The sequence below is a fragment of the Piliocolobus tephrosceles genome, chromosome 3, assembly GCF_002776525.5.
Source record: "Piliocolobus tephrosceles isolate RC106 chromosome 3, ASM277652v3, whole genome shotgun sequence".
In the NCBI taxonomy this organism is placed as follows: domain Eukaryota; kingdom Metazoa; phylum Chordata; class Mammalia; order Primates; family Cercopithecidae; genus Piliocolobus; species Piliocolobus tephrosceles.
The window spans coordinates 53569416-53713594 of record NC_045436.1 but is presented as its reverse complement, the minus strand read 5'-3'; the positions used below and the strand labels follow the sequence as shown (position 1 = coordinate 53713594).

The window sequence follows — 144179 nt, the reverse complement described above, 5'->3', positions numbered from 1 at the left end:
GGGAGGTAGAGAGGAGCGATTTGACCAAAGCTAGAACTCCTGGTTGAAACAACTCTGTTCCCTTTTCTCTGTGACATCGTTCAGGTAGGTTTTTAAGGTTTTGTTGATATTTTGCCAAATAAATTATATCATTGACCAAGTTGGCCGTTTCTTGATCAAGTAGGAGGTCATTTGTGAGAAAAGGTCATCCATACAGCATTTCATATGGACTGAGCCCCATTTTGTGAGGAGAATTTCAGATTCTTAATAAGGTCATGGGCAAAAGAGTAGGCCGTGAGAAATGAGTTTCTTGTGTTAGTTTCTTTAAGTGCCTCTTGAGTGTTTAATTTGCCTTTTCTACCTTCCCTGAGGATTATGACCTCTAGGCACAGTGAAGGTGATATTGTATCCCTAGTGCCCTGGAAATTCCCTGAGTTATCATGACTTTAAAAGCTGGACGATTGTCACTCTGTAAGCTTTAGGGAAGCCCAAATCTATGAATTATTTCATGAATTATGACTTTAATCACTTCCTGTGCCTTCTCTCTCTTGTAGGGGAAAACTTCTATCCGATTTGTAAAGGTATCAACACAGACCAACAAGTATTGAAATCCCTTTGACTTAGGCATATGGGTGAAGTCTAACTACCAGTCTTCTCAAGGATAGTGACCTTTTCTTTGTTCCCCCAAAGGGGCTTCATGATGGACCAAGAGATTATTCCTTTGGCACATTTCACAGGCTTTGACTATCTGTCGGGTGGTCCGGAGGAGATTTGGCCCTGTAAATAGGGATTTGGCCATTTGATGAGTGTTTTCAATACCCATATGAAAAGCTTGGTGGAGGGCTTTAAGTATTTTCCACTGGCTGGCTTTGGGTATAAGTACTTTTCCTTCTTCTGTTGTTAACCACCCCGAGGAGGAAAACTATGACCCGTGAAAATCCGCATTCTGTTTCAGTTGGGAAATAATGCGGCTTAATCTCTTGGAGGGGGTTGTTCCATACCAAGGGTCTTTCCGTAGGTATTTCTAATGGGAGGTTCCTCCTAGCAGGAATTTTGGTCTCAGTATCTGCCTGATGGTTTCCTTCTGCCTTTTCTCCTTCACCTTTCTGATGGCTTTGGCAGTGTAAGACTGCCACCTCCTTGTGTTTTTGTGCTGCATGCAATAACTTCGTAATTTCCTTGTGGTATTTAATGGAGATTCCCCCAGAGGTTAGGAACTCCCTTTCTTTCCACATTGCAGCATGGGCATGTAGGATTAGATAAGCACACTTGCTATCTGTATACACATTTATTCTTTTTCCCTTTCCCAGTTCTAAGGCTCTGGTAAGTGTCACTAGTTCTGCTAACTGTGTGCTGCTCCCTGGGGGAAGAGGCTTACTTTCAACTATGGTTACATCACTAACTATGGCATAACCTGCCCTTCGTATCACATTCTCCACAAATGAACTTCCACTGGTAAATAGGTTAAGGTTAGGATTAGCTAAGGGGAATTCTAAGAGATCATCTTGGGTGGCATAAGTCTGGACTATAATTTGTTGGCAGTCATGCTTGATTGGTTCCCCATCCTCTGGGAGAAAAGTTGCAGGGTTGAGGGCCATGCACATACATATTTGAAACACTGGTCCCTCAAAGAGTAGCACCTGGTATCTAAATAGGCAGTTGTCTGATAGCCATATACTTCCTGTGCTCCCAGTATGACATTTACATCATGATTAGTCCAGACAGTGAAATTCTTTTCTTGTATTACTTTGATAGCCTCTGACACCAAGACAACCACTGCCACAACTAACCTTAAACAGTGAGGCCAGCCTTTTGCTACTACATCAATTTCCTGACTTAGGTATGCCACTGGTTGTGGGGTTGTCCCATGAGTCTGAGTAAGGACTCCAAGAGCTATCCCTGCTCTCTCTCTGTCTGTGATATATAAAGAGAAGTCTTGTCCTGTGGGAAGACTTAAAGCTGGAGCTTGTGCTAGAGTTTGCTTTAAGATTTTGACAGTGGTTTCTGCCCCTGGTTCCCATTCTACTAGATAAGTATTTGCCCTCTGGATCTCCTTGATTAGAGTTTAGAGTGCTCTGGCCATCTCACTGTATCTGGGGATCCATAGTCAGCAAAAGCTGGTGATTCCAAGGAATGCCCACAATTGTTTTAATGTCTTAAGGATAGGATAAGCCAATATAGGCTGTATTCATTTCTTGCTGAGGGTTCTGGTCCCTCTGGCTAAGATTAGGCCTAGATATTTGACCTGTTGTAGGCAATGCTGGGCCTTCAACCTAGATGCCTTGTACCCTTGATTAGCTAGAAAGTTCAAGAGATCTAGAGTAGCCTGCTGGCATGAGGCTTCCGAACTGGTAGCCAAAAGAAAATCATCCACATACTTAAGGACCAGAGTGCCTGGACTTGAGAAGTGGCCTAGATCTTGGGCCAGTTCCTGACCAAACAGATGAGGGCTATCCCTAAATCCTTGGGGCAAGATCATCCACCTAAGTTGGGATGTGTGTTCTGTGGGATCCTCAAAGACAAAGAGAAACTGTGAGTCAGAGTGCAGGGGAATACAGAAGGCATCCTTGAGGTCCAGAACAGTGAGCCATTCTGCATCCTCTGGTATTTGAGAGAGCAGAGTATAGGGGTTGGGTACAACTCGATATAGAGGAATTACTGCCTCATGGATAAGTCTAAGATCTTACACTAATCTCCACTGACCATTCAGTTTTTGTACTCCTAGAATTGAGGTGTTGCAGGGACTGCTACATTTCCTTACTAAGCCTTGAGCTTTTAAATATTTAACAATATCCTGTAATCCTTTATGAGCTTCAGGCCTTAAGGGATATTTCCTTTGATAAGGAAGATTGGTGGAATGTTTTAGCCTGATTTGGACTGGGCAGGCATTTTTTGCCTTTCCAAATTGTCCTTCCAATGCCCAGACTTCAGGGTTGATTCCCTCCTCAAGTACGGGACAACAAATGGGTAACTTGTTCCCCATATTCATGTAGATAATAGCTTCAGCTTTGCTAATATATCCCTCCCTAATAAGGGTGTGGGACTTTCAGGCATAACAAGAAAGGCATGTGAAAAGAGCAAAGTCTCACAATTACAGCGGAAGAGGTGGGAGAAATACCTGGTTACAGGCTCTCTCAGGATTCCTCAGAAGGTAACAGTCCTTGAGCACAGTCTTCCAGAACAGGAGATTAACACTGAGAGGGCCATGCCAGTGTCCAGGAGGAAGTCAATTTCCATCACCGTCAATGAGGGTGATGACATGAGATGGCGCTTGCCCCGGGCATGCTCAGTCCTGTTGTTGGATCATCTAGTTGGGGGCTTCTGGCCCAGAGAACCATTGCACTCTGGGGCAGTGCACTTTCTAGTGATTGCCTCGGCATAGTGGACATGGAGGAGGGAGTGGCTTGTTTCTCATTGGACAATCTTTTTTAAAGTGTCCTTGTAAACCACACTGATAACAAGCTCTACAGAGTGATTGGTCTGCTCCATTTTCCATCCTCACTGAACCACCTAGTTTGTCTGAGGGCCATGACTAAGGCTGCGGCCTTTCTTTGATCTCACTTTTCTTTTTGGGCCTATTCCTCTTGGTCCGTATTATAGAACACCGCGGTTGCCAGGTTTAATATGCCTCCAGATTTTGTTCAGGGCTCAGGGCTCGCTTGTGGAGTTTTCTCCTGATATATGCAGCTGTTTGGGTAATAAACTTATCTTTTAGAATCAATTGACCCTCAAGTGAGTCAGGTGACAGGGGAGTATATTTTCTTAAGCCCTCTCATAGTTTCTGGAGGAAGGCAGAAGGATTTTCTTCTTTTCACTGAGTTATGGTGGACATTGTTGAATAATTCATGGGCTTTTTCCTAATTCTCCTTAGTCCTTCTAGAACACAGGTCAACCAATGTTTACGACTCCAGTCCCCATGATCTGTGTCAAAGCTCCAGTGAGGCTCCACACTGGGGATGGTTTGCTGAATGGTAGATAATTTGTCCTTTTCTTTGGTTGTCATTCTATCACTTACTTGACTAAGATGCCAAGTATTTCCAAACTCTCAGGCTGCAGCAAAAGGTGCATTCTTTTCATTAAAGGCCAGGTCTGCCTTGATCTGCTTTAAATCAGAGAGGGAGAAGGGGACATGTACCCAGGTTGGGCCAAATTCTCTTCCCCCTACAGCTTGAATGGGACATAACCGATAGCCTGGAGATTTTTGTGGTCCCTTGGAGATTTCTTTGCTTATTTCCTCCTGGGTGGGGGGAGAGTAGAGGAGGCTTATCATTAATAGGAAGGGGAGCTATAGGGAGGCTAGGCTATGGGGTTAAGCTAAGAAGTCCTTCTGTGGGATGTAAATTGCAAGCTTTGCATAGTTGTGGATTCTCCTTCAATGAAAAGAAAGCTTGGACATAAGGTATTTCACTCCATTTGCCTTCCCTGTTACACAAAAGATCAAGCTGCAGGATAGTATTGTAATTTATACTTCCCTCAGGTGGCCATTTTTCCCCATCAGAGAGAGAATATTGGGACCCAGGCCACAGTGCAGAAAAAAATGAGCCACCTCTTTTTCAGGGTTTGTGGGTCAAATTGGTCCCAATGTCTTAGGATGAATTTCAAGAGTGAGCCTATTGATGCCTGAGTGTTTCCCACTTGAAGGCAAAACTGCCTGTGGTTTTGGTTTGTTTGTTTTTCCCCCTGCCTAAGAACCTGCAACAGTCCCTGGACCCTGCTGATTGGAATAGTTGCACTCACCGATGCAGCAGCAGAAACACCTCTTGCCCAAGAACCTACAACGGTCCCTGGGCCCTGTTGGTCAAAATAGTTGCATTCACTGATGCAGCAGCAGAAACACCTCTTGCCCAAGAACCCACAATGGTCCCTGTACCCTGCTGGTCAGAATAGTTGTGCTCACTGATGCAGCAGCAGAAACAGTAGTTTTCCTCCTAGACTACAAGAAGGACCAAGGAAGGTCAAATTTAGTGGCCCTTACTGATGCATTCCCAAACACCTGCACCCTTGCCTGTCCTCCTAGACCACAAAGAGGACCGAGAAAAATTGCATTTAGTGGCCCTTACTGATGCATTCTCAAAAACCTGCTAGAGTCCTAAGCATTCTCTTGTTAATATTGGGACTTTACTCGTGTCCTACAAAGATGTTATGCCCCAAAAATGAAGTGGAAGGCCATATCCTGTGGGAGGGGAGGAGTCTCCAGAGTTGGAAGAGTGATGCCTTTTGTCCTCACTTATATGAATAGGAAGGATATAATTACTGAGGGTCCCCATATCCTAGCTTCAGGAATAGCTTTTGTTAGGCCTGCTTGTCTGAGGAGGGATCCTAAAATTCCATATAGTCCCCTCTATGATGGGGCTTTGGGCAAGAATTATGTCTTTCTGATTGGTGAGCCTGGATGCCTAAAGAAGGTAGCAGAGTCCTGAAGTTTATATTAGAAATAATTCTTATAGGAGAAACTAGAAAAGCACCAGAGACAGGGAGTGGTTTTAGAAGCAGGACTAGCCTCGGAGAAGAGAGATGAGAGGAAGTTTGTCTCACAAGAACTAGGACCCTAGAGGCAAGGGTCAGGATAGGTAGGATAGATGGGTGATTCTTGCTTGGGCAACATGACTTTGAGAGTTCCACTCATGGCTGCAAGGTCAATGATCTTGTTATCAGGACCCCGGAGCTGAATGTCTTTCCTTTCTGTCGACCCTTGTCTCAGCCCAGAAGCACAAGAAGAGCAGAAGATGGTTCCAGGAAAACCAACACTTCCAACTCCAAAGAGTTGGGGGTTGTTAGAGGGCCCTTTCTCAGAAAGCCTGACACCCGTATCTTTAGTCCAGTAGCTGTGCTAGTTGCTTTTAACTGGCCGACAGGTGCCCAGTATTTAGTCCCCTAATTCTAAGGAAAAATATGACAGAATAGCTAGCCAAAGGGGTCCGATGGTGCTCACCGCTTGGCGATAGTCGATAGTCCCATCTGGGTCACCAAAATATGTCCAGAATTGGTTCCTTCTGGTGGGTTCTTGGTCTCACTGACTTCATTCTTGAAAGTGAGTGTTACAGTACTTAAAGATGGTGTGTCCGGAGTTTGTTCCTTCAGATGTTCAGATGTGTCTGCAGTTTATTCCTTCTGGTGGGTTTGTGGTCTCGCTTGGCTTCAGGAGTGAAGCCACAGACCTTCGCAGTGAGTGTTACAGCTCTTAAAGGTAGCATGTCTGGAATTATTTGTTCCTCCCAGTGGGTTCATGGTCTCGCTGACTTCAAGAGTGAAACCGAGACCTTTGCAGTGAGTGTTACAACTCACCAAGGTAGTGTGGACTCAAAGAGTGAGCAGCAACAAGATTTATTGGGTGAAGAGTGAAAGAACAAAGCTTCCACAGAGTGGAAGGGGACCCAAGTGGGTTGCTGCTGCTGGCACAGATGGCCAGTTTTTATTCCCTTATTTGGTCCCACCCACATCCTGCTGATTGATCCATTTTACAGAGTGCTGATTAGTGCCTTTATAAACCGTTAGCTAGACACAGAGCGCTGATTGTTGTGTTTTTACAGGGTGCTGATCGGTGCATTTACAAACCTTTAGCTAGACACAGAGTGCTGATTTGTGCATTTACAATCCTTTACCTAGACAGAAAAGTTCTCCAACTCGGATAGCCAGAAGCCCAGCCAGCTTCACCTCTCATCATGATTTTATTAAAAATGTATGACAAACTGCAATTTTATGGCAGAATGTCAGACTAGCTTGCACACAGGCAAGTACTGTAAGCTGATATATCAAGAAAATAAACAAGTCACAATTATAAGTAAAAAGCTTCCAATTAATTAGTTTGATACCTTCTTTCTTAGGTAAACATGATAATATAAACACTAATTTATGATATGTATATAAAATTTACTACACTAAACTTTTTATTAGAAACGAGGTATTCTTATCTGTGGTGCACATATTACACATGTGAACACACATGTATATATGTGCTTCCCTCCACTTGTCATTCAAAGTCTTCAAGTTTTTTGTATTTAAATGTTTTAGATCTTCAGAATGTTTTAGTTCAGGTGTTCTGGTGAAAATTACAGATATAAAAATATTAATATTTGAAGATTCTGTCATGACAAAATATTTCAGATTTAACTAAGAGGTACAATTTGTTTGTTGATGTACATGCTTTTGTGTTGTGGTATCAGAGAAAATAGTTTTTTAGTCCGTGCACATGAGTTAAAGAAGCAACCTTCTGTGAAAGATAACAAGCAGCTACAGAGTTCTGGTAAGCAATCAGGGTTGAATGAGACCTTATGGAAGAAAAGGTTTCCAGAGGATAATCCATGTCCATATAGGAAGGCTGTAATTGGAGAAGGTTAGATAAATGAAAAATAATTTTAAGACAATTTAGAGCAATTCCTTTCATTTAAAATTAGGGGAAAAAAACAAAGTTATAAAGTAAGTGACTTACCCTAAGTCACAAAGAGGAAGTAGATGACATTGAAGTCAAAAGGGTGCATTAAACCTTGTAAATTATTCTAGCCAGAAACGATGTTAAGTAAAATATGTCTTCATACCATATAGCAGTGTTCGTATGTACTTTTTCTTAAGTAACTATCAAAATCCCAGTGTTTAAGCCCTAGAAGAAGGAATTTTTGGAGAGGGTAAGTATGGATAATTTTGTAAGCAGTATATAGGTGTCATAAGGAGACTGAAAATATTCAAGATAAAATTATTAAGAAGGAAATTTACCAGGCTATTTATCAACACAAATTATTTTTGTCCTACCTAATATCTCAGAAATCAATAATCCAGACCACATCTCTCTCTTTTTTTTTTTTTTTTGGAAATGAGTATATAACATTTTTTTCTACCTTAATTTTGGAAAATATTTTTTATTCTATCACTTCCACACATTGACAGCTACTCCTGAGGCTGAGGCAGGAGAATGGCGTGAGCCCAGGCGGCGGACCTTGCAGTGAGCCAAGATGGCGCCAATGCACTCCAACCTGGGGGACAGAGCAAGACTCAGTCTCAGGAGAAAAGAAAAAAAAAAAAAAAAAAAAAAAAAAAAATCATGTAAAATAAAGAGCTAAAAAAAAACTCCAATGAAAATATCTACATTTAATGATATTTTAATCAATTTTTGATATGAGAGGTAGAAATCATTGCTTTAGGGGCACAAAAAATGCTAAAAAGTAACACAACAGTAGCAAACTAAGAAAGGAGAGAAGCTGGACAAGAATTGGGGTACACCTAAATTATTTATGAATATCATTTTCAACAATTATAGAAAAATAGTAACTAAGTTAAATAAAGAGTCCACTTGTAATTATATCTGCGTATTGTCTTAGACAATTGTGCTACTGATGTTTTGCTGTGTTGTTTAGAGTTAAGTGTATAAGGTGTATTCATTAGACATTCACTCAGTGGTTACCTATCAAGTGCCTATTATGTACCAGGTTTTGTTTATGTAGTATACCTCAGTTAACAAAACTCAGTTACTTGACCTCTGGTTGCATATATTCTAGGAAGTAGAAACTGCACCAGAATGCTAGGGATTTTGGTCTAGGTCTTGCTGCTTATGGCATAGAAAGCCAATCACTGAGACAATGATTACTGCCATGGAAGAAAGCTTTAATAAGTTGCTGCAGCCAAGAAGATGGGAGTTCAGTCTCAAATTCATCTCCTTGACCAACTAAATTTAGGAGTTTATATAGTAGGGAAGAAATGTAACCAAGTATGAGATAACAGCAATTAGGGAGGTGTAAGTAAGAGAAGTTGATCAACAGGAAGCAGGTGATTTTGGGGCAATCATAATAGGTGATCAGTCTGGCATCTCATGGTCCAGGTGCAATGATCCAGTGCTTCAGCTCTTTGATGTTATCTGGGTAGTCTGATGGTTGGTTTCCTGAGAAGGAAACTCAAATCAGACAATTGTAACTATCACAAGTTTTAAGACTGGTAGTATCAAATTCTTTGTTTACTCAAAGAGACCATAAGCATCAGTTATATGGGAAAATTGGGTTTGTTTCAAAAACAGACAATGAAAAACAGATTTAATGAGTAAATTATTTGCTTAAAGGGTGCAATTATGTATGAGAAACACATAGCATAAATATAAAACACAAAAATCTGCTAGTGACCAGAAAGCCTGAAATGTATAGTGAGGCAGTTTGCAGAATTGTGAAGGTAAGCTGTGAGCTAAGTCTTAAAAGAGTAAAATGTAAACAACAGATACATGAGGGAAGAGCATTCCAGCAGAGGGAACAGCCAAAGTGATTCCCTAAAGTCGGAGTATGCCTGGCATGTTTGAGCAATCATGGTGAGTTCCTTGTTGGTGGCATGGAGTGAGCATAGAGAATAATAGGTAACTCACTAACAGCTGTTCTGATTTTGTTTCTCATACCAATATCCTAACTCCTTTTCAGTACAGTTACAGGAGATACACTGTAGCCTGATCATAGAAGTATTCTAAGACTACCATTTCTCCACATTAAATGTGTCATGTGGAAGCTTTGCTAAGAATCACTCCAGTCAAGTTTCTGTGGTGCTATTCAGATTAAACAAACCCATTCTCATTATTAAGAATTTTTGCACAATCTTTAAAATATCACTTCCTCGATACTTAAATTTAAGGTATGAAAATTAATTGTATTTACTTACATAATGGAATTTAAGTAAACATGCTTCTCAACTTAAATAAAAACAGTGTTTCTCACTAACTGAGCTTTATTATGTATATGACCTTCACTAAATATGAGGCTTAAGTTAACCTAAGTAATGCAGTGATATCCAAATTGTTTTTAAAGTGTTTTGAGTTCATGATATTCCTGAGACCTTATTTTTCTCTAAGTGAGATGTCTTTGTTATATGTTATTTAGATTAATCTTATCATTCTTTCATGCATATTTTTACATTAGTTTTTTTATTCCTAAATTTACTATATTTTAAAACCTCCAAGTACTATAGTTTATATTTATTTTGATCATTAGGATCTTAATGGCCTTCTTCTGCTAACCTGATAAATATGACAAACTTTTAAAGGTTTCAAAAATTAAACTCCATATGAAGACTACAATTCTTGCATTTTCCTCACTCTTGTGCTTTTTCTTCTTATGTGAAATATCAGTATAGATGCCAAAAAAGTAGAAAGAACATATTCTGAATTATATCTTTCAAACATCACCTTATGTTTTCTCAGCATCATTGGCTGTGTACTACTGGCAGTGGGAAATATTTTGGCAATGTTGAAGTATAATTTCATACTTGCTTTTAAATATGAGCCAAATGAGTGAACAGCTGGGAGCTTCTAGCCTTGGAGAAGCCTTTTCACAAGAGATCAAATTACCAGCATAGTCATAGCACAATCTTAGTAGCTCCTTGACTTTTGCTCTGTGGTATAGATAAAAAGATAAGCAAACAAAATATTCTAAAAATAAAGAAAAATTACTGTTTTTCACAATCTCATAAAACAGTTTATCTATCTCATTATATATCTCAAATCTACAATTATAAAATACAATAATATACCTAAAAAGTTCATGAGTCTCAGGCATGTATTATCAGCATAAGTATTTGATAATAGTTCATGTTTTATTCAGATTTACATTGGTTTAGTGTATTGAGAATAAGATAAAGAAATTTTATACTATTAGTAAAAGAAATTATTAGAAATCATCCAAAATGCATTTATTTGCCACCTACAACATATATCAAAATAGGTTATTGAAGTTTCGTATGTAGATTATTGCTCTATCTCTATTTTTATTTCTGAATGTTTTTGATTTTCATATTTATATATTCCATTATAAACACAAAATACTTATGATTAATTTCTCCATTTATTTTATTGTAACTATATTCATATAGATTAGTTACAGTGTTCACTGACTGCTGCTTTACACTTCTTTAATGTTGTTTCCATTGGTCATTTCTGTTTTGGTTATGTTTATGAATTTTCATGTAACTTTAGAGAATGTTCTTAATGCGTAATTACAGTTGTTGAAGATAGCTGAATGATTTTTGAAAGTGAAAATGTACAATACTTCCTTTCCTTGATTTTCACCTTCTCTACTGTGCTGCAGGGTAACTTCCTGCACAAACAGTCCTCTCACCTCCAACTTCCACTTGATGTGCTAGGCCTATCTAATTTGGATATTCCCTAAATTTGAATTTATTGTAGAGAAAAAAGAAGAGGTTGTATGAATGACATCAAGCATTTAATAGCAACATATATGCAAACAAAATGGGTGGGAAATTTTTAGAGAAAAATACTGGATATCTCACAAAACCTAGGACAAAATTTGTGATGTCCATTTGTAAATATTCAAGAAAAACAATAATCTATATTACTACCTTTATGTCTTATTTATCTACCAAATCATATATATAGATAGCCCTGAATTTATTATTTAATTCATCTTTTTACAGTATGTATTATTCTTAAGTATTATTATATATTATTGTAAAATATCAATCTTCTCTCTTTAAAATTTAACAGTAAATTGGAGAGTATAATCCTCTTAAAGAAAAAACTTTTGCAATAAAAATACTTTGCATTTATTCCATCTTCTGCTACCAGTTTTGTCTCAAATAAATGCTTTGTAGATATCTTGTTTGTTTTATATTGATGTTTATGTTTTCCTAAAACAACACTTTCATTATTTAAAAAAGTAGTATATGGGTAGACTTCTGAAATGCCTGTATAAAGAGCTTGAAAAATTATTTCTAGAATAATGCAGCAAAAAATGGTCAAAATCGTAAAATACAACCATTTTAAGTCTCTGAAAATTGACTACAGAGAATACAACTTAAAAAAATAGTTTATTCAAGGAAATGTCCTATTATGAGAACACACCATTGAATTTTGAGATAGGTCAGAGGCTGTTCCCATCTACCCTCAGCAACTAGTTTGGAAAGTTTATTCTGGGAGTTGCTTTAAGTTTGCATCGTTTTACCATAACTTTGACTCTGTGGTGCAGATAGTCTACTTTAGGCAAGAAGAAGAGGCCGCGAGAAATGGCTGCTTCCTTTCTACTCCCTCCTGCACCCAGTTCTTGCTCTATTGTACGGAGATTCAATTCCAGGCAGAGGCCATTTCTACTACTCACACTATGTTGAAGAAATTCTACTCATGGATTGATCTAAGGTGTTTGACATTATACAGAACAAAGTATGGAAAAAATCAGTTTCTAGAAACAATTTTCAAAAATCACAGTGGCAAATATATATATATAATATACATATTATATATTATATATAATATGTATATTATATGTATTATATGTATTATATATGTATTATATATATTATATATGTATTATATATATTATATATGTATTATATATATATATAATATATATATACACACACATACATACACATACATATATATATATATATGTAGGGCAGAAAAATCAAAAAACGGCGAGAAATTTGTCAGGGAAACCCAGAATGGGATACAGCCAAAGAGGACTCTCCTAAGATCAAACTCCATCTTTTGTGGTTCTGAAGGCAATGCACTTGTATAAAAGCTATGGCTGTTCAGGAGACACAGAGAGGGAAATTGTGAACACTTCTCACTGGCTGATTACAGAGATTACTTTTAACTTCCCCCAAGTTGAAAACATTCCTAAGGATTCACAAAAACCTATCTCAAAGCGTCAAAGCCATATGACTTAAAGTTTAAGCCGAACCTCTGACAAATCACTGGCTGATTATAAAACTAGGCATACTGTGGCCAATTCTGAGGAAGCCAGGTCCAAATGATGAAGTTAGAGTATAAAGACCTCAAAGAAGATCTTTTAAACATGCTCAAAATACAAATGTTTTAAAAAAAAACATATTTTAAAAGAATCAAAAAAGAATATGACAGTTACTCATTAAATAGAGAATCTTTATAAAAAACAGAAATGGTAATATGTAAGCAAATAGAAATTTTAGAGTTTAAAAATACAGTAACTAGAAAAAAATACTTAAAGGGGATAAAATAGATTTGATGTGACAAAAAAAGACATAAACATTTGATGATACAACAATATAAATTATCTAATCTGAAGAACAGAAAAAATGAACAAATAAATATATAGAGAGATATGTGGGACACCATTAAGCTTACCAAGATAAATATAAAGAGTGTCAGAAGGAAAAGGAAGAAAAAAAGAATAAGTTTGAAATAAATGGCCAAAAACTTACCAAATTATATTTAACACATGAATGCACAGATATAAAAAGTTAAAAAAACTCCAAGTTTTTGAACAAAGATATTCACAGCTGGACACCCATAGTGAAACAATTAAAATACAGTTACAAAAAGAAAATCTTCAGAGCAGAAAGAGAAAAAATGATTCATTATATACAAGTGAATCACTTAAAGATTAACAGCTGATATTTTATTAACAATAATGAAGGCCAAAAGGCAGTGGATGACATAGTCAAAGTCCTGCAAATAAAACAATAAACACAAAATAAAAAGGAAAACAAAAGTATCTAGATTACATCTAGAAAAACTATCCCTCAAAAATGGAGGTGAATTAAAGACAGTCATGAACAACAAAGACTGAGAGATTTTACTGCTATCTGGACTAGCTTATAAGAAATACATACACACACACAGAGAGAGCTGTGTGTGTATATATGTATGTGCATACACATATATTTGAACAGGTTAAAAGAAGTGAGAATGAAAGTAATTCATATCCATATAAACAAATGAAGAGCATTGGTAAAAGAAATAAGGTGGGTAATTATATAATTGTATATTTTCTCCATTATTTCCTTAAGAAACTTTTAAAAAGTACGTAAAACTAGAATTATAAAATTTTTCCCTTAACTTTTAAAGATGTATATACATGATAACAGGGCAATCTAAGAATGGGATAATAATGCTGTACTAGACAGAGGAAATGACTCTAGATTGTAACTCAACCTTCTCCAAAGCAAGAAATAAAGAATTCAAGAAACAATAAATAAGTAGATTAATATGCATGACTATGTAAATATATTTTATATTTTATTTGTGCTTATAGAATCTGAAAGACACAGGATTATATAAAGCATGAATTTTAACATTCTAATGTTGAGTTTATAACATACCTAGATGTAATACAGATGATTCAACTTGAAGAAAGGGAGAGAATATGTTACTATAATGGTGCAAAGTTTCTGTATTTTAATAGAATTAGATTAGCATAAATTTGAAGCAGATTCAGACAAGAGGTGTAGTGTCATTTCTAGAGCAACTACTAAGAATAAACATCAAATATGTATCAAAATGTTATAACAGTCTGCAAGCTGTTAAAAGAAGGCAGTAACAGAAAATCAGGGGAACAAAAAGTCAAGACTTGCCCAAAGAAAACTAATATCTAAATGGGAGATGTAAATTATACTATATCCATAATAATATGAAATAAGAATAAAGATCTCAAATCAAAGTGTTTAAACTAATATCTAAATGGAAGATGTAAATTATACTATATCCATAATAATATGAAATAAGAATAAAGATCTCAAATCAAAGTGTTTATTATAAAAAGCTTGAAAACTAATTCAAACCAATGAAAATAAACCCAAAAAAGAACTAATAAAGATTGCAACAGAAATTAATAAATTAGAAAATACTTAAAAAATAAAACCAGAAATTGGATCTTCTTCAAGATTAAACATACAAATCATCCACATTTAAAGAGATTAGCCAAGAACAATAAAGAGAAGACACAAATTATCAATATAAGGAATAAAAGAGGGGGCAGCACTACTGACCTAACAGATATAAAAGGGGTTGGAGGAATAGTATGAAATAATGTATGCCCCAAATTGATCAACTTAGATGAAGTGGACAAGCTTCTAGAAACATAAATTACCCAAATAGACCCCAGAAGAAATGGATACTCTGAAAAGGAGTATACAAAATAAAGAGATTAAATTATTAATTAGAAATCAGTCCCCCACACACATATTTTGAAGTATACAAACCCAGGTGCTTTAACTAGTAAATTCCACCAAACGTTTATGGAATAAGTAGTACATATTGTGTAAGCTATGTCAAAAAGAAACGACAAGAGGGTAATACTTAGTTCACTTTATAAAGCCAGTGTTGCCCAGATACAACTAGATGAAGTTGGATACAGACATCAAAAAACAAAACGAAACAAAGCAGAACAAAACATAAACTACAGACCAATATCCTTCATGATTGTAGACATACAATTTCTCAATAAAACACTAGCAAGCTAAATTCAACAACCAAGAAAAGGAGTACATGCCATGTAGAGTAGTGTTTATGGCAGGAATAGATTGATTTCACATCCAAAAGCCCAGTTAGAGTTATAAAACGCAATAGTAACAGAATAATAGACACAAGACAAATTATAATCTTAATAGATACAGTAAAATTCAGTTGCAAAATGCAAAATCTATTTTTTATTAAAAAAAAAAGACTTTTTACCTACTGAAAGTAAAGGGGAATCACCTTGATTTGATAATAAACATGTAAAAAAATACCTTGTTGCTGACAATCATAATTGATGTTGAAAGACTGAATGCTTTTCCCAGAACAAGAAAAGATTCTCTCCTTTAAACACATTTGTTCAACATTCTACTGGAAATGCTAGCCAGTACAATTAGGCAATGAAAGAAAAAAATGAGAAACAATATCAGGACAGATTAGAAAGGAAAAGATAAATTGTCTTTACTTGTGGACAATATAATCTTGTATGCAGAAAAATATACATATTTACACATTTAATAAGATTAAATGTATAAACATGCTCACACACATATTCAAAAACTATGAATTCCAGCAGTCTCAGTCAAAAGATCAAATATCAATTTTAAATAAAGCTAAGAAAATTCCAATTATAGTAGCATTAAAATAAAATATTTAGGAATTCAACCATAATTGTACAAGCATTGTAGTTTGAAAACTACAAATAGTACTCAAAGAAAATGGAGCAAGAGCAAATATAAATAAGCTGTAAAACTTCCATATAAAAGTATACAGAGAATTGGTATTCTTAGGACAGCAATAATTCCTAAATTAATGTATAAATTACAAAATGAACCTTGTTCCAACTGTTGCTGACATATTCTGCAGAAGTTGGCAAACTTGTGCTAAAATAATATAAAAACCCAAAAGACCCCATAACCAAAACACTTTTAAAAAATAATAACATACTTTATACTTTCAAATCTTAGTACAAACAGTCCCTGACTTATTACAGTTCAACTTAAAATATTTTTGACTTACAATGAATTTATTGAGATTTAACCCAGCATAAGTTGAGGGGCATCTGCACAAAGCTACAAAGTATGGTTGTGAAATAAGGAAAGACATATGAAATTGTGAAACAACATTAAATTCTAAAAGAAATTATTGCACGCGTGATTGACTGATTTTCAACAAAGAGGCTGAAAGTACTCAATGAGAAAAGGATACTCTTTTAAGAGTATTATCTTAAGACAACTGTACATCCAATGCAAAAAGAGAAATTTGGATCCTAACCTCATACTCTACAGAAAAATTAACTCACAATAAGTCATATACCTAACTGTGAGTGCTAAAACTATTAACTCTAAAAAAATTGTATTCCCCTTATATTAAAATTAAATATTCTTAAATTGGGAATACATAATCAGATATAACATGAAAATGGCAAGTGATAACAGAAAAATTGATAAATTTGTCTTAATCAAAATGGAAAGCTTTTGATTTTCAAAAGATACAATCAAGAAAGTAAAAAATCAAGGTAAAGCTGGCAGAAAATATTTATAATTATACTATAAAATATATACATCTAAAATATATATAGAAAGAACTCTTACAATATAAGAATATAAATAGCCTCATTAAAAATTTGAAAGAATATAAATAATTATTGATTTCACTAAACTTGACATACAAATGGTCAAAGAGCACATGAAAAGGCATTAAATTTATTCAGTAGCAATTAGGGAAATGTGAATTCAACTCTAATGAAATAGCACTTCACACCTAATAGAATGGCTATAGTTAAAACATCCGACAGTAACAAGTGTAGGCAACTATTTGCAGAACCTAAAATATATATTCATTGTTTGTGGGTATCTATTGACAGTGCTTTAAAATATTAAACATTATTAAACATAGATTTACCATACCCTTGCAATAAAAACAATTATCTTTTTAGGTATATAAATATATGTAAATATAAATCTACATATATTCAAGACAAATGAAAATATTTATACAATCAAAGATTTATATATGGATGTTCATGAACACATTTTTGTAATACCCTATAGATCAAAGACCAAAAATAAAAAGTCTAGAGTCATGTATTTAGGTATTTTTTTCTTAGAGTACTCACAAGTTTTATTAAGTTATTAATGAAAATAAAATGAGAATCATATGGAGATTCCTTAGTTTGCAAGTTCTAGAGCTGACTGAAATCTTAACTCTATTGGCAATAGGTTGGGATTTTGGGGAAAAATCACGGAGAGAGTAAAAATAAGAGCCCTGTTTCAGGAAAATTAACTGATAACTACATTGATAGATCCTGTTCAGTAACATAGTAAAATGTACAACAGAGTCAAATAATGCAGAGCCTACTCTATATATTCTTCACAGTTATTCTTGAGCCTCTAGAATAAGAAATTAAACTTAACGATGGAGGACAAAAATGTTAGTGTTTACTTTAGTTCACTATTGCTGCTATAACAAAATCCCTGAGACTAATATATAAGAATATACATGTATTTCTTACAGTTTTGGAGACTGAGAAGTCTAAGATGAAGGCACCATCATTTCATACATGGTGATGTCCATCTCACTGCATCCTTGCATGACAAAAGACCAGAGGAGAGCAAACCCACTCCCTAAGCCTGTTTAGAACGGTTCTAATCCCATCCATGAAGACTCTGTCTGCCCTCCTGACTTAATCATCTCCTGGTGGGGCGCGGTGGCTCACACCTTGTAATCCCAGCACTTTGGGAGGCCAAGGCAGGAGGATCACGAGTTCAGGAAATCGAGACCATCCTGGCTAATACGGTGAAACCCCGTCTCTACTAAAATTACAAAAAATTTAGCTGGGCATGGTGGCCGGCGCCTGTAGTCCCAGCTACTCGGGAGACTGAAGCAAGAGAATGGCATGAATCCGGGAGGTGGAGCTTGCAGTGAGCCTAGATCGCACCACTGCACTCCAGCCTGGGCGGCAGAGCAAGACTCCGTCTCAAAAAAAAAAAAAAAAAAAAAAAACAACAACAACAAAAAAAATCATCTCTTCTAAAGACCTCATCTCTTAATACTATCACTTTGGCCATTAAGTTTCAACATATAAATTTTGGGGAACACAGATCATAGCCCTGTTTTATTCCAGGGAAACTAACAAAAAATATCGGATATGCATTGGATATCAGTGGTCAAAATGCTAAGGATTTTTACCTCAGATTCTTTTTGTTAAAAAAGAAAACACTGTTTTGCAGACCCCAAATATCTAATAAAATATTGAAATGTTTATATGTCTAGTTTGGCTCTAACTTTTATTCTATATTTATTTAAAATGTCAGACTGCAAAATAAATTGCATTTCAATTATTCATCTTTATGCATATAATAATAACAGAGGCTCTTTTGGAGAGTAGAATGATACTAGAATTTATCAGAACTTCACTTACTGGAAAGAAATGACAGTAACTTGTATTTACTGTAGCTCTGTGAGTGCTATGAGAGTATGTGCAGTAAATGGCCTATGGCATGTTTTCAAATCATTACAAGCCCCAGGGTTTTCATAAATCACCAGTTAGGAAGCACTCATTCAACATTGTTATTAAAGCTTATATGTTAATTTTACTCTTAAAAGCAAAGTACTCCAATTTTCTAAAAACCCAATTTATGCATTATAGCTGTCTTAGGTTTGCTGTAAGTACTGCCCAACACGATGAACAAAATATCTATGTTCACCTTAACAGACCAATAGCAAGAGAAATGAAAAGAAAGAGATTGTGGAATGAGGAAAACGTAATGAGAATTAAGTTTCATGAATTCTGAGTGATGTTTCTGGTTCGTCATTTTGAAACTGGACTTACAGAATATGGAGAAAGAATCCAAAATTAAGGTTAAAATTTATGATATCTTAAGCAAGGGAAACAATCCAGGAAGTTGTATGGTAATAATTAAATTATTTAAACAGATTTTAACAATTTAATTATTTTGACAGAAGGCAACATAAGCAATAAAAGTAAAGATAAAATCTTTAGAAAAAGCAAGAAAAGCATTTTCAGCTATGTAAGTCCAAATGTTAATACAACAAATTTACAATAAACTGACAAGCATGAAAAGAATGAATGTAATCTGATACAAAATGGTAAGGAATTAAAGTTTTAAAAAGGAATGAAGAAAAGAACATGGAAAACAACACAGAAGTCCATCAACAGATGAATGGATAAATAATAAGTGGTATATACATACAATGAAATGTTAATCAACTTTAAGAAAAAAAAAATCATACTGCTTACAACAACATGGATAAACTTGAAGGACTTTTGTTAATTGAAATAAGACACAGAACTACAAGTATTAGATTATACCATTTATATGAGGAATCTAAAATAGCCAAACTCATAGAAATAGTGAAATGGTTTTTGTCATTGGTTAGGGGAAAGGAAAATGGCAAGGTACAATGTTTCAGTCACACAGATGAATAAATCCTAGAGTTCTACCATACAGTATAATCCCTACAATTAGCAATACTATCTACAAACTCATTAAGTTGTGTACATTAAATATGTACAACTTTTTGTTTGTCAATTATACTTCAGTAAAGTGTTTTAAAAATATACACAGGAATCCGCATACACACAGAAGGTCAATGAATATATAAAATCGAACAAATTAATGATAAAAAAGCACAAATACTCAAAAATGTATTTTTGCTTATCAGATATATAATATCCAGTGAGGATAGGAGGGCAAAGATCTCTCTTGTGCATTATAGGTATTTTATAAACATGTGAGCAATATTCCAGTGACACAATTTCCCCTCCAACTGAATGTCATCAGCGATCAGGAGATTTGGCAATGCCCAGACGTCTTAGGTACACGGGCTGTCACCACGGTGTGAATATGTGTACTAGAGGACAACCTCTGCAGATGACAAATTGAGATAGTATTTAGTTAGAGTGAATTACCAATTGGAGGGAAGAAAAAACAGTATCTTTTCCTCACCGATGCATTACAATGTTCATGGATGAGACCCCTATAACAAAAGACGGAATAACAAAAGGAAATCATACAAACTTATTTAATTTAAATTTCATGTGACATGGGAGTCTTCAGGAATGAAGACTCAAAGGAACAGGGAAACCTGTGTGTTTTTACACTTATGTTTGATAAAGAGTGAACAGTTGTCAGGAAATATGATTGGGCAAAAGGGGGGATGATATAATGATCATGAACTAGGGGGAACTTAGCAAGGTCTCTTTGTTCAGATTCTTCTCTGTGTCTCTGTGCTGCTAGAGATAAGGGTATTTCTTTCCTCCGGACAGAGAGAAAGTGGTACCTCTGGAATGAGGGTGTTATGATTTATTTCAGGAGAGAGAAGGGAAGGGGGAAATGGAAGGTTAAAGCGATCTTCCTGCTTCCGCTGTTTTCTCAAATTCTAAGGTGCTGTATTTTACACTTCTGTGTCCTGAACCCTGTCACTATATTAGAAAAAAAAAGTCACTCAATTATTTTTACCATTTAGAAGGACAGTGCTAGGTAGGTTGTATCTATAATTTTCAATAGGTAAATCTGAGTGAATCCAGAAATAGGAACCCAACTTAATGAGACAGCTTTAAGTCTGTCTCTTCATAAATAAGGAGAAGACTTTAGAAACATTAACCTGGATAAAAAGATTCAAGAAAAAAATTGATTTTACACCTGTAAGAAGTCAGGAGATGTGTGATTTTACTTTATCCTCTAGACAAACAGTCATCAAGGAAAGTTGTGATGTGTGTAATTGACAGCTATTTAAACTATAATACAAAAATGGCAAATAGACAATCTTCCTTGTGCAAACTTCCATCTTGTTGTGTTAATGAAATTTCAAATGAACTAATATAACATAAATAATTATAAATATGTTTGCATAAGTAATGAATAGCTCAGATATAATCAATATTTGGAACACACATTATTTTATAAATAAAAATGGTTATCCTTACCAACTTTTAAATATGAATGACGCAGTCTTGTGTTTTTCATTACCTAATCAAGAATATTGGTATAGCTGAAAGCATTTCAGGTGGCCAATTACATTTGTTCTTACTGGAGAAATTTTAATAAGCCATCTTTCTAACAACATGAAAAGCAAAAAGCTGCAAATAAAATGGAAAATAAATATTTGTTGTTAACTAAATTATATACACATTAATGAATATGAAAATTATCTGGCCAGAAACAAGAAACTGTAGTAACAGTTGAATTTAAAAAATAATTACTATTCTGTTTGAAAGTCCATATTGGTACATGTTCAAGAGATTTAACTTCAGGGCACCTTCTTAGAAGTATCATTTTAATTAGGACATATTCAGTTCCACTGGTTAACGCAAAAGCATTTTTCAAAATGGTTGCTCCTACTAGCAGTGGATGAGAAACCCCAATGTCCTACATAACTTCCAACACATTTTAAATCTTTACTAATCTGATGTCTATAAAACGGTTTTGCATTATAGTTTTAATTTTTATTTAACTGATTACTAATCAGTGGAATATTGGAGGGAGTGATTCTTAGTTAAAAGTTTAGATATGTATCTTCAAGTGAAGTGTTAACATTTGTGCTAGTCTACTATATTTATCCCACTCAGAAATGCTTCTGATTTCCCAATTAAAAGGAAAAATTTAAAAGTTCCTTCAGAAGGTTTTAGGCTTCTTTATTAATTGAAACCTATTTTTTTTTTTTTTTTCATTGTTCTTGAGGAAAATCTGTATGATTTTTCAGGAGCAAATTTACTTAAGAATAGCAATCAAAACATTTTGTAGGACAATAAAGATATTAATAACAATTTGTTATTGCACATGATATGATTCCTTCTCAAGTTTAATGGTGTACAATCTTCTTTTTTTTTTTTTTTTGGCCTTATGAGGAAATTAGCTCTGTTTCCTGGCACAATTAGTTGTAAGTCCTTCATTTTCATTTTTTTGAAGACTGAAGGACAAATCAGTGATAACAGAATCAAGCACTTGAGTAGTCAGCTACGATCCTTGTCTAGGAGTAATTTATCATGGAAATGGAGCCCGCTTTTTTTAATGGAAATTTGAAAACTGCTTTCTGCATGATTGAAGCCTTTGTCAGTAGCCCACCCCAGAGTGTGACAAATGTTACTTTTCTCTACAAGATAATAGCAAGACCAGTGTGATAAACTTTTGAAATGGCATAATTAGTTGAATAATGTACATGTATGTCTTTCCAAATCCTCTCTTGCTTTTTTAGAATCTTATGTGCACCTGACATTCATGCTTTAGATAAAGCTTAAATATTATAAAATACATTTTTTTCTCTGAAAATTAACAATTTGGGAAGTCAAATCAGCAAAGTGTATATATACATATATTTTCTATCAAACTATAGTTTCTTCAAAGTATTAAAACGATGCTAACATATTAAGATATTAACATATTAACATAGTGTCTGCATTAAAATATGTCTATGTAAAACTTCAGAAAATGTCAAGGCGATTATCTGTATGACACTAGACAATAATATTTTCAAATATATAGAAAAGAGATTATTTATTTTTCTTGACTACTTGGCACCATATAAATCATCCAACATGAGACAGTATAGGGAATAGACTCCGTCTTGGTCGACAGGTGGCATTAAAACCAAAGTCCTGCTGGGTCTTACATGTGTGGGCATATTCCTTCCTATACAATTTTGCCTCCCTTAGCAAGATGATCCAAGTCATGTAGCTTGATGTGGGACTAACTTAGGTGACCAGGCTGAGATCCTAATCATGAATGAAGAACGTGTTTATCTCTTTGAGTGATGCTTTCTGAGGTCACTGAAGCAAGACTCTGGCATTTTCACCTGCCTGAAGACAAGGTGAACTTCAGCATTGACCTTTCACTGACGTTTTCTTCATTATAATCTCATTGTGATAATAAACTCTTCAGCCAAGGCGGGTGGGGCTTATCTGCTTTTTTTCTGGTCATGTGATGAGAAAAGATCCTCACTAAAAATGTTTGTATGTTGGTCATTCCCTTTCCTACCTCAACTTCCTTAAAATGTCCAGAACAGAGTCCATCTGGGAGCTTGGTTTTCCTGCAACTAGACAGTCCCATTTGGGGGTGATTGGTGGGAGTGGCAGATCATCAGTCATTAGACTCTCATAAGGAGTGCGCAGCCTAAATCCCTCACATGCACAGTTCAGAATAGTGTTCACACTCTTATTAGAATGTAATGCTGCCACTGATTTGACAGGATGTAGAGCTTAGGAAGTAATGTGAGTAAGGAGGAGCTGCTATAAAACCAGATGAAACTTCACTCGTTTGTCTGCTGCTCACCTCCTGCTGTGTGGCTCAGGGATTGGAACCCCTAATGTAGAGGCTGTACATTCTCACCTTATGTAATTTTTTCTTCAAATTATATCTCTAAATTTCCTATAAAAATGACTCTTAAAATGTGCACATTTTTGTGGTAGTTAAGAGTATAAACCATCAAATTAGTCATGCCTGATTTACATTCTTGTTAAGCAATTTACTAAATACTAATTAACAAAACTTTTTGACAACTCTAAGAACCAATATGTTTCTATACATCTTAAAAATAGTAATATGACCTAGTAGGTAGGGCTGACATAAGAATTTAATTTCATGATTTGTTCAAAGCATAAAGCATAGTATTTGGCATATAGTAAGCACATAAAAGGCCAACTACAATAATATAAAAAGATTATGAACTTCATAAGTTTACTGGAAGATTTTAAAATTATTTATATTATTTCTCTAAATTATATTATTTTCTCAACCAAGGTAACATTTAAAATTTGCCATAATATATCCTTAGTGGATTTAACTGCTTTAAAATCATGGTCTTCTTTCCATGGGTCTCTTATATTCAGTCCTTCATGTATTCAGGCTTCTTATGCTCTTTCTCACTGATGCCTTCTCCACTCCTTCTGGTAGGAAAATATCCTCTTAAACCCATTTGAGACATAACTTACACCTAGTCATGAATTTTTAAGGTGTTATTTGTTACAAAGACAGATAAGAAACATATCTTTAGAGATTTAGGGCAGTTTTACCTTGTTAAAAAAGTTAGGCAAATACAGTTATACATTTATTTAAAACATTCAAATCACAACAGGAAACAACTTCAGCCTGTGTGTATATTACTGATACTATAGAAGGTTAAACGATTAAGAAGGCACATCCACCCCTTTAAGACAGTGCACTCATCTAGAGTTATTAAAGCACACTAAATAGTACTCTAGTGACCTAAGATATGCATCCCCAAGCACTGATTTCCAAAAAAACAACTCCCATTCTCAGAAGCATCTGGTTCACTATGTAGGGTTAAGTCCATTATTTACAAAACTTCTGGGAAACAGAAACTAATTTCATTTGCACCCACTCATTTAAATCGTTTTATCCTGCCACTCCCCAACTCTGCAAGTTGTGAATACACAAATATTTTATGTATTTGAGAATAAATAAGATTGTAAATGTATACTTATATTTCCAGGAAGTAGTTGTCAAATGCCGCTAAATTAAATCACAGTTATTTTAAAATAAAACCAAAGAAAACTGAAACACCTATGTGGGTTATATGGTGATTCACAATTCTATGGACATACAATACCTAGAAATTTCCAAAAGTAAAAGGTCTATTTTCTAGATGTTCAATAAAATAGAACAACATGTTCTATTTATTTATTGAACTTAGTAGACACCATATATTTAGTCAAATTGATGCTTCCTAAACATCAAATTATTTTGTTGTGTTCTAAATTTGCATTGGCTCAGAGTAGTAATAATACTATAATAAGAAAAATATGTTTACCTATTTCCTAACAAATCCACTCTAGTATACATAATATTTAAAATCATGAAATCTTTTGGGAAATAAAGAGCAAAAGGCAAAAAGAGTAATTAGATAACTAATTCCAATAGCTATTTTGTATCACTTCTTGATATTTGCATTTAAAATAGATAGTCAAAATATATTCTTGATATAATTACCTGATTTAAAGTAGATTAATCAAATGTTCAGCAAACTATTTAGCCTTAAATGCTATTGACTAAACAAGTGAATATATATTAATGCAAATTTCATGGATAAACCACAGGCAAGATGAAGATAAATAGGAAAAGTTATAAGAAAAAGAATTAATAAAGGACTGGAAAATGTAATGGATATACAAAATAGTAGGTTTATTGTGGTCAATAGCTTTTTTTCAGATGCAACCTGAATTACTGAATTAATTACTAAATTACTCTTGCAATGATCATGTTAGCTGCCCGCCACTTATTTAGTTCTACTAGTCAGCATTAGGATTGTAGAAGGAATTGGAGACACAATCACTGTCTTTAAAATTCCCTCTGGATGATTAGACATAATAAGAATAAAAACATAGAACATTAGGAAAGTTTTAAAAGTTGAATATAATTAGTATACAATATGAACTAATGTACTGCAAGAATCAAGAGGAGAGGGGATCCAAGACCAGGTGAAACAGACAAGGATACTCGGGAGATAAAAATGAACTGGACCATATAGATTGTAAAAAGGTGTTTAGATAATGGATTAAGAAAACATTATCTTGATCAGGGGAATGATATTAAGCTAAAACTCACTTTTAAGTAGAAATATAATAGGAAAATTTGGATCATATTAAGATTTTTTCATAAACAGTCTTGATAAAAATTTTGAAGTTTTTTGTATGAAAAATATTTTTTGAATCTTTTCTAACTTTGTAAGTGATATTTGATTTCACTCCTTAGGTCATTATAAGTGAAGAGTAAATTGGATGATGGGGTTGTGTTTCATCAATGACAGTTTTTCCCCCATGAATTGAAAAATGTGGACAGAAGCTGCCCACGTAATTTAATGTTTGTGCCTGAAGTTTATTTCTGATCATCCTTCTTTAATTTTAAAGCATCCCCAGTGAAAGATTCTTAGAAAATCTTGTTTGTAATTTTAGATCCTCTATGCACTCTGAAGTGACATTTGAATAAATGAAATACTTTTCATTAACATTGTCCTTTAAAAACATCTATGTTGTGAGACATTGAACATCTTTTAGAATAAGTTAAACTTAACATATTCCTTAAACTATATGGTAAATATTCAAGTATATGCCTTAGAAAACATTTATGTAGAAATACACAACAGGAAGCAATCACTAGCTTTAGAGTTTACCAGCCATAATTAGATTTGAAAGCTGAAAAATATTAATTCTATTTGATCTATATAGTATAAATAGAATTTCAAAATACAAACGACAAAATCTCAATATTGATTGTTTTATTCAGTCCCTTATTCAGTTTTATCTCTTGTATTACTTATATGATAGATGCTCCAGGGAAAAATAAAAATATATATGGTTGAAATCTTCCTGAACATATGCTGTGGCATTTCAAATATTCTTATTTCAAATACACTTTTTAGCATGAACAGATAAACCAACAGAAGATGCCTGGAGGAAAATCTAAAATTACATTATAATATTTCCAATTTTAAGACATAAAAACTGAACACCCAAAGCCTGATTTATTCAAATGTCACCGTGAAATTTTCAGCACTGTTATTGATCAATGCATATTTAATATAATAAATTTTAAAATTGTATTTACATACAAGTTATTTTATTTTTTGTTTGTTGACTTATCAGTAAAATATACATGCTTGTGCATGCTTGTGTAGATATCTGGCGAATCATCAAAAATATGCAGATTTACTTCATCGTCATTACTTATTAAATTGAGAGTAAAAACTGGAATCTATCAAGATAAAATAGTAAGATAACATTTCATTTGAAAAACTGTAAAAAGCCCTGTATGATTAAAGTGTTGAAATTTACAAAGAGTGAGACAGAAAAGGAAGTTAGGGAGGGAGAATACTCCTCAGATTGTGGAAGACCAATTTAAACAGGTTTAGTCTTCAAACATAACAAATGTGAATCAGGGAAATCATGTCTGCACTTTAGAAATAACATACTAAAATGAAATGGAAGAGAGAAAGTTCAATGAAGAAAGATATATCAAAGGCTGAGATCACGGGCATTTGAGAGTAGTAAATGAATTGTAAATATCTATTTTCGAAGATTTCTTTCAAAATTTTAATCACACTCTTTGCTTCAAACACATGACAAAGAAAGTATATGTATGCACCCCACACGCTATAGATCAGATACTGAACAGAAATGCAAAAATAATAAATGGGGTACAGTGGTTAAGGTATTGTTGTAGGAATGAAAAAAAAAAAAAAATGATGTGGAGGAGAATTCAGGTCTTAGGGATGAAATGTGCTAGCCACTGAGATTTGAGACTTGCTTAATAACCTGCCCTGACTGGAAATATTGACCCATATCACTTAGAATAGCTTTTCAGTTTTCTTGGTTGACTTAACTATGTAACTATAACAAGTCTTACTATGTTTGCTCAAGATATACTAATCATTTTATCTTTGATTATATTATCTTATAATATTTTGCCAACACATTAAACCATGTTCAAGAAATTAAAGTTAAATATTTTAATTTTAATGTCTTTAAACATTGAAAAGATATATCTATATATGTGTGCACACACATATACATGTAGAAAATTGATTAACATCAGAATCATGCAATTTACTTAGTAGCCTAGATGTGTGCACCTTGCATGTGCAAGCTATTTTTCCTATTTTTACAGAAGTTCAATGATAAAATTAAAAGAAAATATTATGTTTAGCTATATAAGAAACCCATTGACAAAATATCTTTCTTATCCACTATAAGCAAAAGATCTGATTTGTTAATATGTGATTACCCATTTGGTATGCTCTAGGAATTATTATTAAAATTATTGTAATTAGTTATTAGAGTCCATCATCTATTGGTAAATTTTTTTGTAACTGAAATAGAGAAAATTCTTTATTGCCCAGTATCATGCCTTAGGAATTTTAGTCGAAATTATCTGTAGGAATTTAAAAATATAGTAGTAGGTCTAAGCCCAGTATACTGATGTAATACTTCTTAGAGGGGAGAACAATGAAGAATTTTAAAAAGTAATCTGGGTTATTTCAAAGTATAAAAGATTTAGAAATCATCACAGTGGGTATATTTTCAGGTCAGTGAAATAAACAAAAAGCTACTGGAGTGACATATTTAATGGTGATCCCTCTTTTCTGAGTAACACCTATGCATGTATTTGAAAACTTAGGTGTATAAATAAAAGAAATATGGGCATATGGCATAAAAACTAAGAAGACTAGAAGTGATTTCCTTCTGAGCAAATAAAAAAACTGAAAGGAAAAAGATATTGGGGTTCCCAAGCACTCAAATGGCAGTAAACATGATTTCATTCCACTATGAATGATGAAAACACTGTAGAGTTGACAACCGCATTTTAGAGAAAGCAAGAAAGGTCCCTATTCATTTTGGTAGCCAACAATGATTATATAGCTAAGAATGGTTGGCATTTTAAGGGGATTCCAATTGGAATATCAGAATTATTTTTATTTACATACAGGATAAATAAAAATGCTACATTTCTTTCTAGGTCCAACATGCTTAAGATTAGGATTTGAAGGGAAAGAGAATTTGCCAACTTTATATACAAATGACTGCTTACTCTTTTCTTACATAAATGAATTATATTATTAATTTTCTCTGAACAATTCCTTTATCATTTTTGCAGGTGTTATAAATATTGCCAAAGAAATCCTATCAAGTGCTGTGAGAGGAATTACCACACAAATGTCCTGGCTTTCTTGTTCATTGTAGCAATTGAATTAGAATCTGTCATCTCTGACCTCAAACCCTACACTTCTTCATTTCCTTCAGAAGACCATCATGACTTATTAAAGACATACTGTATCATACTGTTTATGTCCTGTAATCGTTCAAATAACTCTCATTCATGATGATAAAGTATCAAAAATTATTTATTGCCAAGTATCATGCTTTAGGAATTTTAGTGAAAATTAACTGAGACTTAAAAAATACATGACTAGATTTCAGCCCATATATTCTGATTTAATACTTCTTAGAGGGAAGAACAATGAAGAATTTTAAAAGCAATCTGGGTGATTCTAAAGTATAAAAGATTTAGAAATTCTAGCAGTGTATAATATTTTATCTTCTAGTCAGCCAATTTACTTTACTAAAAAAATTCAGCAGGACTGTAACAAAAATGCTGCTAGATATAATTAAAGTTTAGAAATAAAGAACTAAAACTCTTTGCTCTCCTTTAATCATATTATGACCCTAGAAAACTTACACAGAATTTCAGCTACTCCTTTTCTTTGTCACTACACTGAATGCAAGAAGTATACCTTTCTCATGTATTGTTTTGCAAGCATTCGTGGTTTATGTGAATTAAACATTAAAAAAAAAACAAAACTGAAAAAGACTCGAAACAAAGTAGAAAATAAACTTAAAGCAGTTTTTTTTTTTCTAAATGATTTGGACATTGAAAAGCTGTATCAAGCAGGGCACAGTGGCTAACGCCTGTAATCCCAGCACTTTGGGAGGCCGAGAGGGTGGATCACCTGAGGTCAGGAGTTCGAGACCAGCCTAGTCAAAATGGTGAAACCCCATCTCTACTAAAAGTACTATATATATATATAGATATATATATATATGCCGGGCATGGTGGCAGGTGCCTGTAATCTCAGCTACTCGGGAGGCTGAGGCAAGAGAATGGCTTAAACCCAGGAGGTAGAGGTTGCCGTGAGCCGAGATCATGCCATTGCATTCCAGGCTGGGGAACAAAAGCAAGACTTCATCCAAAAAAAAGAAAAATAAGCCATATTAGGAGTTAACTTGAATTCATAAACCAAGTTACAAAAGTATAACTTTTATATGTAAAAATTAAATGGTCTTAAAATAGTGATTATTAATAATTTTAATTACTGTTATTGTTGCTATTGCAAAGTGCTCAGAAATTTTATATTTAGTATAATATTTTAAAATCATAGGCATTTTAGGAAACCTGGTAAAAATAGTATATTATAAAATTAATGTCACTTCCAACATTAGTCTATAGAAAAATAAAAAATAAAATAAAAAATGCAAATTAATAAATTCTAAATAAAAATGAATCACAAGTTGACTTTTATAATTAAATATTTCAAAATTTATAATCTGTATTTGTATTTTGCCCACCAATACAATGTTCTTAACGATATAATGTACTGTTAAATATTAGCTAAATATGTATTTTAATTTTTCTTATTCTTGAAATGACACTTTGAATATATAGAGATAGCAATAGAGATAAAAATTGTGTAATCTTGGCATTTTGGGAGGCCAAAACAGGTGGATCACTTGAGGTCAGGAGTTCGAGACCAGCCTGTCTAACATGGTGAAACCTTGTCTCTACTAAAAATACAAAAATTAACTGGGCGTAGTGACACACACCTGTAGCCCTGGCTACTCTAGAGGCTAATGTGGGTGGATCACTTGACTCTGGGAAGTGTAGTTTTCAGTGGGCCGAGATTGTGCCACTGCACACCAGCCTGGGTGACAGAGTAAGACTCTGTCTCACAAACAAATCAAAAAAAAAAAAAAAAAAAAAAGACGTATATATTGCTCTGCAGTTTTATTTCTCAGATGCTTTTGAATTAATCCTTATGTTTGGGTATATATTGACATGATCCAAATATTTATTCATTTCATATATTACCTTATTATACTTATTGGATATATTACATTTCTCTTGTTTAGTACAACCTCACCTCCCATTTCTTCTGACAGTTTGTAAATTAACATATGTATGTGTGTGTGTATATACACACACACAAACATATGAGAGACACATATTCCAAAGTTTGCCTTCATACCAAAATGTGCTAGAATCATCAGTGAACACAATGGCAGTATGTGACATAAGTTTTATTAATGTAAATCACACTGAGTCTTTAAAAATTATTATTGAATTAATGATCGGTGTCTTGGACAGTCACCTTAAATTCTGATAACGGGTTTTATTGATAAGCCTAAGTATGTCAAATGCTATTTCCAGATTGATCATTCCTTCAATTTTAGAGACCTTCTAAGACTAGTAGATCATAAGTCTGAGGTAGTTTTTCCAAGGAATACATGGAGCAGTCAAATGTTATAGGTGCAAAGAGAAAAAAGATATTAAATATAATTTTCAAAAATGGTGTTGTATGCAAATTTAAACACTTTCTATTTAGGATAAATTATTGCATAAAGCATTTAACATGCTATTATATATTATACATCTCAGAAAAGTCATAATGCACAACATTTCTCAAAGTAATTCCCATAATCTATTTGGTATAAAACATTTCTGAAAAAAAAAAAAATGAGAGTTTAACATACTTTGGGAAATATCACTTTAAAGGCAGACTGAATTATAGAGAAAAAAAAAATGGAGTTCTCCTCAGCTTCCAGATTCTGTTGTTAGAAAAGTTCATTAAGATGGGCAGATGTTTAGAAAGTGGATGACAGGGACAATTATGCTGAAAAAGAAGCGAGGAAGAGAATGGAGGGGCAGTGAAGTGCACTGGAATGAATATTAGCATGGGTCCATGAACTGAGGTGGCAGTCCTGACCTGAACTACATAAGCTACCCAATATTGTGCAAACTATTTAACAACTTTGTCCAATAGCTTCCTAATCTTTAAAATGAAGAAACTTAGCTGAATGATCTACAAGGTCTCTCCTAGTATTTAAAATCAACTCAAATACTTCTAATCCCTGGAACAAGCTCTTACAGAGTGAGAAGAATGCCTTAATTAATATATTTCTAGTCATCAAACACAGATTTATGCAATTAACTCTTTTTATGACTTATGAATATGATGTTATATTAAAGAAAATTCCATGTATGTAATTATAGTCAAGCCAAAATAAGTTAATAGAAGGGCAAGAAGCAGGACAGATAATATGATTTATTTGATTTGCTTGGGTTGCAGAGAAACAGTTCAAGGATTTCTGGCGGGAACCTCTTTCCTGTTATTTTCTTATGTTTTCACATGATTTGTTAAAAGCATTGGTCAATTGGATGACATCTTTAGTCTCCGGAATACATAGGCTTCCATAGCAGACCAATATTTTTGAAACACTGATAATGTTTGTCCTTTGTTTTAATTTTAGCCCTTTCTCTCCTTACCATTCCCACTCACATTCAAAAAGCTTGGCCACCGATTCGAAATAAAAGGAGTGACAGGGAATACAGCACACAAATGGTGCCTGATTTTGGTTTCAAACACTTTATCTTTAATAGGAATACCATGGTTAAAACAATATTTCTGATCGTTATCACTTCACGAGTGTTTCCCACAAAGACTAGAAAATATTTATTTTGAACCTGAGGAAAGGGGGATGGGGGGGAAAGGCAGCTGATGAAACAGCAACAACGAAAAAAAGTCACTAGTGAATTAACCAGTGAAGCTGCTAGCTTTCCACCAAGAGTCTTTCCTTCATTCATTATAATATCATTATAGCCAGACACATTTTGGCCTAGTCAGATACTTTGTACCAGCTTCCTTTGCAGTTAGTTATAAACAAGTAGCTAAGTATCTGCCAATGGAATTTGCACAGAAGTGGAGTGTGCCATTTTTGGTTTGAGAATATTTATTCAGAAATAAACCCTCTACCTCCACCTTCTCTTTCAACTGTTAGAATATAAAGGAGCTTCAAACATGCGGAAGATGACTTGATTCTCTCGAGTGTGGTGGAACAATGGTTTAGAAGGGGGCTAAATGCCCCAAAAACCCATGGAGAGAAGAATTGTTCCTGAGATGGGAACATTAATATTGTAACTGTTACATGAAAGAAAAATGAATTCATTGTCTTTGTACCACTATAATTTTGGATCCTTTTTTATAGCAGTTTAGCTTTGCCCCAGTTTATATAGTTTAACATATGAAGGCTCTTAGAACATTTCTGGTTACATAATAAATGTTAAATGTTTTTCTTATCATTATGATTATTAAAATATAATAAGTATTACTAGGTTAAGTGTGTGTACGTGTCTTTGTGTGTATTGGATGATCTAATTGGAAAAGGCCACAAAGAAAATAATTAGAATTTGTAATTTCTAGCTTCTGCAGAGATAGAAATAAGGAACCTTGTAGCAAAGGTAAAACCACAAATGGAAGGTTTCTGGAGTTAAGTCTAAAGGTGTTACCCAACAGATCATCCAGCTTCCACTCCAAGGAGGATGTTTCTTTTGTCAGCTCTGGAAGTTAAGGTAAATGTCTACTGCAAACCTTTAAGCACCATCTTGAAAGATAATCATACACATACTCTGATTCTAGGAAACTACACAAATTCTATTTCCTGTAATGGGATGGTAAGGCATTTTCTTCAACAGTATTCAATACTGACAGTAACTATGTGGGAATAGTGACATCTTTTTATGCCCTAAGACTTTACAAATATTTCCATTGGACTTAGTAGGATAATAAACTTCTATCATTATTTATCAGTACACTAAAAACCTCTTATTTTCAGCTAAGTCTATTTTCAGAAACTGTACTTACAAATAGAGCCAGCCACCACTTAAAAGATTATGCACCCCTCCCGGATGGCAGGCACAGCCAATAGTTGATGGTAGGTTATAAAGCCTGGTGTTCTTTTCATAATTTAGATGACTATGCAGGACCATCACAACTGATCCAGATCTTCTTTTGGGTAAGTTTTCCATTGCATCTGCATCACAGTTCAACTTCTCCCTCTGTTCATCATTGCTTCTTTCAACTCTCACCATATTTTTCCTTAGATAATATTATGATTAACCTTTACATCAACACTCTCAGTATAGCACCAAGAAAAAGAGGTTGATACCATGTAGACTTTTGAGATAGTCATATTAGGTTTTAAACTGGTAGTTTTAATTTTGTAAGGTTGCAGAGAATTGATGGAGGAAACAGTACCAACTTAACAGTACACTGATCAGAACAGAGGAAATGATGCATTTCCATTGCATGTTTTTCAATTTGATTTCATCTCATGCACATACATTTTCAATTTTAGGTAATTATCAGAAAGAACATGAATTTGCACATAAACTTGCATTTAACTATATGGGTTTCATTTAGTCATTCAATATGTAAACATTTTTAGACTCCTTACATGTGAAAGATACTACGAAAGTTTCTGAGAAAGTAAACAAAGCAGTCTTTAGTCTTTTTCTTGTAACTCATAAAGCCTGACTGTAAAGTCTAATTTTCAATAAGCAGTTATAAGTACTAGATATCAATAAAATAACTTAATTTTAAGTAATTGAAATTGTTAAGTAACCTTAATATAAAATTGTTGTAAAGATATAAAACTTGTCAATATATGAACATATAAATGTCAGCTGGCACATATCTGCACTCAAGACATATGATGATTTTTTTCTGACTTCTTTTCTAGTTTGACATGGATTCTGAAATAATAGAGATACTATGATTGAAATTTTAGCGTAATACCTTTAAAGCAATTATGTATACTTAGTAGATGACATATTTCAGAATTTTTTCTGGCTAGCAGCTCATCATAAAAATTCATTTGTTCAATTGAGGATGGCAAATATATTAGACTAAGGAAAGGTTATTAAGTTTATGTTTACTACTTATGAAACCCAGCTATAAGAACTCACCTGTCACTAAGGTTGTATGGCAGGACAGGATATGACTTTTAACATGGAAGAGGGAAGCAATTAGGGCCTAGCACAAATTATGTGGTCCTTCCCAAAATTTCTCTACATATTTAGTGTATTACTCAAAACGACTTAGGCACATGACAATAAGCGATCCAAATTTTGTATTTATGTCATCACCATTATCATTGTATATAACATGTGTCAAATGTTAATTAGTACTGGATTCTATACATTTTATAATCTTGTTATGTATTATCAAAATAACCACATGTGGTATATATATAATGTTCATAGACAAGGATATTTCTATAATTAATTCAATTTGTCTGTTAAGGGGAAAAGACCTATGGTTTCTATTGAAGTTTCCTAAGTTATTCTTTCCTACAATAGTATTAAATAAATTTTATTTTTCTTTAGTTGTCAATGAATAAACATAGCCAATCATCCTATGTCCATCCCAAGAGGTATGAACATATAACTTTCAAAACCTCTTAAAGATTTTTTTTGGAAACTTGCATGTCATGTTTTAAAGATATGTTAGGTTACCTAACTCAAGCCTGCTGTATTGCTTGAAATAACATGCATTAGTCACTACAAGATTAAATGGAGAACAGTATATTACAAGGGGAAGATTCATTTTCTAACTAAATTCAGTTTGTTTGATTAGCAATTTTCTCTAATCCATTATGACAGATCAGAAGAAATTTAAGAAAATGGGTCTTGGAATAGGTGAATTGTTGGCAATGAGGTTTGGAAGAAGGTGCTATCAGGAGCAAAAAGTAACCAATAATAGATGCTTGCACAGTGATATGGTCTGACTGTGTCCCCACCCAAATCTCATCTTGAGTTGTAGCTCCCATAATTTCCACATGTTGTTGGAGGGACTTGGTGGGAAATAATTGAATGATAGGGGTGGTTTTCCCACACTTTTCTCATGTTAGTGAATAAGTCTCACAAGATCTGATGATTTTATGGGGGATTTCCCCTTTCACTTTGCTTTCATTCTCTCTTGTTTGCTGCCATGTAAGACTTGCCTTTTACCTTCCACCATGATCGTAAGGACTTCCCAGCCATGTGGAACTGTGAGTTCATTAAACTTCTTTTTGTTGTTGTTGTTTTAATAAGTTACCCAGTCTCGGGTATGTCTTTATTAGCAGCGTGAAAACGAACTAACACACACAGGATGGTGCTATCATTGAAATATGGAATACCATAAGCAGATTTCATGTAGAAACAGTACTATATAGCGGTTAAAACTATAGACTCAAGGGGCACTACTGCCAGATCTGAATTTTATTTTTTTTTACAAATTATTCCCTTCATACATGTGATTTTGAAGAAGGTACTTTCTCTCTGCTTAAATTTTCTTTTGTATACAATAAGGATCCTTCTAGTAACTACCTCATTGGGTTAAAGTGAAAATTAAAGTTTAAATTGTAAAGCACTATTTAAAGTACCTGGCATTTAACAAGAACTATTAGCTATTTCTAATACTCATTATAAACATATTTTAGTTAGGTAAGTAGGGAAATTGATAAGTAGAGCTCTTGAGTTTATCTATTTGGGTTTTTGCTTGTTTGTTTTTAAGACAAGGTGTCACTTCTCTCAGGCTGGAGTGCAGTAGAGAGATCATAGAGAGATCAGGACTCACTGTAGCTTTTACCTCCTGGGCTCAGTTGATCCTCACACCTCAGCTTCCAGAGTAGCTGGGACTGCAGGTCCCATCACCATGCTCCACTAAGTTTTTTATTTTTTTTTAGTAGAGATGGGGTTGCCCATGTCACACAGACTGGTCTCCAATTCCTGGTCTAAAGCAATCCACCTGCCTCAGCCTCCCAAAGTGCTGGGATTACAGGAATGAGGCAACGTGCCTGGCCTATTTATCCATTTTTAAAAATATTTCTAAAATGTCTGCTTTGCAAATTTTCTAAAAATATTTTATAATGTTTTCTAAAAATAATGTTCATTGATTCACTTATTCTTTGTCAAAAATCAAAATCATCATAATATTAATGTTAATTACAGAAATTTAACTTTTTCTCCAACCCTCTTAATAAGTAGTGTTATGTGTGTTGTGGTTGAAGTTGTTTCCAGGGCCTACCATATAGACTACAAGCATGTATAACTGGTTTGATTATAAATTTAAAGAGACAATTGGCCTTTTTAGATTATCATCTATATGCCAAGTTCCAAGCTAGACTGCTTACATGGATGATACCTTCCCTAAAACAAAAGTATTGACAGTGACTGATAATCCCAGTTAATTATATGTGGCTGTGCACAGTTAGCACTATTTCATAAATGGAATAATTGATGCTTTAATAACTTATCTGCATATAATATGATTAAAGAAATATTTCATAGAAAAGTTAATACAAAAAAAACTGAAATGTTGAAAAGTGTTAAAATATAAACTTTCCAAAAAATATATTGATGTTTTAACCCATCAGTGTGAATGCAAATCCAAAATTCTGACATCAAGAGTTGATGACTTTTCATATATATACCCAGGAGATTTAAAATACTTTTATTTTATGCATTATGGAATTGTACTGCAATGGTAATAGTTTAAAATTCTGTGTCTTTCTTCAACTTCTGCAATTTTTAAGTATAAAAAAAGTGATTGATTTGGCAGATGTCTGCATCAGGAATGTCCATCATACCTCTTAAACAGCTATATTTCATTTATCTGAAAAAAAAAATGAACTTCCTTAGAAGTATTCTGCAGATCTGTGGCTGAATGAATGATGACTCACTGGGGAATACAATAGATACAACTTGTTACATTTTTAAGTAAGAAAATACCTGAAATTCTTAGTAAGATCTCAAATTTCCTCTAAGTGGAAGACATTTATCTATTAACTATGTTAATAGAATATAATTGTTTAATTGGGAAATATCTGAAATTCTATAAAACTATGTCTTGAATGGTATATAAATTGTTACAGTGATATCTGCTGATATCACATAATAACTGAGGTTAAGTTTTTATACTTACTGACACAACTGAAAATACTATCTTTCATAAAACTATATATTCATTAATAATGACACACTTAAAAATAGTCTGTTTAAAACATGTTTGTCTTTCTTGTTATTAATTTTTTAAAATGTTATCTTCATCTATTAAAAGAAGTTTTCAGGAACCTGGATACAAATGAATAGGTTTTTCAACACTGTAAACTCTCAAGGTGTCTGAATTAATTTTGTTATTTTCGTAAACATTGCACAGCTGATGGAAATGTTTACAGAAAGTTTTACATTACACAAAGTAAAACACACAAATCAGCAGAATAAGTGGAAAAAATATGAATAGTGCTTAATAGTATGTTCAGAATTTTTATACGTACATACTGGTATTCATCATACTAGATGTGCCTGCTATACTCAGATTTGGAAAACTGTCTTATCATGAATATATCTATGTGATACTATTTTTTCTCAGGCCAGTAATTCTGATTTTCAACTATTAAAATGCACCTAGTGTCTTGGTTTAAATTTTTCTGTTCAAAAAATTCTCATTTGTACACTAATTAGAATAGCAATAAACTAGAATGTCTGTGATGTTTAAATCACTCCATGGCTACAATGCAAATGCAAAGAAAGAAGGGTTAATTCAGTTTACCAGCAACTATCCACTGAGGTACCACACCTTATGATACCCTAATGGTGCTCCCAGGCCTGATTCTAGACAAATTTATGAAGTCTGGAATTTGTCTTTATTAATTCAACTTGTATTTACTGCTACTACCAGCACTACTATGCTATTACTATTACTGTCTACCATAATTGACTGCTTTGATTTCCCAGGCAAGTGGGTAACTCTGCATGTGCACCTATTCATGTATCTCTTAACAAGGCACTGTTATTTCATCTTGCCCTAAAAATTTAAAATATCACTGAGACTCTATGTTTATCTTAAGGATGTTTGTAAATGCATTCCTGACTTAATAACTCATGAAACTTGGACAATGGGAAGTGCATCTCTGTGTTAACAAAAAGGGCTGAATTGTGAAGGAGATCTCAAGACAATTGTAGATCTTACGCTATGTCATTTTTCCAGGCACAGAGGCAATAGTCTTCTTGGAGGAGCCCCCAGACAATACCATGTAGATGACTCAGAAAGTTTTTTTTATCTCCTTTTACTTTAGTAAAAACAGCCAAATTTTTAAGTTATATATTTTGAAATACTTTTGTAAAATGAAACTACTGGCCGGGCATGGTGGCGCACACCTGTAACCCCAGCACCTTGGGAAGCCGAGGCGAGAGGATCACGAGGTCAGGAGATTGAGACCATCCTGGCTAACACAGTGAAACCCCATATCTACCAAAAACACAAAAAATTAGCCAGGCATGGTGTCACAGGCCTGTAGTCCCAGCTACTCAGGAGGCTAAGGCAGGAAAATCACTTGAACCCAGGAAGTGGAGGTTGCAGTGAGCCAAGATTGTGCCACTGCACTCCAGCCTGGGTGACAGAACAAAACTCCTTCAAAAAAAAAAAAAAAAAAGTAAGAAACTACTACAATTTAGACACAGCCTATGTGACTACCACCCATATGCATGTTCCCTAAATTCATACCTTTCAGGTTTATTTGCCATAAATAATCTAGACAGATCTTTGTAATACCTGACAAAACATTTTATAGATATGGCAACCCCTTTTGTGAATACTGTTATCGTGTGTGTCAGAATGTCTGATTAAAGTGATTCATTTTCCAAATTTCCTTGGCTAGGAGACAATGTACATAGACCTCACACTTAACTTTTCTTATTCTGTGTACCAAACATAAGTAGATATTGACAGGATAAAGAATAACCTCATCCTGGCCTATTATGTAGAAACTGGAGTACCAAAGACATTGATTTGATCTTCTTGAGCCTTTAACCTATACTGAATAATGGAGAGTCAAAAATAGGGGGATAGATACTGAGATGTAGCCATTTTTTACCTAGAGGATAAATGTCATGGTTACTAGTGGTGTAGTCTGAAAGAAGATAATCTCTCAAAAAGGATGCACAATTTAAGTTAAAAGGGTCAAATTATGAATAGGGATTCTTGTAGAAAATTTAACTTCTTAGATTTTTTTGTTTTCTGGGAATGTGGAAATTTGGGTATATTATATTTTAAAAATATAGCTAGGAAGGACGCGGAGCAAGATGGCAGAAAACAAGCCTCCAGCAACGATTCCCTTTACAGGAATACCACATTGAAAAACTTTGCACACACAAAAAATAACCTTCAGTAGAACCAAAGTTAGCTTGAGCAACACGTTGGCCATAGCAGGGTAAAGCACCAGGGGGATCCTGGGGTCTTCGATTCCAGGTGTTGGTTTTGGATAGCATTTCTAGACCTGCCCTTGGCCAGACAGAATTCAACTGCCCTGAAGGGAAAGAATCAGGACTGTCGGCATTCACCACAGGCTGAATGAAGAGACTTCGGACCTTCGTAAGCATTGGAGGTAGCCAGGCAATACTTGTCATGGGACTGGTGTGATGGTGGCCACAGGGATAAACTTCTCTGCTTGAGGAAAGGAGAGGAAAGATCAGGAAGGACTTTGTCTGGTGGCTTGAGTGTCAGCTCAACCATGGTAGAATAGAGCAGCAGCTAGATTTCTAAGGTTCCAGACTTCAGGTTATGGCTCCTGGACGGCATCTCTGAACTCACCTGGGGCCTGGATAAACTCACTTCCTGGAAGGGAAGAACCAAAGCCTGGCTAGATTTGCCACCTGCTGATTGTAGAGCCCTAAGTCCTTGAGTGAACATAGGTGGTAGCCCAGAAGTGGTCACCATGGGCCTTCAGTGAGACCCAGTATGGTCACTGTGGAACTTCGGTGAGACCAAGTGTTGTGCTGATTTAGGGTCTCACCCAGCACAGTCCATGAGTTAGTGGCTGCAGGAGCACTCATATCACCACTGCCCCAACTACAGACAGCGAGAGAGAGAGACAGAGAGAGAGAGAGACAGAGAGACAGAGAGACAGAGACAGACACTCCATTTGTTTGGGAGAAATTAAAGGAAGAGAACAAGAGTCTCTTCCTGGTAATCCAGGGTATTTTCTCGATCTTACCAAAACCACAAAGGCCTTTGAAGTAGAAAAACCTCAAATAAATAATCTAACAATGCCTCTTAAGGAATTAAAAAATCAAGAGCAAACCAAAGTGAAAATTAGTACAAAAGAATAAATAATAAAGATCAGCACTGAAATAAATGAAATTGAAAGAAAGAAAACTACATAAATATTAATGAAAAAATAGTTGGTTTTGTTTAAGAAATAAATAGAGTGAACAAGCTGTTACCTGGACTAAGAAAAATGGAGAGAAGACCCATATAAATAAGATCAGAGATGAAAAAGGAGACGTTACAATCAATATGGCAGAAATTCAAAGGATCATTACAAGCTGCTATTACCAAATATGTGCCAGATAATTGGAAAACATAGAAAAAATCAATAAACTCACAGACACATACAACCTACCAAGATTAAATCATGAAGAAATTAAAAACCTTCACAAAAAAATAACACATAGTAAGATTAAAGCCATGATAGAAAGTTTCCTAGCAGAGAAAAGCCCAGGACTAGATGCTTTACTGCTAAATTTTACCAAATATTTAAAGAAGAACTAATGCAAATCCTACTTAAATTATTCAAAACAGTAGAAGAGGCCAGTACTTATACTACGAGGCCAGTATTAACCTGAAAACAAAGCCAGGCTAAAAGCAATCAAGAAACAAGCTAATCAAAACAAACAAACAAACAAACAAAACCTAAAGACCCATATTTCTGATGAGCATTGATGCAAAAATTGTCAACAAAATACCAGCAAACCAAATTCAAAAATATATTTAAACATTATTTACTATGACCAGGTGGGATTTATCTCAGACATGCAAGGATGGTTGAACATATCCTAATCAGTGAATATTATATATCCTATCAATAGAATGAAGGACAAAACCATACGAAAATTTTAATTGATGCTGTAAAAAGGTATTTAAAAACATTCAATACCCTTTCATAATAAAAACTATGGATAAACTGGTATAGAAGGAACATACCTCAACACAGTAAGATAAATATATGACAGACCCACAATTAGTATCACACTGAATTGTGAAAAACTGAAAGCCTTGCCTCTAATATCAGGAACAAAAAAAGGAGGCCCATTGTCCCCACTGTTCTCCAACATATTGTTGGAAGTCCTATATAGAGCAAACAGACGAAAGAAAGAAAGGGCATCCAAATTGGAAAAGAAAGAAGTCAAATTATCCTTGTTTGTAGATGGTATGATCTTATATTTGGTTAAACCTAAAGACTTCACAAAAAAACTTTTGAACTATTAAACAAATTCAGTAGTTTCAGAACAAAAAATCAATATATATAAATTAGTAGCATTTATATATGCCAACAGCAAACAATCTGAAAAAAAAAATCAGTAAAATAAATACCCAGAAGTAAACTTAATCAAATAAGTGAAAGATCTCTGCAATGAATACTATGAAATCCTGATGCTAGATATTAGAGAAAACAAAAAAATGAAAAAAAAAGTTTGTTAATGGATTGGGAGAATCAATACTGTTAAAATGTCCATGCTACCCAAAGCAATATATAGATTCAGTGCAATCTCTATCAAAATACCAATGATATTCTTCACAGAAATAGAAAAAAATAATTCTAAAATTTATAAGGACCAGAAAAGACCCAGAATAGATAAAAGTATACTGAGCCAAAAGGACAAACAGGACGAATCACCATTACTAGACTTTAAATTACATTGCAGAGCTACAATAATCTAAATCATATTATATAATAATGAACTTAGGTCCAGTAATATAAAAAAAAAAGTTCTTTCAACTCAATAGTAAAAAGATAAATACCCTCAACTGAATATGGATAAAGGACCTGAATAGACACTTGTCTAAATAAGGTATACAGTATACACATTAAACATTGCTCATTATCATTAGTCATGAAGGAAATGCAAATTGAAAGCACAGAGATATTACTCCTCTCTACTAAGAATGCCATAGTCAAGATGTCAGTGTTGGCAAGGAAGTGGAGCAATTGATCCAAATCATGCAACTAATTTGGAAACACTGTGACAATTTTTCATGTTAAACATAGAAGTACCCTATGATCTAGAAATTCCACTCTTAGCTCTCTAATGAAGACAAATGAAAATACATGTCCAAAAAATCAGATGCCACAGATTCAGATAGCAGTATTATACACAGTGTTTAGAAAGTAGAAACTCCCCAATATGCCATCAACTGATGAATGAATAAACTGTGGTATATCCATACAATAGAATATTATCATAAACTGTGGTAGATCCATATAGTAGAATACTATTTGGTAGTAAAAATAATGAAATATTGATACATACTATAATGTGGATAAACCCCAAAAATGCTACACTGAGAAAAATAATTTAAACAAAAGAACCTTATATTTTATGAGTCCATTTATATAAAATATTCAGAAAAGGCAATCTGTAGAGACACAAAGTAGATCTGTGATTGCCAAGGGCCATTGTAGTGGGTAGCTGAGGAGGGACTGGTAATGGTTAAGAGGTTTCTTCTTGTGGCCATGCAAATGCTCTAAAATTAGATTGTGATAATGATTGCAAAAGCTAATGAATGCACTACAAACAAATTGTACTGCACATTTTAAAAACCTGAATTATAGGTGTAGGAAATACTAAATACAATTTCACTGAAATTTAATAGAAGATGAGTTAAAATGAAACTGAAAGATTTATATATGTAATATACCATTTAGTATATATTTCATATACCAATTTGTATATATTTAATATAAAACATATATAATTTTCAACACTATACACAACAGTTACTTTCTCAATATGACATATGAGAAAGTCATCACATTCATATTTTGGCCATATAGAGCTTTTCTTTATTTTTAAAATTATAAAAAAACAAACAAAAAAAACTCCACAAAAAACGCAAACTATGGTTTTGTGTTTGGGGTAGTGTGTTGGGGGTTACTGGAGAGAATGTTGATTTACTTAATCATCTTATAATTTGCCTACACTCATTTTGTAGATTTATGAGGATTTTTTAAAATCATTAATTTGAGCCATGTGTGGTGGCCCATGCCTGTAATCATGGCTCCCAAACCTCGGCTTTGGGAGGCAGAGGCAGGCGAATCATGAGGTCAGGAGTTTGAGACCAGTGTGGCCCACATGGTGAAACAACGTCTCTACTACAAAAATTAGCTGGGCGTGGTGGTGCATGCCTGTAATCCCAGCTACTTGAGAGCCTGAGGCAGGAGAATCGCTTGAACCCGGAAGGCAGAGGTTGCATTAAGTCGAGCCCCCGTCACTGAACTCCTCCTGCCCCGGTGACAGTGTGAGACTCCATCTCAAAAAAAAAAAAAAAAAAAAAAAAAAAAAAAAAACACGTTAATTTGTTTTAATTTTAGTTTGATAATTATTTTCTTTTATTTGCATTATTTGCTTTCTATTATACGTATATAAAATTTGTGTTTTATAGGTGTTGGATCATATGTATATACCCCCTGCTTTTCTTCATTGTATTTATTATGTTTTTCTTCTTTTTATTTGTACAGGGGATTTTATCTGCTATGGATTTAACAAACATATTCAACTTCCAGCTGTATCAAATCTTCAAGTCACTGTGTTATTTTATTTGATAATCTTATTTTATGTATTTAATTGATTTCTCGATGGACTCATTACTTGAACAATACTGTCCTCTACATTGTCACAGATGCCCTCATTAGTCTCCTGTGGCAGTAGCAGCCCACATTACTACAGCCTGCTGTCTCTTGCCATGTTAGTCTGAATTTGCTACTATCATTATTATTTTCTATATTAGCATTAACATACTTTCTGATATTTTCCCTGAAGGAACTCTCATGTTATTCACATTGCCTTTGGACCAGATTTATAGTTTTAGGACATCTTGCAATTTTCATGAAAAACGTCTATACTTTCTTCTTAAGAGTTCCTTTTCTTTGTAAACTTCAAATGGTATATATCGGTCTTCACTTGTAACTATATTGGTAACAAATTGCTCATATTTAATTGAATCACTCAAATCTGAATGCTTAGAACTTACTCTCACTGAATTAGCAGGAGATGTTTTTAAGATGCTGCTGTCCCATTGTTCCCTCTAAGAATATTTGTGTGGCATCTGCATGGGATAGGGACTTCTCAAGTATCCTCATGGTAACTGCAGCCCAGATCTGAAGACCACTCTTCTCACAGCCCTTTCTGGAATCTTGGTGTTTCTGTTAATCACAGGTTGCCAACTGATAGGATTTGGATCTGTGTCCCCATCCATATCTTATGTCAGATTGTAATCCCTAATGATGGAGGTGGGGCCTGACGGGAGGTGATTGGATAACAGGGGTGGATTCTAATCATTTAGCACCAACCTCCTTGTGCTGTTCTCATAATAGAGTTCTCATGAGTCGTGGTTGTTTAAAAGTGTGTAGCACCTCCCCAGTCTCTCTCCTCCTCCTGTCCTGGACATCTTTGACTTTGCCTTCTTCCATGAGTAAAAGCTCCATGAGGCCTCCGTAGCCATATGTATTAGTCCATTTTCATGCTGCTGATAAAGACATACCCAAGACTGGACATTTTACAAAAGAAAGCACTTTATTGGACTTAGAGTTCCACATGGCTGGGGAGGCCTCACAATCATGGCAGAAGGCAAGGAGGAGCAAGTCACATCATAACATAGATGGCAGCAGGCAAACAGAGAGAGCTTGTGCAAAGAAATTTATTTTTAAAACCATCAGATCTTGTGAGACCCATTCACAGTAACAAGAACAGCACAGGAAAGACTCGCACCCATAGTTCAATAACCTCCCAGTGGGTCCCTCCCATGATATGTAGGAATTGTGGGAGTTACAATTCAAAATGGGATTTGGACGAGGACACAGCCAGCCCTTATCACCATACTCCCTGTGCAACCTGTGGAACCATAAGCCAACTAAATCTCTTTTATTTATAAATTACCTAGTCTCAGGTATTTCTTTATAGTAGTGCGAGACTAATACAGAAAATTGGTACCAGGAGTGGGCATTACTATAAAAATACCTGCAAATGTAGAAGCAACTTTGGAACTGGGTAACAGAGATTGGAAGGCTGTAGTGGGCTCAGAAGAAAAGAGAAAAATGAGGGACATTTTTGAACTTTCTAGAGACCCGATAAATTGTTATGACCAAAATACTGATAGTGATATGGATAGTGAAGGCAAGGCTGAGGAGATCTCAGATGGAAATGAGAAACTTATTGAGAACTGGAGCAATGGTCACTTTTTTTATGTGTTACCGAAGAATCTGTTGGCATTTTGCCCTTTCCCTAGGTATGTGTGGGACTTTGAACTTGAGAATGATCATTTAGGGTATATAGTGGAATAAATTTCTAAGTATTAAAGTGCTCAAGACATAGCCTACTGATTCTAGAAGCCTATGCTCATATTTATGAGCAAGGAAATAATGCACAACTGTAACTTATATTTAAAAGGAAGCAAAGCATAAAAAATTGGAAAACTTACATCTCAGCCATGTGGTAGAAAAGAAAAGAAATATTTTCTGGGAGAAATTCAAGCCGGCTGTGAAAATTTGCATAAGTAAAGAGAAGCCAAATGCTGATAGCCAAAACAATGGGAAAAAGACCTCCAAGGTATTTCAGACACCATCCCAGCAGATACCCTTGTCACAGGCTTGAAGGTCTAGGAGGAAAGAATGGTTTCCTGGGCAGGCCAGAAGACTCTTCTGTGCTGTGAAATCTTGGGACATTGCTGCCTACATCCCAGGTACTCCAGACCTAGCTGTGGCTAAAAAGGACCCAAATACAGGTTGGACCACTGCTTCACAGGGTAAAAGTCATAAGCCTTTTCAACCTTGACATGATGTTAAGCCTACTTGTGCACAGAATGCAAGAATTGAGACTTGGGAGACTCAACCTAGATTTTGGAGGATGTATGGAAAAGCCTGTATGTCTTGCAGTAGTCTGCTGTAGAGGCAGAACCCTCATGGAAAACCTCGACTAAGGCAGTGCAGGGAGGAACTGTGGGGTTGAAGCCCCCATACAGAAACCCTACTGGAACACTGCCTAGTGGAACTTTAAGAAGAGGGCCACAGTCCTCCAGACTGCATGATGGTAGATGTATAGTGTGCCTGGAAAAGCCTCAGGCACTCAAAGCCAGCTGGTGAACCAGCCACAGAGGCTGTACTCTGCAAAGCCTTGATGGTAGAGCTGCTCAAAATCTTGGGAGCCAACTGGTTGCATCATGTGTCCTGGATGTGAGATATGGAGTCAAAGGAGATTATTTTGGAGCTTTAAGATTTAAGTACTGTCCTGCTGGGTTTCAGATTTGCATGGGGTCTGTAGCTCCTTTCTTTCGGTAGATTTTTCTGTTTTGGAACAAGAATATTTACCCAATGTCTATACCCCCACTGTTTCTTGAAAGTAACTAACTTGTCTTTTATTTTACAGGCGCATAGGCAAAAGTGACTTGTCTTATCTCAGATGAGATTTTGGACTGTAGATTTTGAGTTAATGCTGAAATGACTTAAGACTTTTGAGGGATCGTTATGAAGGTACAATTGTATTTTGCAATGTGAAAAATACATCTGGAAGACTTGGAAGAGGCCAGGGTGAAATAATATGGTTTAAATCTGTGTCCACCTGAAGATTTCATGTTCAATTGTAATCTTCAGGGTTGTAGGTGGGACATAATGGTTAGTGATTAGATCATGGGGGCATTTTCTAATGGTTCTGGGTCATCCCCTGGGTGCTGTTCTTGTAATATTGAATAAGTTCTCATGTGATCTTGTTGTTTAAAAGTGTGTAAGCTCTCCTACCCACTCTTACTCCTGCTCTGGCCATACAAGACGTACCTACTTCCCCTTTGCCTTCTTCCATGATTAAAAGTTTCCTGAGGCGTCCTCAGTAGGCACTCTACTTCTGTACAGCCTGCCGAATCTTAAGCCAATTAAACTTCTTTAAAAAAAAAAAAAAAAAACCAGTCTCATGCAGTTCGTTACAGCAGTGCGAGAACTAACTAATACACCAAGTAATTTGCTGAATGAGTCTTTTCAAACATTTTCTTGACTTCCAACCCAATGTGAACATTTTCTTTTATATCCAGTGGAGGAATCCTAATCTATTGTGTAACAAGTCTTTCCACAGGAAACATACAAAAGAATTATTGGAAACATGGGGACATGGTTCTTGGGTTTATAATTTCATAGAGTTTGAGACTGTAGGAATGTACAGAGAAAGAACCACTAGGCACAGCCTTGAACTACACCCAAACACTAGCTTCTCAGACACAAGTCCTTGCTGCTGTATCTGAACTTTTCCAGTGTCTTCTGTATCATTATTATTATTATTATTATTATTATTATTATTAATCTTCAGCACCATCAGACAACATCAGCCCTTTAGACATGTATATATGTCTTATGCAGGAATTCTGAACCTCATCCAAATTTAGGAAAAAAGTTGAAAAAAGGTTTGTCCAATTGTTCTATGACAATTGAAATCAGCAACTTTAAAAGAAGAAATTATACAAGAAAAAAAATTAAAAGGCATCCAAATTGGAGAGAAGGAAGTGAAATTATCTGTGTCTAGAGATGACATGATCTTGCATGTAGAAAATCCTACAGATATGCACATAGACACATGCATACAAACACACACACACACACACGCACACACACATACACAGAGAGAGAGAGAGAACTAATAATTATACTCAGTAAAGTGGCAGGATACAAAATCGACGTCCAAAAATTAGTTCCCTTTCTGTATAAACAATGGACAACCAGGAAATTTTACAAAATTCATTTACAAGAGCAACATAAAAGAAATTATTTACGAATAAACATAACCAATATAGCAAATGATTTGAACAATGAAAACTACAAAACATTGCTGAAAAAAAATTAAAGACATAGATGAATGGAATGGCATCCCTTGTTCATTAAATGTGTAGTGTGACAAGTCCTCTACCTAACTAGTTAAGGGTGTATGTCTATTGCCTGAACCTTGTAGGAAAGAGTGAACCAAGGCCATGGGCTCAGCAGGGAAGCAGGTGTTCCTGAGAACTTAAACACCTCTGGAAGTATCTGACAACCTATGAAGAAAATCAAAGAGCTAGTCGATTAGCTTAGAAGTAGTTTGGAGAAAACAGCAACATGGATCGTGCCTCATATGTACATCATAATGAACTCATCTACTCACCAAGTTGGACTCGTCCAAGTTACTCTTTGGTTTCTAGACTCCCTTACAGTTTGGGGGAAAGGTTTTTGTTCATTTGTTTGCTTCTACAATTCCAGGTTGTTCTCATTACTATTTGAATACTTAATATTGTTAAGATGTCAAAATTACCTAAACCAATCTGTGAATTCAGAGCAATCTCTACCAAAATCTTAATGACGATTTGACAGATACAGGAAAACCCATACTGAAATTTATATAGAACCTCAAGGGACCCTGAATAGATGAAATAATCTTGAAAATAAAGAACAAAGTTGGAGGATTCACAATTACTGATTTCAAAATTTACTAAAAATCTACAGTAATCAAACCAGTGTGGTATTAGCATAAAGATATACCTATAGAAATAATAGAATAGAATAGAATACCCAAGAACAAATCTTTATTTGTGTATACAATAATTTTTGCCAAGGATACTAAGACATCTGAAAGGAAAAGACTGTCTTTTTAACGAATGAGGCTGGGAAAACTGGATATTGAACTGTAAAACTAATAAAGTTGGACCCTTATCTTACACTCTATATAAAAATTAAAAACAAATCAAAGACCTAAACGTAAGAGCTAAAATTATAAAACTGTTAGAAGAAACACAAGAAAAAGCTTCATAACATTGGATCTGTCAATGATCTATTTGGTATGACACCAAAAGCACAGGTAACAAAAGCAAAATAAATTGTACTACATTAAAATGTAAAACTTTTGAAGACACTATCAACAGAATGAAAAAGCAACCTGTAGAATGGGAGAAAATATTTATAAACCGTATATGTGAGAATGTATAAATAATTTCTCAAACTCAATGGCAACAACAAGCCCCCCCAAAACCTGATTAAATATGGGGAAATGTTTGAATTGAAATTTTTACAGATATACAAATGGCCAATAAGCTTATGAAACAATGTCCAATATTTCAAAGCATTGAGGAAAAGCAAGTCAAACCATAATGAGATACCAGTTTACACCCATTAAGATGGCTATAATTAAAAGACCAATAACAAGTATTGGTGAGAATGTGGAAAAAATGGAACACTTGTGCATTGTTGGTGGAAACACAAAATGGTAAAGTTGTAGTGGGTAAAACTATGACTATTTCTCAAAAAAAATTGTACTCAGAATTATCTTATGATCTAGCTATTCCCCTTCTGAATATATGCCCAAACATTAAAAGCAGGGACTTAAACAGATATTTCTAAATCCAGTAACACATTATTCACAATAATAAAAATGTGTAAAATCTAAATATTCAAGGAGAATCAATAGATAAATAAAATGGTTGTATACATATAATGGGATATTATTCAGCCTTAAAAAAGAATGAAATTCTGAAACATTCTACAACATGAATGATCCATAACAACATTACCATGATAGGTAAAATAAGCCAGACACAAAAACTAAATATGGTATGATTCCATTTGTATGTGGTACTTGGAATAATAGCCTAATTCTAAGACAGAAAGTATAGTGGTTACTTGAGACTGGGTTATAGGAAAATAGAAAGCTGTTTAATGTGCAAAAAAGTTTCATTTGGGATGATTAGAAAGTCCTGGAGATAGGGAGTGGTGATGGTTGCATAAAAGTTTGCCACTGATTTGTACACTTAAAAATGGTAAATATCATGTGACATATATTTTACTATAATAAAATAAATAAATAAAAATATACCTCTTTCCCTTTTCATTGCTTCAGAAATTAGATTTTTATTATCAGAGTAAGAGATAACATGAGAAAGAGTAACCTGAATGATTGGTTGCTAATTTTTATTCTCTTAATTTGACAAATATTTTCTTATCTCAAATTTACTTAGATTTACCTGGGATCTTAGAGAAAAGTTATTGTCATCTTTAAGAATTAAAACTTGGTGTCAAACAATTCTCACTCCACCATAACAAGCTGAATATCTTTGGCCAAGTTAACTTACATCACCAAGCCTCAGTTCCTCCATCCAGTAGAATTGTAAGGAAGCTAAACTGAGATGTACATTTTAAGACATTTATATAGTATCTGATGCACATCAAATGCATATTTAATAATCTTTAAAATATAGGTATTTTTACTAATAGCTGTAACTTTCAAATATATATCTTTATTAGAATACAATATTTGATTTTTATTTTTAGGGTAGGCTTTATGCAAGTATGTGTATATAATTTTTCTTATGTGTGTGAGAGGAAGATTCTTTTTTTCCATTTCATATTTTGGCCATATCTGTGCCATAGTCAAGATTACTTCTGTGAAATGTTAAGTGGTTGTGTGTTTTCAGATTGTGTTTTTTTTTATAGCTGTAGAACTTTTCATAATGTTTAATATTCTAATGTGTACACACATATCTTGAATAAGAAAAATATTCTACATGTTACCACTTTTACTGAAAATTTCTCCTTTTTGTGATGCATCTAATGAAAGTGATGTTGTATCTCACATCATAACAGCAAAAAAGCTATTTAAAATATAACGTGTGGACATGTGTTTAATATTTTTATTAACTAAAAATACTAGTACTTAAAACAAAACACTAATGTCAAGTTATCAAAGGCTAAAACCTAAAGTCAGTACTGTCTAAAATTTTAAATCACTCATTTACAATATTTTCAGCATATATTACCCCAATTTGTTTCTTTTTATTACTGGGATTTATCATTAAATATTGATAAATTTTGTACAGCATTAATTTCCTAATAATAGAAATAACTTACTATGAGGAAAACTTTGCATATTCTATCTAATCTAGATACAAAATTATAATGATTTAAACTGCCAGAATAAATTCCAAGTATTTATCTTAACCTTTAGCCAAACCAGAGACAGGACAATTGAGGGGACACTAACAGCTTTCTTCTTCATTCCTTACAATAGGAAAACAGTTAGGTCATAATAAGCATTATTCTGAACTGGGCTTTGTCATATTAAAAAAAAGAATTGAGAATAAATATATAAGGGCAAAGGCAGACAGAATAATATTTTTTTATAAAATCTGTTTTAATTTTGTTTTATATTTATTTTTCTAATATCAATTTTTACATTTAGAAAACATATTTCTAGACAAACATATTTGTAGGCTCCACTTTTAGAAAAAATATTGAGGGACTTTTAAGATTAAAGATTCAGAAACAGTTCTAACATGGAATAAAGAAATGTCTAAAGTGACTCCACTCTTCTGCATCATTTGTGACATTTTTCTTTCATGTAAAGGTGTCTTTGCAGTTGAAAAGCCAGCTAAGATCTACAGGGAATGCTTTTAACCATAGTAGACAATTAAAAATATAGCAGTCATTTTAAGGTTCAATTTCAAACTTCAAAACTCTGGACATATTTTAAATAATATATATTTACGTGATTTATAATTCATTTACTTCTTGGTGTAGATTTAATGCTATATTTAAAACTCCCAAGTCTCTGCACAAAATGTAACCTCAGAATTTTTATTGCCAAACTTTGATCAAAAGCCCCATTGAGAGAAATTTATAGACAGTGTATGAAGGGCATCATCATTTATTCTTCTAATTTATTTGTTATGCAAGGACTAAGTTGGAATTCCACGAAACTGCAAGTTAGATGATATTGTTTTGCATGTCCTTCCCTTAAGCTTCACCCAGAATAGACTGATTTTCCTGAGTTATTCTCTGAAATTATTACATGAAGTAAAGAATTCTATAAAACCTACTGCTCTATCAGGTAGATTATTGCAGATATTGATTAATATTTTATTTCCCTGTATAAAATCCTTTAAAGAAATTTTCTCAGTTTTAAGCGCTAGAAATTTTATGTCGATTATAATTTATTTCATTTATTGGTTCAAATTGTATTGCATTCCCAATATGTGTTAGATACTATGTTATGTTTAGTGGACCCATCAGTGTAGACAAAAACAGTTCCAGTGGAGAGAGACCTAAAAATCAGTAAATATACGACAATGACAGCATTGAATTCTAGGTAGGAAAGTTAACTATGGTAAAGAAAAAGATAAATGGAAGATTGAAGTTGCTTTTATTAAACACAAGTTGATAAGACTTCTGACCTTTCAGACATTAAAAAGAAATCAAGCAAGATATTCAAATATCAGAATAAAGAATGCTTTGTTTCTGAAAAAGCAAATGTTGAATCTTTGCTTTAGGAGACTTTAATAAGGTATTGGTAAGTGGTAGAAAGGCCATTGTGATCAGAATTTTAAAAAAAGATGGAAAAAGTATTAAATAAGTCACAGCCTGTTCAATAACCAGTTAATGTATTGACATACAGTGTAGAGTAAGAAGTCCAGGTTTTATTCTAGAGAGTTTTGGGTAGCCATTGGAGGTTTTCTGGGGAAAAAAAGTATGTAATAGATGTTAGTTTTAAAGAATTGAACTTCTGTGTGAAGAACATATTATGTGTATTAGGAAGACTATAGTCATATGTCTCTTAACCACTGGGTATGTTCTGAGAAATGAATCATTAGGTGATTTCTTTATTGAGCAAACATCATCAAGTAATTACACAAACCATGATAGCATAGCCCCTCACACATCTAGACCATATGGTATAGTCTATCACTTCTAGGCTATAAACCTGTATAGCATGTTACTGCACTGAGTACGATAGGCAATTTTAAGACAATGATGAGTATTTGTGCATCTAAATACAGAAAGTTTACAGTACAAATATGATTTTACAAGCTTGTGGGACCAGTCTCCTATATGTTGTCTATCCTTGACCGAAACATTGTTTTGCAGTACATGACTGTACTTAAAATTGAAAGGAGAAGATCAACTGGAAAGCAGCTTCAATAGTCCACGTGCAGATGTTGGTGGCTGGTGCTCTTGTGAAACAAGAGAATGAGGGCAAATTTGTTTAGAGTTGAGGCATACTTTGAAGATCTCCTTCGTGGGAACTGGGCATGATTTCATTTCGTTCAATGTTAAACATGTAAGATACTGTTATTCATGCTATGCTTTAAAAACTTAGAGAATAAATATTGTTGCTCAAGTTAACATTGTGCTGAACTCAGAACTAAATTTCCTTTTTTTCTCAATCTTTAGTCGATTTTGTGTTGATATTTCTTTTTCAGATTTTTAGAGATTACTGCCTTTACATTTTACTATAGTTATTATGGTAAACTACATTAAAAGCTTGATAAAATTCAGTGAGGCCTAAATGAATTTTGAAAAATGTAGTCATTTTTAACTGTGGTGTTTGAAAGAGCTATGATTAAATTTTGAGGCAAATGATGTACTCGGCAGACCTATCTACCAATTACAATGCTGAAGAAAATATACTTAAATAAATAGCAAGTGTTTGAGATAGATTATATATCATTGAGCTATTATGTTTGTTTTGAATTTTCACTGTTTCATACAAGGTTTTATGAATAGCTAAAACAGAAATATTCAATTCTCAACTAAAATAAATGGCAATTCCCTTTGAAATTGAATTAACTTTTCTGATACACCAAATGCTTTGTTCTTTCACTGACAAAATACAATTATGTGAAATTCTAGCACTACGTTAAAATGTCAAAGGCAAATTACAAAATTTTTATAAAAAATGTGTTTGTAAAGTATAATTCATTAACAAATTTTAAAATAAAACTATACTAATTTATCACTTCCATAAGAGTGGTCATTGTTTGCTGATTGCACTTTACCCATTTTACCTTTCTTATTTTTGTACTACTGCTGTATATAAGATTATCATGTCATTTGTATACCATTAAAATGGGGAAGGTATGTGCAAATAAGAATATAACCATAGCTATGACTTCATATTTGTGTCAACAGACATCCAGCAATAGATAATTTATTTTGCTTGAAGAAACAAGTTCTGGGAAAATTTATTTAATCATATGTTTCCTTATAAACATCTAAAGTATAAAAGGCTATTATTCACTAAACCTGCTGTTCTGAATCTTGATGTCAAAGACATACAGAGTAACAGTGAAACATTTCAAGCACTTTTTTCTCCACTGGTTTCATTTGACAGCAGATTAAAAATACTTATCTCTCCATATAAATGTTGCAATACAATCATCAATATACTGTTAAGATATCACCAAATGCATATTGCTATCTCATCTGTCTGCAAAAGAGTTTGACATTACTAATGTTAATAGAAACTTCATGATATATTGTCAAATGAAACAACAATCAGTGAATGTTACTCTAAGCTTTTTAAGATGATTGTGATATATTAATATTTATTCTCTGCCAATACAGATTGTTAAAAATTGCTGATAAAATAATGAAACACTAAGAAAACATTACTGATAGGCTTTTAATGTGTATCACTTTTCCATCAGTACAGTAACAACTTATAATAATGGAAAGTTTCTGATATTTTTGTTGAGATGTTTTTCATTTACCATTTATCCATGTCTTATTCTATATCTTTACTGATAAAAAGATCAAAATACTCTTTTAAATGCATTTTTATAGAATTACCCCTATTAATTTATTGATATTTTTCTTTTAGATTAACTTTAGAGTCATTTATAATGACCAATAGTCTTTCAGCAGCTGTATACAATGTGTAAACTATTAATTATTTCCCAATTTACCTTATAAATCTCTCATTCCAGAACACAGTCTTGCTGAGGTCTTTATCTATTCTTGCTTGATCAGTCTCTGCTTCCCAGGCTCTACTCTTTTCTTCAAACAACATAACTTCCACACTGAATGAGACTTAGCAGTATAAATCCAGGTAGTTACTATCTCTCGGCTGTCTTATTTATATTTCTGTCACTAACTCAGTATTATCTAAGTAAAAATGTTCAAACCATTGGGATCACTAAATTCAATGTCCCTTCGAAATTGATTATAAATCAAGTATTTGGCCTTTTATTTCCACCACTTTTTCATAAATTCTTTTCTCTATTCACACTGAAATACTTTTTATGGATATAAACTATATCTACACAACTTAATACTTTTATTCAAATTATTTCTTATAACTGATACACATTTTTTTCATGGGAGACATCTTACCATTTGTAGGATTTAGTTAAATTGACACTCTAATGTTTGTTTGAGACCTTCAAAAATCTATAGTTAAATTACTATTTGTTTTCTTTGTACCCTAAGGATATATTTTTCCAATCCAACTAACTTGTGTTAAAGTCAATTTTTAATAACTTATTTTCTTTCTATATTGAACTACTTAGATCAAAATCATTAATTGGAAGAGCTAACTTAAGGATTTCCCTAAAATTTAGGATAATGAGAAAAAAAGAAAACTATATGAGCAAAATATTAAGTGATAATAATAATTTACCCAGCAAGCATAATATCTTTCAGTAGGCATTCTTACAGGAGAGAAGAAAAATAACAAAAGTTATTGATTATTAAATGAAAGAATTTAATGATCCTGGATTATTGCACATTTTACTTAAATTCTTTCAATTCTGTATTTGGTATTTTACCACAACTATTAATTGTCATACTATCCTCATCAACCTGTGCATATAGTCTATGCAAAGCCTGAAAGATATTCCCAAATATCCACCAATTTTCTTCTTCAGACTTAGCAATTAAGTGTTGCAATTTAGCTGATTACACTTTTGTATAGAGTAAAGATTGTATTTCCCAGACTTCTTTGTCATAGAATTATCTCCCAAATAACGGAACCAACAGACTTTGGCAGATCTTTAAGAAATAATGGTGCTTTCACATCCTCTCTTCCTTCATTCTGATACCAGGAATGTGAATACGGTGGTGAACCATCTTGGAACACAGCAGAAATTTAAAGTGAAGATATTGCAGTGATTTATAATTTTCTGTTCTATTGTTTTCCATTTTATTCCTATCTACTTATCCTACCAATTTATGCATTAATGACATTCAATATAAACTATATGTAAACCAATTTAATACAACTGATAAAGATAAAAAGTAAAATGTCCATTTATAGGTACTACAATTAAAAAGATGTTTTCAGATAGTGAAAAAGATATATATGGTTACAATTTAAAACGTAACATCCAAATGATTATTTTCTTCTTTTGTACATTTATTTCAAAATTAGCATATTATATATAGGTTTGAGAAAAAAATAATTTTCTCATAACATACAGAAAATTAAGTAGTATACTAATAAGTATTCATCTGACTTTAAAGTTTTAATTTTGGATCTCTAGTTTTATGATGATCTGTTAATCCCAATACAATCAAACCTCCTTATTTCAGACAGAGACAATGAAGCATGCAACATGGCATCAGGGGTGACCAGCACGGATGCTCAACTCTGCACTCTCATCACCCCAACATGACCTCAAATGCCCTTTCTCTCTTCCCATAATATCTGTGTATTTATATATTTCCTGTATGAACCTTCAGCCTTTATCCCCTAGACATGTGATACTGTTTGGCACGCCACAGCATTTCACAAGATCCCTTGAGAAATTGTACATATTTCTAAAAGAGAATAGAATGCAAGTTATGTGTGTCACAACCATTTATTCCAAGACTCTGTAACAGAGTAAGCTCAGTTATGCTTGCTTTATGTAGACATGAGCAATGTCTCTGAAGAAATAAACCCACAGTGGTTTTCAATGAATTAGAAAGTGCAATAGAGACTGATTTCAAAGCTGTCTTCCAAATTTCTGCATGAAACTGCTTCATAGATGAAGCCAAGCCATAATTATGACAATTTGTTTTATTAGTAACCAGGCCTCCTAAATGTGATCTAAAAGGGGTTAACTTCATATTGTTGTTGTTATTATTATTATTATTTTATATTGTTTTTATTTTATTTTATTTTTTTGAGATGGAGTCTCACACTCTAGCCCAGGCTGGAGTGCAGAGGCGCCATCTCGGCTCACTGCCAGCTCCGCGTCCCGGGTTCACGCCATTCTCCTGCCTCAGCCTCCTGAGTAGCTGGGACTACAAGCGCCCGCCACTTCGCCTGGCTAATTTTTTTTTTTTTTTTTTTAGTAGAGATGGGGTTTCACCGTGTTAGCCAGGATGGTCTCGATCTCCTGACCTTGTGATCCGTCCGCCTCGGCCTTCCAAAATGCTGGGATTACAGGCGTGAGCCAGCGGGCCGGCCCATATTGTTCATTTTATAGTGAATTAGTATTAGAATCAGCTTCCAGGGGTACATATTTTCAACCTGGCATACTTCAAAGTGCACTTGATTTTAATCTAGTGTTTTTGTCTAATATTCTTTAGTATTTCTTAGTATTCAGTTTGAACAAATATATACATAACCCTTAAAAGATAGAGATGTAAACGTAATTCTTTCTTTTTTTTTTTCTTTTTTTTTTTTTTTTGAGACAGAGTCTCTCTCTGTCGCCCAGATTGGAGTGCAGTGGCGCAATCTTGGTACACTGTGTAAACGTATTTCCAAATAACATAAACAAATAATTTTATAATTGTATACCTATTGTATTAGAATAGCTACACATCTATGTGTAATTGGATGCTTTAATATGATGCATCTATATGTAATGCACACTTTAATTTGTGCTAGCCAAAACTATTATATCATACTTAACACATTTCATTCATGAACTTACATATTTCAACAAAAAACAATAATTTAAATTAAGTGATTTATTTTGTTATAATAGGTATTACCAGGGAAGGTATAGAGAGGGTACAAAAGATTGTGAAATTATGCATGGAAAAGAAACATGAGCGTTAATGATCTGACTGGGAACATTCCCAACACAAATAAATGACCAATTTTTGATGTGATGGGTATCCTTATTACCCTGATTCAATTATTATACATTGTATGCTTGTATAAAAATAGTACATGTAATGTGTAAATATGCACAACTATTGTATATCCATAAAAATTAAAAACAAATATAATTAGTGTTTAGAGGGATCATTCTCTCTGCTGTTACAAAAGGAAATGTGTGACAGAAAGCCCACTTAGATGCTTGTTAAATAGTAATTTAACCAAGAATTGTTGACCTGCACTAAGTTATTGGCATTGGGTATGTAGATAGTGTTCATTTATATTTATAAAATAGTTAAAAGATTACAGGATTGTCAAGTCAGTCTCAGTCTTAAAAAGTATCCTTATCTTCCAAAATATTGGTATTGGGATAACCCACTCTAACAATGATAAACTTTGTGTGTGACTTTCTGTTTAAGTATAATAAGACACTTTGGAGTTTCATATTCTGTCACTTCTTGTAATTCTGTATTTCAACCTAGAAATTTAAAATTTAATACTGAGCCATAAAAATGCAAAGTTTATATGTGTATGTATATCCATATATATAAATATGTATATATATTTCTACATATGTATTTATATATAAAATGTATATAAATATATATATATATTTCTAGTTATCTCTTTTGTATTGACAGTTTAACCTAGCTTATAATTTTTTTTCACTTTTTTTTTTTTTTTAACCAAAAACTTGACAGAAATAGAGACCAGCACAGTGCCTGGCTAATCACCATGGTGCCCAACTAGCCACCTTTTGCCTGCTAAAGTGAACTTTCAACAGAGCACCCAGAGAGAGCCATCATTCTCAGCAAACTAATACAGGAACAGAAAATCAAACAGCACATATTCTCACTTATAAGTGGGAGTTGAGCAATGAGAACACATGGACACAGGGAGGAGAACATCACACACCAGGGCCTGTCAGGGGGTCAGGGCCAAGGTGAGGGAGAGCATTAAGACAAATACCTAATGCATGGGGGGTTTAAAACCTACATGACTGGTTGATGGGTGCAGAAAACCACCATGGCACGTGTATACCTATGCAACAAACTTGCAAGTTCTGTACATGAATCCCAGAACTTAAAAAAAAAAAAAAAAAAAAAAGAGTTACAACAGTACCATACACCACTTGGACTGCTTTCATACTGTAAAAAGTTAATTAATTAATTAATTAAAGTCAGAATATATTGCCTGAATGAAATAAACAAACGATTTCCTATTTCACTGAGAAATAAAAACTAGTCTTTATTTTGACATATAAGGTCCTGCTTGTACGTTGCAGATCAATCTAGACTTCTGCTACTCTCCTCTTCTGTCTTCACATATGTTGTAACCACACAGCCCTCCAAACTGTTCCTATGGTATGTCAGACATGCTTTAACTTCAGAGCCTTAGTCTTGCTGTTTTCTGACTGGAATTCTCTTCCTTAAAAATCTGGCTGATTGTTTTCCTCATTGCCTTCAAGTCTTTTCCCAATTAACACTCTCTTAGGGAGGACTTTCTTAAACACCAACCTTTGAAGAGCAACCCTTCTCATCCCACCATGATAACATTTTATCATTCTCTTCCTGCTTTCTTATCTATTTTCTCCATATACTTACCCAAGCTGATATTATACACACAGAGTTTATTTATTGTTTTCCTTCTTCCGCAGCCTCTGAAGGAATGAGATAAGCATTATTATATTGTCCATAGTTTTTTTACCTGTAGAATAGGACAGTGCCTGTCATTATAAATGTGGAATGTAGGGAGAGACACAAACTTGCTGTGAGCGAGTTGAAGTTTTCCCCAGTTGATGGACTATTACTGTTTCTTTTTCTTTTTTTTTTTTTTTTTGTGTCTTTTCCTTTTTCTGTGAAATAGTAGACAAGGACAACTACAGATGGTGAAGGAGTGAAAAGTTGAGAGAAAAGGAAAATCTATCCTCACTTAAGTTTTAAATCAGGTGTAACCCTTTATATTAAAATTCAAATGCATTGTAAATGTTCTTATTGTTTCAACAAAAGAACGAAGAAGCAGGGCAGAAAACACAAGTAAATTAATTACTGCTTTTGTACACACACCATGGGCAAATCAAAGAAAAAGGCCACATCAATTCTCAGAATTTTCTAAAGTACAGGCTGCCAGCTTTTTGCCAGCATATCTCAGTGTAGTAATTGGTAAAAAAAAAAAAAAGAAAAAAGAAAAACAAAAAACAAACAAACAAACAAACAAAAAAAGAACATTATACTTAAGAAACATAAGTGGTCATCAACCATGAGAAGGTTTAGACTATAAATTCAAAAATGAAACATTCTCCTTTCCTTACTCCTAATATGGAAATTAATTCAAGATGGATTAGAGACTTAAATGTTACACCTAAAACCATAAAAACCCTAGAAGAAAACCTAGGGAATACCATTTAGGACATAGGCATGGGCAAGGACTTCATGTCTAAAACACCAAAAGCAATGACAACAAAAGCCAAAATTGACAATAGGATCTAATTAAACTAAAGAGCTTCTGCACAGCAAAAGAAACTACCATCAGAGTGAACAGGCAATCTACAGAATAGGATTAAATTTTTGCAATCTACTCATCTGACAAAGGACTAATACCCAGAACCTACAAAGAAATCAATCAAATTTACAAGAAAAAAAAAAAAAAACCATCAAAAAGTGGGCAAAGGATATGAATGATACTTCTCAAAAGAAGACATTCATACAGCCACAGACACATGAAAAAATGCTCATCATCACTGGCCATCAGAGAAATGCAAATCAAAACCACAATGAGATACTATCTCACACCAGTTAGAATGGCAATCATTAAAAAGTCAGGAAACAACAGGTGCTGGAGAGGATGTGGAGAAATAGGAACACTTTTATACTGTTGGTGGGACTGTAAACTAGTTCAACCATTATGGAAAACAGTGTGGCGATTTCTCAAGCATCTAGAACTAGAAATACCATTTGACCCAACCATCCCATTACTGGGGATATACCCAAAGGATTATAAATCATGCTGCTATAAAGACACATGCACACGTATGTTTATTGTGGCACTATTCACAATAGCAAAGACTTCAAATCAACCCAAATGTCCATCAGTGACAGACTGGATTAAGAAAATGTGGCACATATACACCATGGAATACTATGCAGCCATAAAAAGGGATGAGTTTGTGTCCTTTGTAGGGACATGGATGCAGCTGGAAACCATCATTCTCAGCAAACTGTCGCAAGAACAGAAAACCAAATACTGCATGTTCTCACTGATAGGTGGGAATTGAACAATGAGATCACTTGGACACAGGAAGGGGAGCATCACACACCGGGTCCTATTGTGGGGAGGGGATAAAGGGGAGGGATAGCATTAGGAGATATACCTAATGCAAATGATGAGCTAATGGGTGCAGCACACCAACATGGCACATGTATATATATGTAGCAAACCTGCATGTTGTGCACACGTACCCTAGAACTTAAAGTATAAAATACACACACACACTTGAAAGAAAAAAAAAAAAAACATTCTGAAAACAGAATGATGTTGGGCAAGAACCAGGGCATCTCTACATTGAGTGAGATCCAGGTTGAACCAGAACAAAAATCATGCTCTCAGAGGTGTAAATAATAGCTATATATCCAACGAAAAAAAATTTTGACTTGGCCCACAATGTCTTAGGGTATTGTGATAGGCAGAATTCTGATATAGCACCTTTTTCCCAAGGTTCCCCTCCTAATTCTGGAATTAAAATATGTTGAATATTGGAGCTATGATTATATGTTACCTTAAATGAAAAAGGATCTTTTCTATGTGAGGATTTTTTCAAAGATAATTAAGGTTACTAGTCAGTTAACTCGGTTCTTTAATTAATAGGGTGATTAACTGAGTGGACATAATCAAACAACGGAAGCCCTCTAAAAAGAATGTTAAACTTTCTGGCTTTCTTTGGCTGGTAGCAAAAGAGAAAGTCAAAGAGACTGCAAGTGTGAGAGGTATTTTACCTGCTATTTCTTGTTTACACATGGAGGGGGCCATGTAATGAAAAATACAATTGTTCTCCAGCAGCCAAGTTCAGTCCCCAGCTGACAATCAGTAAAGAAAGAGGGACTTCAGTACTATAACCATAAAACAATGAGTTGTATCAACTTAACTGTGCCTTGCAGAAGATTCTTCCTCAGATCCTCTGTACATTAGTCTAGTCTTATCAGCATCTTCATTTCAGCCTTAGGAAAATTTAAGCAAATAACTTTCATGAACCAGTTACTTCTGACCTACAGAACTATTAGCCAGGAAATGAGTGTTGTTTAATTCACTAAGTAATTTGTTATACAGCCAGAGAAAATTAATCCAAAAATTTTGCTCAATTTTAAAATAGGAGTTATGGCTTTACTTGAAGAATAGAAAAAAATTAGAAAATCCGAACTCTTTCTGAATGGCACAAAAGGCTGTTCACTTTAGATGAAACACAACCACTGCTATTGCAACTGTTTCATCCTGGACACGTTATTACCTTCGGTTCAACATATAAATATTTGAATTTTGATTCCTGCTCTAAACCATACTGACCAACCTCACAGGGATTCTTTACAGATGGTAAAATATATTTTCTGTAGTACTATGCTGTATATCTTATTAGAAGATGCATATGTATAGGCTTACTAATAAACAATTGAATGTATATGGTTTAGAAAATACTGTTTCCAGATTGTGATCTAAAATTTTAGCCTTTAGCCCTCACAATATATCAAATTATCTTGTAGTTCATATTGAAATATAAACTGGTTGACTAACTCCCTTTCAATATAAAAGAAAGAACCTGTCTTAGGATCTGCAAATCTAGCTAAACAGCACCTCTTACACAGCATTTATAATATTTAGCTTTAAAATAAGATTTTACACTATTAAGTTTGGATGACAGCATTACTTACATGATGAAAGGCTTCAATGTTATAACAATCCCATTTGAATATTTAAAAATCAGTAATACACATCAATATTTTATAGTGGTATATATATTTACAGGAAAGTATAAAAGATTAACAATCAATGTATCCAACTCCACAAGTTGACAAGGAAAGTTAAAGTTCATGCACAAGAAAACAACACAGTCTACAAATCTTAAATTAAATGGTGTACCATGGTTCATAGTAATGAGATTCTGGTAAGTAGAGAAGTAGTTGTCAAAGTTGTTGAGGTTGCATGATAAGAAGGGTGCCAGTAACACTTAAAGTTTTTTGGGGGGATTGTATAACATACATTAAATTTTCAATGCTGAGCTCTTCATTTGGTAAGGAGAAAAAAATCTATGAATTTTAAAGAGGCTTGACCATAACATCTTCAGGGCAAAATGCTTGTCAATGTGTGATCTGAAAATAGCACAATCAAGCACATTGGAAATTCAGCAGTTTTTCTCATAGGAATGGATGTCTTCCTGACAAGTGAACACTGGGTTTTATTTTGGCCTGGGGATTTGTTTTGATAGAAAAATTTATTTACTCCAGATAAATCTTATAAACTATGAAAATGAATCCAAACTTCAAAGTTATTTTCTATGCAAAATGCACAAAAGAGCTAATTGCTTTTTATGATTGTTCTCTTTGAGCAAAGACATGATTACTCATCGATCAAATTAGGTTAAAACTCCTATAAGTCTAATTTTTGGTTATACCTAGTTTATGGCAATACAGGGTACATTTTCTAATTTGGGTGCCATATGATTTATCAATAAGGAATTGTTTTCTTTTCCCTTCTAATATCTTGTTATGTACATGTTAACTATTCAAAGAGCAAAATATTGATTACTTTATAAAATCAAACAAAGTAAATATATTTTGTTTTTAAGTACTATCTGATGACAAACACATGCATTGACAGAGATCCAACTCGGAAATAGAGGTAAATTACTGTAAAATAGTGTAAAATACTTACTATTTGTATGCTGAGATGATAGTGCCAAAATATCATGCTTTTGTTGCATTATATTCGAGTGTTAAGAAGTATCAACTTGTGAAATTTGAATTAAATATTTTAGAAGCTAAAACTAATCACAAATAATAACTGAAAATAATGAGGTTGGAGTGAGGAGAAACAAAACTGTTTCTTTTAAAGAAAATTTTCCGGAATGAACAAGTGATAAATGTAGGTGGCATATTTTGCGTTTGTTTTGTAGTTCTGGATCTGGCCTGATGGGAATAACAATTTTACCCTTCCTGGTTAAATCGTGTTATTTCCGGTTAAATCGTATTATTTCTCGGCTCAAATACTCCAAGAATGAATCTCATTCAGATCAAAAGCCAAAGACCTACGATGTTCACAAGCTCTGATTTCTCTTGGATCATTGAATTAATCTACCGCCTTTCTCTGTTTGCTCACTCCAATCCAGCCATCCTGGCCTCCCTGTAGTCCCTCCAAATCCAGCACTTTCCTTGAACTATTGCTCCTGGTTAGTTAGCTCGTCTCTAGAGAACTGCATGGATTAACTCATTTACTTCAAGGGTGAGCTAAAATGTCAACTTTTGAAAATATTTCTTTTGCACACTTTTAAAAGAACCAAGCGTACCTGCCCCCACCTCCCATTTCACACCAGAACTCACTCTTCCTCTTACCTACTTTCTTCACTTCTGTAGCATGCATTCATATCTAAAACATTTACACATATAACTTATGTGCATATTAATTTTGTTTGTTTCTTAAAGAGATTGCAGAATGTCACCTCCAGAAATGCTTACCAAAAAGAAGTCAGCAACTAAATATTTGTTCAGTAAATCACATATATATGTTGGGGCAAAAACAATTCTGGTTTCTGCAATTACTTTCAATGACAAAAACCACAGTTACTTTTGCACCAACCTGATGTATATTTTATAAGGAGTTATATATGCATCACACCTCCTTTTCTGTTGTGTATGTGATATGTATATATCACTCTTCATAAAATGACATACATATATCACTCCTTATAAAATGCTTATCACTTTAAGAAGTATAGAAATTTCACTATTAAAAATAAATTTAAAGCAAAAGGTTATGAAGATGGTGGTACTGAAAACTAAGGGTGTAACTTAGACTCTATACCAAGATATGTTAAACTCAGATACACATGTAAATTTTCCTTTTATTATCTGGAAAAAGGTGACAGGCTTTGCCTGTCAGAAGTAAAACCGCAATTGCTATGGACTCAATGTTTGTGTCCCTCCAAAAGTTATATATTCATTCACGAATCCCCACTGCAGTGGAATTTGGAGATAGACCCATGGAAGTTAATCAGGTCACAAAAGTAGAAACTTCATGGTGGGATTAGTGCACTTATACGAAGAGATACTAGAGGACTTGCTTCGTCTCTGTCTCTCTGCTATGTGAGGATACAGCAAGAAGGCAGACCAGGAGAGGGTCCACATTAGGAATTGAATTGGTCAGCACCTTGATCTTGGGCTTCTCAATCTCCGGAACTGTGAAGCATTATTTTGGTTGTTTAAACCACCCAGTCTATGATAGTTTTATTATAGCAGCCTAAGACTGACTAAGATAACATTCTTACTCATAGCTGACCAAGAATATACTTCAGACCCAAAGGATGAAATAAGCAGTAATTTATAGTTCTTGGTAGGTGGCTTTCAATTGGCGCAGTATGTCTTAGATGGCTATTCACAAATTCTTCTTCCCTGAATCTCCCTGCCTTTTACCCTTTCTAATCATCTTCATACAGTATCTCAGTTTGATTACTCTACTGTTCCTTGTTTTCCAGTGTATGCCGCTTTCGTGCTTTACCTCGTTCATGTATTAGCATTCTGTTTTGCATTCTCACATTATTCAGTCTGGGCAAGTCACAAGACAAGCAATCTATTCACTTGATAATGCTAATTGCTTCCCAGCTAAATTATTCCTCCTCTGCCATCATTTTGAACTAGATTTTTAAAAACTTTTACCTAGTTGAAGTATCATCGACAATGATAAGAATACTTGACTTTTTGATACCTGTCCATGAAACACTTCCCATGGCAACCAAGCCTCATAATTTCTCCCTTGTCAGAATGGACCTAAGAATTGGGTTTCAAACTCTGAAATTTTACCCTTGATCTCCTGATTCTGTAGACTTTTTTGACTTGTGTTAGTGTATGCTTATTATAACAAAAGAGGGGCTCAGCTACTATTAACTGTGTTAGCTAGATTTTGACTCTTGGTTACTATAGAACAAAATATTACATACTTTATTAAAAAAAACGAGTTGCCTCTAACCAGCTCTCCCCATTAGGCAGTGTTTTGTCCTCTGAATAGATCTCGTGAAAGAGCATTGCTATTTCTCTGTATCTATACTCTATGTCTAAATCTGCCTTGGTTTCTAGAGGCTGTTATAACAAATTCCTACAAACTGAGTAGCTTAAAAACAGCAGAAAGATTTTGTCTCACAGCTCTGGAGGCAAAAATCTGAAGTCAATATCAATGGGCTGAAATTAAGGTGTTGGCTGGGGTGTAATTTCCCTGGAGTTTCCAGGTGAGAATCTGTTCTTGCCTTTTTAAACTCCTCCTGGCATTACTTGGTTTGTGGCTGCCGCACTCCAATTTCTGACTCTATCTTCACAAACACCTCCTCTTCTGTTGTGTATATTTATATTTATAGTGTAGAACACTACATTCTTCTCCATAACACTTAATGGAAAAGGCATAATATCTTCTTTTTATAGAGTAAGATTTTTCTCTGCTTACAGAGCACATTTGCATAACTTGTTTCTATACTTTTTCTTCTTTTATCAGTATCTCCAAAATAACCTCTGAGGTTGGAACACTTGAACTTTTATTTTTTATTATTATGAATACTTAATAGTTGGACATATTTACAGAGTCCATGTGATATTTTGATACAGGTGTATAGGGTATAATATTTAAATCAGGGTAACTGGGATATCCCTCTCCTCAAGAATTTATTATTTCTTTGTTAGGAATATTTCCATTCTATTATTTTAGTTATTTTTAAGTGCATAGTAAATTGTTGTTAACAATAGTCACCCTATTGTGCAATCAATCACTAGATTTTATGCATTCTAACTGTAAATTTTATCCCCATGAACCAGCCTCTCTTTATTTTCCCCTCCTTACTTCTGTTCCCATCCTCTGGTAACTATCACTCTACTCTATTTCAAAGAGTTTAATTTTTTTCCAGCTCCTGTATATGATGATAGCATAGAACGCTTGTTTTTCTTCACTGGATAGCCAGTTTAGGGTTTCTGTAATTGCTTGAATTCGACCACAACAGTTAACACTAGGCAGTTGTCTGTCCTACTCATTTTGAAGTCAGTATTCTATTACCTACAACTGGTATTTTCCCTTCTTTTACAAAATATGGTGTCATGAGAGCTAGGCTTGTAGGATATAATATTTTTATTTCTTTTGTTTAACCAAGATCTATATTTTATACATAAATTATGGCCTAATAACACAGAAACTGTGCTGTCTTATAGCCTACCTGTCATGGTTTATAGAATTATTAGTTTTCATCCATCAAAGTGTTTTCTATATGTTTAAAAAACTTGTTTATACTAGTTTACTTCAATACCAAATCTGTGACCTTCTGCTTTTAAATAAATAATAGAATAACAGAGTTAGACTGGCAAATGCCATGACTGTTTCTACAGTAAGCTTCCTTTTGTATTACTTCATGAGTGTTTGGTAAACATGGAGGCTTTCTAAGATATTGATAACATTCCATTTCTTCAGCTGGGTGGTGAGTCTGTTATCATTTATTTTATTTGTATTCTTTCCCTGTCCGTATTCAGTGTGTATCTTATTTTGTATGTATTATGCCATTCACAATGTAAGTAAAATAAAATTAATGCACGTTTTCCAAAGGTACATTAACTAGCCTTATTGCCATGAGGAAATGCCCAACAATCTGGATCCGCCCAAAACCATCACTGTTATTAGACATTCCTGAGCATGCAGTGCTCTGTGGGGATTCTCAACACTGGCAGCCCTGACAGCTGAGACACTTTATAATAGTAGTTCCTGTCAGATTTTTCTCCATGGCTTTTTCATCTTTTCCTATGCTGATTCTTTGTTTAAAGTATTTCTTTTATGCCTCTTCTCTCGTTTCTTTAAAGAAAAATAAAAGACAAAAAACAAAACTCATCACCACCAAGATAGAGAAAAAGTATAATCAGTCATTATTTAAACTTTAATGTATACCTGAAGTGTAAAAGGAAAAACTTCTGTGGTTTTTTATCCATATAATAATGTCTCAATAATCCAGATTGCTTTTTATTTTAGTGTTCTGATAATTATAGGTAAAAAAATTACTGCTAAGCTCTAAATGCTCATGTTGGCTATGTTTATTTTTTAAGTGTGTTAATCTTCCTAAAAAAGGATTAAAGGCTTCAGAAATTATATAAAAATTACGAACTGTTGAATTTTGTTTAAAATCTATGAGAGTTTTAAAAAGATATATCTCTCATGGTGTGTGTGTAATCTGTTCAGAAGTTCAGTCGTGATAACATTTTGAGATTAAAAGACACACAGAGTGAACACTGTTCAAGGAATAATGCCACTATTTGCAAAGAGAAAAGAACTCTTTTTAGAAGACTACATCAGTGGCATAAATGAGAAAAATTTGTCGAAAAGATTTCCTTACAAGGAAAAGGAAGAACACAGAAAAGGCATAGTGTGTTATATAATCTGAAAATAAGGCCGGGTAAGATGGCTCATGCCCACTTTGGGAAACCGAGGCAGGTGGATCACTTGAGGTAAGGAATTCCAGACCAACCTGCCCAACTTGGTGAAACTCCGTCTCCACTAAAAAGTACAAAAATAGCCAGGCATGGTGGTGGGCATCTGTAATCCCAGCTACTCAGGAGACTGAGGCAGGAGAATCCCTTGAACCTGAGAGATGGAGGTTGAAGTGCGCTGAGATTGTGCCATTGCACTCCAGGTTGGGAGACGGAACAAGAATCTGTCACAAAAAAGAAAGAAAAATAATTTGATATTAAATCTAATAAATCTTAATTCTTGCTTTGCTTTTCACTTCTTGTGATATCTTCCACTCTTATTTGTAGATGTTTATTTGCCTTTCTGATGCTCTAAAATAATTGTTTTGAAAGAAAAAGCATCTGTAAAAAGTAATTTTTATATATTTTTTGCAGATATGTAAGATTGAGATTTAGATTGGGTAAGAAAAAATCTCATGAGATTTTGTCTGTGAGATCAATTACATAATTTAGGGATTTATGGGGTCAGAATCAGCCTTCCTCAGTTAGATCCTAGCTCTTACCTTCTACTTATTTGGGGTATGGATTTGGAAAATATGAAAATTGTCAGTACATCAGTTTCTTCATAATTAAAAAATGACAGTAAAAGTTGTATCCTCTAATTGAACATTTGTCAAGAATCAGTGAACAAATATATTTTCTTTATTACTTTTATAGAGATTACTCATGAATAAGTAATAGTTATTTGACCAGAGATTATAGTTAACACAGAATTGAATAGAAATTCACTAAAATGTCATCATTAATTTTTATTACTTCAAAACAACATAATAAGTAATTTTTATTAGTACACCAAATTCCTTCTGAATAGTGGTGACATTGCCCACATGAGACCAAAAAAAATGCTTTTTGAAGTTTGAAAAATATTGTTCTTTTTGTGTATAAAGTACAGATACATAAACAGAACATAAAGAGATATATATTATATCTGTGGTATTAAAATTTTATGAGAGTACATGAAGAAAAACTTTCTTAAAAGGCACCTTGGGGAAAGAGTTATAATGGCAAAAAGTTTAGAACGACTGGTTTAACACAAAGTAAAGTAAAGAAATGATAGATTTTTATAAATTAACTCATAAAATAAAAAGTCTTTAATGTTTAATTTTTTTTTAGCATGAACAGTACACTATTTGAATAAAAAACTGTTGTTAGTTAACAGTTCTCTATGACTCTCTCACATTTTTGGACACCTTATGATCTGAGGCTAACTTTCTTTTCTGGAATATCTTCTCAAGTATGTCTATGTGTTAACAGCCTGAAAATATAGAGTGTTTCCCTTTCAAGCAATTGGCCAACATACATGCTGTGCAGAATAGTATCTTCACGTTCTCCAAACAGTGTTTCTCCTCTGCGCTGCAGCTTACTTTATGTGTAGATATCACCTGACAATTTTAGTTTACTCAGTGCTTATTGGGGATTAGGACCCTAGTGCCATTTAATAAATTGCTGATTCTCTGGCTACTGCTATTACTGTAAGTAATAACACTGTTTTTCCTTTGGCCCAGAAATCTCATGCCTTCCACTAGCATCCAAGCATCAGGGGTGGGCTAACTTGGTAGCTTGAATAAGGAGGAAAATTTCAAACATTTTAATTCTTAACAGGTATAAGACTTTAATTCAAGCATTTTTATTTCTAATTGTTTATACTGTAAAAAATTAAGTACATTTTCTTTCCTACATGAAAGTAATTTATTCTGCCAAATACAGATTTCAGCATGATGATGTTTTTCAATATCTTGATTGTTACAATAATTGATAATTTTGGTCACTGCTTAACTGTATCATAGACCAATTTTCTTCAATATTTAATTTATTCATATTCAAAAACAGCATTTGAACTAATATATAGATTCTATAAGGGTTATTTGTATCTTTATTTTTACTAAAACTATTGTAAGCAATTGTTTCATTGTTTATTGTTATACAAGACATTATCCAGATATAGCTTCATAACTTTTGAATTTTTTCAATACATGTATTGATTGTTTTTCCAACTCATCTTTTATCACACAAATGATTATTCCAGTAAACTGAAATAATGATTTGAGTAGTCTAATAATAATAGCTCTTATATGTGTTTTCAGTTGTTCACTATTAATGGAGACTGTTTCCCATCCCCTCCACCCTAGGGAAAATTATGCTCCAAGTTTACTGTCCCATCGACTTTCTCTAGCTGCCTAATTGGTAACCACCAAACTTAGATTTCTTATGTCAAGAAAAATAAATGTATTGCCATAGACTTTTCTGCTGCAATGATCTCACTTGTCTATACTTATGTCAAATTCTGTAATAGTTATTCCCATGACAGGGTTCATAGGGGATTTCCTATTAAGTTGAATTCAGAAGTCAAGTTTCCCCTAAGGATTACTGAATGCCAAGTTGACAAAGTAATAGAGATTTTCTCTTTCTTTCTTTTTGTTTAGTTTTTTAGTCTTCTTTTAACTCAGTTTGCTTGCCTTTAAACTAATGTTACTTGTTAAATATTAGGTTTTTTAATAAAAATTGTCCAGTAGAAGTAATAATGAGTGAATATCATATTATCAGGAGTTCCTTTTTCCTATTTTGTTATTCTGATATAAAACACTGCATTTAATTTTTTTTCAAATAATTATGTAGTTACCAACTGTAAACTAGGCATTGCACTTAAAAGTGTCTGTATACAAAACGTTCTAAGGGCATCAAGTTCAATGAGAGACAGACATGAATTCAATTTGCTCCAACATAGGTTTCTCCTTCTCTTGGAAAAATGTAATTGCATCTTCCTGCTTCAATTTCTTGCTGTAATCTAGTCCTGTGTTTCTCTTTGCCTCCTTTACCATGTCTTCAAAACTAAATGAGATTTGTATGCTCCTTCTACTCCCTTGTCTCTTCCATCCCTGTCTCAAAACTTCTGCTTGGAAGGCTTCGAGTGAGGTAGGTGGAATATTTTAAACCATAACTTTTACTTTTCTAGAACACAGAAATTCACATACAGTGTGAAATAGAATGCTTTAAGAAAAAGTTAGTCCTGTGCTTAATTGTGTGAGTGTTTTAGTAAAATCACCACAGGGAATATCTTGAAGCAGATACTGAGTAATGATTACATACAGAGAGTGGTACATAACTCCTCCAAATTACTGCCTGTCATCTCAAAAGAAAAAAAAAAAAATGCAAAGGAAGTGAGTGAAACCTATAGAAGAAAGTGAGATCTTTAATTGCTGTCATTAAGTAGTAAGAGGACTAAGACATATTTTGTGTCTTTCTTTCTACATTGGAAGTCTAGGCTCTTTTTCTAAAGAAAACAATGGGAAGCATTGTAGCTTTTACCTAATGTTATAGTGGCTGAGATTCAGAATTTTTTCAGAGAATGTAGAGTAGGTCACAGAAGGAACTCTCCCTGGGAATTTATCACAAATGTCTTAGAGAATAAGAAAAGCAGACAGATTTTCAGATTCAAAATTAGCATTTTTCAAACATATTTTAAGCTGATGTCAAAAATAAGAAAACAATTCCATAGGCTAGGCCTTACATTGGGGTTGCTCTGGGAAATCTAAATGCAATGGGAGTATTTGGATCTCATGGTGGCAGGGGCTGACAATTGTATCAACACTCAACCTACAAAAGCATGATGGGTATGGTTGCCATAGAAACAGCAGAGTCACAGCAGCAGTCAGATTGGTGTGAGTCATGCAGCCCCATGCTGTTGGCTACTTGATCATGGTGTTTGTAGAAGTGAAATAGATAGGAAGCCTCTTAAATCCTTACTTGACCTGTGTAAACAGAAAAGTTCCAGGTCAAGAGAACAAAAGTCTAATCTGAATCGTAAAAACAGTCATGGCCCCTCACTTGAGACAATTTACAGGCCCTGAACCTCTTGAATGAAGGGCAGCTCAGTCACCTTGAGGAAAAATCCCAGTACATGGACAAAAATTTATATAGCACATCTTTTTCTCAGTCTTTCACAAAGGGATCTACAGCCTTTTTTCCAGGATAACTGTGCATTGGGGAAAATGAAATCGACAGAACTTCCAGGGACTACCGAAACTGCACTGGTTCTGAAGTGCACTCATTTCAGGAGACTCAAAATATCACTGTTGTCTACTAGCCAGCGTAGGAGCATATGAAGGTCAGGTGATGAAAATAGTTTGGTTTGAGTAGTCCTTACTGTGGGATCTGTGGGACCCTGCATGTAATCTGTGGTTATTTCTACAGTTCCAGAATGCAAAATTCAAACGGATATACTTAGTAGCTGGTTGAATCCCCTCATTGTTTTCTTAACTTATGGAGTGAGGGCTATTATGATGGAAAAGACCAAGTGGTAGCTATCAGAACTGCCTTTTACTAGAAAAATAGCAAATCAAAAGCAATACCACATTTCCGGAGGAATTGCAAAGATTAGTGCCACCGTCAAAACCTTGAAAGATGCAGGAATGGTGAGTGGCATCACATTCTCATTTGACTCACCAATTTGAGAAGTGCAGAAAATAGATGGATATTAGCGAATGACTGTGAGTTATCACACATTTAACCAGATGGTGTCTCCAATTGCAGCTGCCATATCAAATGTGTTTTCATTGCTTGAGCAAATTAACACATTTCCTGGTACCTGGTATGCAGGTATTGTTGTGGAAAATGCTTTTACTCCATATCTGTATATAAGGCCCACCAGAACCAGTTTGTTTTCAGCTGCATAGGCTAGCAATGAGCCTTCACTGCCTAACTGAAGGTATATCAACTCTCTAGCCCTACGGTATAATTTATTTCATAAGAGTCTTGATCACCTTTCTCTTCCGAAGGATATCACACTGGTTTATTACATTGATGGCATTACAATTGATTGGACCCAGTGAGTAAAAACTAGTAGCTACTCTGAGCTTATTGGTAAGATATTTTCATGTCAAAGGGTGGGGAATAAATCTGACAAAAATTCAGGGATCTGCTATCTTAGTGAAATACCTAAACATTCAGTAGTTTGGGAAATATGAAGATACCACTTCTAAGATGGAAAAGAAGTTGATGCATCTTGTCCCTCCTGCAACCAAAAAAGAGGCACAAGGCCTAGTGAACTTCTTTGTATTTTGAAGGCAACACATTCCTTGTTTGGGTATGTTACGCTAACCTATTTATTGAGTGAACCCCAAAGCTGCTAGTTTTGAAGGGGGCTCACAAAAATGAAAGACTCTGCATCAGGTCCAAGCTGTTGTTAAAGTTCTTCCGCCACTTGATTCTACAGATCCCATGAGACGTAAAGTTTTGATATGAAATAGGAATGCAATTTGGAGCCTTTGGAAGAGCCTTATACGTATATTTCAGTGCAGGCCTATAGCATTTTGGATCCTAGTGTTGATATTCTCCAGATATCAACTCCGCTGTTTTATAACTAGCTCTTCGTCTGACTGGACCTTCGTGGAAATTAAATGCTTAATTACTGGCCACCAAGTTTGTATGCAACCTGAGCTGCCCACCATGAACTAATTCTTACCTAACTCACCAAGCCATTAAGTTGGGCATGCTCAGCAGCATTCCATCATCAAGCAGAAGTGGTATGTATGTGTTCAGGCCTAAGGAAGCCCTGCAGGCATAAGTAAGTTACATGAAGAAGACGCCAAATGTCTATAGACCTCCTTTCTCTTACACTGCCTTTTCTTACCCAGCCTGTACCTACAACCTAAAATCAGTTGACAAGAGGAAGAAATTAACCCTGATTTAGAAATGGTTCTGCACAAAATGCAAGCATCATCCAAAAGTAAAGAGCTGCAGCATTACAGCCCCTTTCTAGGACATCCTTGAAGGATAGTGATGAAAGTAATCCTCCCAGTGGACAGAACTTTGAACAATGCACCTAGATGTTTAATTTGTTTAGAAACAGAAATGGCCAGATGTATGATTAGACCCCAGTTCGTGGGCAGTGGCCAATGGTTTGGCTGTATGGTAAGGACTTTGGAAGAAAAATGATGGAAAATTTGTTGTTGAAAAAATTGGGAAAATGACATGTGGATAAACCTCTGTGAACGGGTCAAAAAACATGCAGATATTTGTGCCACATGTGAATATGCACCAAAATATGACTTCAGCAGAGAAGGATTTTAATAAACAAAGCAGGTGATATGGCCTGTTTTGTGGATAAGTCAGCCTTTTTCTCCTGCCACTCATGTCATTGCATAAGGGCCCATGAACAAATAGCCATTTGGTAGGGATGGAGTTGATATATGCCCTTAGAAGCATGAATTTCTTCTCAGTAATATTTACCTGCTTACAGCTACTGCTGAGTGCCCAATCTGCCAGCAGAAGACCAACACTGAATCCCAAATATGGCACTATTCCCGTGAATGATCAAGCTGGTGACCTGGTGGCAGGTTGATTACATTACACTACTTCCACCATGTAAGGGCCAGCATTATGTCTCTTCTGGACTAGAAACTCTAAATATAAATTTGGCTTCTCTGCACATAATGCTTATGCTGATCCTATCATCTAAGGACTTACAGAATGGAGTGCTTACGCCAAGGACTTCCCTGCATATAATGCTTACGCTAAAACTACCATCCAAGGACTTATCCATAGTGATTGCATTCTGCATGGCATTGCTTCTAATCAAAGAACTCACTTCACAGCAAAATCCACAAAAAAAAAAGTGTGATAAAGGGCCATGCTCACAGAATTTACTGGATTTACAATATTATCTGCCACCTGAAGCAGCTGTTCTGGAAGAACAGTAGAATGGCTTTTAGAAAATTCAGTTACAGCACTAGCTAGGTGACAATAACTTCCAAGTACAGAGTGGTATGAGGAGATTTCTTGTGGGAATTGGCTCATAATTATGGAGATGAAGTATTTCCATAATATGCCATCTCTGAGCTGAAGAACCAGGAAAACCAGTGGTGTAATTCTGTCCAAATTCAAAGGTCTGAGAACAGGGAGTCAACTTCCAGTTGGAGTCTGAAGGCTTGACAACTGGAAAGAGTAGGGGGAGTCCTAAAGCCCAACACCCAGGAGCTTTGGTGTCCTAGGCAGGCGAAATACATATCACAGCTCAAAAGAGTGTGAGAGAATTTGTTCTTCTCCTATTTTTTTTTTTTTTTTTTTTTTTTGCTCTATTTAGGTCCTGAATGTATTGGATGATGCCTGCCATCATTAGTAAGAGTTTATCGTCTTTACTCACTCTACCAATTCAAAGGGTAATCTCTTCCAATTATGCTTCACAGACACACACAGAACTAGTGTTTTACCAATTTTCTGGGCTTTTCTCAGACCAATCAAGGTGACACATAACATTGATTATCACAAGTTATATATGCTCTGATTCTGTGTCTAATCTATAATGTTCTTTTTCCCACAGCTAGGATTCACAGCATCAGGAATCAAGCATTAGAAATGAGAATGGTATTACTAAAAATTACTTCACTGATCTTCCAGCCAAATGTTTGATTTTTGCTCCCATGAGTTTATGCTTCCTGGCCTAGTTTTAGAGAAAGGAATGCTTTTACTAGGAGACATAGCATTGATTCTATTGAACTGAAAGTTAAGAGTGCCACCTGGCCACTTTGGACTCTCTATGTCTGTCTCAACATGCAAAAGAGAGTTATTTTTCTAACTGAGGTGATTCATCCTGATAAGTAAGTAGAAATTGAAATATTACTCCATTGTGGATGTAAGGAAGATAATGTCTGAAATTCGAGGTGCCTTTTAGTATTTCCACACCCTGTGGTTAAGGTCGGTGGATAACTACAACAACCCAATATAGAAAGAAATACCCTTGGCCCAAACTCTTCAGGAATGAAGGTTTAAGTAATCCTACAAGTAAAATAAGCACAATTAGCTGAGGTGCTTATAGAAAGCAAGGGGAATACAGAAGAGGAAGTAGAAGAAGGTAGTTATAAATACCAGTTACAACCGCATGACCAGTTACAGAAAGGATGACTTTAGTTGTAGTGAGTATTTTCTTCATATTTTATTATGCATTTATATGTGTATATAAATATGTATTTATATATTAATATTTATGTGCCATGTATAGAAATATACACTAAACAGATATTTATGTTTTCCTTTCTCTCATTTCTTAAAGTAATATAAAACAAATTGATTCTGTATCATTGTGTTTATGTATTATAGTTTTCTATTATAATATTTAAGTTGTAGACTCAAATACTTCCTCTCTCTTAAAGGAGTTAGTGTGTTTTCTGTTGTATTCAGGATAGTTGAATTATATTAAGCAGATTATGACTTTGCCATTTTCTTTATTTGCAGAATAAGTATGGTTTAAGGAATTGAATATGCGTTCCAAGTTGATAAAGAATAGACCTGTTATTGTTAATTTCATGTGTCAACTTGACTGGGCCATGAGGTGCCCGGATATTTGATTATACTTTATTCTGAGTATGTCTGTGAAGGTGTGTTTTTATGAGATTAACATTTAAATCAGTATACTCAGTAAAGCATATTATCTTCTTTTTTTTTTTTTTTTTTTTGAGACGGAGTCTTGCTCTGTGGCCCGGGCTGGAGTGCAGTGGCCGGATCTCAGCTCACTGCAAGCTCCGCCTCCCGGGTTTACGCCATTCTCCTGCCTCAGCCTCCCGAGTAGTTGGGACTACAGGCGCCGCCACCTCGCCCGGCTAGTTTTTTGTATTTTTAGTAGAGACGGGGTTTCACCCTGTTAGCCAGGATGGTCTCAATCTCCTGACCTCGTGATCCGCCCGTCTCGGCCTCCCAAAGTGCTGGGATTACAGGCTTGAGCCACCGCGCCCGGCCTTATATTATCTTCTTTAATGCGAGTAGCACTTAACCAATCAGTTGAAGTCTAGAGCAAAACGCTGACTCTTCCATTAACGGGAAAAAATTCCTCTCTGCCTGACAGTTTTTGAGCTGGGATGTTGAACTCTGACTTGGATTAGAATTCACAGTATTGGCTCTCCTTTTTCTCTGACTTGGATTAGAATTTATACCATCATTTTTCCTGGGGCTCCAGTTTGCTGACTGTGTATCTTGGAAGTTCTCAGACTCCCTAGCCACGTGAACCTATTCCTAAAATAAATATCTTTAGATATAGATATGGATATATACATATATTTGTCCAGATAGTTGATCAAACTTTATTAGAGGTTATTGATCTATTGATTGATTATATTTATATATGTGTCTCCTATTAGTTCTGTTATCTGTAGAACCCAGATTAATATAACATTCTAACCCAGAACACAGAAACACATGTATAATCATGTCAAAGCCCAACAATTAGAAAATAGTACTTAAACTAACTCTGTGTGGTATTTTTTGTGTTTCTTCTTTTATTCACTTTAAATCTATATGCTTGCAAACTAAATTGATTTTATATTCTATGATTGGGTGGCAACTCATAATTTGTAAAACACTGTTGTGAAACCCAGTGGGGTAGAGGGTAGTACTAAGATAACAGAAGAAGGTAGAATTTTGCTAATAAATATCTGGCCAACAATTATAAAGCAGACCTATGGTGCTGAAACTTCAGGAGATGAGTTGATAAGTTGTGAACCTCTAGCAGAGAAAACATGAAATGGCTCTCATTATTGTGATACGGCTAAAATAATTTTTGAATCATGTATTGCTGAGAGGTTCATGGAACAAATTGAAAGAAGCCTAAGTTAGTTCAAAAGAGTACTAGAAGAAGCTATACTTAAGTTTATGCTGTAATGAAGTCCAGAAAAATCTCCACTTTTCCTTTGAGAAGGTGAAATTTGGAGGTCTTTGTAAAACTTACTTCTCTATTACTTAAACTTTCCAATATGGGTCAAGTAATACAGTTTAACAGGTGAAATTTTAAGTTTCACCCAATGGGGGAAGTTTTAATTTATCTCACTAGGCATTGTTATCAGGTATTTAAGGAATCTTGATTTTCTCTGAGCCTGTTTTCCCCACCCCATCCAAGAAAATTCAACTACGTGAAGGGACACTTGAACCCAGGAGGCTGAGGCAGGAGAATGGTATGAACCCAGGAGGCGGAGCTTGCAGTGAGCCGAGGTGGCGCCACTGCTCGGCTAATCCCTGTGTGATTGCTGTACTTGGCTCTGCAGAAGTGAGAAAAACATGCTAGCTCCAGAAGATAATCTCTCATCATGGTTTCCAAAGCCATAGTCTCATCTCTGTTCTTAGCTCTTCCTTCAGAAAGAATCAGGAGAACCTGAGATACCTCTTGCAAAAACAGCATAGCTTCCCTTCATAACTTTGTGAAACTTATTTTATTGACTTTGGATTCTCCATTATTGGCTGCTTATCTCTTTTATATATGAATATGAAATTCAACCATTTTTTTAAAAGCAAAATCTTGGTAAATAAACCTCAAAGGATTATGCTAGTGACCTGAGTTGCCATTACTGGAATCATTCTTTACACTCTATAAAAAGTTCAGTCATTTTGTAAACTCAGAAGACATGAAGGAATGTTAATGGCAACCTTCTGTGATCAGTTACTTCTTCCATATGATGACTATTTTGTATTTATCTCTGACTTTTTAAAATTTACAGCCTATGTATGATGAGCATCTACTTTTAGTGGAGAGTGTGTTAATTAGACTATGATAACCATATGCTACACCATATTCCATTTTACAAAATTTTAGTCATCAGTACTCCTTGAATGCACACAGTGCTTATCATTTTGGCTTTGTTCCAATATTCTGAGTATTTTATTCTGGGATTTTTCTACCATAGCTGGACAGAGCTTTCATATACATATAGAATCCTGCTCTCTATGGAACCCCTTGAACTTGGTGAATCAAATGATCTATGTAGCAAAGTAGATTTCATGGAAGTATGGAAAGACCAAGAAAAGAGGGCATAGAAGCAAAAGGTGCAGACTTGCAATGTAGCTCTAGAAGTCTTGGCCAGGTTGCTATTCAAAACAACACAAAATAGTTAGCTATCCAAAAACAAAACAAAACAAAACAAAAAATTTGAGTACCTGTATGCTAGTTCAAAGGTATTATGTAATATATCATTTTTATTTTCATTAATGGGTAATAAAGTCTATTATTTTAAAGATCTCATTATGTACAGACTAGATTTTTAAAACTCTATACCTTTAAAATTATATAAAATATATACTGTCACATATCAAAATTAATCTATTTGCTTGTTACATATCTTAAAACAACATTTTAAGTTACATACACTTAAGTTGCAAAACTCACGTTGAAATTTTATTCATTTAACATGTTATATCCAGTAGAAAAGTCATTATTTTGGGGAAAAAAATTAAGGAATAATGTATAAAGTTCTTTTAAAATTATGTTTTAGAACAATATTTTATGAGTGAGTTATAATTAGAACCCCCTCCTAAAACCCAGCATCTTTGTTTGCAAATAATTTCATTTGTATTCCTCCATATTATTGGTTATTATCTTTGAATAATGCATAATCATCATTAAATTAATTTTGTCTTTATTTTACTTTTTTATGTTTTTCACCAAGGACACTGACTTAGCTTAAACGTACAGTGTCACTTTTAAACTAGCAAACCAAAACCCTACAACTATTCTTTGTTGTATGTAGGGATTGTACTCCCTGTTGAAATTTCTACCTTTTGATAAATATTTTTGCAAAGTAACCATCTGCATGCTACATTGAACAATTCATAATGCCTCCCCAGAACAATAAATGAAGTCACAAGTGATAAAGTGTGTCTTGAAAGAGCATCACCCTTAATAGAATATCGTAAAAAGAACTGTTTGTGGCGGAAGTAAGGAAAATATAGAATCAAAAAGAACTAGGGAAATAATCATAGAGCTAAATATATCCATTAAATTATGGGATAAACAATATTAAATTATCATTTTCAAGGCCTAGTTTTATGTGTTTATTAAATCCCTTTTTGTATTCAGCAATTAAGCTGGAAAACCAATTTGTGTTCCCAGCTATTGTAGTTATAATAGAAGGGCTAGTAATTAGTGAAAAGTAGAAAAGGGTGGAAAAGATGGAAAGAAAGGAGAAACTACCAAGCAAACTCATATAAAACTCACAGCATAAAGAGAAAACACATTTGTTTTTGCAGAATTTAAACCTTATTTCATGACTTTAGATTTAGATTTAGATTATTTGCATTATTTTAATATTTTACCATCTTATTCATGCTCTTTTTAGAGTGTTTTGTGTCCAGAAATTCATCCATTCCTTCTAGACTTTTTAGTTTATTTACATATAGGTGTTTATAGTATTCTCTGACGGTAGTTTGTATTTCTGTGGGATCAGTGGTGATATCCCTTTTATCATTTTTTACTGTGTCTGTGTCTTCTCTCTTTTCTTCTTTATTAGTCTGGCTAGTGGTCTGAAGACTAAACCAGGAAGAAGTCAAATCCCTAAATAGGCCAATAATAAGTTCTGAAATTGAGGCAGTAATTAGTAGCCTACCAACCAGAAGAAGTCCAGGACCAGATGGATTCAGAGTTGAATTCTAGCAGAGGTACAAAGAGGAGTTGGTATCATTCCTTCTGAAACTATTCCAAATGATAGAAAAAGAGGGACTCCTCCCTAACTCATTTTATGAGACCACCATCATGCTGATACCAAAACCTGACAGAGACACAACAACAACAAAAAAAGAAAATTTCAGGCCAATATCTCTGATGAGCATCAATGCGAAAATCCTCAGTAAAACACTGGCAGACCGAATCCGGCAGCACATCAAAAAGCTTATCCACCAACATCAAGTCGGCTTCATCCCTGGGACACAAGGCTAGTTCAACATACACAAATCAATAAACAGTTTATGTAACCCACAACATAAACAGAACCAATGACAAAAACCACATGATTATCTCAATAGACACAGAAAAGGCCTTTGATAAAATTAAACATCCCTTCATACTAAAAATAAACTAGGAATAGATAGAACTTAATTAATAGCTAAAAATAATGAGAGCTATGTATGACAAACCCACAGCCAATATCATACTGAAGGGGCAAAAGCTGGAAACATTCCCTTTGAAAACTGGCACAAGACAATGATGCTCTCTCTCACCGCTCCTATTCAACATAGTATTGGAAGTTCTGGCCAGGGCAACCAGGCAAGAGAAAGAAGTAAAGCGTATTCAAATAGGAAGAGGAAGTCAAACATTCTTGGTTTGCAGATGACTTGATTGTATATTTAGAAAACCCCATCGTCTCAGCCCCAAATCTCCTTAAGATGATAAGCAATTTGTGTTTTCTTAGGGTTATTTTGTTAAATGTATATAATTACCTATGCAATATTCTTGAGAGTATTAGAAAGCCTTTTTCTTTGGAAATTTTGATTAAATATTTTATGTAATGAATATAAATAGAAACCTCAATGCAAAGAGAAGGTTATTTTCATTATCACTCTATTTTTTCATTATCACCATATTATCACTATTTTTTCAATGCATTTGTCTATTTTTTAAGTCACAATACTTAAAAAATTCATTGAGCCTTAGTCTGTTCTGATCGTATATACCTCATAGTTTTATTTCTTGCTTTTCTCTTAAAATTTGAGGATAAGGAAGCAGGAAATGCTCACAGCAGTCACCAATAATATTAAATTCCATTAGCATCTATGACACAAACACAGTGTAAATAAATTTAATCTCTACTCTAAGTTTTACTTAATATTAGTTCCAGTTAACAACTAGAAGCCTGCCACAGAGATCACGTACACAGCAGCCAGAGCTATTTATTCTTTGCTTTTGGACTGCAAGGTGATAGGGGGTGCTTCTTAAAATTTTTTCTTTGCAAACAGTTATTGCCTTAACCCACCACCACCATGACCACCAACACTCAACGATTCACCAAAACTTGTGGAAACCATCACTCTCAGCAACCTATCGCAAGAACCGAAAACCAAATACCGCATGTTCTCACTCATAGGTGGGAATTGAACAATGAGAACACTTGGACACAGAAAGGGGAACATCACACACCGGGTCCTATTGTGGGGAGGCCGGGGAGGAAGGGATAGCATTAGGAGATATACCTAACGTAAATGACAAGTTAATGGGTGCAGCACACCAACATGGCACATGTATACGTATGTAACAAACCTGCACGTTGTGCACATGTACCCTATAACTTAAAGTATAATAATAGAAAAAAAATCTTGAGTAAATAATGATCTTGTTTTTAATTAACCTTCCTTAAATATATGTATATCTCACATTTATTGTAATGTCTGATAATAGAAGTGTTTGGGGTCTTAATTTAGAAATTTGCTAATGTTTTTGTGACCAGAAATATGCCACAGGAATTTAATTCTTGTTTATGTCAGTTAGCCTGTGGTAAAATTGATTTCCTTATATGTCGCTTCACTTAAAGATGCAGTTTTCAAAAACTTATCAATAACATTAAGTGAAGACTTGCTGTATGTGTGTCTGTGTTTGTATGTTTTTACATGTGTAAATTTGGTGTAAGGGAAAACACAAGACCTCATTAGAGTCCTTAGAACTGGATCCTCTCTTATTTTTCCACAAAAATTTTCAGCAAATAACAAAATGTTTTAGTTTTAAGTGAATCTAATTAATGTATTTAAGTGAAATTCAAATAGCTATTATATTGTAAAAGAATATTGACATTGTTTTCCATTGTCAATTTTTAAAGTTTTAAATAAAATGGGTAACTTTCATTTTTTTGACGCTGCTTTCAATATGTCAAAAGTGATACTGAGAGACAGTGTTAGAATAGAAATGTTATATAAGAAAAATTGATTTGGAGAAATATAGTGTAATGGAATATTTTGTTTTTCTAAGAAAAAGAAGTGGTGCTGAAATTAGAACCATAGAGTAATTCTACTTTCTTCTTCTTTCTTTCTAGCATAGATTAATTCTGGTTTTATTAAACTTATCTTTGACAGTTGATTTCTATATATTTATGTCCAGTTAATGAGTAGAGAGATTTCCATTTTGAGTTAGAGCTCTGATATTTTATACAATTTGGTGATTCTTCTAACCATAATTTATTTATAAAATAAAAGTGAACTTTTTTTCTAACATTATATTTTAAGGGATTAGGAAAAAACAATTCATTTAATTAATATTGGCTAATATATTTGCATATATTATAAAAATAACACTATGATATTTCCTTTAAATTGCATGAATAATATACCATATATTTTCCATTACTGTATTTATTGATGAAAACACTAATAAAATGACTGGGATGTAGTAGAAAAGAAAATGTGTTTGTCTTTGTCTTTGGGTATTTTCTAGATCTAATGAATTTAGTGGTGTGTGCAAGTTTCTGAAATCTCTGTGTTTCCATTTCTCTGCCTACATAATGGAAGTAAAATTTACTTTATACCTTCCATCATGAATTATATATGATGAAACATGAAAAGACATGAGGCAATTGTTGGCACATATTAAACATTGAATCATTGTCAATAACAATACTGGTTGTTAATGGTGCTGCTATCCCTTCTTTTTTTCAACAAAAATGTGCTCTGGACTGGATACAACTGAAATCAATTCATTAAACTGAATTAGTTCAGCATTATGATTAGAGTATGGCACAGTTTCTCCGGGTCTCTGTTTCCCTGTGATAGAAGTGGCAAACACACCTTACTCAGAATATTGTGAGAAAGTGCTTAACATGATGTCCTGAAAAGCCTCAGCACACACAGAGAAACTCACATATGTCAGATGTTTACGTATTTTATGTTTTAGGGAACTAATAATCCAAAATTAGAGGAAAAATCTGTCTTTAAGGCTCTTGTATTATAAGGTGATTGAATGAGGGTTTGTTGGGGAAAAAAATTCTACACACACACACACATGCACGCATCCGTGTGTGCACACACACATACATACACACACACAGACACACAATGCAAAAAAAATATTGATGCATATTGCTTTAATGTATACTGTCACAAAGTTAGAAGTTATTTTCTACTTTTGGCATGATTCTAAGTAAAAATTCACTAATTCTCCTGCTGTCTTTCTTTGCATCATCTGATTCCTTGTAAGTGTGGGTATACACTCAAATTTCAGTTAATTGACAGCTAAGCACAGCTGCTGTGCTTAAGGAGAGATAGAGTTTGTTGTCATACAATCTACAAAGGTTGAACGAGGTAAGAATCTCAGTGCCCCAGCTTATAACCTCCTCATTTTTTAATTGAAAACACTTTTTCATTTTTGATTAGCCTTACTTCTGAGAGAGATGGTAACTTAACTTCAGCCATACTTGACATCGTCCTCTCTCCACTGGGTACTGTGATACTCATCTTATTAAATAACTGAAAGTATTCCATTGTATGGATGTACCACAGTTTTGTATTCATTTCTTTATTGAAGGATATTTCAATTGCTTCCAAGTTTTGGCAATTGTGAATAAAGTTGCTATAAACATCCGTGTGTGGGGTCTTGTGTAAACCTAAGTTTTTAATTCATTTGGGAAGCTATCTATGGGCACATTTGGCCTGCCATTTACTGAAACTTCTTTTCTCAACAGTCGCAATAATTTAATGATGTACCAGGCAAGAATTTTTGACACTGGCCTGGGAAAAATCAAGGGAGAAGATTGGGCTCAGTGTCATTCTTATGACATATCCATATATAATTCACTGCTATGTCCTTATCTGGTAGAGTAAACCTATATGAATTACATATATGCAAAAATACTATCAGTATATGCAATTTTTGTTATGATTTGCTGTATGAACTATATGCATGCTCAATTACTGTACACATCGAAAGCTACTGGATTAATCTATAAGCATGGATTATGAAAGTGTGTATTAGATTTTTCAGATGTTTTAATATTACAGTGATATTCATTCTGAGATTCCTATGATTCATTTATAGACATATAGACTCATTCTACATTTTTAGTTGAGTTTAATTTAATTCTTGAGATAGGGTCTCACTCTATCACTCAGACTGGAGTGCAGTGGCACAATCTAGGCCCACTATTGCCTCAACCTCCTGGGTTCAAGCCATCCTCCCACCTCGGCCTCCCATATAGCTGGGACCACAGGCATGTACCACCATGCCCAACTAGTTTTTGTAATTTTTATAGAGACAGAGTTTCACCGTGCTGCCAAGGCTGGTCTTACCACAGTTATAGTGTTATAATATTCTGCGTTTTTCTGTGTACTTACTATTACCAGTGATTATTTTGTATGTTCAAGTGACTAATTTTATTTCAGCTGAGCTTGCACTGGAACCAAAACATGCAGTCCTTCCCACTCTTTCCTCCTCTTTCCAGAGGCAGAGGAGCCTCAATTTGCACCCACTGCAATCTCAGGCTATGAGGAGTTCTGCCAGACTACCACCAATGTTTCCTTAAGGCCTCAAAACTCTTAAGTCAATTTGTTGTGAAGTCACCAGGCCTGGGCTCATCCTTCAGGGCAGTGGGCTCCCCTCTGGCCCAGGGTAGGTCCAGAAATGCCATTCAAGAATCATGTCCTGGAATCGGAGTCCCCAAGAGCTCACTTGTTGCTTTACCATTCTGTGATCATATTGATACCTAAGATGCAAGACAAAGTCCTCTTTGCTTTTTCTCTATTTTTCTCAAGCAAAATGAGTTTTGCCCCTCCCACCACAGTTTGTATATGTGCTGAGTCTCACCTGAAGTCAGCAAGTTTCATAGGCTCATCGAAAGCCCTTGATGTAATTCCTGGGTATCGCTGGTGGTTATTCAGGGCCCAAGTGCTCTTCAGTTAGCAGGTGATAAATACTGCCAGGGCTGAGTCTTTTCCTTCAAGGCAGTGGGTTTCCTTCTGGCCCAGGATGTGTCTAGAAATGTCATCTGGGAGCTAAGGCCTCAAGATGCTGACAGGTACCCTATCCTGCTATGGCTGAGCTGGCATCCAAGATGCAAGACAAAGTCCTCTCCAGTCTTCCCTGTCCTCTCCTCAGGCATAAGGAAGGGTTCTCGTTTAGAGATGCAAGCTATGCAGCCTGGGGTTAGGGGAGGGGTGGCTGCCCCACCCAGTGCCTCAGTATGTCACGAGCCATGCCCCACCCCCACTGCCACCAATTCCACTGTCGCTGGACTTAGTTCAGCACTAGGACTTGCGTAAGAGTTTCAGTTCTTATGACCTAGGCTGCCTTTCAAGTTTACTTGGAGACACAGAGTGCTGTAGCCCTCACTGGTGAGACACATTTTATTTTTTTAAAAGTGCCTCACAATCGTATATGTTTTGGAGTGCTTACCCATTTATATTGCCATAATATTTTGAGTTTAAATTTAATTATCATGCATTGCTCTAAGTGTGCATTTGTTTCTTCTTTTTTGAAATCTTTGTTTCATTCAGACTATGCCCAAGATTCTAGAAATCAGATTGTTATTTCTTTGAAGTCTCTAATATAAGAATAGTTCATCCATTTAAGATAATCAGTGTGTTTACAGTCAACCCTCTTTACAATTCTTTTCCTTGGGTATCTAAATGTTCTAGAAAACAATGACAGATTTTCTTTCTGCCTGGCTTAATAAAAATACACAATTAGATTCCTGCTTTCAGTTCAATATAGCTAGTGCAACTTAGAATTAGGGACAGAAAAGTGTAATAATTCAATATTGTTTGCTTTCATCCTGGGGCCTATCGTTTTCTGAAGTTGTTCTGAGGGTATAATTTCAGTCACAGTCTGTGTTGTTAGTGATCCTTTTACTATGGATTTCCCTTGTCTATACTGTCTGGTGACATTATGAACATTTTAATAAAAATGTAGAAAGAGGCATATTGGGAACGTCAAATTTGCTAACCTGATGGCATAATGATCAGATACACTCTTTCCCTTTCATCTTCTACATTACACATAATTGATACTAAAGATTTTTTTAATGAAAAAAATCAGTAACAAAGTTATTTTCTTTCTTTCAAAAAAATTAAAATATATTCTCATGAGAGCAAAGGCCTACCTTAGTTTTTAATACTAAGATTCTGTTTAAGATTTAATCAGATATTCTTTTCTTATAGATAGAAAATTTTGCATGATGTAACTCTAAGAAGGATGCTTCTAAGCCTCCATCCACTCATAAGAAATGCACTCATCTCAAATGAACAAAGATATCATACAAATATAAAAGACTGTGTATATAAAAGGAAAATGTCAAAAATATACATTATAAAAGGGAGACAATTAAAGATATATTATTTATAAGTAATTTGAAAATGTATGTATATTTTTAAAATATTAAATTGAGAAATAAAAAAACAATATACTTGCTTGCATGATTTCGATTATTATAATTACTTTGGTCTGAAAAATTTCTTGCTTTTGTCTTCTCTTTTAGATATGGCTTGGTCAAAAAGAAAACTTGCAACTAGCATTTTTTGAATCACAGGTAGTGCAGTGTGGTGGATAGGAACACAGCCTATAGAGCAGTGCTGCATGTGTGTATAGTTGACTTCTGTCTCTTCTTACCTATGAGATTTTTTAGTTACTTTAACTCTCTGTGCCTCAATTGCCTCAACACAGAATGGTTAACAGTACCCCCTACACTAGGACGACCTTATGAAGATTAAATGTCCCAACATATGTAAAGTCCTTACAAACCATGCTGTTTCTTATCTTGGACTCACAGTTTTTTAAATGGCCAACATGAACATCCGGCAATTGTACTTTACATTTGTTTCATGTAATATGAAACTTACTTAATTCACGTTGGTATAGCCAGTGTAAATTCATCAGGGTATGTAGCCTAAAAAATCAAATGGATTAAAAAAAAAAAAAATACCTCACACCCAAAGTCTTGTTTCCTGAGTTGATATGCCTGAAAAATAAACTTAAATTATACTTTCTCCTTATATTTTTGCCAAAGAAACAGAAATGCTTGTAATTCTGTGGTGAATTGAACTCTGGGAGAAGAAATGGGAGATGGCCATGAAGTAAGGAAATCTCTGTTTGAAATACCAGATTTCCAATGAATCTCCAAGCACAATGTTTGAGTTCATGTAGAGAACGCACAAACTATGGCTATGTTGAAAAATGATTACAGAATTAAAATGTTAAGAATTCTAAATTTGATTTAAAACGTAGTCTCTGTTTCTCACCCAAACTATGCATATTATAGGGAGGAAGTCTGCCTCCAGAGAAGGTTATTTAGTCGGCTTCTTTCTTGTTCTTACTTACTGCAGCTATTTAATCAAAGCTTCTGACCATTCCTTGGTTGGCCTACAGGAAGAAGAATAGAAACTGAGCCAATTAATTCCTTCCTGGCTGATACTGCCACAAACTGGTGGTGCAGCTCTAGTATCAGTACTTGCTGGACTTAGGGAGAATTTCAGTTTGTCTCTCATAGACATGTTTCTGCTGCACAAGCTATTCCACATTGCTGGCGTTATTGATCTACTATTTTTTGATGGAGATAAATGCATCTCTATTTTTGCTGGTCACTCATTAACTTACCAGCCTGTAGAATCCAGACATCCCTCAACTTCTATCTATTATGATTTGTTCACGTTGAGAAGGCTTTATTGGAGAGGTTCTAATATATACTACGATGAATATTTTTGTGTGTTATCATCTACATCTGTTACATGGGAAAAGCTTCCCATCTTTGCTCTGAATGAAAAGGTAGGTACCTCCTAAACTACAACCCTATTTTGTTAATATCTTATGATTTTGATTATTATCTGTGACTTAGACACCAATTTACTTTATCCTACAAGTCTCAATGTGTAAGTATTGAGCTTTCAAGTGACTGCTTTCAGAACATTCCCTTTTGTGTTGAGTATGTATCATGACAGTGAGAAAGGTAAAATTTCACAGTACTTCTATAGCCAAAGAATTATTCAAATCTTCCCTTCATATACCCTCATTCTATTGTATTATAAAAATAATTCAAAATTTTCAGAATAATATGAGAAGTCATCACTTTCTGTCATTTCTGCAATATCCTTGTGGCCACACAAATCAGCCCTAATAATTATGGTGGGAACTTCACAAGCTCCCTGAATACCTGGAAACAGAAATCACTTGGGGCTGTCTCAGCAGCCAGCTAGCACAGTGTGTCCTCTGGCCACCAGTGATTCCCATTACCCCCACATGCAAAATACACTCACCCTCCTCCCAGGCCGTGAAATGTCTCATCTTACTAAAATTATAATAACTTATTATCCAAATTAAGTTTTATGAGCAACTTCTCAAGAAGTTTCTCTCATTCTGAAGATCTGTGAGTTAAAGAAACAACTTATCTGTTTCCTATTTACATGCACACAGTGCTAACACAGTGAGGCGGTTCTAGGGTACTGCTACACACATTCCTTTCCAAAGAAGGGTGTCTGTTGGGAAGAACACAGAAATCACTGTTTCTCAATATTTTTGAAATTATGACAGGCCAGTTGAAAATTTTCTTGTTTGAGACTCTATCATACACTTACCATGGACTGATTCTCCATGATTCTTGTCTCTGCCCTCTCGATTTATGAATTCTTTATTGAAAATACCTCAGCTGAGTATAGCCTACAGTCCACTCAGAAAGTGACTTTGTTTTTACTCTGTCTCTTTAGTGAAAACTGGAACAGTTTATGCAAATATAATTCTCTTAAAAATGTGTTCATTTATTCCTATTGAACTCTTAAAAAATTCAATTGTATATTTTTAGAATATATTCTGAGAACAAACTTTTACAGCTTTTGTGTGTTCCAACTATCTTCTTCAACTGCATGGCTTGCCTTTGAAATCATGTGTATGTATTACTTATATCTTTATTTATTTACATATATAATATACTTAATAACATATTTTATTATGTTAATTATATATAGTCACATATGTAAAATGCATAATACATATGTGTTTTACTTAACTTTTCTTCAATTTTTAATCATGATTAATAATTTTTAAGTTTTATTTATAAAATTTTATTCAGAGGTGAAGTCGATATTTACTTGTATACTCCACAGAGTTTATTTTATTACATGGTGCTTTTAGAACTAAAATGTATTACAGGTCGGTGGTCTTTTTTCCGCATATGCACTCCAACTCCATAAACAAGACATGTTCCTTGAAGATTACTCCCACCAGGCAAGTCTCAGCAGAGAAAGTGGTGGGAGGGTAATCCTGAAGATTCTACAGTTCAGCTAGCTTTCAGCATGGGACTGAGATCCCAATACCTCTATTTTCCATGAATTACTCTTCTGAGGGCCCCTCACCTGTCTGCCTGTGAGTAGCCTTTACAGTATGTTTCCAAAAAATCTTACAAAGACTATTTCAGTGGCTCTCAACTCGCAACTCTCAACACTTTCTCTATCCCCAGTCATTGTTGCATAAAGTTTGGGGATAAGAGCTGGAGAGCTACTCTTGTGGAAAAGTGGTAATTGTAGTAGGAATAAATTCTATTTTCTCTTTAGTAATCCCTAAGGGTCTTCTTTAGAACTGGACACACATCATCTCTTCGTGGCAACTGTGGATCCTGATCTCCACGGCAGAAGTTGACTAAGCCTCAATTACACGAGTGAAAATGAAGATCCCCCTTGTCCCTGAAGGTTTGTTTATCTGTTGAGTTTTAGATCAGAATACTATGTGATGGCACATATTGAATTCTAATGTATTTTTTTTATTGTTTATATTGAAGAATAAGCTAACAAAGAACATATTTTCAGGAAAATGGTGCATTGAAATTTTGAAAAAAAAATTATCTCAAACTGTAAAATTACCTAACATTACTTTCCAACAAAATGAATGATCTACTAAAGTGTAGAATCTATGATATAGAACTAATCTTCTAAGTGGGTGGGTAAGTAAAAACAAAAGAAAAATTTCTACTAGCGTGACTCTTATTAATGTTTCAGCCCTACACACTAAGTTGAAAATGTATTCTTTATTATGTAGAGTCTTCTATTCAAAATCATTCAGTGAATCTTTCAGTTATTAATTGCACATGAGATTTGTTTTTGTGCTATGATAACTCCTCTGGAAATGAAGTTATAACACAGGCTATGTGAAAATTTACAAGGTGCTAATGAGCTTTCTTCAAGCACCACAAATTATTTAAGTAACTTAATGCTGTTGTTATTTTTACAGTGTCAGAGGAGTTTTCACACTAATGTGAAGCAGCCACACAATTTATTTCTCTGTTTTCAAACTTCCAAATATAAATTGAAAACACAAGCATAATGTCAAATAGAATGGCATTAATTTATTTCTTTCAAATGCTTGTATGTTAAAAAGTATTTTTATTTCAGGGAAATGTAATACATAATGATATAATTGACTTTGATCTTTAACAATCTGAAATGTTTAGTACAGTATTGAGGAAGTGAATGTGTAATCGAATGTTGATATATTTTAATAAAATATTTAATTTCTTTTCATTTCAGTTAGATGCACTATATTAAAATTTGATCCAGGTATATATTTACACTAAAACCTCTCAGTGATAAAACTGTGCTCATTCCATCACACTTGAAGGTCAATTTGATTCTTGTCTAATATGGAGAAGTAAACACTGGATAAGCATAATTCTGTTATTTTAAGGAACCTCAGAAGTGGAAAGCTAAGTCGAATTTGCAGTGGTATGCAGAGCTAAGGATTCTAGAGAAAGACAGAAAATTCCAAAGAGTAAGTGAAAGTTGAGTTTTGAGCTCACGTGGGTTTAGCACTAACTTTGGACTCTTGAGGAGATTCACTTGTATGGTTGTAAACTTAACAGCTGAGAAAATTGGAAGGGGTGGAGAGGTGGACAAGATTTTTAAGTTCTCATTCAGTGAAGATGTCACCTGGTAGAAATTTTGAAACCTAGACACACTTGCTTTCTATTTCCTCGGTTACCTGTGGCCAACAGCAGTCCAAAAATATTAAATGGAAAGTTCCAGAAATAAACAATTCATAAGTTTTCTATTGCACTCCATTCTAAGTAGTGTTATGAAATCTCACACCATCTCACTCATCCCTCCAGGAATGTCAGTCCTCCCTTTCTCTATCATAATCTCAGTGTAGTTGCTACCTACATGTTAGTCACTCAGTTATTAGATCAACTGACATGGTATCACAGTGTTTATGTTCAAGTAACTCTTATTTTACTTAATAATATCCTAAAAGTGTATGCATAGTGGTGCTGACAATTCAGATATACCAAAGACAAGTCATAAAAGATTTCCATTAAGTAAAATGGGTCATATCCTAAGGTTGCTATGATATATGGTAAGAACATATTTGTGAAATTGTGAAGAAGAAGAAATAAATTTTTGTTAGTTTTGCTGATTCACCTCAATCTGCAAAAGTTATGGCCAAAGTGTATAATAAATTCCTAGTCAAGAAGGAAAAGGCATGGAAGGAGTGGAAGACATGAAAATAAACATATTCCTGTTGACAACAATTAGGTTCAGTACTATCTGTGGTTTAAGGTATCCACTGCGGGGTCTCAAAACTTATCCCTTTTGGATAAGGGAGGGCTCCTCTTAAAAAATAATAATTAGTTTAATACTGACCTTTTCAATGACTTACTTTCTGAAGTGATTTTCTACCTATGTGACAATATATTTAACCCTTCTGAGAACAAGACTTAAGATCTGTCAGATTCAGGATTTAACTGCAGGTTCAATGCTTACTAACTGTAGGGCCTGAAAAATTTACTCACAATCTCTAAAATTTAATTTCTTCTCCTTTGAGATGGGAAAAATAATGATGCGTATTTCATCAGGTCGTTTTCAAGGTTTAAATGAGTTTAGCTGAGTGCGTGACACAGATTTCTATTTCACTGAATTTTAATAGTTGATTACTTTTGCTAAATGATATGAATGATGTAAACCAGAATATATCATATGATATAATAATAAGAAGTATACAAAATGATAGAAATCATTTATTGAGATTACAATATTTGCTTATACAATTAACTCAGTGCTTTAGGTAAGTTTAATCATTTCAATAACTAGATAGAGATAAATCAGAGGCTGAGTAACTTTAATAAAATATTAAAATTAGGGAAAAATATTGTAAATCCAGCCTCTAGTTAATGCATTGAAGAGTTTTGATCCTTAAAAGTTGTCAGTGGTTATCTAACATGCTTATTATTAACAAGAACATGTGCTATTACCCTTAATTATCACTTTTAAGTCTTTGAAACCACTTTATTTATATAAACCTTCTTTATTTGTAAGTAATGTGCATCCAGACCAGGTTTGGAGATGTTGAGCACACTAATTGGCTTCTTATTTTGTTTTGTCTTTGTTTTGTTTTGTTTTTGTTTCTTCTGAGATGGAGTTTCACTTTTGTTGCCCAGCCTGGAGTGCAGTGGTGTGATCCCGGCTCATTGCAACCTCCACCTCCTGGATTCAAGCAATTCTCCTGCCTCAGCCTACGAGGTAGCTGGAATTACAGGCACCCGCCACCAAGCCTGGCAATTTTTTTTTTTTTTTTTCGTAGAGACGGGGTTACATTATGTTGGCCAGGTTGATCTCGAACTCCTGACCTCGGATGATCCACCCACCTCAGCCTCCCAAAGTGCTGGAATTACAGGCATGAGCCGCTGCACCCGGCCGGATTCTTATTTTAAACCACGTTTGCAAGCATGTGTGCCTTGTGCATTTCATTTAGGGATTTGGACATATACCACAGAGCAACACTTTGCCTTGATATGGCTACTCTGTAAACAGATGGTAAATTCCTTACTGATTTCAATTAAGTGCATTTTTTTTTCCAGAAACTTTAAAAATTCTAAACATTCAGAAATTGTACCCACATACACCTGTAATGTTATGAAGAGAGTAAAATACATTTTTGATAATATAGTAAGTTTAACTTAGGTAGTTCCTGGACTGATGGATTTATTTTCTCTATGGTTTTCACACTAATATATGATTGTTTCTTCCATTTGGGCTAGGTTTTAATAAAGGCGCTTCTTATTTATAGTGTACCTCTTAATTGACTTAATTTACTCTGATTATATAACTGCAAATTGGCAGATGTAAAATTTATTTAAATGGTGTTTCTCAAATTTCAAAATAAAAGCATTTCTGTTTCCTTCAATCATACAATTTAAAATCAAGAAAACGTGCAAATGTTAAATTGGGAAGTTGGAGTTTGACAGTATATTTATTTGATTTTAACAACAAAAAAATGTAGCTTTGCATATAAAGTGCATGAATTTCAATCAATAATGATATAAGTAGGAATAGCAGAGGTGATTAAAAATGCTACCTCAATTCTATATTCTAAGTATATCTTTATACCTCCTATTAGCTCTATGCTTTTTATTTCCCATCATCTTTAGTGATAAATGACCATAAAATTTTCACACCATGAAGGAATTTCAAAGTTATAGTTTCAAGTGTTTCTTGCATAGCTTCAAAATATAAAACTCAGAAAATTGAATACAATTTTCCAAACTGCCATGGATAATGGAAGAAGAAATTCCACGTTGATTTCATTAAGATTAAATGCTGTTTCCCCCATACAATAAATTGTCTTTACAATTTGCCAACTAAGTAAAAAAAAATTGTATTATATTCTAATATTAAAGCCACCTCATATGCTATTGTCTTCACAGGGACAATAAAACATAAAGACATTCTATTCTGTGTTTCTATTTACTGAAGATAATTGTGTTAAAACAATAGGTAATGATGGATATTTTAGAAGGAGATATAAATTAAACACACATAGAACTTAATGTGGAAGTATGTATGTTTACATGCACACATTATCTACATATAGTCATTAAACACTTGAATTTGCAAGGACTACGCAAATAAACATATGTGCACTTGAAAAAGCCGTAAGACACTGTGAAATAAGCTTTGGTGTAAGAATTAAGTCTATATACTACACTAATGTTTATTTAAGATCCATTAATGTGAAAGTTTAGTTGAAGATCATTTTGTTGTGGAAAGAGATTTGGGCTCTGATCACGATAGAAGGAAAAAATAATACTCAATACTGTAGCAACCTTGCTTCTAATAGCAGTTCCTTCTCAAATTCTACTTTATAATGTTCATGATATATTCTTATCTTTATGGACTATGATGTATAGCATTGCCATTAATTTATAAATTACACTGACAGACATTTTGGAGAAAGCTCAAATTTATTTTGAGCTATTTCAGGAATATAAAATGAATAAAGAATCTAAAGTATTCTCTGTCTCCACTATTAACAAATAAAACTTAAAACAGAGTTGAATCATTCCTACAAACTTTTACTGATTGTATTCTTCTTCCAAACAGAGATATTTACAATTCTGAATTTATATTTTTTACCCTTTTACATTCTTTATATTTTACTTTATATGTATGCACTCTGAAATGTTGTGGCTAAACTAGAACTATGTATATCAATATAAATGAATTTAAAAAACATAATTTTATAAAATATTAAAAGAAATTAGTTGGTGAAAAACTAAGTAGTATATATAACAACAATTACATGAAGTTTTGTTCAGTTTCATGTCTACCTGTAAATATTGTGTAATTTTCTATGTCTCTGATAGTTTCTTCTACATATAGTTTGCTAAACAATACATAAGATTTTCTTAACAAATCTTGATCCCCCTAACTTCCACTCACTAGTAGAGTCTTATCAACTTGATTCTATAACGGAGGGACCATGATCAACTGTGTTCATTATATTAGATCCCTTGAAAGCAACCAATATTTTCTTTCTGTCTGCTGACATCTGATATTGCCACATAACATCTAACAGCTTTGCTTATCAAGATATACCTTCGTTCTGAGGGTCTGATTTTCTTTTTCTTTTTAGTGTCATCATTCATATGAACCACTCATTCTGTTTTTTTTTTTTTTTTTTTTTTTAACTGCTGATATTTTATCACTGTATCACTATCTGGCAGAAACACATAAGGTCTTTTAAAACTTCCTATCCCATTACACTGATATAAAATATAACATATAGAATAATAACTGCTCATCAATAGCATTTGACATCAGGATCTATTTTAATTAAGACTCACATTTTCTGATACATGTGAAACAAAAATACTTCTCTGTTAAATGGACTGCTTAATACTTTTACATAAAGATCTTCATAAAGTGTGAGAAACCATTTAAGTATAATAATAATCTTGGTTGCTGCCATTTTTCTCCCTCTGTTTTTGTCATAAAAAGGCAATCTGTGCAATCCTGTATTATAGAAGGACATAGAGCATAGAGAGAAAAAAAAAACAATTAAATTAATTACATATTCTAAGCAAGATTAGAAAGCAGTAATAACTCAAAGAGAAAGATAAAATACCACTGGATAGTGGAATTCTAAAAACCGTAGAGAAATTTCCCATTAGAATTAAATTACATAAAAAACAAAGTTACCACTAGCCCTTATCAAAAGTTCCTGTGTCTTGTGAGAGCAGAAACAATCACATCAGACACATATATTGAGAAAATGTAATGAAGAGCAATGAAACTTAATTGAAGTGCTTTTGGCCATTAGGGTCAGGCCTTCAGTGGATTAGAGGCACATACTATTAGGCATTGCTCTTGCTATTTCCATTTAATGTCAATTTAATGTAGGTTCACGCACTGTTCTTGTGCTCCAATTAAATTAGGCAAAGTTATATTTTGAAATGTTCCAATGCAGAGTTAACCTTGGGGAAATACAGTAATCATATTAGAAGATGATATATTTTAATAAATATTTTACTGAAATAAATAATTGCATTATATTAACAATCTGTTATTTCACTGGAATAAATTACATCGGCTTTCAACATGTCTACATTTAAATATTTCATCTGCCTTATTCATCCTGAAGTTACACACACACACACACACACACACTCTCTCTCAACAAATATCACCTGTTTGCAACTATATAATGAAGGTTAGTTCTTTTCTTATTTTCTTTAAATATTTTTTTCTGTTCTCTGACCTGAAATAAGATTTATTCTCTTGTGAATTTATCTAGTCATTCCAGTTGTAGCAGTTGCCTATTTGAATAGATAGTTTGAGGTCAGAATTTCACACCAGGAGAGCCTGAGAGGACAATGTTTTATTTCACTGTGTATCTCCAGTGGGACATGACTGTCACCCTCACAAGTAATAAATAAATAAATACCAAATATTTCTAAGAATTGTGAATTGAGATATGTAAATAATCAAGTAGAGATGAAATAGCAGAATAAATGTGATGCATATAAATAAATATTTATTTTCTTCTAAAAATAAAACTGACAAAAGTTATAAAATTAATAGGTGAATATTTGGCCTTCTTTCTAATATGTGATTGTAGAAGATCACACAGATATTTAATAATTCCTATGGTTTCAAATAATAACTCTGGACATTTATTAACACTCTTATATTTAGTCTCCTCACACACTCACATATAGGACCCCTATTGGCCTTTCTTAGAGGAATAGTGCTTTGCTATCAACTCTGAAAAGTTTGAGGTAATTTATGAAGAGCAAATTTCATGAGTTACCACAAACAACAAAATAAGATGAAGGAACTAATGTTACTCTTCAGTTGCCTTAGCCCTTACTCTTGCTGTTCATTTTTATCAAAATCCAGATGTCAAAAACTTTAGTACTCTGCAAGAGAAATTCATAGTTGAAGATGATCTTGACAGACTGTAACATGTGCATAATATGACTTGTTTATGGTTTAAAAGAATAAATATATAGACTTACTAATACAGGCTAATTGATATGACAAAACACATGAGAAAGCAAAATCCCTGTAATATAGAATTAATGAAAATACTATTGATGGATAGTTAGGTTGATTCACTGCCTTTGGTATTATAAATAGTGCTGCAATGAACATACAGGTGCATGTGTTTTAAAGCTGAATAATTTATATTCTACTGGGTGTATACCCAGTAATGGGATTGCTGGGTTGAACGCTATTTCTGTCTTTAGGTGTTTGAGGAATTGCCACACTCTCTTGTCAGAGCTAAATGATGGGAACACATGGACACACAGGGGGAACAACATGCACTGGGGCGTTTCGGAGGGTGGAGGTGGGAGGATGGAGAGGATCAGGAAAAATAACTAATGGGTACTAGACTTGATAACTGGATGATTAAATAATCTGTACAACAAAATCATATGAGACAAATTTTCCTATGTAACGAATCTGCACTTGTACCCTCAACTTAAAGTAAAAGATTAAATAAATAAATAAATAAATAAATAAATAAATAAATAAATAAAATAGAAAAAAAATGAAAATAATATTGAGATACACCCTTATCATGCAGCCATTGAATGTTAAATATACTCCTTTTAAAACTTCCTATATGGAATGCTTTTTGATATTGTACCTATTTTCCCATTAGTCTATGCTATTAGCTTTTAACATAAAGGGGCTGTTAGAAAACAATTAAGCAGAGAAACAAAAATCAATTTATAATGAGATTTTGAAACCACCCAAAGATCTTCTATTATTTTATTTTATTTTATTTTATTTACTTTTTGAGACAGAGTCTTGCTCTGTCACCCAGGCTGGAGAGCAGTGGCATGACCTCGGCTCACTGCAACCTCCACCTTCGGGGTTCAAGTGGTTCTCCTGCCTCAGTCTCCTAAGACCTTTTATTTTTAACAATGTAGAAGGAATAGAAGAGAGGGGCTGCTATTTTAAATGCCATGCATCATTTTGGGGTTTTTATAATGTCTGTGGGAAATGAATTCAGTTTAAAGTACTAACATGTAGAAAAAAATTATTTCAAGTCCTCTCGTATTTGAAATGAGTAACAGTGTTTATATTTATAAACTGTCACTGTTTACTATATTTTTATGGTTTTTGCTGTTCACAAATTATTAAAATTCATTTTATGAGCTTGACACTCATAAAAATATAAATATTTATCATTTAGAAAAGTCAATCTCTGTAATTAAACTAGTCAACCAGAGTTCATATTTATTTCTATTGAATGGAAACTAATAACAGCAATAGAAATAGAAAAATATATCGTTTTTGATAAAGAGCTTAAAAGTTTAATCTCATAAAGAAAATTTCTTAAACTGATTAGTGAAATAAGGTTTTCTGTTCAGTAATAAATTCTCCTTTCAACTCATAGAAGAAAGTTAAATAATTTACCTGAATAAAGAAAATACTTCTAAGTTCAAAAAATGTGCTTCATAATAGCTTTTCTTCATTGAAGTGTTGTTCCTTTTAAAAGGGAGAAATATCTCTGATGAAGTTTTCTTTCTCAGAGACTTATACTACATTTTTATTGAAAAGATCATATCAATTTTTCTACGTTTTTTTTTTTATTTATCCAAAGGGAACAAATGTATTGTTCTATGTTATTCATATTATCAATAACATGTAAATACCATATTATTTTATTAATCATGCATGCTTATCTGTGATTCATCTGTTTATTCATTAGTTTCATTAAATTATCTATAATTTCCTTGGTGTTAGAGACCTGTTTTTTTACTTACATTTTTTTCTAGTACTGATTTCAATTTGAGAAGATATAAATATGAAGTTGATTGTTTTAAATGTATAAATAGGAAATGTATACATACATAGGTAGATGTAAAGATGGGAGATGGTAAATCATCCTCCCATATAAACCGTGCTATTGTAGTGTGTGTCTTGATTTCCTGTATTGTTGGAAAAAAAAAAAAAAAAACTATCTCAAATGACAACATTTAATTATTACTTTACTTTTTAAAACATATGGTCATTTTTTGATCTTTTAAAAATATTTTGGCTGGACGTAGTGGCTCACATCTCTAATCCTAACACTTTGACTGGCTAAGGCAGGTGGATCACTTAAGCCACAGGAATTCAAGACCAACCTGTGCAACATGGCAAAACCTCGTCTCAACAAAATATACAAATATACAGAAACATGTGCACTCCTGTGGTTCTAGCTACTTTGGAGGCTTGGGTAGGAGGATCACTTGAGCCCAGGAGTTGAGGCTACAGTGAGCCGTGATCGGGCTACTGCACTTCAGCCTGGGCAACAGAGTGAGACCTTGTCTCAAAAAACAAGCAAACAAAAAACCAAACTATATATACATACAAATATATATATATATATTTTATTCTTAACATACAGTCTTCTTAATTGGTTTTCTAAATATATGCTTATAATTAAAAATGCATTTGTCTTGTAAATAGCATAACCTAAAATATACTATATAGTGAATGCAGACATCAATTAAAAATTAATCAGATTTGTTTTTTCATGCTCAACAACTCCACATTCATTCATTCATTCTATAAACCATTTATGCAAAAATATGTAATATATATTGAATGCATCTCTGTATGTTTTCCTAATTAGCACATGTTTAATTTATCAGGTTTGAATACAAAGCCTCATGACTTTAATTTTTAAATAAGTTAAACATGGTTTTTATATTTCCATTAACTTGATTTAACAATACTATATTTAAAAGTTTATTGAATTTTGTAACAAAATCAATGAATAATTCACATTTACTTAATTACTTTCTTCAGAAGCAGTAAACTCTTCATTAACTTAGGGGTTATGGTTTATGTAAAACACTATAGATTCATTTCAATTTTTATAAAATGTTAAATAGGTACACATAAAACTTTTATGGAATTTTAACCACAGTCAATATTTGCTTCACCTAACCTAGTAATTCAGCTCTATGGTAGATAAATTACTTTGCTCAATAATACTCGAAAATAAACTGCCATTACTAATCTGTTGAGAACCTACTGGCTTTAAGTATCTAATTATTTACCTATTGGTCTATCTGAAAAAGCAGTGTTCATATTGAGTTGAAAACATATTTATCAAACTCCTGATATGTACCTGGAATTATCTATCCTTGACACTGAAGAAAAGTTGGTGAATAAAAAAGACATAGTTCTTGTCATATTAGAGACTAGATTTGGAGCAGGGAGAGAAACAAATACACCTACACACTCATACAAATATGGCTGAAAAGTACAGCAGCAACATTCATTCTAATAATGATAAGCACAATAATGCAACAGAGGGAGTCAAGCAATAGATGTTCTATATTCATGTGAGCCAAGAAAGATCTCAGATATGACGGCATTTGAACTAACACCTAAAAGATGAGGAGTCAGTCATAGAAGGAAGGAAAGAAAGGGGAATATGGCAGAAAGAAAAATTAAGTACACGAGTTCTAAAGCAGAAATGTGTACGATGTATTCGAGAAACCGGAAGAAGACCAGAGTGGCTGGATCATGATGTGGAATAAGAGATGAATTCAAAGAATTTGGAGAATACAAGCTACAATCAAACTAATCCATGTGTAAATGCAATGTTAGAGACCAGCTTTCACAAATATATAGAAATATAAAGAAGTATGTTTCTCAGTAGAAGCAAGATCTCTTGTGTAGGACAAAGTTAAATGACGTGAACAGGCTAATATTACTAACAAATGCACCCCTCAATGTGTAATGTTTCTAGACTATAAACTTATTCTCAATCAAGTATCCAAATCAAGGAATGTACAGGTTGGAGGAAGTGCTCTGCTCTATGTATTAATTCAATAGCAAAATGTCAGTGACAATACACCTTCAACACGTCTCCTGGAGAATTTCCTTTTCATCAACCTTCATGTAGCAGAGAGAAAGAGCATAGAAGACAATGGGTGGAAAGTTGTTTTATGTGTCTAAAAGTCTCAGGTTACATTCATTTACCTCTACTTGAAAATAACTCAGTTGCATGGCCACACTGAACTGGAAGGGATGTTGGGAAATACAATCTAGGGAGAAGGACAACTGATGTTTTAATAGACCCTTCCACAGTGCGGCACTTTTAAATATCAGGTCATGTCATTTCTGTATTTATTAAAGGTACTTCATTTCCTCATTGTCTAAGGAGTAGGCAGGACCTGTAATCTAATTCAATAAATTATATGTAACTTGTTTTTAACTGATACTTATACTTTATGATAGCTAATGAAACAACAATATTTTAAGTATTTCTTGTCTAACAGCTACATGAATACTATACATTTAGTGATATAAGAAAAAAAAAAGAATTACAAGCCTGGTATAGAGAAGGATTATATTATTCATAGAATATAACAAACAATATGTATCTTGAAATTTGAGTTAGCAAGAAGAAATATTCATACAGTAAAATGACTTCACTGGTCATTTGATGATGAAAATCTGATTAATTTTACATACAAAAAACAAATATGTACTTCTTGACTTCTTCATGCTTGACTTCTTCATGATCTTTAGCAACTACTTTGAACCACCTATGGTCTAAATTAAAGCGACCATCAACTCTAGAGAAATTTCTAATTATGTCTGTTCATTGTCTGAATTTTAATGCATCTGAATGCACCTTCCATCAGCATTTCAGAGTCAGTGCTCTAGCCCTTCATCTGAGAATACGCTTTTCTATGTTATTTGTCAGTCCCCATAAATATACTGAATTGGAGAAATTATCTGTGTTAAATGCTTTAGATGATATTTAACACAACCACTCTTCTAGGTGATCTTTTGTCTGTCCTTGAGAGCCAAACCACACAGACATAAGCTCACTGAGCTTTACTTTACCATTCAACACTTGGTTGTTGTCTAAAGAAGTTAAATTGTCCAGCCATTTGAAATCTGTGATTTCATTATCTGCATGAACACTGCAGAAAAAAGTATCACTCTGTGCTCTCTTTACAGAGCCTCAGGTGAAGATTTAAGTTCATATTGTTTTCAGAAGAGATGTGCAAGGTACAGTTCACATCCTCTAAGGAATCAATGTTTTTTCTCTTTCTGATGGTAATAATCCCATAAGTGGTCATGTGTTGCTGTTTCCTCTTGCCCGCTTTAAGAAAAATAAGCAAATAATTAGAAAGTAATTTATGGCCAATGAATTTGTGGCCTTCGATTTCTTTGTTACATTTATCTCGTACTTTTTTGTGATAAAGCTTTTTTATATATATTATAACTTCCTTTGGCATTCTTACTATTATTTGTCTCAATGCTTTCTTAAGAAGATTAAGATCTGCACAAATAAAAATGTCATAAACTGTAAGTTTTACTGAGGCAACTGTTGAAGGCGGGGTTTCAGCAGGATTGCTCAGGGCTCTCATCACTCCACATGTCTATCGATACTATAGCCTGAATTTATGTTCCTCCAAAATTTATATGTTGAAACTCCAACCCCCAATGTGATGGTGTTAGGAGATAGGGCCTTTGGGAGTTGACTAGAGGTCAAGAAAGTGAAGCCTTCATGAATGGGATTAATTCTATATAAAGGGATGGAGAGATTAGAGTTCTGCCCTTCTGCCATGTGAGGACACAGTCAAAAGATGACCATCTATGAACCAGAAAGAGGGCAATAGTGAATTTGCCAGTGCCTTGATCTTGGACTTCCCAGACTCCAGAACTGTGAGAAATATATAACTGTTCTTTATAAATGACCCAGTTTATGTTATTTTGTTATAGCAACCTGAACTAACACAGTAGACAACACTTACTTGGATGGACAATTTAGTATTGTTTCTATTCAAACTTATTTGAGGATTTACATAGCAAGTTGTATCTCCATATTGCTCTGCTCTATATATATTGAAAGAATACAAAACCATTTCCTGGAGTGGATGAGAGTGCTGTCCCTAATTTTAATTTTACTGTTTCATGTCTGTGATGTCCTACCTTGTACTACTGTGCAAGCACATGCATATGAGTGTTGTCCTTGGGTTTAAACAAATCTAAAGATTTTTCAAACAAAAGAAATAATAGACAAATTAAGAAGTCTAGAAATAACTTTCAATTGTAGAGCCAAAAAGGAGAATTGACATTTCTTTGAAGTAGGTTTCTTTCAGCATTAATTAAATGCAGACTCTTCTGAATTTCTCTTTCTTAAGTCATGTCTCCTGTCAAACTCTTAGAGCCACTGAAGTCCTGGAAAAATTCTGGAACTACTGAGCACTGAGTATCTCAAATACCTACTAAGAAAGCACAGACTGGGGATTTATGCACCAGGAAGCTTGAAAAGGGGGCAAATGTAACAATGTCCAGATAGTGATTTACATTTTACAAGTTGTTTTTACATGAAATATCTCATTTGATTCAGGGAAAAAAGAAAACAATAAAAATGAATAAATGAACAAACAAGCAAACATTGTGAGATGAAGAATGAAGAGTAGAATTAGTCTTCAGAATTTATAACAATATTTGTGGAATTTGAATGTCAAGGAGGTTAAATAACTCCTCAAGTTTTCATGGTTGAACAACATTGTACTAGATTAGTATGTTGATAGACCGCCTCATTCAAGACCTGTGTATAGTTTCAAAATTAAGCTAATTACTTTTCCAGTTCCCCATGTCTGAACACGCATGAAAGATTAAATCTAGCTAGAGTTACCCTGATAATTTTAGTAAATAATAGTGTCAAAATTGCATTGCAATTTTAATTTTAGGTCACATTAAAGAAGTCATTTTCTTAAAAATCCCTATATTTTTACTGGAAGATTATAAATATTAATGTTTGCAAGAGTATAGTGCAAAGTTAACTTTCATCTTAGTTTTCAAAGTTGTATTATCTACTATTAGTATCTACTACTAGTATCTATGTTCCATGTCTCTTTGCTTGATTTTATCTGTTTGATTTTCTAGACCAGAAAACAAGAATTTTCATTTTAATATTAAGACAAACCTTTAAGTAATATGTCAAAAGAGAAAATACTCTGGTCTAATGTGCAAAAACAGTACGCAGTAGCAAATTGCTTTATTTTCTTTTTTCATTATATAAAATAGGAAAAGTAGATTATGTGCTTGAGAAGGAAAAAAGACATTGGAATAGTAATATTAGAATGAAAAATTTCATCTTGACAAATATTGCTAGGAAAAATATTAATACATATTAATTTTCCAGTTTTCATAAAGATTTGTGTGCATGCAATTGTCAATTTGTGAATTATTTGTAAATAGCTATAATTTCTAATATTCACTGATATAATTGTGTCTGGCTGCAGTAAAGTTGCATATAGTGTATGTAGCAGGATGAGCCGCAGACAAAATTCCTCAGACAACAAATTAAAGAAGGAAGGGGTTTATTTGGCCAGGGGCATCGGCAAGACTCCTGTCTCAAGAGCTGAGCCCTCTGAGTGAGCAATTCCTGTCCCTTTTAAGGGCTCACAGCTCTAAGGGGATGCATGTGATAGGGTCGTGATTGATTGGGCAAGTAGGGGGTACATGACTGGGGGCTGCATGCAGCAGTAATTAGATAGGAACAAAACAAGATAGGGATTTTTACAGTGCATTTCTATACAATGTCAGTAATCTATAGATAACAGAACCAATTAGGTCAGGGGTTGATCTTTAACTACCAGGCCCAGGGTGTAGCATCGGGCTGTCTGCCTGTAGATTTCATTTCTGCCTTTTAATTTTTACTTCTTCTTTCTCTGGAGGCAGAAATTGGGCATAAGACGACATGAGGGATGGTATTCTTTCTTAATAGTACTTTGTATATCCCTCACTCATCATGAAGCATGTCAAATGCAATGAGCAGTAGAGCATAGCTGGCTTGTGGAAACTTCTCTCCCTTTCTGTGCTTCACTGCTTTCTGTCTTGACCCAGGAAAGAATACCAGCATTTTAACATCACTATTAAACTATCAAACAGTACAACTTATATCACTAATCAAGTTGAGGGAGAAAAAAGAAACTATTGTTATTTTCCTTTATAAATCAAAACTGACTTTTTTAAGGAAATTTATGAACTGCTTTAGCAATATTCATTAAATTCCATAAAAAATTATTATGAAGTGTTGGAGGCCCCAATTTTAAGTAATATAAAACGCTTGTATTTTTCAGCAAAACACTTTTACTAAGAGCAAGATCTAAGAATTAAACACAAATAAGGTACAGTTTTAAATTACACTCACTATATAACACTTAAGATGTCTACATCAAATGAGAAACATTTGAATTTTCCCTTTTTATGGCATATATGCTGCTGGGTAAATATAATTAAAAATAAAAGTTACTCCAAACCTAGAAAACCTCTCTGCAAATGTAGAAGTAAAAGAAAACAACTTTTATAACTGAATAGGTATCAAAACAGAATGTGATGTTCATCACAGACAATCTGCTAAGGGAATGCAAAGACAGGAATGAATATTATCATTTTGTATAGTGAAACAGATCTAATCCATTGTATATGTATTCTCAAGATAAACAATAACTAGTGCTCAAATAAGAGGCCCTGACAGCACCATTTAACACATAAAAGTCATTCTATAATCAACAGGTCATTAAAGTGGCCATCTGTGTTTATGAGTTGGCTAATTCAAAATTAATAAATAAATCAACTTTTCACATCCTTCTCATGAGAGAATTTTACAACTTGGAGTGAAGCACTCACTGAATTAGGCTCCTTCCTTCACAAAAAACTGGGAAATAAGGACACTACCCCTTTCTTGATGATTACATTTCTAAGAGAAGATTCCCAAGACCCAGAGAAAGATATTCTTGTGTTTTAAACCTGACAAGAAGCTTATTTAACTTTTAAAAATATTTCCATATATTTCAAAAAGCCAGAAGAATAACTTAAAACTGTAAGTATTATAAAATAAATGTTATAGGAAAGCGGGGAGTCTCTTCTCTTATTTTAAATATAAATAATTCAACCTCTTATTTTTTATTTGTTTGGCTTTATAGTCCACATAGATTATGTATCTATAGATTGACTAAGTTTTCAATACATTCTGCTAAATAATGCCATATGATAAAATGTTAATTTTTAGGCCATTTTTCTCATAGGCAAATTTCTTTTTTGAAATACATTATCTAAGTTTACTATTAACTACTATTGGTTATTAGTAACTACTAGCAACTTTAGTAACTATTCAAAACTCGGTGACAGTGGGGGAAAGAGGTGTCATGCAGCATATCTGCTGTTATTGCTTTCAGTAGGCAAATGGAAGCATCATAATGAACCTACCCTTTTATTATTAAATAACATGCTTTCCTCTGAGACTCTGTAGGCTATTATGCTATTTAGATGATCTGATTTCCTTAACATCTTCTTGGACACCTTGCAGTCTGTTTACATATGTATATATGCATAAGCATTCAGTAATTACTAATGAAGTTCAGTATCTTTTCATTCATTTCCCAGAAAGGAGGAGGGGAGATTTACATTGAGCTGGACTTATCAAGCCCAAACATGATAGACATTCATACTATTTTTGAAGAGAATAGTTGTTTGCTTTAAATTTATAATTCAGTTACTTTCCAAAAGTTAAGCCTGAAGTGATGTAAATTTACTATCACAATTAAATTGAATTGACTGTGGGCTGAAATTTTAGATTTTAATGAAACCCTTCAGGAATGGTTATGATTCAGGACTTCAACTTTAAAACATGTATTAGTTACACCTTAAAGATTGAATGATATCTTCATCTATATGTGTTGTGTGTGTGTGAAATTAATGTCTATATATGTACATATATAGGTAAAATTATCTATCTATATGTTAAAATTATATAGTATATAACATATGCATATACTATTATATGGTATATTATATATATCATATAATATATTTTTTACATATATGACTATTCTCTTATCTGTAGGTTATCAATGTCCTTTTAATGCCCACAGTTTATTCAATACAGAAGTTTGTTTCTTTACAAAAGAGACAATGTATTTAAGGCATTACTTTTTATGATTGTTGCTATGTCCTTCAAACTTTGAAACAATAACTACTGTTGATTAAATTTTCTGATTTCTAATTTTAGATTACACATAGCATTGAGATAAAAATCAGATAACTTGTAGCCCCATTGCCTAGAGTCTTAGTTCCAATAATTATTATCTGTATGACCTTGAGCAAGTTAAGCTCTATGTCTCAAGCTTCCTCATCTCTAAAATGAGTACAACAATCATAATTTCCTCATAGGTAGTTGCAAGAGTTCAGTATGTTAATACAAATAGAAAGGGAAAGTGTAACTACCAAAGTGATTGTGGGACATGATCCTAACCTCTATGTCTAAAGTTATTTTCTCTCCTTTAAAAAAATAAAAATTAAAAAAGGCAAATCTTCAGTAATTGATAATCACATGTTCTTTAATTCTAATTGGCTATGAATGAGAATTCTATTTTCTTCTTTTCAAAGACAATACAAAACAAATATTTTTATTGTATGTCATGGCTGAAAGTACCTCATAAATTGCAGACATATTGACTGCATATGAAAAAAATAACAAGATTGCACTAAGATATCAAAATATAATATCCTGTATTCTTGACTTAAAATTGTAGTTTTAAAACATTTGATTACAAAACTCTTTATTTACATGAATTCTTATTCACGCCCTCAATATTAGGGGAGATAGAATAGCCCATTACCCCTTCCAGCCTGTCTTATACACCAACTAAGACTGCCTTTCATGAAGTGCTACAGAACTCACTGGTCTAGCAGAGTTTAAACTTGCATTTTTGCCACCATCCAGTGCAATAGATCACAAAAACTTATTCCTTCAGTCTAATGAAGCAATATACATTTGATTAATATCTCTTATTTTCCCATTCATGTATGCAATTATTGTCAATTAAAATTAATTATTAATTAATTAAAACAATAAAAGTAAAATACACAAAAAATGTGTGCTTTGTATAAAGTGAAATCATTACTTATTTTTCTTCAATGTAATCTCTTTTTGGTACTTGCAGCTATGAAAAATGGCCATTGCTTTTATAGTTATTTTAAGAGTACTATCAGTAAGATAAAATAATCTTATTAATTAGAATTACAAAATGCATAAGGTCAAACAATCAGAGACACCATATTTTGTTGGAATGTAGCAAAGCGGAGGGAGTGCACCATAAACTAAGTAATCGGAATTCTAAAGCTAGGATTTTACCAGGATTTGTTTTGTTATGCTAAATAAATGAAGCAAACTCCATCAATTCAGTGACATTTGTTTTAAATAACAAACAGTTCCTGCTGCTTCTTAGATCTCAGCAAAAGATATTTTTAATGTAGGGTATTGGATCCCCAGAACAATTCTTATAAATATATTTTTTAAAGGAAAAAGATTGCAGATAGGCTCAAACTCACAGATTGCTGTGTTTGGTATTATTTTTCTGTACTGCATCTAGTATTTACCCAGATCTCTGTTCAGAGTCCTGAGTATCTATTAAGTCAGCAAACTATGACCTTTCTCCTGCTCTCTTGTTTTTCTTACCCAATTTATATACCGATTTATGATTTTTATTGTAGTTCTCTCTCCTAAGTTTCAACCTAACACTCAAAACCATTAAAGTCCTCTGTTTTTAGGGGATACACTCTGTAATCCTCATTTCCTATTTTTTTTTTTTTTTTTTTATCACAACCCAATCCAATTAAATACAAGTGTCCCATGATGTATTCTTTCCACTTTGGAAATGTTGTGACTATACCTCCCTCACTAGAACAAGTCTCTATTAGCTTAGGGACTTTGAGCATAGCTGAAACCTAAGTTTGTCACACTCATTAAATATTATAATGTGAACTTCTAATGGGTAACAACTATTGATTTCTCTATTTCTGGCTCTCTTATACCAGGTTTTCTCTTTCTACTATGACCTGTGTCCTTAAAGCCTCAGCAGACTTCACCATAATCTAAGGTTTAATATAAAATTATTTAACATGAGTTTATTATGAAGTTATATGAAGCCATTTTGTTAATATTAAATGGTGCATAATAACATTTCATTTGATTTAATATGAAATTTCTTAAAATAATACATTCAAATATACAAATAAAGAGAAACATAAAATCTATAGAATGTTTTTCTCATAAAAATCATTAAAACAGTGATGTTGACCATCTTGTAGCAGCAACAGATAAAATATCCATGTCATAATCCAAAATATCGTATTCACTTAACTTTCAAGTGACATTACACTTTTGGCAGAAGATAGAGTCTTGGATAGAGCTTCAGGGTCTGAAAATAATGGCTAACCACTAGATAGATTAAGCGTATATACAGGATGGCTGGCAATGACTAAATCTCACACATCAGATGTTTTCAGTTGCACTATACATGTGAGTGATTTTGCATCACATATACATAGATAATAATTTTAATTTTCTAATACAAAGGACATAGGAATAAGTTAAACTCTCTACTTTTTTTTTCCCTAGCATCTTGGGTAGAGATAGAAAATTTCTTAATATTGATGCTAATTTTAACAACTCCTAGCATTGTAAAATGACTTATATCACACCATAGTAAAGGCACGAAGAACAGTGAACCAGAAAACAAGTTGGTCATGGTTTTGTTATTGTCTTTTAGACCAAATTCATCTTCCCTTAAGCAATTGTTCAGTGCTCAGTGAACTGAGTTTTAAAATGCTCATCACCTTCTTTTTCCAATCTTGAAGGATCTGGAGGAGACAGCATCTTCAAGGATGAACAGGGTTTAATAGATTTTAAATTCTTCCCAGAATTCAAGAAGCAGAGTTTTTCATTTGTTGTGCATGCTGTGACACTCACGGCATTTATGGAATACATCGTGTGTGTGTGTGTGTGTGTGTGTGTGTGTGTGTATGTGGGCGCGCGCGCGCGCGTGCGCACGTGCGCCCATGTGTCCACTGGGACTGGGAAAGGGGTAATATGAAATATTTGGTAAGGCAAAATGATCAATCCAACAGCTCAGTTCATATCACAGTATGTGCCTTAGTGGCTTGGTTTGACATAATATCTTTACACCTGTTAAATCCTGTAAGACAATCAATTTTATAAAGTTACAACACAATGTAAATATAATTCAATAAACCTTGGTTTGTTAACATTCATTCACTATTCAATTAACTAAATGGTCTTTGGAGGATCTTTTTAGAATACTAGACTTTATCCTCTTTGTTCTTTATGTTTTAACTGTTTCAATTATTTAAGGACCCGTGATCTGAAAATAGATTATTTTATTTATGAAAAAATGAGACTTGGAGGATGAATTGGAATGTCAGTGGCACAAAAACATTAAATTGCCTAGGATTTTGGCCAGGTATCTATTCAGAGTATATAATCACTAAGCTTGGTAAATACAGAATGAAATAGCAGAGGCTGTGAAGAGATTGCATCCCTTCTTGCTCTAAGCCTAAGATCACAACTAAACAAAAGATCTTGTATACCTCATAAATGTTTTACCAAAACTTGTTTGGCATGGGATTTTCAGAGGTTAGTTAGATACAGGATCTTGAGAAAGAAAACAAAATTATGAATTTAGAAAACCTCAAATTACAACACAGCAAAACTTGGGAATAATAAAAAAAATCAGACAGCTATTTAGCTAGCAGAACAGTGTTAAACATACTGCAGATTTGTACACACATGTATAGATGCCCGAAATATCTTTGTGTCCAAGAAAAGAAATAACCAAGAGTAGGAATACTGTTAGTAATAAAGAACACTAACTATTTCTTTTCTCACTGTCTGTCTGTGTGATCACGGATAAATAACTTATTTGGATCTCATTTATTTTTACATGTGTTTTAAAACTTAAAAAAATCAAATAATAGTAATGCTTGAATTGAAAGATTTCTAAGAACTGACTGCAAAACAGAATTTTAAAAATATATAATACTACCACACACAAATACAAATGTCAAAAACTACGTAGATTTAGGTTAAATATAAAATATTCAGCTAGTTATTGATTCATACTAGTAAAAGATAGCTCATGATAGAATTATCTTTTTTCTCATTTGGAATTAAATATCCGCAGCTGTAGTTACACAAATACACTAAACTTCTCTTTGCAGAGTTTACATATTATTCAACAAATATTTTAATGCTTAATACCCCAAAATGGTCAAAATCAGAGACAAAATGTTCAAGACAAATGATAGTGCCAGAAGCACAAATAACAGCTGTCAAAAGAAAAATGATAACTGCTGTTCCTAATTGCCTGTTAAAAATCAGTAGTGTTTAAGTTTATAAGTCAATTTTTCTTTGTGAAACATGGAGTCAACAGTTTGCAACATTAAATTTGGAATATTCTTATTTGCATTAGTAATAGGGGAACATCTCTTTATTTGGAAAAAGGTTTAATGTATTTTATTTGGGACCTGATATACCAACAAGTCATAGAGTCATTGTACAGAATCATACTGAAGTTAAATTAAATGCATTGAATGAGTACAGCACAGTACTACATTTTGTCAGGTACAAATATAAAACATATTAAACTAGACATATAAACATAAAGATTCTAAGAAAATAATAATAATATGTGAACATATGTAACATAGTGTAAGAAAAAGAGCAGTTGATATGATATTTAGTAGATAAAGAAGATAATATGGCAGAATGGATTGACTGAGAAAAGAACAGAATTGGTAAGAATTGAAACATGATATTAAAAAGTAGAAAATAGTGTAATTATGGTAGATCTTTCATATGAGAGTATTGGTTAGATGGCTTTTCATGAAAAATATCTTTAAAAAGATACATTAGATTTGGCAAATGTATTAGTTTTCTATAGCTTCAGTAACAGTTTACCACACGTTGGATGGTTTAAAACAACAGAAATTTGGTCTCTCACAGTTCTGGAGACTAGAACTTCGAAATCACATACCAGCAAAATGAGTCCCATCTACAGAGTTCTGAAGAAGAGTCCGTCTCAAGCTTCTTTTTCTGCTTCTGAGAGTTACCAGTTACCCTTGACCTTCTTTGGATTATAAATGCATAAGTGTGAGCTCTGCATCCGTCCACATGCAGAAATATTTGCTCTGTGTCTCTGTCTCTTCTCCTCTTTTTATAACAACAGCAGTCATTAAGGGCTTATTCTATGCAAGTATTGCTTCATCTTAACTAATTATATTTGCAATGATTGTATCTTCAAATAAGCTTATATTCAGATATTCTGGTGGTTAGGACTTTAATATAAGTGTTAAGGGGGGAAATTTTTACCTATAACAGTAAGTAAGTATTTTATGTAATAGGGTTGAATAATATCAATATTAGCTTGAAGTTTACAGGAACTCATCAGATGTACAAATTAGGAGAAAAGCAATTTGGAAAGTGGAACTTTGGGATTATTTAATTGCTTATGAGAATTCTACAAAAATACAAATATGAGATAATTAAAATATAAATATAGTGGAAATGGAAAGAACATATTGAAACAGTCTCTTGTTAAAGAATGATATACCCTAATGGCACCACAGCAAAACAAAAATACCAAGAAACTATTAAGAAAGCATAACATAAAAACATAACTTTGCATCTATCAATGGTATGAAAAATAATTTAAAAATTCTCAGAGATCAAACAGAAAATAAAAAAAGGCAAAGATTCTAAAAGAGTAATCTGTCAAATTCTATTGACTTTAATCTTCAATTTTTGCTACCTTATAGCAGAAGACAAACTGTAGAAACTGATTTTGTGGGAAATCTGATAGAAGACTCAAAAAACAAAGCTGACACCTGTAAAAACTATCCTCTTAGTATGACTGCAAATTAAAGAATCATCCACCCACAAAAGAGGTCAGCAAGAAATGTTCTTCTCTCAAACTTTGCATTGTGTACCAGGAGAAAATACCTTCGTTAAGAATTCAAAATCAAAAACCTCAACTGAGCATGCCACCTGAATTTACAGTTCTTATATATTTCTGAAAAACTCTAAGGAATGTATAAATGCCATTGTAAGCATATAGTGTCACCAAGAAAATGGGAAAACAAAATGTAAATTATTTGGGGTAGAACACAGTCTCCAAACAAGACCTCAAACATTATTACAAATGAAGGGTCTAAGGGACATGTGCTAACAAAGATTAGGTATGCAAGAAACAAAGGCATAATGAGCAAGACCAAAAGGATACAAAAAGAGTATAGTCATACCCAAATGAATATAAAAATTAACAGTAAGAATACAACAAATAAGTGTGTGCAGTATAACTGATCAAATAAAATAGTAAGTAGAAAATGAGTTTAAAAGAAAAAAGAGACATAAAATTGTCAAGCACATTTGAATAACAACCGAAGAAGTTAAAAGAGGGAAAATAGTAGTTTCATGTGATGAATACAGTGGCAATTACCTAGTTAATTAGATGCGGCTAGGAGAAAGACTGACTTGGAAGATAAATAAAAATATATTATAGTGGTAATTCTAAAAGAAAGATTAAGAATGTACGGAAGAATCTAGTTACCACTTGGCTAACAAGACTACTAGGGGGAAAGTAGAGAGAAAATGGTGCAGAGTCCACATTTAAAGTGATTATGGTTGACAAAACTTGGTGAAAGACTCACATTTTCAAATTCGAGAATCTCAGTGACTCTCAAACATTATAAATAAGAAATACTAAACCTAAACACACCAAAGTGAAATAGCAAAACAGCAAAGAACAAAAGGAGATTTTAACCACAGCCAGGGGAAAAAAATTATACTTATTCCAAAGAAATAACTTTAGATCAATAGTTAAATTTTCTATAGCTATAGTGGGAAGCATAACATAGTGTATGAATAATTTTTGATGAATTTGTAACCAACAGAATCTCTAGAAGGAATATATGGATATGTCTCACACAGAAGAAAAGATTCCAGAGAGATTGCCTAGTAAACACGAACAACAGTTAAGCTAAGAGATAGATAACTAAGCAGGCAAAACTATGATAATAATAAATAATAAGAAGAAAATAACAGTAATAGTATTTTGTAGGATTAAATGAAGCCATAGAGATCTAATATCTAAACAACAATAGCACAATTTGATGTGCAAATGTGACTTAAATTATTGATTTTATTTCTTTTCTCAAAATATTAGGGCTTTTTAATAAATTTAAATATTTTAAATTATACATGTTGAAATGGTGATGGTAAACATTTTCAACAAAACAAAAATAGTGTATTTAATTTCTAAATTAGAGGAAGAAAGTAGAAAAAGAAAGCAAAATAATGTCAAACAAATCAAAGTTATTACAATGGAAAGAAAAGTAATAACATAAAGCAAAATAAAATTTTGAGCCAAAGAAATAAAGTTGTAGAATACATACATTATTATTTAATTTATATACAATTCCAAATACAAAGCCCAGTATAATAAAAAGAATGCATGTATATATTCCAAAAGTACATAAAAAAGAAAGGGAGTGGTTAACATAGAATTGGGGTAACGTTTCTCTCCTCAACAGAGAAAGGGAAAAATAATTGGAAAGGAGGCATATAGGGGATCTAATATTGGAAATTAGGAATTTGTATTATCCGTATTATCCACGTTTCAAAAAAGATATACAGTTATGTGTTTTATTATTTGTATTTAAAATTATTCTTATACATATGCATATTTTTATACATATGCCCTTAATTTATACATATGAAAATACAGGAAGAATTAAGATCAATTATGACTGTTAAAATATTGGGTCATCTTACCCATAATTAACTTATTTGTATTTAAAATTAACAAAAATAATTTGTGCATATTCAAAAATTAATAAAACATTTTAAAAGAAAATAAAAGGATTGTAAAATTATGCTAAATTTAGAGAGATACCATTGCCAAAACTGGAAATTTGTTACAGGATTTGTTCATATACTAGCATTCTCAAACTGCAAATTTTGTCCTTCAATGTCACTTTCTGGTTATTACGATTGTTTCTAGACAGAAAGTTGAGGTTTGATGCAGCAAGCTTGTCCTCCTCTAAAATTGCTTTGCACAGTCTACCAAGAAATCTAATTTTCAGGTGTAGTGAATTCATCATAGAAGCATATATGTATGCATATATAATAAAATATATAAATATATATTTCCAATCAAATTAGACAAAGACATTGTCTTTAATGATACTATTATTTAGTATGCTTTATGGTTCTTAGAAATTATAGATTTGTCCCCTTAATCTTTGGCAGAGTCAAAAGTAGTATCTTATTAGTGTCTCTTGAAAAACAATAGGAGACATTGTCGTTATTCTTAACCTTTGATATGTTTCATTTAATCTCATTCAGTATTTTAACTTTATTCAGCACTTGTAAAATTTGATATACTTGAAATGAGGGAGACATATGCTGAAAGATGTATTTTTAGAAGGAATTATGGAAAGTATGTATATAGGTTCCATTCACTGATATATACATATTAATATTAAACATATATAAAAAGAAAACTACATAAAATAAAGAAATAAACGTATTCACTATGAAGTGAATTGACTTACTGAAACTAATATTCTGTTTGATTGATTTTCCTAGAGTAAAAATCTATAGTTCAAAAAAAAGAAATCTGACAGATCAATTACATAGCTCAATATCAGTATTCCAGTTATTCAAGAATGAACTTTAATTTTTGTGGTCCTTTAAAATTTCTTTATACAAACATTTAAAAATATAATCTTTAAATCTATGGATAAATTTATAAATCAGACACTATCATGTGTGCTATTATTTTAGTAGTTCTTTTCCTTTTGCTTTCCTTTTTAAAATTTGTATAAGTAGCCTCTTCTCTTACTTCTCATAGAAGTGCTACCAATTGTTAATCCATATTAGTTCACTAAGATACCTTCTTGTATTTGCCCTTAATTTATACATATGAAAATACAGGAAGAATTAAGATCAATTATGACTGTTAAAATATTGGGTCATCTTACCCATAATTAACTTAATCGCAGAAATCTCTCCAAATCAACTGATATGTATCTACTACTGTTCGTTTTGACATTAAAAAAAACAAAACAAAACTGTCTTTAATGATGGACATTTATTTGCTTCTTCATCTCACAATGTATCTTTTTTGGGTAATTGTGTATGTTTGTGCTCGTGTTTAAATGAATAATATATATTTGTTAATATATAAGTACTTTGCATTTTTGAAAGTGATTATCTGTTGTTTAATTGTGGGATCAGAGTTTGTGCTACTTAACCTTGATTTTAGTAAGCTGCTAGTTTCCAAATGACTGTAATAGTTAATGTATCTGAATACTCCTTAATGCACCATATATAGGTATTTCTAATTTGGGAAATTCTTGTTGTATATTGTGACATGCCTGATATGTCATTAAAGCTTGTGTTGAGAATTTCACTATTGATTAAATAACTAATCTACTTCTCACTGAAATAATGCTAACTTCATAATGCAATCTGTTCTCACATTTTAAGTTCTATTCATATTTTTTTTGTGTAGTTTATTTTGTTCTGATCTGCAAACCTTTTCCTATGCAGTTTCCAGGTCAACTTGTTTTCAGTGGTTTTATGATTTGTTCTCTCAATTTATACACAGTAAGTTTTTAAACATTACTGCCAGTTGTTCAGTATTCTGGCACAGCTGTTATCCCCTTTGATTTTAAGATAATTTTATTAAATTTCAGAAGCAACAACTAACAAGGTGTTGAATCTAAATGCAAAACTTTAATAATGGAGATGGCTTAAGAAATGCCACTATAATAGAGATTATTCATAAAAAGTTAACATAGATGGCTAAACAATATTCAGATGTGTCATGTGCTAAAACATTATTGTCATTCTTTGATTAAAGCTAATATATTTTTTATTTGGCTGTTAGTCAAAATGCTGTAAGTAATAAACATAGATGACTGCGAAATATATTTCTAATTATCTCTCAAGTGAGATTTAGATAGAATTGATAATTGCATAATGAGAAAATATGCTGTCTGACAGAGATTGGTACTCTACAATTCTCTATAGTGACTGAAGAAGCATATAGTTGCATTTGAAACAAGAACATTATATGGTATAATTAAAATGGTCAATCGTTTTTTCATAAAGAAGTACATATTTCAAAGTTTAGTCATACAAAATATATGAAAGAATACAATTAATAGTGATTTGAAAGAGAACACAAAAATTAAAAAAAAAATTGTATAAAAATGTTATAGTCATTGGTGGTTCCTGGAATATGTTAAGTTTACTCAGTTGAAGGAATAGAATTATACTAAGAGAGTTAAGCTGAATGGGCATGTTCTCCTATTTTTGTGGGAGTGCAGGTGAGATGGTTTGTAGCTACATTTCTTTTTTGTCTTCCATCTTCATTAATTTTCTGCTGTACTTTATTCTATTTCTTTGCTTTCCCAGAAAGTCAGCAAGATAATTGAATCAATGCTCATGTTAAAATTATGTATGATTATTTAATAAATGATTTCTAATTTTGATGCTTCAGTCATCTTTTATTATGCATGACTTAAAACTTCTTTATAATGAGCATGCATATTTTCAGTGCATTTAAACCAATATTCTAAAAGTAATTTAGTCCCTAAAAAGTATTAGATTGAACAACAACAACAACAAATCTAAATAGATTGTTTAAAAAATTGCTACAAACAAAGTCATTCTTTATTTCTGGATTTTAGGATTCATTTCTTAGAGTGCCTTGATGTTATGTTTAATAAATAGTTACTAGCCATAACCTAATAGCATTCTATTTATATGATAGTTATTCTATATACTAATGATTTATTCTATACTGCATAAATACATCTTGACTGTCAATTTTCTTCTTATGTCTGCTTTGCTGTGCCTCCCTTGCAATCACTTAGTGTAGTTTTGTCCACTACTCTGTCCTTGGACTTCTCTTTCCACTCTTTTCTACTCTTAAATTTTTCAGCTCATTTGAAAATTACTTTAAATATCACCAAATACCACCTACAAGCTCATCACTGCAGTAGTCCCCCATTATGCATAGTTTTACCACCATGGTTTCAAGTACATGTGGTCAACCAAGGTCAGAAAATAAGTGATTACAATACAATAAGATATTTTGAGAGAGAGACCAGATTCGCGTAACTTTTGTGACAGTATATTGTTACGAGTGCTCTACTTTATTAGTAGTAATCGTTGTTAATCTCTTATTGTGCCTAATTTGTATATTAAACTGATCATAGGTTTGTATGTATAGGAGAAACTTGGTAATTATAAAATTTGGTACTTTCTGTGGTTTCAGACATCCAACAAGGTCTTAGAACACATTCCCTGCAGATAAAGGGGCATGCAGCCATACTTAAGGAATAATTTCTAGCCAAGAATCTCTCTTCAAGTCACAAATGACCATCAGAAAGACCCATCAAATGTAAAGATAAAAATTAAATGTAATCATCATTTTTATTGTGATATTTCTCCCAGTATGAATGCAAATCAGGTCCACAAAATATTCTTTCTTCTCTAACCCTTTCCCTTTGAAGAGTGCTATCTTCCAAGTCATTTGAGTCATAAAACTAGCTTCTTCCTATCTCATTTATTCTCCTAACTTCAATCTCCATCCATCACTAAATTCTATAGATCTTATCTCCTTTATACTTCACATATCTATTCTGCCTATATCCAGTACTCCTATATTATTCAGACAGGTATTTAGTCCTGAGCTATTGTCTTCTAAGTATTCTGCATGCCTACATTCCCACATCACTCACAAACTTTTTATACCTGTTTCAGAGTAATTTTCTTCCAACATAGGCATGATTATACCACATCCATGCTTGAAACTTTTTCATGGGCGTTGAGCTAATTTACACTCCTAACAACAGTGTTTAAGCATTTCCTTTTCTCTACCGCCTTTCCAACATCTACTATTTTTTGATTTTTTAAAGTAATTGTTCTTACTGATATGCAATGGTATTTAATTGTGGTTTTAATTTGCATTTCTCTGATAATTAGTGCTGTTGAGCACTTTTTTCATATGTTCACTGGCTGCTTGTATGTCTTCTTTTGAGAAGTGTCTATTCATATCTTTTGCCCATGGAAAATATTATGGATCTTTGTCAAAGAACTAAAAATTGATTTATCATTTGACCCAGCAATCCCACTACTGGGTTTCTGCCCAGAGGAAATCATTATATCGAAAAGACACCCACACTCATATGTTTACCACAGCACTATTCACAATAGGGAAGTCATGGAATCAACCTAAGCATCCATCAATTGTGAATTGGATTAAGAAAACATGTCATTTATACACAACTGAATATTACACAGCCATGAAAAATAATGAAATCAGGTCCTCTGAGCCAATATGGATGGATCTCGAGATTATTATCCTAAGTGAATTAATACAGAAACAGATAATTATATACCGCATGTTATCATTTATAAATGGGATCTAAACAATGGGTACACATGTGCATGAGGACAGAAACTATGGACACCAGGGGACTCTAAAGGGAAGAATGGAGGGAGAAGAGTAAGAGTTGAAAAGCTTCCTATTGAGTACTATATCCACTATTTTGGTGATTACTTCACTAGAATCCCGAACCCCAGCAATATGTTTAAATAACTGATTTATACTCCAAAATGTAATTTAAAAAAATTCATAGCTTCTTCACGTTCTAAATCAGGAACTAGTAAACTATGGTGCATGGGCCAACTCTGGCTTCCAGCAGTTTTTGCAAAGTTTTCCTGGAACCAGCCAAGCCCATTCATTTGTAATTGTATGTAGTTGCTTTGGTCTATAATGGCAGAGTTGAGTAGCTATGATAGGGACCATGTGGCCTACAAAGCTTAAATATCTGGAACTTTACAGAAAGTTTTGATATCCTGCTTGAAATCCTAAACTCTTAATGTTTGACATCTCCTCCATATAAATCTGAGTTCTTTTCACTACCTTATGCTATAGCTATCAGAATATACACTGATATAAATATGCATTATAACATACACTGATATCACCTGAGATCAGAAGTTGGAGACCTGCCCTGCCAACAGGGCAAAACCTCGTCTCTACTAAAAGTACAAAAATTAGCTGACGTAGTGGCAAGTGCCTGTAATTGCAGCTACTCAGGAGTCTGAGGCAGGAGAATAGCTTGAACTCGGGAGGCAGAGGGTGCAGTGAGCCGAGATCTTGCCACTGCACTCCAGCCTGAACGACACAGCAAAACTCTGTCAAAAACAAAAAAACAACAACAACAACAACAAAAAAAACAACTATACTTTTCATGTTGCAACCTAAATCCTCAACTTCTTGATCATTGGGTAACCTTTTAAGATTCAGAGCAACTTTTCATCTTGTCGTTGAAATCTAATCCCTGGGGAAACTAAATTAATTTCTCCTTGCCCTATGCCCTCTGCCTCTCCATGCCCTGCACAAGGTTATTTCCTACACATAAAGGGTTCTCCTCTACTTAATTCACGTGGCTCCGTCTTAGCCTCTCCACTATCCTGTGCAGAAGCAGGGGGTATGTTTTATACTTTTTTATTATTCCCAACATATAACCCAGTGCCTGTCGTAAAGTTAGCACTCAACACATAGTTGGAGCATGCATATATACATAAGTGAATATCTATATATATTTTGGGAAAAATATTTTTTAGGAACAAAGGTAATTAGTACCTATGTTATTGGAAAATTGTTGCTCCCTATATTTCTTTCCCCATACAAACTTTTCTTCTTAAAGGAAAAAACTACAGTCCTGAATCAATTTACTTTCAAGTTCCATTTGATCCCATACGATTTATCTTTGACACTGTTTCCTTTTATCATACTAATAGATTACATTGGTTTAGAGGAATAAAACTGCATTCCTCTCATTTATTTTTAAAAATATTTTTCTTTCTTTCAAAGTTGATTTCTATTCATTTTTTATTGGACTTAACTCATTCAAGTCTTAACTCATTCCAAGAACTTAACATTATTCAGGTCTTACTATAGCCCCAGCACTCTTGTTTCTAAGAGAACACATTAATGATTTCCTGCTAAGAACAAAAGAACAACAAATCTGTGGACATTACTTTAATAGTTGTAGAACAATACTTTAATAGTTCACAATTAATTTTGTTTTCATTGTATATGTCTCTGTAGGAAATATAGAAAAACACCCTAGTACATATTCAATTCACAACTTTTTCTTCCCAGCGTTGTTGGTTAGGTATTTGTTTCCTTAATGATAAAATGAGAAAAGACAGGTTGAAGATAGAAGTCAAGTTATTGTTTATAACAATAAAATTTTAATGAATACTGCACAAGCAAAAGGATAAGATCATACATCTGTTCCACTTGCCACTTCTATTATTTATGTAAATTAAACAGGATTTCCTCTATCCCTCACTAAAAATAATCATGGGTAAATGCAAATTTAGGCATATTTATGAACACAGTTTAATTCCCAGTATCCAATTTTGGAAAGAAAAATTTAACATATATATTTATCAAACTGTTTCATATTCTTAATAGGTAGGTAGGTAGGTAGACAAATGCATATTATTTCTTTAAGAATATTTTTCCATATTAGACTCAAGATTGCATCTGAAGAATCAGATACTATATTTTGGAGAACTAGTTCAAATATAAATAATGCAATTAGTTCAAAGATAAAATAATTCTTCAGATTGCATCTGAAGAATCAAACACTATATTTTGGAGAATTAGTTCAAAGATAAATTATGGAATGTATAGGTGGTAAAATATGTACTTAAGGAATCAGTACAGTACAGATGTCAGTTTATCCTGGACTTTACATGCATGTACACATACACATTTTCAGCAAAATGTTTGCAATAAGATAGACAGGTGTGTATTTTATAATAATTTATTATAGGTTGGTGAAAAGTCATTGTGGTTCTTGACATTAAAAGTAATTGCAAAAACCACAATTACCTTTGCACCAACCAAATAGACAAGGCTAAACAAGGTTGACCTGGTTTTTAATCTATTATGCTTATTATCAAATAGTTAAATTCTGCATAACGTAATTAAACAGAGTAAATCATATGGTATTGGTTTTAAAATGCCTTACTGCTGTGTACAAAAACCTTCATTTTAAAGTAGGTATAAATTGTGGCAACAACAAATATTTATATTATTCACAGTAAAAATTTATCATTAATTAAATAAGAAAATAGGCCAGGCACAATGACTCATGCCTATAATCCTAGCACTTTGGGAAACCAAGGTGGGAGGATCGCTTGAGCGTGGGATTTCAAGACTAGCTTGGGAAAGGTGGTGAGATCCTGTTTCTACAAAAGTAAAACAAATAGCCAGGTGTGGTGGTGCATGCCTGTGGTCCCAGCTACTCAGGAGACTGAAGTGGGAGAATTGTTTGAGCCCAGGACTTTGAGGCTGAAGTGAGCCTGAGCAACAGAGGATGATCCTGTCGCTACTTCTTCAAAAAACGAAAATTATAATAAAGAAACTGCAAGTTTACATTTATGCACTAATAACAGAAAATTATTTTAAATGTCCTATCACATGGACCTTAATTATATTTAATTATTTGAGACACTAAATTTCACTGGGCATACACATATGAACATGCACACATGACTAACCTAATAACTCTAAGTAAACAGGAAAATCAAGTCAGTTTGTTTTAGCTACTTTATTTATAGCAATAAAGCAAAGTGACTAGAGCTATGCATTCACAATTCCTATTTTCATCAATGCATTCGCAATTCCTGTTTGCATTGAAAATTATTTATCAAAGTAAATTTGTAAAAATATTTCTGGTATTCATTAATTTTGTTATGTATAGTCTTTTGCATACAGTCAAGCCATACATCCATCCAGCAATATATATATATATATATATTCCGACACACCATGTCATGGGTGCCCTCATACTCTCATAAAGGTTGGAAGAGATCCATGAATAAAAACAGGCAAACACATTATTTTCATTGAGCACATTCTTCAATGAGTGGAGACAGACTCTAGACAAGATAAATAAGTAAAATATATAGTACATTACATGGATATTAATGTTATGAAAAAAAATTGTATTACAAATGGAAGTTGGAAGTGATGGTAGGGCCTTCTTAAAAAAGACCCCAAGGACACAAATAATAAATGTGGATATTTCTGCTGTAAGAATGTTCCTGTCAGAAGGACCAGCACACATTGCTCACTATGAGAATTGCTACAGGAATAGCAAAGAGGCAAGCATAACAGAAGTGGAATGCAATGAGTGAAGTAAGGGAGAGAAGGTAAGGGAGGGAGGCAGAGGAAAAAACTGGGCAAGAAACTCTAAGATTTTATTCTGAATTGTCCTTTTGTGAGGTTGAAATAAACTTTATTTTTATAGCAATAAAATATAATTTATATTGTAAACGAAATTCTGAATTCTTCTTTTGTAGGAACACTATCTCTTGCAGGTCTACAGTGCTTAGTATTTTGGTCCTGTCTTCCATTTATGCTAGTGCAGTGGTGTGTGATCTGCTGGTTTTCTTTCTTTCAATGGGGGCAACTAACTAATATACATGTTTTCACAGACTGTATTCCACAATAAGTGTTCTTTTGGGAGATTTTGAGGGGGGAAGTGCCATCCTCACTGAAAGGAGTGAGTTATTAGTCTGTTAGTTCCTGGGAGAGCTGGTTATTTAAAAAACTCTGGTACCTCCTTTCTCTCTGTCTCACTTTCTTCTTCTCTTGCCATGTGATCCCTGCTCCCCTTTGTCTTCCACCATGAGTGGGAAGCTTTCTGAAGCCCTCACCAGAATCAGATGCTGACACTATGCTTCTCACACAGTCTGCAGCACTGGGAACAAGACAAAGTTCTTCTCTTTATAAATTATCCAGCCTCAGTGTTTTATTTATAGCAACACAGATAGACTAAAATAACAAATTGGTACTTATGAATGGGGCATTACTATCCCTAGCATCAGTGTCAAATCCAGAAAAATGTATTTCCTGAAAATACCAGACAGATACCAAAAAATGTATAAAGACATTTGGAACTAAGTAATGAACAAAATTTGGAAGAATTCAGAAGGCTCAGAAGAAGATAGGAAGATAAGGGCAAGTTTGGAATTTTTTGAGGCTGGTTAAGTGGTTGTGACCAAAATGCTGATAGATATATAGACAGTAAAAACCATGCTGATGAAGTGTCAAATGGAAATGAGAAACGTATAGGGAACTGAAAAAAATAAGTCATCCTTGTTCTGCCTCCGCAAGAATGTGGCTGTTTTGTTTGCATGTCCTAAGGCTTTGTGAAAGGCCACACTTAAGAATGATGATTTAGGTTATCTGGTAGAAAAATAAAGCATACAAAATGTGGCCTGGCTACTTCTAACAATCTATGATCAGACATGGGAGCAAAGGAATGATATAAAGTTGGATCTTGTAATTACAAAGAAAACAGAGTGTATAAATCAGGGAAATCTGAAACCTGGTCATGTGGTAAAGAAGGAAAAAGCATTTTCAGAACAGGAGTCCAAGGGGACTAGGAAGCAACAACTTGCTAGAGAAATTATTATGACTAAAAGCAAATCAGGTGCTAATAGTCAAGGTAATGGGTAAAAATCCCTGAGGGCGCGTCAGAAATGTTTAAGGCAGTCCCTCTCAACACTGAGCAGAAGCCTAGGAGAATAGAATGGTATGGGGAAGTGGCAAGCCCAAGTTGCCTGTGCTAACTCAGAGTGCTGCTCCCCACCAAACCACTGAACAAACTGCTCTGGATCTAGGCTCAGCTCAAAGGGTCCTAGGTACTGCTTGGACAACTGCTTTGTGGGGGCACAAGCCATAAGCCTAGGCAGCTTCCATGTGGGATTAAGTTTTAGGTGCCTAGAATGCAAGAATGGTAGAAGCTTGGCCATTTCCACCTAGATTTCAGAGGATGTACGGAAAAACCTGGGTGCAAAGACAGAAGCCTGCTGTAGGGACAGGACTTCTGCAGAGGCTTTACTAAGGCAGTACTGAGGTGAAATGTGGGGTTGGTGGCCCCCCAGACAGTTCCCACTGGGAGACTGCCTACAAGAGTTGTGAGAATGGAGCCACATCCCTCCAGACCCCAGAAAGTTAGAGCCACCAGCAGCATGCACACATTAGCCTGAAAAAGCTGCAGGCAATTGCCTCAAACCCTGAGAATAGCCACATGGCCTACACACAGCAAAGCTGGGGAAACAGAATTGCCTGAGGTCTTGGGAGCCCACTTCTTACACCAGTGTGCCCAGGATGCCTGACATGGAGTGAAGGGAGATCATTTTGGAACTTATATTTAATGTCTACCCTGCTAGGTTTTGCATGTGTCCGGTTACCCTTTTTGTTTGTTTGATTTCTCCCTTTTGAATGGTAATGTTTACTCTCTGTCTCTACCACCATTGTATGTTGGAAGTAAATAACTTGTTTTTGAACTTATAGGCACAGAGCTGGAAGGAACTTGGAGTAAACAAGTCTAAAGCCTTGAGAGTCAAGACTTTTGAGTTGGTGCTGAAATAAGACATTTGGGGACGATTAAGGAAAGGTGCTTGTATTTTGCAATGTAAGAAGGATGCAAGATTTGGGGGCAGCCCAAGGTGAAATGATATAGTTTGGATTTGTGTCTCCTCAAAACCTCATGTAGAAATTGGATCACCAAGATCCGAGGTAGAATCTGGTGGGAAGTGTTTGGGTCCTCAGGGTGGATCCCTCATGAATAGGCTTGTGTCGTCCTCTCTATAACAAGTTCTCACTATTTATTCCTGCAAGAACTGATTATTAAAGAGTCTGGCACCTCCCTTCTGTCTCTTGCTTCATTCTGCTCTCACTATGTGATGTCAGCTCCTCTTCACCTTCCATCATGAGTGGAAGCTTCCTGAGGTCCTCACCAGAAACAGAAGCCAGTGCCATGCTTCTTGTACAACCTGAAAAACTATGAGCCCTGTAAATCTCTTTTCTTTATACATTACCCAGCCTAAGGTTTTTCTTTAGAGCAATGCAGAGTAATACAAATTTACACCCATCATCTCCTCTTAACTGCTGGCCCTGTGGACTCTTAAGTCCAGCATCAGACACACACATGAAAAAACAGACTTACCAACTCTGACAAATGCTTATGGCCTAAGCCTTGACTGAAAACATAAGCAAATATTCAAATTTATAAAATGACAGATATGGATAAATTGAAATATAATTAATTTACTTTGAAAAGTGAATAAATGATAGATATTTTTCCCCATGTGGGATTGGTTAAACTTTCAAAAAACAAAAGCATACTATGCACAAATGTTCCCAGGACAGAGAAAAAACATTATTTTATATCAGCATATTAAAATGCCAGTTTATTTTCTACTAAAATACTGAAATATTTCTATGTCCACTCATAAAAATACTATTACATTTATTAATATTAATTACCTCCATATGGTTATAGAAATCAGACACACATTGCAATTTCAAGAAATACATTCTTCTGGATTTGACACTGAAGCTAGGGATTCTACTGTGGCTATTTTATTTACTTCAGTTCTCTGGCATTGCCACTAGATTTAATCTTCTAGAGGAAAGAGAAACTTCCAAGTCAAGTTAAAAGGAATATATTGTGTAAATCTTTGAGAGAAATGCCTGAGGGGAAAGCTTGACTTAGTTCAGATTGCCTCTGCAGAATGTGTTGGGGTCCAGGGTAACAGACAAATGTTTTCATGATAGCCTACTCCAGATGATTTGTGATATTTGAAAAAAAAAAAAAAAAAATCCCCTAAGTATAGGCAGTGCTTTCTATCCAGTTTCGAAACTTATCACAAACAAGCATCAACCTGAGACCTTGTTTATAAACCACTGCAAGTAACAATGGATCCACCCCTTCCAACTTCTTATCACAGGTACCATAGTGGCATTTGTGTACATATATAATTTGTATAATCGTATTATCTTATACATATGTATATATATCCATATATACATTTGTCAAATAAATTAATTGACTTAAAAATTTGAAAACTACACATACAGAAACATAAAATTTTAATGAAACTTATATCTATAAACTAACATAGTTAAGTATTTGGGAGGTATAGCTTTCTAAATATCTATTTATATGTTTATACCCATTCATTTACCATTTATCCTTCTATCAATGTGTTTATCTATCTCTTTATCCTTTTATATACTTATCTATCATGTTAGCTGTTTTCCTGCATTATAATTGCTTAAACAAAAAATCATGGAAGACATTCATTGGCTTTCCTGCCATCATTTACTATTTGTTTAAATGTTTATTCTTTCAATAATGAGTTATGAAGAAGAGAAGTTAAAAAAATGTACTGCAAATACAAAGCAAACATTTAGCTATTTTTAAATGAAATTTTGTGACAAATGATAGATTCATATTAGAGTAAATCATTCAGTGAACAAATATTGATCTTAAATTATACCATTATTTTTCATATTTATGGGTATAGTTAGCAAAATTGTTTTGGTCTGAATCATCATAAAGTGATTTACTTTATACCATCTTTGTCCCAGGCCCTAAGGTGTAATAATATCTTTTAAATAAGCAAGAACTACGATAATTCTGAAAAGCAATATGCAATGTTTTTCTTGAACCAGATCGAGTAGAAGTTAAATTCTACATGGGTTTTGTATGTAGTAATATTATCAACAAACATACTGTCGTTAACGAAGACACATAGTTAACTCTATCATAAACCTATGTAGTCGTGAAATAACTACCACCCATTTGGTCAGTTATGAGTCTTGTTTAGAACATAAATGTAAAGAACAGATACATTCACCAAATAAAAATAAAATCTCTGCTTTGGATCAAGTGAAGGTGAATTAATCTAAGATTGTAATTCAATCCAATGGTTAATATGCAACACAATTTCTATCTCATCTCTCTCCAAACATATTGTATTTTTATACGTGAATAGTAAATGAAATTCCACAGTCTCATTATTAAAGAAACTTGGAAAAAAATTATTGCATTTTAAATGCACTGTGAAATACAATCACATTTAACCTTCATTTAAAAGTGTAAATATACAATTTCCTGTTAATATAGAATAGAAGAACTCTGAAAAATTAATCAAAACATTCTGACTTAATTTCTTAAGGCATCAACACAAATTAACATAAAATATTTGCTCAATAATTCCATAAGGCAAATAATAGCAAAGCTCTTAATAGAAATAAGCAGAAAAGAATGAGAAACAGTAGTATATAATTTTAGGACACACTGTATTACAAGAGTGATGTGAAAGTTCATAATTGATTAATTGACACTGTACCATAGACTGAATCTGTTAAGTTCTTGTTTATTCTGTTACTATACTCTGGTTTATAAGCTGGAATATTTAAACACTATTTCGATTTTAGAGGAAAATGGTGGCTAGCTAACAATCAATTACACATTTTGTTTTGTATTATATTTTTTGACCAGGGATGTGGTCTTTGACAACATATGTTTGAGGTCCCTGTGGCAGAGTTCCTGTGGTATTTCCCTGCATGCTGTTTGTCAGTCTAGGTAATCCATTAAAACAGTTGATTTCTTCTTTGCTTAACAGCAACAAAGAAGACATTTTTAAAGATTAATTTTATAATGTCATGAAAAATATTTGTAAAATATACTATTTGAAATATCAATACAGTTGCTTAGAGATTAATGTACTTGTCATTGAAACAGCTTAGAATTTTTTGATTAATTTTCCAATACTCTAAAAAGATATAGAGATGTTTTCTTTGTAGCATGTCTAATGTTTTGGAACAGTTATTGGATTACTTTAGAACACTATTTGTTAATGCTAAGAAAAGAGAAACATTTTGATTAGATATGTTGAAGTTTGTTTGGAAAGACAAGTGATAAGACAATAATTTCATTTTATTGTTACTCTTTCTTTTGAAATGTTTAGAATTTATAAAAGGATAACAAAATAATGCAGATTTTTTTCATGAAATTAAGCGTTCTTTACTGCTGCCTTCGTGAGGTTGAGGTGTAACGAATCTATTATTTTCTTAGAAAAAACATATATAGGCCAGGCCTGGTGGCTCACGCCTGTCATGCCAACACTTTGGGAAGCTGAGGTGGGCGGATCACGAGGTCAGGAGTTTGAGACCAGCCTGACCAATATGATGAAATCCCGTCTCTACTACAAATACAAAAATTAGCCGGGCATGGTGGCATGCGCCTATAATCCCAGCTAGGAGAATTAGCAAATATGGACTCTGCAAATAATGAGGATTGATAATATAATATTAGAACATCATAAATAATGGAGGTTTTTCTTCTTTTGAAAGCAGCGTACAATGAGGGAGTTCATGAATTCCCAGGAAAAGTGCAGCTGTTATTTTAAAAGGGTAAGTCAGGGCATCCTGGAAAAAACAAAATTTCAGTAAAGGTCTGGAGCAGGTAAGGAGGGTAGGTATTTGTTTGCTGGTGTGTAACATTCCAAACAAAATGAGTAAAAATAGCCAATGTGCGAAGCTAGAAGCATTCCTGAAATATTAGCCCAAGAGCAAGGAGGGCATAGTGCCTGGAAGGTCAGAAAGAGAGAGGGAGAGGGGGAGAGAGAGAGAGAGAGAGTTGCAGAGAAGGTCAGAGAAGTAATATGAAGAATCAGTTCCTGTGGGCTTTTTGGGCCCCACTAAAGATTTCTGCTTATATGTTAAATGCAACAAGAAGTCATTGCACAAGGACTGACTTACATTTTAAATCAACCTCTCTGGGTGTTCTGCGGTGAAAAAACAAAGAGAGAAGGGAGGGATGAGGGCCCAAGGAACAAAGCAAGAAAACCTGTATACATTAGGCATTCTTTGTGGTGTGTGGAGAGTAGCTGCGAGAGATCATATTCATATTCATATTCATATCAGTGAAAGTGTTGAGAACTAGTAATGCTCCAAATACAGTTTTAAGTACTGAATGTAGGACATGAGAAAAGAAATTAAAAAGAAGAGGAACCAGTTAAGTTGACTGAGAAAGACTAATAGTGAGGTAGAAAAAAATTGAGGAGAGAATGGTGTTTAGTACCCAAAAGAAGTAGTGGATCAAGGTTGAGCATGTTAAGCTTTGTCAAAGGCTACTAATAAATAAATTATATTGAGAAGGGAGCAATTTGACACTTGATTTGAGATCCTAGAAATTATTGTAGTATTTATGGGAACTCTAGGAGGGAAATCTTGATTGAATTGGATTTAAGAGAGAATGGAAAGTGAGAATTTGAAGATGGTTAGCCTAAATTATTTCTTAAGGGATTTGCAAAAAAATTGAAACAGCTTTGGTATATAGCGATTCAAGAAAAAAAAATGTGTTTAAAAATTGTAAGAGAGGAAAATAACATTATGTTTGTATGATGATGAAAAATCATTTTTTTAATGTGGGGGAGAGCCAAAATGTACATTCCCAGGCCATGTACATAAATAGTCAAAAGATGAAAGAAGAGAAGGTAAGCTCAAATAAAAGAAATCACTGAATTTAGGCAGAATCGTGATAGCATTACATCTGTAGTAACATCAAAAACACAGTCAGTATTTGCAAATACTGGCAAGTAAGGAAAATGTGCTTGTGAGAATATGTAGATACTTTTTTAAAAAAAACTTTTAAATTCAAAGGTACAAGTACAGGTTTCTTACACAGGTAAACGTGTGTCATGGGATTTTGTTGTACAGATCACTTCATCACCCAGGTATTAGCCCTAGTACTCATTCGTTGTTCTTCCTGAAGCTCTTTCTCTTCCCACCCTCCACCCATCAAAAGGCCCCAGTATGTATTGTACCCCTCTATGAGTCCATGTGTTCTCACCATTTACCTTTCACTTGTAAGTGAGAAAATACCATATTTGGTTTTCTGTTCCTGTGTTATTTTGCCAAGGATAATGACCTCCAGATCCATCCATGTTCCTGTGTCCCTGCCAAAAAACAAAAACAAAACAAACAAAAATTCATTTTTCTTAATAAATGCATAGTTTTCCATGGTCTTCTTTTGAGAAGTACCTGTTTCTTTCTTTTGCCCACATTTTAAGGGAGTTGTTTGTTTTTTTCTTGTTTGTCTAAGGTCCTCATAGATGCTGGATATTAGATATTTGTTGGATGCCTATTTTGTGAAAAATTATCTCATCAGTAGATTATCTGTTTACTATTTTAGTAGTTTCTTTTGCTGTGCAGAATCTTCTTTAGTTAACTTAGATCTCAATTGTCCGTTTTTGCTTTTGCTGAAATTGCTTTTGGCATCTTTGTCATAAAATCTTTGCTCATGGCTATGTTCTGAATGGAATTGCCTAGGTTGTCTTCCAGGGTTTTTATAGTTTTGGGTTTTCCATTTAAGTCTTTAATCCATATTGAGTTAAATTTTGTATATGGTGTAAGGAAGTCATTCAGTTTCCATCTTCTACATATGGTAAAACAGTTATCTCAGCACCATTTATTAAATAGGGAATTGTTTTCCAATTGCTTGTTTTTGCCACGTTTGTCAAAGATCAGATGGTTGTTTTTATTTATTGTTTCATTTATTTCTGAGTTCTCTATTCTGTTCCCTTGGTCTATGTGTCTGTTCTTGTACTTGTACCATGCTGTTTTGGTTACTGTAGCCTTGTAGTATAGTTTGAAGTCAGGTAATGTGATGCCTTCAGCTGTATTATTTTTGCTTAGGATTTCCTTGGCTATTTGGACACTTTCTTGATTCCACATGAATTTTAAAATAGTTTTTCTACTTATGTGAAGAATGCCAATGATAGTTTAATGGGAGTAGTATTGAATCTATGAATTGCTTTGGGCTTTACAGCCATTTTGTTGATATTGATTCTTTATTTTTCATGAGTATGCAAGTTTTTCCATTTGTTTGTGTCATTTCTGATTTCTTTGAGGAGTGGTTTGTAGCTCTCCTTGTAGAGATCTTTCACCTTCCTGGTTAAATGTATTCCTAGGTATTTTGTTTCTTTCTGTGGAAATTTGAATGAGAGTTTATTTGTGATTTGACTCTTGGCTTGACTATTGTTGGTATATAGGAATGCTAGCAACTTTTGCACATTGATTTTTTTATCCTAAGACATTGCTGAAGGTGCTTATCAGATTAAGAAGCTTTTTGGCTGAGATGATGGGCTTTTCTTGATATAGGTTTATGTCATCTGCAAACAGGGATAGTTTGGCTTCTTCTCTTCCTATTGAAATGCCTGTTTTTCTTTTGCCTGATTGCTGTGGCCACAACTTCCAGTACTATGTTGAATAGGCTTGTTGAGACAGGGCATTCTTGTCTAGTGCCATTTTTTAAGGGAAATGCTTCCAGCTTTGCTCATTTAGTATCATACTGGCCGTGGGTTTATCAGATATGTCTCTTAATATTTTGATTTATGTTCCTTCAATATCTGGTTTATTGAGAGTTTTTAGCATGAAGGGATATTGAATTTTATCAAAAGCCTTTAGTGCATCTATTCAGATAATCATGTGGCTTTTGTTTTTCTGTTTATGTGATGAATCACAATTATTGATTTGCAAATATTGAACCAACTTTGCTTCCTGGAGATGAAGCCTACTTGATCGTGGTGGATAAGCTTTTTGATGTGCTGCTGGATTCAGTTTGCCAGTAGTTTTTTGAGGATTTTTGTATCAATGTTCATCAAGGATATTGGCCTGAAGTTTTGTTTGTTGTATCTCTGCCAGTTTTTAGTATCAGGATGATGTTGGCTTCATATAATTAGTTAGGGATGAATCGCTTCTTTTCACATTTTTGGATTTGTTTCTGTAAGAATTGTACCAGCTCTTCTTTGTGCATCTGGTAAAAGTCAGCCATGAATCTGTCCGGTCCTGTCATTTTCTAATTGGTAGGCTATTTATTACTGCCTCAACTTCATAACTCTTTATTGGTCTGTTCAGATATTGAATTTCTTCCTGGTTCAGTCTTGGGAGGGTGTATGTGTCCAGGAATGTATCTATTTCTTCTAGCTTTTCTACTTTATGTGCATAGAGTTGTTTACAATATCCTCTGATAGTTGTTTGTATTTCTGTGGGATTGTGGTAATATCCCCCTTATGGTTTCTGATTGTTCTTATATGAATCTTGTCTTCTTTATTAGCCTAGATAGTGGTCTATTTTATTATTATTTTTTTTTTCAAGACAAAACGGCTCCTGAATTTGTTGACCTTTTGAATGTTTTTTCCTATATCCATCTACTTGAGTTTAGCTCTGATTTTGGTTATTTATTGTCTTCTGCTAGCTTTAGGATATGTTTGCTCTTGATTCTCTAGTTCTTTTAGTTGTGATGTTAGGTTGTTAAATTGAGATCTTTCTAACTTTTTGATGTGGGTGTTTAGTGCTGTAAATTTTCATCTTAACACTGGATTAACTGTGTCTCAGGGATTCTGGTATGTTATATCTTTGTCCTCATTAGTTTCAAAAAACTTCTTGATTTTTGCCTCAATTTCATTATTTTCCCAAAAGTCATTCAGAAGCAGGTTATTTAATTTCCATGTAATTGCATGGTTTTGAATCTTAGTCTTGAGTTCTAATTTGATTATGCCGAGGTTTGGGAGACTGTTATTTCAGTTATTTTGCATTTGCTGAGGAGTGTTTTACTTCCGATTATTTGATTGATTTTAGAGTAAGTGCCATTTGACAATGAAAAGAATGTGTATTCTATTGCTTTGGGGTGAAGAGTTCTGCAGATATCTCTAAGGTTCATTTGATCCAGTACTGAATACAGGTCCTGAATATCTTTGTTAATTTTCTGTGTTGATGATAGATCTAATATTGTCTGTGGGTTAAAAACTCCCACTATTATTGTGTGGGAGTCTCTCTCTTTGAAGGTCTCTAAAAACTTGTTTTATTAATCTGGTTGCTCCTGTGTTGAGTGTATATATATTTAGGATAGTCAGCTCTTCTGGTTGAATTGAACCTCTTTAATGCCCTTTTTTGTCTTATTTGATCTTTGTTAGTTTAAAGTCTGTTATGTCAGAAACTAGGGTTGCAACCTTTGCTTTTTTCTGCTTTTCATTTGCATGGTAGATTTTCCTCCATCACTTTATTTTGAACCTATGTATGTCATTGCAAGTGAGATGGGGCTCTTGAAAACAGCATACAATGGGTTTTGTTTCTTTATCCAGGTTGCCACTCTGTGATTTTTTACTGGGGCATTTAACTCATTTACATTTAAGGTTAGTATTGATATGTGTAGATTTAATCTTCTCATCATGATGTTAGCTGGTTATATTGCAGACTTATTTATGTCATTGCTCTATAATGTTACTGGTTTGCGTATTTCAGTGTATTTTTGTAGTGACTGGTAATCGTCTTTCCTTTCCATATTTAGTGCTTTCTTCAGAAGCTCTGGTGGTAACAAATTATCTCAGTATTTACTTCTCTGAAAAGGATCTCTGAATCATTCTGGACATTGTTTTCCTGAATTAAATTGTAACCAATAGACATAACTATGTGTTTTTTTTCCTAGTCACTTTTGTTCATAAATTTGCATGTGTGGAATAGGTGATGTGTTTCATTTAAGTTTTAGTTTTGCTAATAAGTAAGACAAAACACAGATGATAAGGGGTCAGTGTTATATTTATTAAACATTAAGAATCCAAGACTTCATAGTGATCTTATCCAAGATACCATTTCTTTACATTTGCCTGACACATACACACATAAACTTTCTGCTTACCAGGGAGGTTTTATCACCTTATTGAAAGATTCAGTGATGCAGTAGCTTTCCAAATGATGGTCTACTTTATATGTCTCAATGTGCCTCTAGTTGATATTAATTTATTCTACACATTGCCAACAGATTAATCTTTATGATACCCTATTTCACAAATAATATATTTTGTAATTACAAAACCATGCATGTCTCCTTTGTGAGAAATCACAAAATAACGTAAAAACTTTGTTTATTACTCTTAAACTTAGAGAAAACCAATTAACTTCCTTTTTGCATTTTTTCTGATAATGTTGTGGAAATTATTATGTTTCAGTGACAGAAAATATTTTAATACTCTTTAAGTAGTGATAACTGTTAGTTAACAATCACAAAATATTTATTTTATATTGCCCAACTAAAATATTTTAACCATTTTATGGTTTAATATTTTTGAAAATATTTGTAATTTTTGTAGTTAAATCCTTTTATTAGATTCCATTTTTATTTCCCAAAGATCCACATAAACTGCTGATGAGAAATAGATATATTTCTCTAGTAATGACTCATGGCTAAGCTCAAAATTTATATATTTTACTTAGCTTTACTTCCTTCTTGGTTTTTCACTTGGATATTGAATAGGAAATTCAAGCATAATGTCTCCAAATATCTTGTTTCAACTCTACCATGTCCCTGTTATAACCTACTCCCCATGTCTTTTGTATTGCAGTAAATTGTAACATTATTCACCTAGATGTTCATTCTCAAACATGATGCTTAGTTTTACTCTGCCTACCTCACCAATACATCCTCAAATACTGTCTGTTCTACTTTCATACAGCCTCAACAATACAATCTCCCATTTCACAGAGTTCTACTCAGTTCCTTATCTGGAGTTATGCTTTTAAATATCAAACCCTCTTACAGCTTCTCATCTCCTTTACAAAGAGGTTTAAGCTCCTATAATGCCCTGTACAAACTGTCTTCTCATGACGTTTCCAAATTAATCTCTCATTTATCTTCCCATTATCACACACTTCATGTTAGGTAGGCTTGCTACTTTTCACTCCTTAAGCATGTTAAGCCAGTTCTGCCTTACCTAGGAACTTTACTCTTAGATTTTTTTCACCAGACAAATGTTTCCCTCAGATCTTATCACAGTGTCACATCAGTATTTTTCAAGTAGTACTTCCTGAGACATGTCATTAGTAACTTTCCTCTGTAAAATAGTCATCAACCTTGTCAGCCTCTCTCACTTCCTTCTGCCTTTTGTCCCTTTCTTTTTTCTAATCCACCCTTAACCAAAAGATCTCATATTTATATCTAGATGTACAGATTTTTTATCTCATCTTCAATTTAACACACCCACACCCACCCACCCCCACACCCCCACACACTTTATTGTAATTACTTCTCTTCATTTCTAGCCTCTCCATCTCATAACTTTATGACTATGGGAAGATCTGTTTTCTTGTTCACTATTCTATCATCAGTGCCTAAATAGAATTCTTCTTAATATGATAGCTGTTTAATAAATACTGTTTGAAAGAAAGAAGAAAATGTGAAGTGAGAGAAGAATGGAAGGGAAAAAAGAAGTAAAGCATTGTAAAATCTGAATCCCAAGGTATGATAATTTTTTAAATGCCACACAATTTTAATATCCTTCTTTGACAAAGCTGGAACAACAAAAAAGATGTCTTCTTTGCTCAGTTGTCATAGGAATTGTTATGCAAAAGGGAGTATCATAGTAAGGAAAATGCCATTCAGTGAGGCATCTGGAAATTTGTATGAGCATTTTGTTGTCACATGTGAATGGCATTGAATGTATATGGATGAGGACTGTTAGATATTCTGCACTGTGCAAAAATAGACCTTTGTCATGTACTTATTTTGAATGATCTGATATGTATTTATATATGATAAAACCTAGAACTAATATTTTGTATATAAATAAAATGTTTCTGGGGGGACATATAATGAAAAACTGTTCAGTATTTCCCCCAACTTATATCAGCAAAGGCAATGCCACTCTTGATATTCACCTACCACTATCAGTGGCAATTGTCTGTTTAATATGATACAAAGGCTTGTGTCTTCTCCCAAAGGTGTGATTATTAAAGGACATATTATTTTTTAACTTAAATTTGCTTTTATGTTTCCTAAAACAGTTAGGGCATTATATTATTTTTTTGTAGCTGCCTATGAAGTTGGGTTACAGTTTCTCTGTTTATTATTGCATGATAACAAATTCACTACAATATATGAGAAGTTGGTTTGAAATGATTGAGAATGAATGGTCTAACATTTAGCTTGTTCATATATGTATTTTATATATGTATTTTATTCCTATTTTCATCAGCAACATCTAATATCACTACTACTTTGCATAGTAAAATATGATAATAACAACTAACTGATGTCTTTTTCTAAGGATCTTCTGCTAATCACTTTATGTTTATTATTCCATTAATCCTCTCAAGACCTGTATAAGGTATTGAAGAAAGTGAAGTTGAAAGAAATGATGTCTTATGCAAATATTACAAAGCTAGTAATCATAAGATATGACTTGATGTCTCGTCGGTGTCCTTCTTTTCAGAATGAACTTTGTATTTTTATGCTCCATAGCACATTCTAAAAGGTATTATGCACAGTTATTCCAAAAAAAATCACTCAAATTTCCTTTCATGGATAAAAGTAGGAGCATGGGTAATGTTACGACTCAAACTGAGACAACACCTCAAAACCATTATAAGTGGAGGCTTCTTCATGTTCCAGCTCTTGGAGATATTTGGTTTGGGTCACCTGTTTTCTCTGCTGGCATACCCATGAGTGCCTCCATGGCAGTTGTTCCTACCATGGTTTCACCAGAGAGTAAGTCCTGTGTCATATGCTTCATACAGAAGATGTTCCCAACATATGTAATATTTTTGATAATAGTAAACCCCAGTCAAGAAAGAAAACTCTGTTAAATGGTATATTGCTTACTTAATGTGAACTATTTTAATCTGTACGTAAAATTCAAATAATTCAGTAAATGAGCCATTCTTTAAATTAAGCCATCAATTAAAATTGTTTTTCAATGGAAAGAAATCCTAGTTTGAATTAAACATGTGGCATAATATCAAGACAATGTTTAAATTCTTTGAATAAAAAAATTGTAAACTCATACTGAATTTGGAATTTGATTTTCAAAATTGATTTTAAACAACTATTATCTACTTGTAACAAAGCATTCTAAATGGTTTCAAATATTATTTTAAAAAATCAGAATAGGTATCTAAATTATAAATTTAAAATTATTATGTTCAAAATATCAATGAAAAGAAACTAATTTTTTTATTAGTTAGATATTTGCTAACATTTAAAAAGTATACAACTGCATTTCTTCAGGTAAAACAGAAAAATTCAATCCCTAATTTTTATCAATCTTTTGATTTGGAAATGTGACAGTAATTGTAAATCTTGTTGACATGATTTCCCCATGTTCTGGCAAATATTTGAGCTTATATTTAAACAGCCAACGCTCATTATCTGTTACTCTGGTTTCCTTTTCATTTTGGGGGATATGTTCTTTTTTCTTGTGTTGCAGGATCATCCTAACTAATAGGTTTATATTACCAAGTATGAAAAAGGTGACTACATAGACGATGCTAATAGCATGCAATCATTTTTATAGTTATATATTCTGTGAAAAGCAATTTTTTTAAAGGTAAGAATCCTTAAGTATTGTAGGATTAGTAGTAGCAGGAATAGATTGTGTCTGTCATGGCTTAAGCTGAGCAAAGGAACCCATCTCTGCTTTCTTTTTATATTTGTTTAGCTTTAGCAGTAACAAGGCACTATTTATCTAACAGATCCTCACTAGGTGAGAGCCTACATCCAGCATATGATATCAGCATTTTCACTTTAAAATTCATTTGATTAATAACTTAGTATCCCTGATGTTGTCTGATATATCTTAGCTCAGTGACTAATATTTATTTTGAAATGCAGGGCACAACAAATCCGAAAAAAAGTTAAGTCCATTTATTTTCTATTAAAGCTGTTCAAAATAATACTTCTAATTGAATGATGACAATAGGATTGAGGGAACAAAAGAAAGATAAAATGTTCTATAATCCTTCTGACCAGGTTTGGCTGCAGATGACCTCTTGTTCTTTCTCTGATTTCTCATTGTTCCACAAGAGCTTGTACAGAACAGAACAATAATTCTTTAGTCTCTGTCATGCAGCATTAATAATGCCTCTTATCTCTTATGACACTGACCTATAAATAAATGGGAGTTAAAGACTACACAGCACAAGATCAAAAGTATATTTTATGTAATGACAGTCTAACCATCAGATACATTAAAATATTGAATATATACAAATCCTAGGTCAGTAAACAATTTCTGGTATGGAATAATAATAAAACTCTCAATATGTGAGATATGAGTGGGAATTATTGATTAGGCTCAATTAAAAGTTAGTCTTCAAGATACAGTTTTTTAAGATTTATGTTAAATGACCCTCTTTATTTCTTGTACAATGGCTTGTCTTGAAGTTCATTTTATCTGATATTAATATAGCAACACTAGCTTGCTTATGTTTAATATTAGCATGGGATACATTTAATATTTTACTTGTGAGTCATTCATGTCTTTACATTTGAAGTGCATCTTATTGAAATAAATAATTTTGCATGATTTATCATTTTTTTGTTTTTAGAGATTAGGCTGGCAATTTGGAACAATCTGTACATTTTAATTGAATTGTAAATTCAATTTATATTTGATGTAATGTAGTTGTATTTATATTTATAATTTTTCATCCATATCTAGTGATTCCTTTTTATTTTCCCATTTGTCTTTTGTATTTTTATTCTTTTTCTTGAATTGATCAACTTTTTTTTTTAATATTCCACTTAAATTCCATTAATGGACTTTCTGCCATATCACTCTGTATCTATTGTATGATTGCTGTTGGGATTATTTTATGTTTGTTTATCTCAGTATAGGGTTAATATTTTAACACTTTATGCAAAATGTATGAATTTTATAATATTCATATTTAATTTGCCTCAAATTTGTTGTACCATGGACATACATTTTGCATCTACATGTGTTATAAACATAACCATACAAGGTTATAATTTTGTATTAAATTATAACTTGTATATTAAGGCAATTAAGAGAAGAATAAAAAAGCCAGTCTTTTGCATTTATTCAAAGTATTTATCTAGTCTCAGCCTCTATTTTGGTCAGCTCCATTTGGAGTCTGAAAATTTCTCATAGCAGCTTTTGTGGCACTTTTTCACTTTTTTCACTTTTCCTATAAGCACTTTTTCACTTTTCCTATAAGCACCTTAAAGATATTGGCCCATTCATTGTGTGCTCGCATTGATATTTTCTGATTCTTGGGAATTCCACCATTATTTGTTTCATTTTTATTTTATTCTGACTACTTTCAAGATTTATATTTAGTTGTCAGCAATTTAATTACAATATGTCTAGGTGTGATTCTCTTTGCGTTTGTCCTGCTAAAGGGTTCCTGTACATCTCGAGTCTGTGAATTTGTATTTTTCTTCTTCTTTGGGACATCTTTGCCATTACTTCCTCAAATACACATGCACGCACATGCGCATACACACACACACACACACACACACACACATATTCCCCTCTCACATTCTGTCTATCCTAAGAATCTAATTAGCATATTCTGGACCCACTGGGTACAGGCATCAACTTTACTTATTTTTCAATCTGTTTTGCTGCCTGTTTTGTTGCCTGTACTTCATATTTTACAGTTTTTATTGATTGATTAATTGATTTTTAGAAACAAAGTTTTGCTCTGTCTCCCAAGCTCGAGTGCAGCAACATAATCATAGTTCACTGCATCTTCTGACTCCTGGGCCCAAGTGGTTCTCCCACCTCAGCCTCTCAAGTAGCTAGAACTATCAGTATGCACCAACACAGCCAGCTAATTTCTTAAATGTTTGTAGAGATTAGAGTCTCACAATGCTGCCCAGACTCATCTCAAGTTCCTGGGCTCAAGAGATCCTCTCTCCTCAGCTGTCCAAAGCACTGATATTACAGGTGTGAGCCACTTCACCCGATTGTATACATTCTATTGCTTTGTCTACTAGGTCGCTGAATCTTTCTTTGCCATCTTTAATCTTTTGTTAGTTACATCCAATAAATTTTTACTTTAACTTCTTAGAACTTTCATTTTGTTTTTGTAGTAGTTCTATTTTTAGTTTTACTTATTAAGATTTGCTTTTCTTAAAGTGTTTGCACATATTTCAAACAACTGGTTTAAAATTCCTGCCTGCTAATTTCTATCTCTGGTTTATCTTGGATTATTTATTTATTAATTTTCCTTCAGTCATGTTTTCCTAGTCCATCACATATTTAGTCATTTTTATGTATTACTAGACACTTCAGATGGTATACTGTTCAGTTTCTCATCCTAGATTAGTCAAGACTTTGAGAAAAGGTTATACCTAGGTATGGATCTCTTTCATTAATTTTTTGAACTAATACGTTAAAAATAAGGTTGATTAGACTTTAAAATACGGTTTTCAAGAAATTCTGTTACAAGAATTTCATGAAATTTTTTTCTTTAAATACAGAAAATGCTTATATACATGTAAGTATATATGCATATATTTACATATATATAAACTTTATAGTAATTAATATTTTATAGCATTATGTTCAAGGTTGATCATGGTAAACAATACTTGAATAAAATCAATCCCTGAAATGTAATTCTTTCTTATTTTTGTATAAAATTACTTATAAGTGTGCTGGGAAAACTGGATATCCTTGTGTAGAAGAATAAAATTATACCCCCACCTATCATCCTATACAAAAACCAACTTAAAGGAGATAAAATACACAAATGTAAGACTCAAGGGAGTTGAACAATAAGAACACATAAACACAGAGAGGGGAATATCACACACCAGGGCCTGTCAGGAATGGGGGGTAGGGGAGGGATAGCATTAGGAGAAATACTTAATGTAGATGACAGGTTGATGGGTGCAGTAAGCCACCATTGCACATGTATACCAACAAACCTGAACGTTCTGCACATGTACCCCATAACTTAAAGTATAATTTTAAAAAATTAGAATAAAACATATGGGACTTTTTCAGGCATTCATATAGGAAAAGATTTTGTAAGACTACAAAAGCACAGGCAACAAAACAAAAAAAAGAAAAAAAATAGGACTTTATATCAAACTCAAAAGCTTCTGTATAAAAAAGAAACAACAGAGTAAAAAGACAGTTTAGAGAATGGGAGAAATATTTACAAACTATTCATTCAACACGTGTTTAATATTCACCATATCCAATGAACTCAAACATCTCAACACGAAAAAAAAAATTCTGATTAAAAAATGGACAAGTTACCTAAACAGACAATTATCAAAAGAAGAAAACAAAAGTATTGTGGGCATTATCCAAAAGACAATAATATAAAGTACTGGAGAGGATGCAGCTAAAAGGGAACTCTTAAATACTATTGGTTTGAATGTAAACTAGTACAGCCACTATGGAAAACAGTATGAAGATTCCTCAAAAAACTAAAAAAGGAATGACCAGATGAGCCAGCAATTCCAACTACTGGGCATTTATCCAAATGAAAAATAAGATCAGTGTGTTGAACATCTGCATCACCATGTTCACTGCAGCACTATTCACCGTAGTGAATTAACCTATAGGTGTCCAAAAACAGATATATTGATGAGGAGAATGTGATATATACACAATATCATATTGCGTGATATACACAATGGGATACTTTTTGGCCATAAAAGATTAAAAGA

General features: G+C 33.6%; 1 long non-coding RNA gene across 1 annotated transcript; it reads right to left on the bottom strand.

Moving 5' to 3' along the window:
• Positions 1 to 97064: 97064 nt before the first annotated feature.
• Positions 97065 to 140548, bottom strand: LOC111551899. The gene is made up of 3 exons (XR_002734498.2): positions 140490 to 140548; positions 98066 to 98136; positions 97065 to 97391 (listed from the first exon to the last, which is right to left on the bottom strand). It is a non-coding gene; the product is annotated as an uncharacterized LOC111551899 (long non-coding RNA).
• Positions 140549 to 144179: the final 3631 nt, after the last annotated feature.